The 144,179-nt window shown below is 41.7% G+C and overlaps 7 protein-coding genes and 1 pseudogene across 8 annotated transcripts in view; 6 read left to right on the plus strand and 2 right to left on the minus strand.

Moving 5' to 3' along the window:
* Positions 1–17,194: 17,194 nt before the first annotated feature.
* On the minus strand, positions 17,195–22,613 carry LOC139459187 (prefoldin subunit 6-like). The gene is made up of 4 exons (XM_071240639.1): positions 22,543–22,613; positions 20,964–21,034; positions 19,141–19,265; positions 17,195–17,625 (listed from the first exon to the last, which is right to left on the minus strand). Exons 1-4 carry the CDS (start codon positions 22,604–22,606, stop codon positions 17,505–17,507), a joined length of 381 nt encoding a protein of 126 aa, XP_071096740.1. The 5' UTR covers positions 22,607–22,613; the 3' UTR covers positions 17,195–17,504.
* Positions 22,614–22,703: 90 nt separating this feature from the next.
* On the plus strand, positions 22,704–38,505 carry LOC139459188 (surfeit locus protein 1-like). The gene is made up of 9 exons (XM_071240640.1): positions 22,704–22,831; positions 24,309–24,419; positions 29,428–29,549; positions 31,805–31,990; positions 32,806–32,878; positions 34,582–34,629; positions 35,526–35,643; positions 36,507–36,588; positions 38,074–38,505. Exons 1-9 carry the CDS (start codon positions 22,790–22,792, stop codon positions 38,171–38,173), a joined length of 882 nt encoding a protein of 293 aa, XP_071096741.1. The 5' UTR covers positions 22,704–22,789; the 3' UTR covers positions 38,174–38,505.
* A 2,907-nt stretch (positions 38,506–41,412) lies between these two features.
* Positions 41,413–64,629, plus strand: LOC139459189 (trichohyalin-like). 2 transcript variants are annotated; one of them, XM_071240641.1, is made up of 4 exons: positions 41,413–41,488; positions 58,066–59,268; positions 60,098–60,261; positions 62,725–64,629. In XM_071240641.1, the coding sequence occupies exons 2-4, from the start codon at positions 58,118–58,120 to the stop codon at positions 63,036–63,038; spliced, it is 1,629 nt and encodes a 542-aa protein (XP_071096742.1). In that variant the 5' UTR covers positions 41,413–41,488; positions 58,066–58,117; the 3' UTR covers positions 63,039–64,629. The 2 variants fall into 2 exon arrangements, with proteins under 2 accessions (XP_071096742.1, XP_071096743.1); XM_071240642.1 differs by lacking the exon at positions 41,413–41,488 and adding an exon at positions 50,223–50,309.
* LOC139458616 (capping protein-inhibiting regulator of actin dynamics-like) lies at positions 56,713–57,519 on the minus strand. Its single transcript, XM_071240038.1, has one exon. It carries the CDS (start codon positions 57,517–57,519, stop codon positions 56,713–56,715), a length of 807 nt encoding a protein of 268 aa, XP_071096139.1.
* A 6,127-nt stretch (positions 64,630–70,756) lies between the features above and the next one.
* Positions 70,757–81,366, plus strand: LOC139459840 (uncharacterized). Its single transcript, XM_071241547.1, has 7 exons — positions 70,757–70,963; positions 71,955–73,018; positions 73,685–73,819; positions 74,321–74,478; positions 75,009–75,126; positions 75,228–75,546; positions 75,671–81,366. The coding sequence occupies exons 1-7, from the start codon at positions 70,783–70,785 to the stop codon at positions 81,118–81,120; spliced, it is 7,425 nt and encodes a 2,474-aa protein (XP_071097648.1). The 5' UTR covers positions 70,757–70,782; the 3' UTR covers positions 81,121–81,366.
* A 19,917-nt stretch (positions 81,367–101,283) lies between these two features.
* LOC139459841 (uncharacterized) overlaps positions 101,284–144,179 on the plus strand; it is a 50,577-nt gene continuing 7,681 nt past the window's right edge. The window contains exons 1-7 of the mRNA XM_071241548.1: positions 101,284–101,472; positions 102,236–103,305; positions 104,012–104,146; positions 104,657–104,814; positions 105,331–105,448; positions 105,550–105,868; positions 105,993–108,940. Of these exons, the coding sequence (XP_071097649.1) occupies positions 101,292–101,472; positions 102,236–103,305; positions 104,012–104,146; positions 104,657–104,814; positions 105,331–105,448; positions 105,550–105,868; positions 105,993–108,940 (4,929 nt within the window). The 5' untranslated portion in view covers positions 101,284–101,291. The remainder of the gene's footprint in view (positions 101,473–102,235; positions 103,306–104,011; positions 104,147–104,656; positions 104,815–105,330; positions 105,449–105,549; positions 105,869–105,992; positions 108,941–144,179) is intronic.
* Positions 114,352–115,685, plus strand: LOC139459856 (uncharacterized; annotated as a pseudogene).
* Positions 115,695–116,826, plus strand: LOC139459850 (uncharacterized). Its single transcript, XM_071241558.1, has one exon. The coding sequence runs from the start codon at positions 115,789–115,791 to the stop codon at positions 116,764–116,766; it is 978 nt and encodes a 325-aa protein (XP_071097659.1). The 5' UTR covers positions 115,695–115,788; the 3' UTR covers positions 116,767–116,826.

Here is a 144,179-nt window from a genome sequence, read left to right on the forward strand (position 1 = left end):
CTGGAGTTTAGCTACAGTGAGTTATAGGGATTAGGGACTCAAACTGGAGTTTAGCTACAGTGAGTTATAGGGATTAGGGACTCAAACTGGAGTTTAGCTACAGTGAGTAATAGGGATTAGGGACTTAAACTGGAGTTTAGCTACAGTGAGTTATAGGGATTAGGGACTCAAACTGGAGTTTAGCTACAGTGAGTAATAGGGATTAGGGACTCAAACTGGAGTTTAGCTACAGTGAGTAATAGGGATTAGGGACTCAAACTGGAGTTTAGCTACAGTGAGTAATAGGGATTAGGGACTCAAACTGGAGTTTAGCTACAGTGAGTTATAGGGATGATGGACTCAAACTGGAGTTTAGCTACAGTGAGTAATAGGAATTAAGGACACAAACTGGAGTTTAGCTACAGTGAGTAATAGGGATTAGGGACTCAAGCTGGAGTTTAGCTACAGTGAGTTATAGGGATTAGGGACTCAAACTGGAGTTTAGCTACAGTGAGTTATAGGGATTAGGGACTCAAACTGGAGTTTAGCTACAGTGAGTTATAGGGATTAGGGACACAAACTGGAGTTTAGCTACAGTGAGTTATAGGGACTAGGGACTCAAACTGGAGTTTAGCTACAGTGAGTAATAGGGATGAGGGACTCAAACTGGAGTTTAGCTACAGTGAGTAATAGGGATTAGGGACTCAAACTGGATTTTAGCTACAGTGAGTTATAGGGATTAGGGACTCAAACTGGAGTTTAGCTACAGTGAGTTATAGGGATTAGGGACTCAAACTGGAGTTTAGCTACAGTGAGTAATAGGGATTAGGGACACAAACTGGAGTTTAGCTACAGTGAGTTATAGGGATTAGGGACTCAAACTGGAGTTTAGCTACAGTGAGTAATAGGGATTAGGGACTCAAACTGGAGTTTAGCTACAGTGAGTAATAGGGATTAGGGACTCAAACTTGAGTTTAGCTACAGTGAGTAATAGGGATGATGGACTCAAACTGGAGTTTAGCTACAGTGAGTAATAGGGATGATGGACTCAAACTGGAGTTTAGCTACAGTGAGTTATAGGGATTAGGGACTCAAACTGGAGTTTAGCTACAGTGAGTTATAGGGATTAGGGACTCAAACTGGAGTTTAGCTACAGTGAGTTATAGGGATGATGGACTCAAACTGGAATTTACCTACAGTGAGTTATAGGGATGATGGACTCAAACTGGAGTTTAGCTACAGTGAGTAATAGGGATTAAGGACTCAAACTGGAGTTTAGCTACAGTGAGTTATAGGGATGATGGACTAAAACTGGAGTTTAGCTACAGTGAGTTATAGGGATGATGGACTAAAACTAGAGTTTAGCTACAGTGAGTTATAGGGATGATGGACTCAAACTGGAGCTTAGCTACAGTGAGTTATAGGCATTAGGGACTCAAACTGGAGTTTAGCTACAGTGAGTTATAGGGATTAAGGATTCTGACTGGAGTTAAGCTACAGTGAGTAATAGGGATTAAGGATTCAAACTGGAGTTTAGCTATAAAATATGCAAGAAAAATCTAAGTTTCATCAGATGCCATGGCAAATCCACAGCGTGTAGAGTATGTCTTGTCCCAGAGAGGTGTTGGCAGGTGCTCCTTAACGGGTACAGATCTAGACTGAACAATCGCCGTCAGACCTGTGTACACTGGAAGTGTGTCGATACCGGGTGCCTTGGCAAATGTACAACTGTTGGTGATCCGAAAACAGTACGCCCCACAACCATCCTCCTGAAGATGAGGCCAACACCAGATTCCTTAGCAGTCTCCGATGACGAGTCCAGGAAGAGACAACGCATGTTCAGGTCATCTACAATGAGGAGATGCAAACCCCGAACAGAGAGGAGTGAGTGAGTGAGTATGGTTTTACGCCGCTTTTAGAAATATTCCAGCAATATCACGGCGGGGGACACCAGAAATGGGCTTCACACATTTCACCCATGTCGGGAATCGAACCCGGGTCTTCGGCGTGACGAGCGAACGCTTTAACCACTAGGCTACCCGACCGCCCCCGAAATAGAGAGGAAGCTGCTACCTTTCAGTCCTACAGCACGTTGAAGAGTGGATTGTACCGTCGACGAAGAAAGACAACACCTGCCCTACCAAGGTCCTTGACTCGGGTTGACCTGCCCGACACACGGAAGACAACAACAGATGGTCAGCGCTTCCTCTGCATTGATGATGGACAAGATGACAGAATCCTCTGCTTTGCAACAGATTTGACTTTGCGCCACTTGCAACAGCTGACATCACTGTATATGGATGGTACGTTCTCGTGTTCAGTCCTCTGGGATCAGCTGCATGTAATCCATGGACCCATTGGCACCAAGGTGACCCAGATAGTCTTCTGTCTTCTGCTTGACCGTCGACGTGAAACCTATGCACGCCGCAATATACATGTAGGTGAAATAGTCTTGAACGCGACGTTGAACTCCATTCAACTCACCTCTCCTCCTATACAGACCACAAGCAAGTCTATAGTAATGGTGAATATACTTTATCAAGATTAATTGTTATGGAGTTTTAATCTGATCTGTTTAACGCTAGGATACTGCTGTTTTTCCTGAAAATAAAGAGATTTTCTGATGTCCTTTACACCACAGTTTTAAAGCTTATTTAACCAAAAGACAATTTCGTTTCAGAGACTTAACTTTAGTACACCAATACGCCAAAAGGAGAAGTTTCAATGAGTGGCCTGACTACTGTTTGACATGAGTGCGGAAGTCGACTTCAGTCGCCACGTTTCCTGACACCGGACTGGGATCGCTACGTAGAGTTATCAAGGCTATGTTGTTAGTTGTTGTTGTAGCGACCCTACACAGCGAGTTGACATTGACAGGGAGGACACACACACGCATGCACACACGCACAAATGCATGCACCTACACGCACGCACGCACGCACGCACGCGCGCACACACACAACTATTTTATAGATAAAATGAATAGAATAATGATTCAAACCGCCCGCGTGTTATCAGATGTTATCGTGTTAACAAATTGTATACAACTAGTTGTACCGTGTGAATGCCCCTTAACACACACGGTTCATGTAACACCCTTCAGTCCACGCTGTATCAAGTCGTGCAATCGTAATATGTGCGGCATGACAAACCCAAATGTTCAATACATAATAACGATCCAAGCAAGGATGTGAATACACACCTGTTAAAATCAATGGCGCGCAGTGGTCGTACTTCCAGAGGACCACCACACAGCAGACTACACAAGCGGCGGTCTCTAATGTGTGGTATGATGGCTCATCCCCAACAAAAATGTACAAATTCCACGATGGTGATCATAAAAAAATATAGTATGGTTCTTATTTCCTACTTTGTTATCATTGTCCTCCTTTGTTATCGATATATCGACACATTTGATAAGATTATCAATCTTACCGATTTTAATTTTAGTGAGTGGGTCGGGTTTGAGGCCGCTTGTAACAGATCTATCTCGGCATGTCAGTTTCCTCTTGGAAGAAAGCCCAAAGTACAGGTCTCAGGCGTTTACCGCTTTGGTGATACCCAAGAGCACGGGTATGGTGCTGACAAACCTAGAAACATAATCGGGGCGAACCATGATTCGACCCCTCTAGCATAAGTTTCTGTCGTGCCTAAGGGACGCAACTCTGCACATCGAATTGCGGCGCCTTAGACGACTTGGCAACCCATGCCTCATATTCTTTAAGTTTGAGGAGATACCATTGTAGGGTCCAGGAACTGATAAAAAGGGTATCAGAGTACAGTAAACTACGGTTATAACGAACACGCTTATAACGAACTGACGGATATAACGAACTAACTTTTTAGTCCCGACTATTTGCTGTAGTTGTGCTGTATATATGCTTATAACGAACTACGGTTATAACGAACTAAAATAGTAGTCCCTTTGAGTTCGTTATAACCGTAGTTTACTGTATGTATAAGTCACGAAGGGAACAGAACGACACGATAACTTTTCATGTGTAGTGTCTAAATAAGGTATGGTGGGAAATATTTATATTTGAGGTGAAATGGGGGTTAAAGCCACGTTCAAGATTATTGCACTTAAGAAGCGACCTGCAATCACGCCTACTTGCGTGCTGGTGCTTGTAAGATGGTGGGCTTATGTCACCGAGATACTATGCTGCAGTTTAACACAGATACCCTAGTCAGACACATTATACTCCGAGCCGACCAGTCCTTGTTTTATCCTCCTAATGCGGAGCCCCAGGCACGAACAATTACGTCTTTTAGTATAAGGTGACCGGGGATCGAACCACCGACCTTCCGCTCTCCGAGCAGGCGCTCTACCCACTAGACCATGGAGACTGTAGCAAGTCACTCGGAACTCACTAGAATAGCTATACTTTCCTTGATTAATTGTATTAATGATTTTCCTTTCCGCCTGGTGAAGTCCGGTTAACGCCCAGGCGGTATATAATTTGGCTGACAAATTCAAGATAGCACAAGGCAAATGCTTCCCGAGCATCGTCCCACCAATTTAAATCCTGTCAGTCATTTTTGTTGTAATCAAAAACATCTTTCAAATTTACCACATGGCAAGCAGACTGTATTAGCCATGCTGGGCAAGTGACATTATGTTGAGGAGTGGAGTTGGATGTGTGTCAGTTGTGTTTGTTGGTATTCTTGGTGTGAAAATATTAAATCTGTTCCTCTCTGATTACATATGAGATCCTACCACTCTTCTCACTTTAAAACATATTTGTTATACTACTCAAAAGAAGTTAAGGACCACTGATTCTGTCATGGTATGACATATTAACTATACTAGTGGCTTGGTTTGTTGTAAGTAACATTCCAGCTATATGACGGCGGTCTGTAAATAATCGAATCTGGACCAGACAATCCAGTGATTAATATCATCAGCATCGAACCACGCAATTGGGATCGAGGACATCAGCAACCAAGTCAGCAAGCCTGACCACCCGATCCGGGTAGTCGCCTCTTATGACAAGCATAGTCGCCTTTTACGACAAGCATGGGTTGATGAAGACCTATTCTACCCCGGATCTACACGGGTAAACTATACTAGTATTACCATGACAGATTAACTAAAGTAAGATTAAAGAATTGAGAGGTCCTTTACTTTATTTTAGTAGTAAGGATAAGAAATTATGGATGAACAAATTCTTTGTTACAATTAAGAGCATCGTTTCGGTGTAGGTTCTAACACCATTATCAAGCAAGTGCCATTTGTTCATCCGTAAATTCTTATCCTTTCTTAGTACTACAACTTCTAAATGCCTATCAAAGAAATTTATTTAAGCAGTACAGTAAACTACGGTTATAACGATCTCAAAGAGACTACTAGTTGTACTTCGTTATAACCGTAGTTCGTTATAAGTACATATACAGCATAACTACAGCAAATAGTCGGGACTAAAAAGTTAGTTCGTTATATCCGTCAGTTCGTTATAAGCGTGTTCGTTATAACCGTAGTTTACTGTATAGATCCTTGGATGAACAGAGCAATGTTTGATCTTGTCTTCAATTACACAGTCGCATGTTTTTGTAAAAACGAATTCATGTTTGATGGATGACCATCTGTGTCAAATGGAGACTTGTCTCGTCCATTGGCCAACTTCACAAATGTTATCTTTGTCTACAAACTGACCTTTTTATGACGAATGTAAATCTGGCAGTTAATGAAACATTCATCAGATTGGACAGGTGACTAAGTTTGAAACAGGTGACTAATTACATTGTCCAGACACAGACTGGTAATTGGCACCTCACGGTGGAGACAATTCCTGGTGTGCTTCACGTTATCGACGTACAAAGACCAGGTTGCACAACACGAACTTAGCGTTGTGACCATTACATGTATGACGCGAGAACCTGCTGAGATCGTTTTTGTGGAACTGGGGTTTGAGCCAGGCATATCTAGGATGTGGTCATGCTTGCGTGTGACATATCCTATTAGTTTTGGGGAGTGAGTGAGAGAGTATTGTTTTACGCCTCTTTTAGCAATATTCCAACAATATCACGGCGGGGGACACCAGAAATGGGCTTCACACATTGTGCCCATGTGGGGAATCGAACCCGGGTCTTTGGCGTTACGAGCGAACGCTTTAACCACTAGACTACCCAGCCACCCCATATTAGTTTTGACTATTGTGTTTTGTTGAGTCACGATTTGAGGCGCTTCAGTCCAGTGACTTGCTGATATTTACTTCGATTCTGAGGTACCCTCCTCATTAAAATTGAAATGCACAAAACTGTGATCCCCTCTCTAGTCTGTTTTTGTTTGTCTGATGTTTACGCCGCACTGAGCAATATTTCAGCTATATGACGACGTTCTGTAAGAAATCGAGCCTGGACCAGACAATCCAGTGTTTAACATCACGAGAAACGATCTACACAATTGGGATACGATGAAATGCATCAACCACGTCAGAGAGCCTGACCACTCGATCCCGTTAGTCGCCTCTTACGACAGGCGTAGTCGCCTCTTACAGCAAGCACGGGTTGTTGGAGACCTAGTCTCTACCCGAATCTTCACGGGTCAGGATTATTAGAACGCTACCGTGTGAAATGAAGGTCACACGGGTCACCACCCCTAATGTCCTGTTAATCAGACATACAGTAAACTACGGTTATAACGAACTCAAAGGGACAACTAATTTTAGTTCGCTATAACCGTAATTCGTTATAAGCATATATACAGTATACTTACAGCTAATAGTCGGGACTAAAAATTTAGTTCGTTATATCCGTTAGTTCGTTATAAGCGTGTTCGTTATAACCGTAGTTTACTGTAATCGGATCTCAGAAGATTTTGATTTTAGGGTAGTGACAGGTGATGAGACATGGAACAATCACTGATCCAGTGGAATCACTTCAGGTCTCCCCAAACCAAGATGTTTAAAGTAATCAGATCTTCAAGGAAAAGGTGAGGTGAGGTGAGGTGAGGTAAGGTGAGGTGAGGTGAGGTGAGGTGAGGTGAAATGGGGTTTAACGTCGCGTCCAAGATTATTGCACTTATATAGCGACGTGCATGTACGTGTGTGTGTTTGTGTGGCTGCTTGTACTAGTCCGGACTGATGCCGATTTATAGTGCTAGCTCACTGGGATACCATGCCGCATGTTTAACATGAATACCCTACTCAGACAGAGTATACTGACTCCGAGCCGACCAGTCCTTATTGTATCCCCTTTATGCCCAGAGCCAGGCAGGGTAACAACAAGTTCCATCTTTTAACCTCTTTTGGTGTGACGCGGCCGGGGTTTCCTCCCTTACCAAACTGAAACGCTGTGGTTGAAATGAAATTCTGTTGAAAGCGGCGTTGAACTAAATTCACTCATTCCGATATAGATGTTACGTTTATAATGAACATGAGTATATACAGCCACATCCTATTAATATCGCGAGTAAATTGGACGAATCTTGTAGACGAGCTTCTCAGAGCAGTGGGTGTAGTATGTAGTTCATGGTTGAAGTATTTTTATTTGTCTGATATGTCTTTGTTTGTGACATTATCGTGTAAGGAAAACAAATGGCCTGTTTCAATTTCGGTTGAGGCTTACATGAATAAATTCCTGGTATAAGGAGGTCGAACTGCGCTTATCGTTGTGTTAAGTGTCCACGTGGTGGATTCAGTTTCGTGTGTCAAGTTGTCCTTCCGTCAGATTATCCTGGTTTCCGTGGTCTGGGTAGAATACATTCCTGTTCACAGCCACCGCCGTATAACGAAACATCCGCGACGGCCGTGCCATCCCCAACTCTTTCATTTATAAACAACACGGTGATGACGAGAGAGCACACAGTAAAGTTCTAACTATCAGGCACAATATAGTAATACGTAGGAATTCCATCAGGTATTAACTGAATAACTGTTACGACGCTGGCAAACCAAATTATACTCAGAGCGAATCTGGGATTCAAACCCACGATATAGGCTCCTGTCACGTCTAAGGGACGTTACTCTGCACGGAGAATTGCGGCACCTAACACGACTGGGCCACCAGTGCCCCTATACTTAATAACGTTGGAATATCTACTTTCAGATACAAATTCTGATTCAGATTCTTTATTCTCGATAGTGAATGAGTACGGTTTTACGCCTCTTTTAGCAATATTCCAGCAATATCACTGCGCGGGACACCAGAAATGGGCTTCACACATTGTATAAATGTCGGGAATCGAACCCGGGTTTTCGGCGTGACGAGCGAACGCTTAAACCACTAGGCCACCCGACCACCCTATTCTCAATAGACTACCGATGGTGGTACAAGAGCATACATAAAAGACAGAGATAAATATAATATGTGCATCAAGACGGCTGTGTGCATTTAGATTTAGCATTCAAAGTGGTAAATACAAATAATACATATTTTGATAGACGTTTTAGCTCGGTTAGTTTGGTCGTTGAAAATAGGCTTTTTAATGAAAACACATTTGACCAAGTTAAATATCTTCTAGGAATAAGTGCAAATCTTTTGTTATCAAAAGCTTGATATCGAAATATAAAATGGAATTCATCTGCTATTGCTGGGGAGTTACAGAGTGAGCATAGACGTTGTTCTCTGGGTACATCATTCCAGCGGCCAGTCTCGACTGGTAAATTGTGGTTATTAGTGCGAAATTTTAAGAACGGGTAATTAACAGATTTAGGTAGATAGAGATAGTTTTCAAATAATGGCATTTCTTTAAGATATTTATAATAGAAACCTTTTGAAGTCGACAATATTGAACTTCTCCAGGATTGTAGAAAATGATCGGTCAATATTCTTTCCACAGACGAGACTAGCCACTCTGTGTTGAAATTACATGGCATATCATATACTTCGATCAGGCCACAGGAGCTTAATAGACATTCTAAATTACATAACCAAGTATATGTACATAACCAATGTCAAGTAAACACTTTCTAGAATCTCCAACGCCCGTGATGTTCATTTTCGTGTCTCTGTCGTGTCGAGTCCATTCGTGACCACTCGCCCCTTTCCGTAACCTGCAAGAAGACTCGTCCCCCTATCGATGAATGTTATGTGCGAAAATACGACAAACCAATCAGAATGCACGTATGATTTCAGGTTCTTCGTCAAAGAATCCCTCAGAAATAATTTTTTGATTTTACACATGTCTTGCATTTTAAGATATACCCAAGGCACAGTTAAATTTATTCAATCATACTGTATAATTCCGTATGTCCAGATGTGCTTTACATTGCATCTGAAATATATATAATATATGGGGAAATATATGTGAACCATTTTGCAACGAGTTGACAATTGTTTTAGGTATGCCCGTTTGCGCTAAGACGGAACCCGGTCGCAAAAATGGCCATGAGAGGGGCACGAGTCGCTATTCGGCTTGTCCCGGAATAACACGAGTTGATCACAAATGAGACATAGTCCACACAAGACGGAAGCTACAACTATGTTATATTTCTAACCATGACATATCGCCCCATGTCAACTGAGTCACAGTTTAAACTAGCCTGTTTCATAAGAGGGAAGTAGACCCGTGATGATCCAGGGTGGAAAAGGTCTTCAGCAACCCATGCTTGCCGTAAAAGGCGACTATGGTTGTCATAAGAAGCGACACTTAGAGTATGAAGAAATAATGGCGGCCATGTTTAAAGTCGGATTGAACTTTTCGATTCTAAAGGCCGTGATGTTTCAGAGGAAATGTCGAAAACGTAAAAGTCAACGACGGACGGACAGACGACATGATAGGTGCCACGATAACACTGCACTTGACATTTAGGTGATACAAAACCAAATACTGCATAGGCATTGTAGCATCTCATACAATACTACATCGTGTGTGATCAAGTTTTGGGCAGTGTGACATCTTACCTGTGAAGACCTGGGTAGAATAGGTCTTCAGCAATCCATGCTTGCCGTAAAAGGCGACTATGCTTGTCGTAAGAGGCAACTAACGGGATCGGGTGGTCAGGCTCGCTGACTTGGTTGATGATTTTAAACGTATCCCAATTGTGTGGATCGATACTCATGATGTCAATCTGTCGATTGTCTGGTCCAGACTCGATTATTTACAGACCGCCGTCATATAGCTGGAATATTGCTGAGTGCGGCGTTGAACAACAAACAAACATTACTACATGTCGTGTGATCAAACACAGAGTGGTATAATATACAATAACGCATTGCGTGTGATAAAACGATTGTGTGTGTTGTATCCCATAAAACGTGTCGTTATGCTTCACACAATTATGTATCGTGATATAAGTTATAACATAACCTCACTTGACAGTGAACACATATGCGACAAGGAAGTTAATATTAAACACGCAATGTGCAGTTCGACCGGGATGCAGACAAGCAGTGACGTCCCTCGTTGTCGCCCAGCCTGTTGTCGATAAACATATTATTCTTCCCGGTCGAATTTTACTGAATTTTAAAACGAAAAAGAAATCTACCATGGATTTAATATTCGCATAGTCACACAAACACAAAACTGAAAAATGAAACAGAGCCAGAGAGTTTCGATTTTATGAAATCTGAAGATCACGCTACAAACACACCTTTTTATGTGAAACCTATTCAGCTCTGTTGGCTATGGGTTTAACCAACAGGATCGTGTTGTTTTCATGCATGCACACAAGGCTTGATAAAAAACACACGGAAGAAGATTGCCATAATATGAACAGGATACAGCTCGTTTTAACAGCTGATATGCATATACATGTATATCGCAGTAAACTACTAGTGAATATTTCTTCAATCGTTTTTGGCCCGGCCGAATCGCCAGTGCTGGTAGATCTGATACAAAGGATGTAGGATGGATATGTATTAAGCAGATCACTATTAACCTGAGTGAGTGAGTGAGTGAGTGAGTGACTAAGTGAGTGAGTGAGTGAATAAGTGAGTGTGGTTCTACGCCGCTTTTTGCAATATTTTAGCAACATCATGGTGGAGGTACACCAGAAATTTTCCCGAAACCGGGTCTTCCACATTACGAGTTAACGCTTTAACCACAAGGCTACCCCACCGCCCCGTTAATTACATGGAGACAAGGGTCGCCTGTGCTGGAAATGAGACAAGTCGTGGTGTAATGCTAGATACTGTTGGTAATTTTACCTTTCTGTCTAGATATGATATACAGTAGTTTTATATCGAAGGTTCGTTTTTCAAATGTGTTAAACACTTCGTCACGTGACTGAGTGTCACAAGATTCACTCGTGTCGTGTGACGCTGCCGGGTTTCCTCCTAGCCTTGTTCTCGCTGATTCCCTGTATACTGGATTTAACAGAAAATATGCAGCAGGAACAAGTTCACACCAGTCTCAATTCCAAACAGCCCGCATTTTGAGGGAATTCATGTGACATTCATCATGTTGCATGGGTACCCGTTTAATTCCGCATATCCATTTCGTGTTAAGAATAATGATGAATAGTGAATTCAAGTGGCTTTGATAGTAGCTGTTTTTATAGACGTTATATTTCATGATATTATTGGTGTATCCAAGGTTGCAATATCAGTACATATGTTGATGTATCCAAGGTTGCAATATAAGTACATCTGTTGGTGTATCCAAGGTTGCAATATAAGTACATATGTTGGTGTATACAAGGTTGCACTATCAGTACATCTGTTGGTGTATCCAAGGTTGCAATATCAGTACATCTGTTGGTGTGTCCAAGGTTGCAATATCAGTACATCTGTTGGTGTGTCCAAGGTTGCAATATCAGCACATCTGTTGATGTATTCAAGGTTGCAATATCAGTACATCTGTTGGTGTGTCCAAGGTTGCAATATCAGCACATCTGTTGATGTATTCAAGGTTGCAATATCAGTACATCTGTTGGTGTATCCAAGGTTGCAATATCAGTACATCTGTTGGTGTATCCAAGGTTGCAATATCAGTACATCTGTTGATGTCCTCTACCTTTGACCAATCAGCACATTTCTTGATGTACCAAAATTTGGTGCAACATTATACCCGATTCCGTGACTCATCATTGTCCTCTGCACGAAGTCGGGTGCCACTATGTGGGACAAAAGTGTGTATTCTAGCGTCCTTGGCATGACTAGAGTAGTTATATTGGCTTGTGTTGTACGTTCAATTAAGCGTGCAATCAGTATTGGAAGTTAACGAACAATTCTTGGTCATCAATTGTGTGACAAACACAACACATTATCATAATCATAATCAAAGGTATTTCACAATGCTGTTTTGTACAATACAACCGACACATTACACGTTTTATCATATATGAATTGCACTTCCAACATTGCCCAAAACCCAACTGAACACAATGATATCTCCATCTATACTGTTTGACGTCAAATAAACGATATCAGTTTATAAATTATTGCTCTCGGAAGTCAGAACATTAGGGCACTAAAAAAATAAGACCATATATCTATAACTCGGAAATATTTGATCCTTTCGCAATGTGAATCATAAGTCAAGTACTTGTCTAAACCGCGAGTGTCTCATTTATAAACTGAATGTCCCTTGACTCGTAACGTGCGTCTTTACATGAAATAGACTTCCTGTTGACATAGCGTCTTTTTACCACGGAGGTCTTGTAAACACAGGTGTTGTCCTACTATTGACTCACGAAGGACGCAGCTTGTATCATATCTCAAGTCTAGATATACTGTCGGCTGTTAAGGAAGCTATATCATTTACCCTCAGGGAAAGTTTTGACGACAGAGTTCACGTGACCAAGAACGCCCGGGGGCTTCCTTGATTCTGTAATGAATCGGCTGTGTCGCCAGCAAAAACATTCTATCTGTCTTCGGGACAAAGTGTATTTGCTTGTATCTGATGAGGTTCGTTCCTCGTGGCGTCAGCTATCACAGTAATATATTTGACATGAAATAAACTGATAAACTTTAAATAACATGGTGTATAAACTACTTTTTCAACTCAACTCGGGGGTATTACGGGTTAGAATCGGTCCACAGCTGGTCGTAAGAGGACCCTGTACGGGTGGTCAGGCTCGGTGACTTGGTACATAGCGTGTCATCGTACCCCGACGGAGTGGATCGTAGCTCGTATCATGAAAAGGTTTATTTACAGGCCACCGTCACGTAGTGTAGCTGGGACAATGCTGAGTGTGTCCTCAAACAACAAACGGACAACCCTTCCAAATCACAACGGTCGTGTATGCCTATAAATTCGTAGACAGTGCGGCTATTTATTGAGCGTGCAAACAGTTGCAATCTGTATCTTGAGAAGTTAGAATAGATATATTACTCTGTTAAAAGTAACAACCGACACAGCTCTACGGAAGCCTTTTAGGGCCATTTGTTTTTATATTTTTTCTTGAAATTTAAAGATAATTTATTGAAATTTCAAGATGCATCAGTTGAAATTTCAAGTACCGTATTCGATGTAATAAGCGCCCAGCTCTAATAAGCGCCCACGGCGATATTTGCTATTATATTGGCAAGTGAACAATCCCAATTAGCACCCCTTGATTAATGTACACAAGACTTATTTATTCGTGTATAATACGCACTCGTGTGTTTTTGCACTCTTAATTATGGGCAATTAAATTCTGGAAAAACATATCTGTCGTATATAAACAGTCAGGCTGTCAGCATAAACCACGAAATGTATCTTTCAACTCTGTTTTTTCCACCAAAATGATATTCTAATAAGAGCCCCCTATTTCTAATTTTGAGAACGCCCTGGGCGCTTATTACGTGGAATACGGTATGTATCTTGAAATTTCAAGTTATGTATCGTGAAATGTCAAGTTAGTATCTTGAAGTTTCAACTTATTTAAAGATACTTGAAATTTCAAGTTAGTATAAAAAAAACCAAATGGCTCTAAAAGGCTTCCGTACAACGTTGTCGAGTCGGATCGACTTCCTGCTATTCATGGGTGTCTGTGTATCTGTTATGAGGTGGCGAGTTTGGATAGCTTTCTTCTTATTTGAACGTTCTTTTGCAATGACGAAGACTCTCCTCAGTATGAGGAAAGTATCGTGTTTTTACCGTAGTTACTTTAATTGGAGCTGGATACTATTAATCGCCGGGTAAGGCCAGGTTCCGTTGTCCAAAGAGATCTTGGCGCTAAGGTGATCGTAACACCAATACCTTAACATAGACTTACGACAGTCGTAGCGCTAAGGTTGTTTTGTACGCCGCCACCCTGGTCTATAAGATTTGTTTTGTTTATTGTTTAACGCCTCACTCAGCAACATTCCAGCTATATCATGTCGGTCTGTAAATAATCGAGTCTGGACAAAACAATCCAGTGATCGACATCACGAGAATCGATCTACGAATTTGGGATACGATGACATGCTTTAACTAAATCTGGGAGCCAGACGACCCGATCCCGTTAGTCGCCTTTTTTCACAAGCGGACCTTTACGGCACCTTCACGGCTGTCTAAGGCCAGTAGTTCATTAAGGCCGCGTCTCTAATCCCGCGCCGGGTCCCCTACGTACGGGTTACGACGAACTTTGATTCAAATACAAAAACTTATAAAATAAATTATTCTACAAAATGTAAAATATTCAGATCAACGATATGATTTAGTGGTTAAAAACAACAACAACAACAACAACAACAACAACTGAAGACAGAAACGCATGGGGAGTCGAATAAGTGGCTGGTCTGTGTGCCGGTGAGATGGTATGAGCTCCGAACGATTATTTGAGTCAATACGGTAAACCCAATTCTAACTGAAGTTACGAAAAGGTCGGGTCTAACAAACGTATTGACATTGACTTTACAGTGACCCTGCACTGCCACCTTCGCCGAGCTATTCCCCCTTCCTGGTGTTCTACATTCAGTAGCCCCCCCCCCCCCCCCCCCCCCCCCCCTGCAAATTGCATGTCAATGGCCGTTTTCCACTTTTCTCGCAATTTCTCGAGAAATGAAGCGCGAATGAGTGAGCAGCGGGTGTAGAGGATGAGTTGCCAGACACAGCTGTACCACGACCATCAGCACATAAACAATAGCCAAAACAGTTGGTTTCAATCAGACAGAATTAAACATTTTAATTGCTTAAAGTTGATTAATGTTTTATTAATTTTGTGTGTGTGTGTGTATGTAAAGTCTATTACATGTCAAAAGGTTGATGCATGTCATCGTATCCCAATATAAAAAAAATATTCAACAAAATGTAGCCTTTCGCGACAAGCATGGGTTGCTGAAGATCTATTCTAACCCGGATCTTCAGGGGTCCGAAGCCGATTTCTTGTGTCCCAGGCAGTGATATGGCTGAAATATTGCTAAAAGCTAGCTAAAACCATACTCACTCACTCACTCACTGTAAAAGACACAGAATTGTTCAGTTCTATCTTCAATTTTCTTCCTTGAGTAATCAGGTTCTGTATCTGCTTTCTTAAATTAATTTAATTTGATGAAATACAATTCTATCATACTGAAGTACTCTTTGTCCTTTTGAAATACCCTAACAGTTGTGTCAATTGATATTAGATAAAGATTTCATTCTTGGCCATGTGAATAATAACTATTGTTGAATGTTCTCACATCAATAATGTAAACATTCCAAATACATTAAAATCAGGATTATTTGAAGAATATCTTTTTGGTGCAAAAATTGATTGCACAAATTAAACAAATACTTTCTATACATGCATTGATGCCTGTTGACAACATAAACTTGTTCATTACAAAGATTCACAAAATCATGCATAATTAATGTAATTCTTTTCATTAAATGATTATAATATACAATCAATTTCAATGTTATTTATATTGAATTCCCATTTTTGCAAGCTATTGCCTCATATATTATGATGAAATCAGCTGCATATGTACAAGGGACAAGGGAGGTAACTCTGTTTGATACCTGCAGCTGCAACACATTGATGATTGTACTACAGTAACATGAGAAAATGTTTCTAAATAATGGAATTATCGTACAGCTTTTGGCAATCACATATTTTAATCCACTCAAAAAGGTTTGCATACCAAACTAGATCTGAAAATCAATTATGTTGCTGGTTGGCAGAAATACAAGCCTAATGTGGCAAGTTTGTGATTATTTATATAGATAAAATTGCATCAATTAATTTGCAATTGATAATTAGTTTAACAATAACTTTATTCCTAGAGCAAGAGATGAGAAATTATCAAGCTAATTTTCTCAGAAATAATTCAAGGCACTAAGAAGTGTCTTCCCAACAAAAAATAAATGTGCCTCCTACAGGGCCGTGGTGAATAGACAGAACTACATAATAGTGTATAATATATATCAAGTGTCATTTGGTTGCACAAAAGACAAGAAAAGAGTGTTGGTGTTAGTAATCAAACTATTTTTTGGTCTTTTGTAATTCTTAAAAGTATTGGTACAGAAAATATATATTTTAAGATTATAGACGTCGAAACAATGTTGGCCCAAATATCAGCTTGCCAACTGCGACATGCCAACATAAACCAACATTGGCCCAATATCATCACCCTTCTGCAACATGCCAACTTCTGCGCCATACTTTACAACACTGGCCCAATATCATCACCCTTCTGCAACATGCCAACTTCTGCGCAATACATTCCACCAACATTGGCCCAATATCATCACCCTTCTGCAACATGCCAGCTTCTGCGACATACATTCCACCAACATTGGCCCAATATCATCACCCTTCTGCAACATGCTAACTTCTGCGACATACATTCCACCAACATTGGCCCAATATCATCACCCTTCTGCAACATGCCAGCTTCTGCGCCATACATTCCACCAACATTGTCCCAACATCGGTGTGTTTGCTAGGATCTGAAGAGATAGGTTTCCAGGACTGATATGATTTGATTGTTTGTTGTTTATCGCAGCACTCAGCAATATTCCAGCTATGTATATGATGGTGGTCTGTAAATAATCAAGTCTGGACCAGACAATCCAGTCATTGACATCATGAGCATCTATCCATGCAATTGGGATACGATGACATGCATCAACCAAGTTAGCGAGCCTGACCACGCGATCCCGTTAGTCACCTCTTACAACAAGCACCCTTCACGGCCAGCATGGGTTGCTGAAGACCTATTCTACCCAGGTCTTCACAGGTAGGACTGATATGAAAGACAAGCCAGTGATTGATATCATGATCATCATCGATCATTGCATTAGGATATGATGACATACATCAACTGTCAGAGGGCCTGACCACCTGATCCTGTTATATGCCTCCTACTCCAATTCTTGTAAAGATCAAGTTGAGCAAGTTGAACTTCTGTAAAACAACACAGAAACTTTCATATGAACAAATTTTACTTTGTACAAAAATTACACACACATGAAGTCTGAAAGGAAAATAATGAGTTCTGTGAAGAACATCCTCAAATCATTACAATGATGCTGTTGAAAATTTCAAATATTTGGCTCTGAAATTCTGTACAAGAAATGAAATATTGAAATTAAATTAGCTTGAAGTGAACAAAAGATACATAGTTGATGCAGTTATCAAATTTAGTTGTGTAGGAGGGACAGCAAATGACACGAGTCTGTGCAGGCAGTAATGGAGGAGCTGATACAAAGGGAGGTAAGCATGATGTTATGTATAGGGGAAGTAACTCTGTTATGCTCTTGCTGCAGCCTTGACTTGTGCTTGTTGGAACTGGTGCTGGAGTTTCGATAGTGTCTCTCTTTGAGAATCTTGTTTCTTTTCTAAATCCTTGATTGTTACATCATGACGTTTTCTACAAAATGAAATAATAGAAATATGCTTGTTACCATTGTACCATGAGCATGTGATCTGGGACTCCACAGAATATATATCACCAGGACAATATTACAGTGCTTTCCTCATACATACTTGATGTTGACGAGAAAATTTGGGAGTGTTTGTTTGTTGTTTAATGCCTCACTCAGCAATATTCCAGCTACAAGACAGCAGACAGTAAACAAGCATGAAATACTCATATCCCCGCCAATATGGCGTGTCTGGTTGCATGCAAGGCAAGAAATATTGAAAGGGTTTTCTAGATCTGCAGAGGAGCACTACCACCATTTTCAGTCTAAGTCATCATCGTTGCCATGGAAACTCAAAAAACAATTTTTTCAAAACTCCCAAACTATCACCAATTCACCACTTGACCTATTTAAATGATCTATGTGCCAAGTTTAATTATGATAGCTCTCATAGTTTTGAGTTCTGCTGCGAAAAACAAACGTGACGGACAACACCCATTCCTGTATCACCCTTCCACTTAGTGGCAGGGAATAATAATAGTTCGTGTCTAGACCAGACTAATTGATACTGTGAACAACGATCCACGCTGTCTGGGTACAAAGAGTGCTATCAACCAAGTCAAAGTAATTGCCTCTGGACCAGGCAAACCAGTGACTGAAAGCACGAGCAGTGACGAATGTCGCTGGAGTACAAAAGACACTCAGACAAGTCACACCGAATATCCGCGGGGTTGAAATGTATCCAGAATGGTGGGATACTGGCAACTAAGTCTGCCTTGGGTTCCCGACTGGGGTTTGATATTGGAAAGCCTGGAGATATGACTGTAACACGTGTGGGAGAGTTACAGTGTTCCTACAGTCAGCTGATACGTACATTATACCATAGACACACAGTCAGCTGATATGTACATATTACCATAGATATACAGTCAGCTGACACGTACATTATACCATAGACACACAGTCAGCTGATATGTACATATTACCATAGATACACAGTCAGCTGATATGTACATTATACCATAGATACACGGTCAGCTGATATGTACATTATACCATAGATACACGGTCAGCTGATATGTACATTATACCATAGATACACGGTCAGCTGATACGTACATTATACCATAGACACACAGTCAGCTGATATGTACATATTACCATAGATACACGGTCAGCTGATACGTACATTATACCATAGACACACAGTCAGCTGATATGTACATATTACCATAGATACACGGTCAGCTGATACGTACATTATACCATAGATACACAGTCAGAATTTCACCAGAGATGTTATCAGCTGATATGTACATTTACCCGTAGGCATTTTCAGCTGATACGGACATTTCCCCAGATACATACAGTCAGTCTATATGTACATTTATTTCACTGTAGATATAGTCAGCTGATACTTACATTTCACAATAGATATACAGTCAGTTGATATGTACATATCACTATAGATATAGTTAGCAGATATGTACATATCACTATATATATAGTTAGCTGATACATACATTTCACCAGAGATATAGTCGATTCTTTTCTGCACGTTCTGCTTGGATTCCTCCAGATCTTGCTTGACCAGCACTGGACCAATCATCTTGTACACCTTGGACTCCGTTTCCAGACGGTCCAATTCCTGGGAACAAGGAAATCAGGTTGATTGATTGATTAGTTTGGGTTTAACACTGCTTTCAGCATTGCAGAAGGATCAATATGTGTCAGCTTGAAGTAAGAGGAAAGCCCAAAGTGATGTATGTTTAAGATATTTATCACTTTAACAGGAAAGTGAGTGAGTGAGTCAGTGAGTGGCTGAGTGAGTTAGGTTTAACGCCGCTTTTAACATTATTCCAGTTGTATCACGGCGTGTCAGCTTAATGTGGGAGGAAAGCCCAAAGTGATGCAGGTCTCAGATGTTTACCACTTCGGTGAAACCCACAAGCACGGGTATGGTGCTGACAAACCTAGAAACATAATCGGGGTGAACTTGGATTCGAACCCACAACCATAGGTTTCTGGGACGCAACTCTGCACAGCGAATCGCGGCGCCTTAGACGACTGGTTAACAGGAAAGCCAGGAGCATGAGTAGTACAGACAAACCAAGAAACATAACCAGGGTGAACCATGATCAGAGGTTTCTGTCACACCTCAGGGATACAACACTTTGTGAATTGCAATGCTTCGTCCCATGAGCCACCAAGCCTCCAAGGTTGATACAGAAACTACATCTACATGAGCAGAACGTGTGAAGCAGCATCAGGAGAGTATGTGTATCATAGCTACCATTTAACAGTGAGGTGAAATAGGGTTTAACATCGCATCCAAGATTATTGCACTTATATAGCGATGTGCATGTGCATGTGTGTGTGGTGTGTGTGTGTGTCTGCTTATACCAGTTAGGACTAATGCTGATTTATAGTGCTAGCACACTAGAGATACCATGCGGCAGTTTAACATGAATACCCACTCAGACACAGTATACTGACTCCGAGCCGACCAGTCCTTGTTTAAGCCCCCTAATGTCGAGCGCCAGACAGGGTAACAATAAGTACCATCGTTGAATGTCTTTTGGTAGGACGCGGCCAGGGATCAAACCCCCGGCCTTCTGCTCTCTGGGCGGATGCTCTACCACAAGACTGCGGAGTCATCAGTCATCAGTCAAGTTGATGAACCTGACCACCTGATTCATTTACATGATTTAGTTGCAGATTAATACAAGCTCCTATTTTCTCACCTGGAATCCCGACAGGTTCTCTTGAGGCGAGGTGAAAAGGTATTTAACGTTGCATCCACGCTTATTACACTTACATAGCGATGTGCATGCATGAGTGTGTGTGTGTGTGTGTGTGTGTGTGTGTGTGTGTGTGTGTGTGTGTGAAATGGGTTTAACACCGTTTTAACAGTATTCCAGTAAAATCAAGGTGTGCCAGCTTAATGTGGAAGGAAAGCCTGAAGTGATGCAGGTCTCAGACGTTTACCATTTTGGTGAAATCCACGAGCACGGATATGGTGCTGACAAACCTAGAAACATAATCAGGGTAAACTGGGATTCGAACCCACAATCATAGGTTTCTGGCATACCCAAAGGACGCAACTCTGCACAGCCAATTGCAGCGCCTTAGACCACTGGGCTACCCGTGCCCCCGTGTGTATGTGCGCAAGTGTGTGTGCTTGTACTAGTTAGGACTAATGCTGATTTATGCCCTTTTGCCAAGCGCCAGACAGGGTAACAACAAGTGCCATCTTTTAACATCTTTTGGTATGATGCGGATGTCTACCATGGAGAGGGTGTCTGTTGGGGCAACTACTGGGGACCTATTGCTGTTCTATACTCACCTCCTTCACCAAGGTGTTTTCATTCAGCTGGGCATCAAGCTGTTGCCTCACGGACATGTACTTCTGAAGGTCTGAAAGCAGGAGATTATATCAGTTACGCTCATTAATCTCTTCAAACCACTGAAACTCCATGTCATCATGGTCATATATATCAGTCAGAGGATGCAATCTTGGATTGAAAGGGATTAACTTTTGTGACTCCAAATCTTCCATACACACGACAAACATGTATACCCATTTAAACTCTTGCTTCTAGAGTATTCTCATCAATGGTTATACTACTATGCGACAGCGATACTTGCTGTGTCATCAGGGTGTTGATACGAGTGACTGACCATTGTAATCACAAAGGTGAGGTGAGGTGAAATTGGGTTTAACGTCGCGTCCAAGATTATTGCACTTATATAGCGACGTGCATGCACGTGTATGTGTGGCTGCTTGTACTAGTCCGGACTGATGCCGATTTATAGTGCTAGCTCACTGAGATACCATGCCTCAGTTTAACATGAATACCCCACTCAGACACAGTATACTGACTCCGAGCCGACCAGTCCTTGTTTTAGCCCCTTATTGCCGAGCGCCAGACAGGGTAACAACAAGTACAATCTTTTAACGTCTTTTTGTATGACGCGGCCCGGGATCGAACCCCGGACCTTCCGCTCTCCGGGCGGACGCTCTACCACAAGACCACGGAGGCGGTCTTGTAAACACAAAGAGTGGCTAATGGGTATGTGCACAACTGTAAATAATCAAGTGCGGATCACTGTGTAAACAAGCATTAATTCTTTGTGACAGTGGTCCTGTGGAAAATTATTTGTAATCCTGTGGCTAATTAACTCATTAGTTGGAGCCAATTGTCCCCAGTTGATGTAAGATGCTTCACCTGGTAAACTGCAGTCTTGCCCACAGCCCCTGATGCAAAATAGTGATATTTTTGAAACACCAGAACCATATACATAAAGCCCCCCCCCTGCTCTCTCTCTCTCTCTCCATAGTGGTAGAAACTAACAGTTTTAGTCCACTAGTCCATATAATGATAACTTAATACAAAACAGATAAAACTGGCAAATTTCTACTGGTCCTCATGATAGCTTACAATTGGGAAATTTGGCATGAACTACAGGACAAGTGCCACTTTCCAATGCTGATATATAAAATGGGTCTCAATCATGTGTTTCAATAATATAATTATCCTACTTGAATTTTAGTCATTATAACTATATAGATCCAATAATTGCATGCTGAACTGAAGTTTCGGCTGCAAACATTTGCATACGATTCGTTCGGGCAAGAATGAAGGCTACAGTCGACAGTCGACAGCAAATACATTCGACCGAAACCCCATTGTGTTGCATGTTTACATCTGATGAGCACAGTGAAATCAAATATTTGTTTCGTCCGGACTTGTTTACCAAAATGGTCAACGAAAAATCTAGACCGATATCGAAACATGAATCTTGTCTCACATAAATTGCCTGTTTTCTTAGAATTGAGTTCTAAAATGTTTAAAACAAGAATATGGTGTGTACAAAAACGAATAGACTAATAAAAAATAGTGAAAATCCAATAAAATGACCACCTTTCTGAACACTTTGGTATTTTTCAACCTCACTTTGCAGTCTTTTCTGCACGCCGTCGGCCATCTTGAAGCTTATGAGAGCTCTATGGTGATTGGTACACACAATGAACCAACATCAAATCAACGCAATTTTTACAACGAAGAGCGAATGGGCAGATAACTCTAACAGGTGCTCGGAAGGGTGCTCCAACATGCGTACGATTTGTGGCATGTAATGATCTTGAGATAATTATTTCAAGTTTCAATTATGACATTATTTTCGCGATCCTCTAATTTACTATGCAGTTTGGTAAGTTTATATGCAATCAACGCATGAAAACTTATTTAATACTGAGGAATTGCTAGGCCAACTACTCTTATGTCAAGTTCTGTAATCATCCCTTCCTGACATTGCCATATTATTTTTGTGCATTACACCTTATAACGACCCCAACGGTTAGGCAACGCTTTATTATCATTAGGTTAGGTACCCAACTTTACGATCCCAAAGCAATATGTAATAATATAACAGTGACCAATGTTATATTTCAATAATGTTTTCAGTGCAAAGATTAGTATTAATATGTGTTTTCATATAATTACCCATTTAATGGCATATTTATTAATTGACTACCGAAACTGTGTGTTTCCAAGATAAAAGTTCCACGTTCTACTAATCAGGGTCTACATGTATAATATGCACCCTCTGCAAATTTGAACTCGAAAACATTGGGGCTTATTATTGGGTATATATAAAGAATACTTGCACATTGCTCTAGGTGTGGGTGCTTAAGATGGGGAATATAGTAATTAAAAAAGTGGTTCTGTATGAACTAAGCCAATAATAACAGGAATGTTATGTTTTTGTAACACATATATAATTAACAGGAAAGAAGTAAACCTGTTTCTTAAAATACATCTTAAAGACTTGCCTAAAAGACATTTACCCATTTATGATATAGTGAACAGTTGTCAAACCTGACTGGCTTTTACTGCACTATGACAGTCAATAAGTAAAGAACATTTTCATTGTGTTCATGTTTGTTTGGCAATATCTGTGACTGGAAACTGCCTCCATTGGCCAGTGGATACAGTGACAGGAGATTGGAAGGTCAATGGCTCCATCCCCAACCCCTTAATACCAAAAGATGGGGCTAAATTTTAACAAGGACTGGTTGGCTCGGAGTTAGTATATTATGTCTGAGTTTAGTACCCATGTTAAACTGTGGCACTATAACACTGGCAGTAGTCAGGGCTAGTACAAACACCCCTACACTCAATGTGGCTATATAAGTGTAATAATCTTGGAAGCGTTGTTAATTTCAAGTCAACTCAACTCTTCTGAGATCTTTTCCCAGTCATAATTTCTCACACTTCCCATCCGACATTCGATTCTAATTAAGTCTGAAGACAACATACATGCAGTATGTTTTTCTCATTTCTCTTTGTGCGTTAAGGAAAAATACAAGAAAACTCATTTTTCCTAACACACTCCAAGTGATTGACTGTTGTTGTTGATGGTGTTGAAGAGATCTCTTTTGTTGCTTCACAACTAAAATATATCTATGAAGCTTTTTATGTGTTTTTAGTTGCTAAATAGGGGCGGTTGGGTAGCCTAGTGGTTAAAGCGTTCGCTCGTTACGCCGAAGACCCGCGTTCGATTCCCGACATGGGTACTATGTGTGAAGCCCATTTCTGGAGCCCCCCGCCGTGATATTACTGGAGTACTGCTAAAAGCAGCGTAAAACTACTCACTCACTCATTTTGTTGCTAAATTCTTTTTTCAGAGACGAGGCCAAGTTTTTATCCTCCGGTCTCAGTCCACTCAACAGGCTCCCAGACAAACCAGGGCATACAAGAAGAAAAAGACATTCGGTGAAGGAGGCTACGCTCTGCTGGTAGTTACCATGGTTACTGTACATCTCAGACACGCCTAGCATCCTCAATTATCAGGGTTATTATCTTTTGTTCTGATTGGCCACTTAGCTTTGTTTTGAGTCCTGTTTGAATAACACAGCTCTAACATTAGCTGTCCAAACCATTATAACACTGTCCTTGTGTAACTGAAACCATCTTCCTGAGGCAAGGGAATTAACTGATCATTAAAGTCCAGTTTCTGCTCTTGCCGAACTAGACAGGAGTTATCACATTATGGAGTTATATGTGCCTGGACTTATGAGTCCACTATGCATAGTCCAATCAAAATGACGTAACGAAATCGCCACCTGGTTCGTAAACTGTCATGTAGATTTTGGTCGATTGCAGGATTTTCAAAGCATGTGTACCGACCGCCACTTGGCCTCAGCAGATATTTTCCAAATCTCTTCAGGTTTTTAATCAGGTGCTTAAGTGATTTGATGCAAATTGAGGTCCGTTTTATTACAATATAGATCGTGATTGGCTATCATATCATCTTGACAGGGCACTACCATTTTGTTTGAAGCAAATGCAAGTGATTTGAGAGGTGGAATATGACTGGTCAATAGCAGGGACATAGAAGGGACATTTAATGGTAATATGCACTGGTGGTGCCACGATCAAGCCCAGAAATTCCAGCCTGGTTTGGCAAGGGTGAAAATTGGACTTTTACACTCAGTTAACTCCCTTGCCTTGGGAAGATGGACTGAAACAAGCAGTGATATCATCCGTTCATAACTTACATCGTTTTGGGCCATGAAATACAACTGGGGAATGTTTTTATTCATTCCTCCCCTTGTCTTAATACTCGGGAAACATCTTTTTGAATGTCCATCTGAGGTAGCAAGTGGGTTGAGGGTATATATGTTAGACAAGAATGGAAATATGATGCACAGCATAATCGAGGATGATGGTCAAATGGACCAAAATTCTTTCAGAACCTGCTGTTTGTGGCGTCAAGACTAATCTGCTGTGACAGTCTTCAACTTTCATTAGATTGTATCTCACACAAAGGAACTAACTGCATCATACATGATCACCTGCTTCCAGTAAACATGATCACCTGCTTCTAGTAACATGATCACTTTCTAGTAACAAGATCACCTGCTTCTAGCAACATGATAAACCTGCTTCTTGTAACAAGATCACCTGCTTCTAGTAACATTATCACCTGCTTCTTGTAACAAGATCACCTGCTTCTAGTAACATGATCACCTGCTTCTAGTAAACATGATCACCTGCTTCCAGTAACATGATCACCTGCTTCTAGTAAAATGATCACCTGCTTCCAGTAACATGATCACCTGCTTCTAGTAACATGATCACCTGCTTCTAGTAAACATGATCACCTGCTTCTAGTAACATGATCACCTGCTTCCAGTAACATGATCACCTGCTTCCAGTTACATTATCACCTGCTTCTTGTAACAAGATCACCTGCTTCTAGTAACATTATCACCTGCTTCTTGTAACAAGATCACCTGCTTCTAGTAAACATGATCACCTGCTTCCAGTAACATGATCACCTGCTTCTTGTAACAAGATCACCTGCTTCTAGTAACATTATCACCTGCTTCTTGTAACAAGATCACCTGCTTCTAGTAACATTATCACCTGCTTCTTGTAACAAGATCACCTGCTTCTAGTAAACATGATCACCTGCTTCCAGTAACATGATCACCTGCTTCTTGTAACAAGATCACCTGCTTCTAGTAACACGATCACCTGCTTCTAGTAACATGATCACCTGCTTCCAGTAACATGATCACCTGCTTCTAGTAACATTATCACCTGCTTCTTGTAACAAGATCACCTGCTTCCAGTAACATGATCACCTGCTTCTAGTAAACATGATCACCTGCTTCCAGTAACATGATCACCTGCTTCTTGTAACAAGATCACCTGCTTCTAGTAAACATGATCACCTGCTTCCAGTAACATGATCACCTGCTTCTAGTAACATTATCACCTGCTTCTTGTAACAAGATCACCTGCTTCTAGTAACAAGGTCACCTGCTTCTAGTAACAAGATCACCTGCTTCTAGTAAACATGATCACCTGCTTCCAGTAACATGATCACCTGCTTCTAGTAACATTATCACCTGCTTCTTGTAACAAGATCACCTGCTTCTAGTAACAAGGTCACCTGCTTCTAGTAACATGATCACCTGCTTCAAGTAACATGATCACCTGCTTCTTGTAACATGATCACCTGCTTCTTGTAACAAGATCACCTGCTTCTAGTAACATGATCACCTGCTTCCAGTAACATTATCACCTGCTTCCAGTAACAAGATCACCTGCTTCTAGTAACATGATCACCTGCTTCCAGTAACAAGATCACCTGCTTCTAGTAACATGATCACCTGCTTCTAGTAACACAATCACCTGCTTCTAGTAACATGATCACCTGCTTCTAGTAACATGATCACCTGCTTCTAGTAACACGATCTCCTGCTTCTAGTAACATGATCACCTGCTTCTAGTAACAAGGTCACCTGTTTCTAGTAACAAGATCACCTGCTTCTAGTAACATGATCACCTGCTTCTAGTAACATGATCACCTGCTTCAAGTAACAAGGTCACCTGTTTCTAGTAACAAGATCACCTGCTTCTAGTAACATATTCACCTGCTTCTAGTAACATGATCACCTGCTTCAAGTAACATGATCACCTGCTTCTAGTAACAAGATCACCTGCTTCCAGTAACATGATCACCTGCTTCTTGTAACAAGATCACCTGCTTCTTGTAACATGATCACCTGCTTCTAGTAACACGATCACCTGCTTCTAGTAACATGATCACCTGCTTCTAGTAACATTATCACCTGCTTCTTGTAACAAGATCACCTGCTTCCAGTAACATGATCACCTGCTTCTAGTAAACATGATCACCTGCTTCCAGTAACATGATCACCTGCTTCTTGTAACAAGATCACCTGCTTCTAGTAAACATGATCACCTGCTTCCAGTAACATGATCACCTGCTTCTAGTAACATTATCACCTGCTTCTTGTAACAAGATCACCTGCTTCTAGTAACAAGGTCACCTGCTTCTAGTAACAAGATCACCTGCTTCTAGTAAACATGATCACCTGCTTCCAGTAACATGATCACCTGCTTCTAGTAACATTATCACCTGCTTCTTGTAACAAGATCACCTGCTTCTAGTAACAAGGTCACCTGCTTCTAGTAACATGATCACCTGCTTCAAGTAACATGATCACCTGCTTCTTGTAACATGATCACCTGCTTCTTGTAACAAGATCACCTGCTTCTAGTAACATGATCACCTGCTTCCAGTAACATGATCACCTGCTTCCAGTAACAAGATCACCTGCTTCTAGTAACATGATCACCTGCTTCTTGTAACAAGATCACCTGCTTCTAGTAACATGATCACCTGCTTCTAGTAACACAATCACCTGCTTCTAGTAACATGATCACCTGCTTCTAGTAACATGATCACCTGCTTCTAGTAACACGATCTCCTGCTTCTAGTAACATGATCACCTGCTTCTAGTTACAAGGTCACCTGTTTCTAGTAACAAGATCACCTGCTTCTAGTAACATGATCACCTGCTTCTAGTAACATGATCACCTGCTTCTAGTAACATGATCACCTGTTTCTAGTAACAAGATCACCTGCTTCTAGTAACATGATCACCTGCTTCTAGTAACATATTCACCTGCTTCTAGTAACATGATCACCTGCTTCAAGTAACATGATCACCTGCTTCTTGTAACAAGATCACCTGCTTCCAGTAACATGATCACCTGCTTCTTGTAACAAGATCACCTGCTTCTTGTAACATGATCACCTGCTTCTAGTAACACGATCACCTGCTTCTAGTAACACTATCACCTGCTTCTTGTAACATGATCACCTGCTTCTAGTAACAAGATCACCTGCTTCTTGTAACATGATCACCTGCTTCTAGTAACACGATCACCTGCTTCTAGTAACACAATCACCTGCTTCTAGTAACATAATCACCTTCTAGTAACATGATCACCTTCTAGTAACATGATCATCTGCTTCTAGTAACAAGATCACCTGCTTCTAGTACAGTAAACTACGGTTATAACGAACACGCTTATAACGAACTAACGGATATAACGAACTAAATTTTTAGTCCCGACTATTATCTGTAAGTATACTGTATATATGCTTATAACGAATTACGGTTATAGCGAACTAAAATTAGTTGTCCCTTTGAGTTCGTTATAACCGTAGTTTACTGTAACATGATCACCTGCTTCTTGTAACAAGATCATCTGCTTCTAGTAACATGATCACCTGCTTCTAGTAACATGATCACCTGCTTCTAGTAACAAGATCACCTACTTCTAGTAACATGATCACCTGCTTCTTGTAACAAGATCACCTGCTTCTAGTAAACATGATCACCTGCTTCTAGTAACAAGATCACCTGCTTCTAGTAACATGATCACCTGCTTCTAGTAACACACTCACCTGCCTCTAGTAACATGATCACTTTCTAGTAATATGATCACCTGCTTCTAGTAACATGATCCCCTTCTAGTAATATGATCCCCTTCTAGTAATATGATCACCTGCTTCTAGTAACACAATCACCTGCTTCTAGTGAAAGATCACCTGCTTCTAGTATGTCTGTGTGTGTGTGTCTCTGTGTGTGAGTGTGTGTGTGTGTGTGTGTCTGTCTGTGTGTGTGTGTGTGTGTGTCTGTCTGTCTGTGTGTGTGTGTCTCTGTGTGTGTGTGTGTGAGTGTGTGTGTGTGTGTGTGTGTGTGTGTGTGTGTGTGTGTGTGTGTGTGTGTCTGTGTGTGTGTGTGTGTGTGTGTGTGTGTGTGTGTGTGTGTGTATGTGTGTGTGTGTGTGTGTGTGTGTGTGTCTGTGTTTTCACAATTCAGGTTATTTTCAGCATAAGTTCTACAGCTGAGTTTAATGCATTTCCCTGTTGTCCATGGTAGGTTTACAACTCACAGCTCTGCTCCATGGTTCCAGGTGATTCCAGCCGCAGCGTTTTGTCTGGGCACATGGCAGATTCGACGACGCGAATGGAAGCTGGGTCTGATTGCTGACCTTGAGAAGAAGACGACGCAGCCACCCATTCCTCTTCCACTAGAGTCAGTATCATCCGTAGTTTGTTGGTCTGATCACTTGATATATGATGGTCGGTGTAGTTTATTGTTCTGATCACTTCATACGTGATATACAGTGTATTTTATTGGTTTGATCACTTGATATGTGATGTACAGTGTAGTTTATTGGTCTGATGACTTCATACGTGATGTACAGTGTAGTTTATTGGTCTGATGACTTCATTTGTGATGTACAGTGTAGTTTATTTGTCTGATCACTTCCTACTTGATGTACAGTGTAGTTTTTTGGTCTGATGAGTTCATACGTGATGTACAGTGTAGTTTATTGGTCTGATGAGTTCATACGTGATGTACAGTGTAGTTTATTGGTCTGATGAGTTCATACGTGATGTACAGTGTAGTTTTTTGGTCTGATGAGTTCATACGTGATGTACAGTGTAGTTTATTGGTCTGATGAGTTCATACGTGATGTACAGTGTAGTTTTTTGGTCTGATGAGTTCATACGTGATGTACAGTGTAGTTTATTGTTCTGATCACTTCCTACTTGATATACAGTGTATTTTATTGGTTTGATCACTTGATATGTGATGTACAGTGTAGTTTATTGGTCTGATGACTTCATACGTGATGTACAGTGTAGTTTATTGGTCTGATGACTTCATTTGTGATGTACAGTGTAGTTTATTTGTCTGATCACTTCCGACTTGATGTACAGTGTAGTTTATTGGTCTGATGAGTTCATACGTGATGTACAGTGTAGTTTATTGGTCTGATGAGTTCATACGTGATGTACAGTGTAGTTTATTGGTCTGATGACTTCATACGTGATGTTCAGTGTAGTTTATTGGTCTGATGACTTGATACGTGATGTACAGTGTAGTTTATTGGTCTGATGACTTGATACTTGATGTACAGTGTAGTTAATTGGTCTGATGACTTGATACGTGATGTACAGTGTAGTTTATTGGTCTGATGACTTGATACGTGATGTACAGTGTAGTTTATTGGTCTGATGACTTGATACGTGATGTACAGTGTAGTTTATTGGTCTGATGACTTGATACGTGATGTACAGTGTAGTTTATTGGTCTCATCACTTGATATGTGATGTACAGTGTAGTTTATTGGTCTGATGACTTGATACGTGATGTACGGTGTAGTTTATTGGTCTGATGACTTCATACGTGATGTTCAGTGTAGTTTATTGGTCTGATGACTTGATATGTGATGTACAGTGTAGTTTATTGGTCTGATGACTTGATACGTGATGTACAGTGTAGTTTATTGGTCTGATCAATTCATACGTGATGTATAGTGTAGTTTATTGGTCTGATGACTTGATACGTGATGTACAGTGTAGTTTATTGGTCTGATGACTTGATACGTGATGTACAGTGTAGTTTATTGGTCTGATGAGTTCATACGTGATGTACAGTGTAGTTTATTTGTCCCATCACTTGATATGTGATGTACAGTGTAGTTTATTGGTCTGATGACTTGATACGTGATGTACAGTGTAGTTTATTGGTCTGATGACTTGATACGTGATGTACAGTGTAGTTTATTGGTCTGATGACTTCATACGTGATGTTCAGTGTAGTTTATTGGTTTGATGACTTGATATGTGATGTACAGTGTAGTTTATTGGTCTGATGACTTGATACGTGATGTACAGTGTAGTTTATTGGTCTGATCCATTCATACGTGATGTATAGTGTAGTTTATTTGTCCCATCACTTCATATGTGATGTACAGTGTAGTTTATTGGTCTGATGACTTGATACGTGATGTACAGTGTAGTTTATTGGTCTGATGAGTTCATACGTGATGTACAGTGTAGTTTATTTGTCCCATCACTTGATATGTGATGTACAGTGTAGTTTATTGGTCTGATGACTTGATTCGTGATGTACAGTGTAGTTTATTGGTCTGATCACTTCCTACTTGATGTACAGTGTAGTTTATTGGTCTGATGAGTTCATACGTGATGTACAGTGTAGTTTATTGGTCTGATGGCTTCATACGTGATGTACAGTGTAGTTTTTTGGTCTGATGAGTTCATACATGATATACAGTGTAGTTTATTGGTCTGATGACTTGATACGTGATGTACAGTGTAGTTTATTGGTCTGATGACTTATACGTGATGTACAGTGTAGTTTATTGGTCTGATGACTTCATACGTGATGTACAGTGTAGTTTATTGGTCTGATGACTTCATACGACATTGTGATGTTCATTGTAGATTTTGAGTTGATCATGACCTCCTTGTTTTCAGCTTGGAGGAGTTGAAAGACCTGGAATACCGCAGCGTGACAGTCCGCGGCCGGTTTGATCACAGTCGGGAGATGTACATCGCTCCACGAAGTAACGTGATGACGGAGAGTCAGGGTGGACTCATCAATGTCAACACACCGAGCCCTGGATCCAACGTTGTCACACCGTTTATACTCTCGGATAGGGAGTATGTCACCTGTATTATTTGTTTGTGAAATGAATGGGTGTGTGTTGCAATCTGAGTCATGGTAAAATGTTGTTAAATGAATTCGGATACCAAAAATCTTTCGATCTTCATACTGTGTATGAATACTAGACAATTTGAAAAAAAGTTTATCGATTGGTTTGGAAAAATGGATATGACACCAATACAATTTGAGTGAGTGATTGAGTTGCGTTTAACACCGCTTTTAACGGTATTCCTGTTATATCAAGGCGCGTCTGCTTAATGTGGGAGGAAAGCCCGAAGTGATGCAGGTCTCAGACGTTTACCACTTCAGTGAAACCCATGAGCACAGGTATGGTGCTGACAAACCTAGAAGAATAATTGGGGCAAACCGGGCTTTGAACCCACAATCATAGGTTTCTGGTGAGCTAAAGGGACACAACTCTGCACAGCGAATCGTGGCTCCTCAGTCAACTTGGCCACAGTGCCCCCCAACACAATTTGAAGTTTGATCAATATTTATGTCAGAACAACTTTGATTTAGTTGCCTTTGTCTTAGACAAATAGATCCATTCCTGGGAATGCTTTTTGTTTGATTTGTCAAACTTGAGTTGAAACAATGTCGCCTGAATCACCTCATCCATCATTCCTGCTGGACTTACTCGTCTCAGCATGATAAGCATCTCATCTCTATTTTTTATCTGTGTAGAAACACATGTAGCGTAAAGCAAAAATTCCTTTTAGAAGTTGTTCTCTCACAATGTTCCATTTGTGTTGCACAAGTTAATAATGACCAGTATTGATAAATTGCATGATTCATCTGTCTGTGTTTGCAGCTTGACCATCCTGGTGAATCGAGGGTGGGTTCCGGCCAAGAACCAAAATTCTGCGACACGTCCGAAAGGTCAGGTGAGGACAACAGCGCCAACTGGCGAGAGACTGGGGTGAAAAGATACTGATGTGTATTCATAATGTGCTAGAATCCGTGTGCGGTTCACATCAAATTGTTACACCAATATTAATGAAGTCCACGGATGACTTTACATTCATATATCATTCTCAGCTCCCTGGGGAGTATACAACCAAACTTTGCATGAAAGAGTCACTAGGTGGGAGTTGGGGAAAATGTGATGCAGTCATTCATAATTGCCAAAATCAAAGATGGCCCTGAGAGATGATTATCATAACATTGATGTGCAGATGCAGGAGAAAAAGCTCAAAGTGTTTTTGTGTACCCTCTTATTGATACCATAACAGCACTAATTCATTGATAATTGTTCACTGGCACAGACACTGACAATGATACTCACTGATGGCATCATTCATTCTCGGGGGGCACGGGTGGCCCAGTCGTCTAAGGCGCCGCGATTCGCTATGCAGAGTTGCGTCCCTTGGGCACGCCAGAAACCTATGATTGTGGGTTCAAATCCCGGTTCGCCCCGATTATGTTTCTAGGTTTGTCAGCACCGTACCCGTGCTCAAGGGTTTCACCGATGTGGTAAACGTCTGAGACCTGCATCACTTCGGGCTTTCCTCCCACATTAAGCTGACATGCCGTGATATAACTGGAATACTGTTAAAAGCAGCGTAAAACCCAACTCACCCACTTTATATAGTCCAATCACTCACTCACTGATTCATTCTCAGGACACAAGTTTTTGTTCAAGGGAGATAATTCCTTGAATGTCCATACACTTGCATTCAATTATCTCCCCTTTCCTATGTACACATTCATGTCATCTGATTTGTGCCTTGTGGACATTATGGTGGTTTTCCACAGATCTGTTTTTGACATCAGCTCCAAATTATATTTTTATTGTTACATGACCTAGCGAAAATAATCTAAAAGCACGAGTAAGTCCAAAAGTTATTGAATGGGTTGTATGACTGCAAGACATTTATGAGCTCCGATGTTCATAGAATTTTGCCATCACTCTGTTAAGGTTCATACTCCTATGAACACAAGTTAAACGAAAAGGCAATCTTTCTTTATATGATCATGAAAAATTAAGAAAATATATGCAATGATCTAGCTAATATCATAAGTTGGGTTAAATGTTTTCTTAAATGTCTGTATCTTGCTGCAGTGTTTGTAGTGATGAGGGCTAGCCATATTATCCCTGAATGTTGTTGTATGTTATATTTGTGTTTCCATGGCAACATACAGTGATTTACAGAGGTTTATGATTTTGGAGTCAAGAGTTGGTCAAGAATTTAGATTTTGCAACCCATACTTATAATAAGAGGTGACTAACGGAACTCGCTGAGTTTGTTGATGCATGATTTATGCTCATGATGTCAATCACTGGATTGTCTGGTCCAGACTCGATTATTTCCAAACCGCCATCATATAACCGGAATATTGTCGAGTGCGCAGTAAATAACAAACAAATAAAACAGATGGGGATGTCCAAGTTAGACTGAAGGAAATCAGCCATAGTCACTCTCAACATTGACTGTATTTCTTCACATGATAGAAATTTTGATAAAAAATAGATTTAATTTTATTCATCCTGTAGGACTCGCAGTATAAATGATTTGCATCCATTCTCAAATTGTATGTGTATAGGACGACTTATTCTGTATCCAGTAGAGACCTTGGTATTTTGCAGATAGCGGATGAGGTGGAGATAGTGGGAGTGGTGCGTCACGATGACCAGGTAAGACGGGTACATCCTATTTATAGTCTTGTCCCTCCGTGGTCTAATGGTAGAGCGTCCGCCCGGAGAGCGGAAGGTCCGGGTTTCGATCCACAGCTGCGTCATACCAAAAGACGTTAAAAGATGGTACTTGTTGTTACCCTGTCTGGCGCTCGGCATTAAGAGGCTAAAACAAGGACTGGTCGGCTCGGAGTCAGTATACTGTCTCTGAGTGGGGTATTCATGTTAAACTGCGGTATGGTATCTCTGTGTGCTAGCACAATAAATCGGCATCAGTCCGGACTAGTACAAGCAGCCACACACACACACACATACACGTGCATGCACGTCGCTATATAAGTGCTATAATCTTGGATGCGACGTTAAACCCCATACGATTGCGTATAATACGCGGATATAAAAGTCTTGTGTACATTGATCAATCAGAAGGAGTGCTAATTGGGATTGTTCACTAGCTAATTTGTTAGCAATTATCGCCATGGAAGCTTTTAAGAGCGGGGCGCTTATTACGTCGAAGATGGTATGTGCCCACAGGATCTAATGCAAGAAATCAGCAAAACGTTTCGGTATTTTAATCAAAAAACCTATCAGACACGTTCATATAAATATGAACAAGTTTATGTTATTTATTATGTTGATGTTGTCGATGTCTACCCTGTTGATGTTATTGAGTGAGTGAGTGAGTTTGGTTTTACGCTGCTTTTAGCAATATTCCAGCGATATCACAGCGGGGGACACCAGAAATGGGCTTCACACATTGTACCCATGTCGGGATTCGAACCCAGGTCTTCAGTGTGACGAGCGGATGCTTTAACCTCTTGGCTACCCGACCGCCCTTTATGTTATTGTTGATGTTGTCGATGTCTACCATGTTGATGTTATTTTTGATGTTGTAGCGCAACCCATTCATGCCAAAGGGGAACCACAACACGTCGGGGTACTGGTTGTACCGGAGTGTCACCGAGATGTCCGAGGCAGCTGGTACTGCATCAGTCTTCATTGATGCAGACAGATGTGAGTAGTTACCATAGCTTTTGTCATCTTCCACGACCGCTGTGGTCTAGTGGTAGAGCGTCCGCCCGGAGAGCGGAAGGTCCGGGGTTCCACCCCCGGCCACGTCATACCAAAAGATGTTAAAAGATGGTACTTGTTGTTTCCCTGTCTGGTGCTCGGCATTAAGGGGCTAAAACAAGGACTGGTTGGCTTGGGAGTCAATATACTGCGCCTGAGTGGGGTATTCATGTTAAACTGCGGCATGGTATCTCAGTGAGCTAGTCTGGACAAGTACAAGCAGCCACACAAACACACACGTACATGCACGCCGCTATATAAGTGCAATAATCTTGGACGTGACGTTAAACCCAATTTCACCTCACACATCATATTCCCGAGGCAAGGGAGTTAACTGACCATAAAAGTCCAGTTTCCACCCTGGCCAAACTAGGCTGGAATTATAGAGTTACATTTTGGCTGGACTAACGAGTCTATGCATAGTCCAATCAAAATCCCATTGCTAAATCAACAACTGGTTCGTTAACTGCTGTGCAAATTTCGGTCGAATGCAGGATCTGCAAAGCATGTGTACCTTCAACTCGGCGTCAACAGATACTTTCCAAATCTTTTCATGTTTTAATCAAGGTGCTCACATGATTTGATGCACAAAGTAAGACCCGTTTTATCACAAAATAGATTTTGATTATTGATCAGATCGTCTTGCCTCAAGAAGTTAGAATATTGTCGGGTGTGGCAATAAACAGCTAACAAATAAAACATTTCAACCATGTCACTGGTTATTGAAGCCTTTTAAGCAGAACCTCAAAGTATTTGTTTGAGCGGCCTGCCACTCACTCACTCACTCTGTCTCCTTGTATTGGCAGACAGCACAGTGAATGGAGGACCGGTTGGAGGTCAGACGAGGGTCACCCTCAGGAACGAACACATGTCATACATCATCACATGGTAAGTAAAAAATCTCATTGCCTTACTTGTTGACAGAGTGGTGGTGGGGTACAAGTAACTAGCAGGTTCCAGTGCTGACTGGTCAAACTGAAGACAGTATATCAATTATGCAAATGGATAGAATTCACGATGGCGCTTCTTTGTGTTCCTGCTAGAATGCAAGATGGCACTTCTTGGTGTTCTTGGTAGAATGCATGATGGCACTCCTTGGTGTTCTTGGTAGAATGCACGATGGCACTCCTTGGTGGTCTTGGTAGAATGCATGATGGCACTCCTTGGTGTTCTTGGTAGAATGCATGATGGCACTCCTTGGTGTTCTTGGTAGAATGCACAATGGCACTCCTTGGTGTTCTTGGTAGAATGCATGATGGCACTCCTCGGTGTTCTTGGTAGAATGCATGATGGCACTCCTTGGTGTTCTTGGTAGAATGCACAATGGCACTCCTTGGTGTTCTTGGTAGAATGCATGATGGCACTCCATGGTGTTCTTGGTAGAATGCACGATGGCACTCCTTGGTGTTCTTGGTAGAATGCACGATGGCACTCCTTGGCGTTCTTGGTAGAATGCACAATGGCACTCCTTGGTGTTCTTGGTAGAATGCATGATGGCACTCCTCGGTGTTCTTGGTAGAATGCATGATGGCACTCCTTGGTGTTCTTGGTAGAATGCACAATGGCACTCCTTGGTGTTCTTGGTAGAATGCATGATGGCACTCCATGGTGTTCTTGGTAGAATGCACGATGGCACTCCTTGGTGTTCTTGGTAGAATGCACGATGGCACTCCTTGGTGTTCTTGGTAGAATGCATGATGGCACTCCTCGGTGTTCTTGGTAGAATGCATGATGGCACTCCTTGGTGTTCTTGGTAGAATGCACAATGGCACTCCTTGGTGTTCTTGGTAGAATGCATGATGGCACTCCATGGTGTTCTTGGTAGAATGCACGATGGCACTCCTTGGTGTTCTTGGTAGAATGCACGATGGCACTCCTTGGCGTTCTTGGTAGAATGCACAATGGCGCTCCTTGGTGTTCTTGGTAGAATGCACAATGGCACTCCTTGGTGTTCTTGGTAGAATGCATGATGGCACTCCATGGTGTTCTTGGTAGAATGCACGATGACACTCCTTGGTGTTCTTGGTAGAATGCACGATGGCACTCCTTGGCGTTCTTGGTAGAATGCACAATGGCACTCCTTGGTGTTCTTGGTAGAATGCAAGATGGCACTCCTTGGCGTTCTTGGTAGAATGCACGATGGCACTCCTTGGTGTACTCCATATTCTTTGGCCCAATCTATGTGTGTACTCTTGCAAATTCTTGGGCCCAATCTATGTGTGTGATATTGCAAATTCTTGGGCCTAATCTATGTTTGTACTCTTGCATATCTCTGGCCCAATCCATGTGTGTACTCTTGCATATCTGTGGCCCAATCCATGTGTGTACTCTTGCAAATTCTTGGACCCTACTTACATGTGAATCCTCCTGCAGGTTCTCCTTGGGCCTCATCACCCTGGGCATGTGGTACCGCCGCTACTACCGACCTCCCCCTCCAGAGAGTGCCTTCACCTACATCAAGAAGCAACGGTAAACCAACACGATGTCGCCTAGCATACGTTTGTATATACAACCCAGTAAACCAACACGATGTCCCTATCATGCCTGTGGATGTACAAGTCAGGGTTAACAGAAGAGGATCCAGGATTTTGAAAAAGGGGTGTGTGTGCACATAATACCCAAGTCACAAAGTTGTGCTGAGGGGGCAGTTAATGTTTAAGGTGTCTGGAAGATATGTTCACCTCCTGTCCTCGCTCTGTATCTGCCAGTTGTGAGGCCTGTTTCTACTGTTTGGTTTTAAGATCCGCCGGATCAAACTTTAACAAATGTGGGATGACAAAATTTTTTGAAATCAGTCTTTTCTTTCTGCTGCAACCAACACAATGTCCCTCAGAATACATGTATATATTTTTATGCAAGCCAGAGCCAGGCCAAATGGCTGCTTTTTGATCCTCTGCCCTACAACTGTATGATGAACCAAGCCTATTGTCTTAATTAATGTCAACTAAGTAATTTTTTTCTGTCACGAAACAAATGTCAAAGAGGTTATTATAGAAGGGACATAAACACTTTCTTCATTTTTATTTTTCTAATTTTCACCTCAGTGACAACTCTGAGATGAATCAAAACGATTTGAAATTGTAGTTTTGAATTGACAATGGTCTTGAGCATATGATCTGAAAACTGGGACAGGAAAAAGGTGTTATGAACGCATTTGTGTGACAATACATGGACTGACTCTCAAAGGCCTAGGTAGATACAAATGTGTGATGTGTGCAAATCTCTGAGAAGAGTCTGTAACCATGACTCTGGGGTCATCAGATAGTGCCATGGCCATTACCACTGGCTATGGCTGGCAGCTTTGTGAAAACATTCTAATTGATAAACCGGTTCTAGCAGTTGGTATGTACATAAAATACATTTAATGAATGTGGAATAAAGTATGTAAATCAAGTTATTGTACATTGTTCTTTTTTCTTGTGCTGACTCTGGAGCAAAAACAGTCCCTGGTATCCCATGCTTGTCTCCCTGTGGGTGTTCCAGGGCAGTACAGGTCCTCAGAGCCCAATGCTTGTCTCCCTGTGGGTGTTCCAGGGCAGAATAGGTCCTCAGAGCCCAATGCTTGTCTCCCTGTGGGTATTCCAGGGCAGAATAGGTCCTCAGCACCTAATGCTTGTCTCCCTGTGGGTGTTCCAGGGCAGACTAGGTCCTCAGAGCCCAATGCTTGTCTCCCGGTGGGTGTTCCAGGGCAGAATAGGTTCTCAGAGCCCAATGTTTGTCTCCCTGTGGGTGTTCCAGGGCAGAATAGGTCCTCAGAGCCCAATGCTTGTCTCCCTGTGGGTGTTCCAGGTCAGAATAGGTCCTCAGCACCCAATGCTTGTCTCCCTGTGGGTGTTCCAGGGCAGACTAGGTCCTCAGAGCCCAATGCTTGTCTCCCTGTGGGTGTTCCAGGGCAGAATAGGTTCTCAGAGCCCAATGCTTGTCTCCCTGTGGGTGTTCCAGGTCGGAATAGGTCCTCAGTACTGCTTGCTTGTCTCCCTGTGGGTGTTCCAGGGCAGACTAGGTCTTCAGTACCGCTTGCTTGTCTCCCTGTTGGAATTCCGGGGCAGAATAGGTCCTCAGAGGCCAATGCTTGCCTCCCTGTGGGTGTTTCAGGGCAGAATAGGTTCTCAGAGCCCAATGCTTGTCTCCCTGTTGGAATTCTTGGGAAGAATAGGGCTTCAGTACCGCTTGCTTGTCACAAGAGGTGACTAGTGAGGATTTGATTGTTACAAGGTGGGACTGTGGCTTAAAACAGCAGTTACTCGTTAAATATAACACTATTCAAAGCCCTGTTTAACCCAAATCACACATAAAATACAGAAGTACGATCTAGCTCCAACATGGTGAATACAGTTGCATCGTAAATTATGTAGCATCGCAAAACATCTTTGTTCACAATGTGCGTCCGTTCAACCAGCAGTTAGAGGGTACCAGGTAGTATGGTAAGACGAAAACCAGATGAGGAAGAAAAGATCAACAACAATATACACTGTTACTCAATGCAATGATAAAAGTTAGGAAGAGGGTAGCACTGTCCTTCACTTGTTTGCACTGTCAGTGTTCATTCATAATGTCATATGCTTGTCGTAAGAGACGACTAACGGGATCGGGTGGTCAGGCTCGCTGACTTGGTTGATCCCCACTGCGTGAATCGATGCTCATGAACCGCCGTCATATAGCTGGAATATTGCTGAGTGCGGCGTTAATCAACAAACCAACCAAAAAAAACGACGCTCATGATGTCAATTACTGGATTGTCCGGTCCAGACTCGATTATTTACAGACCGCCGTCATATAGCTGGAATATTGCTGAGTGCGGCCTCAAACAACAAACAGACAAAGAAACATTCTTAATGTGAACACAATGTCAAGCCTGTCGAACTCAACAATCACGCCCTATTGGATTCCCCCAGTGTTGACATTCAACAATGAAGACAGGCCAAATTAGAGCATGGACGAGAACCCATACATCAATATGTGTGTAACGAATTAAGAATAAAGCCGAAATGTGCCCCATACAAGACTGGAAACTGTCCCACTTTCGAATTTTAATTTTGATAAAAATAATATAAAATGAAATATATTTTTTCCTCTTCCTGGTATGTTTCGAATCCATAAACACAGGGACTTGTTTATAATTTTGGGACAATGTTTTACATAATGATTTTGTTTGAATTCTTTTTGCATGTTCAAAGTTATATGAGACGTGATTTCTATTTTATTTAATGAAATGAAGCCTGCTTAAGTCTACATCTGCACTCGAACACTGTTTACTTTGTTGAGGGTATACACTGATTTCTACCGTCATTTCTAAAACGTATTGCAACATTATTCTAATAACTCCACCGGATGAAAGCGAACCCCATGCAAGACTGAAATATCTTTATCTTGGCGTACCTGTATCGGGGGAACGCTTGACCCCCGGCCTATTCAGTCATGATTGGAATCTAAATTTATGGGGATAATAAAACGGGACTTTCTAAGACCCAAAGCGACGACGTGGGTATCGCATATACAAAATACAAACACATAACGTTATTGAAACCCGTCCCTGACTAAAGCGATATCCATTGATCCGATATACTCAGCTCTGTTAAAAGGCCTGTATAACGACCGTTTGCTAAAATCTTAAAGGGGTGGATAGAGGTGTGCTGTGCTTGGAGGCGGGTAGATTCGCCGATAAGTGGGGTCAGCCCTGAAAGGAAAGGTGGTCTGAGAAGGGGTGTTTCTTTTACCCCGTCTCTCTTAGTTACAGCGAGGTGATAGTGTGTCGGGACCAATACCTACTGGCGGACTATAGATACAAGTAAGTAATTACTCATTTTGCGTTATTATAATGAATGTTTTAAGGGTAGTGTGACATAATATGATTGGTAACTTGTGAAAGCTTGATATTTGTCATTAACTGGTCGTGAAAGTGATCATTTAACACCTGGTTCCCTACACTTATTTATTGAGGTTATTTTGAGAAATGATCAAGATATTACACTGAGTCCATCCTTCTAGGTAACGGTGTCGAGAATGTTCTCAATGAGAATTACGAGTGAATAGAAAATAACCACAATGACACAATACGTTGAATGTTAATTTTTAATCCATTCGTCCATCCACACTATGAGTTGTGAGGCAGTTTTGTGTCATGTTGTCTTGTTCACGGCATCGGTGTATACTAACTGTGGAAGGATTTGATTCTGACCAGGCATGTGTGTATATTTCGTGTATACAACAAACTTAATTTGAGGTAAAAGGGGAATTAACGTCGCGTTCAAGATGTTTGACCTCATATAGGGATATGCATGCACGTGTGTGTGTAGCTGCTCTCACTAGTCTAGACTTACGCCGGTTTTTCTACCACTCGCCAACTAAGATACCTCGCCGCAGTTTAACACGTTGCTCCACTCAGTCTGTGCGATTCGCTGTGCAGAGTTGCGTCCCTTGGGCACACCAGATCTATGATTGTGGGTTCGAATCCCGGTTTGCCCATATTATGTTTCTAGGTTTGTCAGCACCAAACCCCTGCTCGTGGGTTTCACCGAAGTGATAAACGTCTAAGGCCTGCGTCATATCGGGCTTTCCTCCCACATTAAGCTGACACGCCGCGATATAACTGTAATACTGTTAAAAGCGGCGTTAACCCAACTCACTCACTCAGTCTGTACTGACTTCGAGCTGACCAGTCCTTGTCCATCCCCTCTAATGTCGAACACCAGGCATGATAACAACAAGCACCATCTTATGAGGCGGTAATGGGATCGAACCATATACCTTCTGCTCTCCAGACAGACCCCTATCAACTGCACCCCTGAGTCTCATCAGCTAAAGAAACAGCAACAGATATAGCGATGTTAATGGCATATATTAGTTCTTAAAAAACACACGGTGCCATCATTTAGATTTGAAATAGATTTATTTAAGAGTGATTCAAGATATAAAACGTGACTTTGGAATTAACGTCATTCTTTGTTGTTAATCTACCTAAAAAAATACGTCATTAAAATATAAAGTACGGTTATAACGAACTCAAAGGGACTACTAATTTTAGTTCGTTATAACCGTAGTTCGTTATAAGTACATATACAGCATGACTACAGCAAGTAGTCGGGACCAAAAAGTAAGTTCGTTATATCCGTAGGTTCGTTATAAGCGTGTTCGTTATAACCGTAGTTTACTGTATCTGAATTCTGAATACAGTTTACTCAGTCACGGTGAGGCTTGTAGCTCTGTTATTCTCAGTCAATAACAACAACAACTACAACAACAACAAAAACAACATCATCAATGATAATACTTATAATAATAATATGTTATTTGAATTGTAATGACACTGTCCAACACATTGTCAGTGGATGCCCAGCTTTGGCACAAACACGGTATCTTAAGCGACGTGATGGAGTGGCTCGGTCATTTTATTACCGTCTTCGCAATATGCTTGTGATTTTGACACAGAGGTCCATCCATGTTACGAACCAGGATATGTAGGGGCATCATTGAAAATGATAAATACAAAATTCTTTGGAATAGGCCCTTAGACGTATCCAGGCCAACAAACCTGATCTTGTCCTTTTTTATGAATCCAGTGAAATCATTATACTATTTAATTTTCTGTCCCTTTTGACACTAATATGATTGACAAGATTGGGGAAAAATACGGCATATATGAAGACCTTGCTTTGGAAACGTCACGCTTGCATCCAAAGTACCAAGTTGTCAGTTGTCCCCATTGTTCTCGGTGCCTTAAGTTTGGTACCTCCCTATCGGTTGACTAGCATTGGGAGAGCACCCGGGTATGCTGCCAGGAATACAGCCCTTCTGACAATCTGGGTAATGCAGATACATTGTGGATGGGTTTGACTAGATGAAGAAGTCCCATTCGCTGTCTGGGCTACTTGTAGAGGAGGCAAGGGCCCCGAGTACATGATGATTCTAACCAGCCTGACTGTGTCAGGATCACCCAAAACCTCTTTGCTGCTTTTATTTTTTTTAATCTATATAATAATAAATAACAACCAACTATCATAACAACAAGAACACAATAAAGACCACTGTTATTTTAAACAACGATAGGCAATCGGCTACAGATCTCTTTCAATGTTCAAGCATAAAAGGCACCACAATGAAATACCTCAAGACAACATTTCGCCGTTGTAGGCACAGAAAGCTGAGTGTTTGTTGACAACAGCGGCGTTGGTATTGATCTGTATATGATTTCCAATAGATTGAGTATCGATTATTCTGGTTATTTGTGTACCAAGCTCTCCGTGTAGCGCCTGAGGTTAAACGCGGATAGAGCTGTGTACATACAGCCGAGTGTGTGGCGAGGAGTGAGTGAGTGAGTTGGGTTTTAACGCCGCTTTTAACATTATTCCAGTTATATCACGGCGTGTCAGCTTAATGTGGGAGGAAAGCCCGAAGTGATGCAGGTCTTAGACGTTTACCACTTCGGTGAAACCCACGAGCACGGGTATGGTGCTGACAAACCTAGAAACATAATTGGGGCGAACCGGGATTCGAACCCACAATCATAGGTTTCTGGCGTGCCCAAGGGACGCAACTCTGCACAGCGAATCGCGGCGCCTTAGACGACTGGGCCACCCGTGCCCCCTGTGTGGCGAGGAGTGTGATATGTGTAGATCTGTTGCCAGTTGTTTCACATTTGCCGCTTGAAAACATTTGTTCTAATTGTCAGTCAGGACATAGAAGGATAGACATTAACCACAGTTTGAAATTAACCACTAAAATATGAGTGAGTGAATGAGTGGGTATGTTTCTACGCCACCTATAGCAATATGCCAGCAATATCACAGCGGGGACACCAGAAATGGGCTTCACACATTGTACCCATGTCGGGAATCGAACCCGGGTCTTCGACGTGACAAGCGAACGCTTTAAGCTCTAGGCTGCCCGACGCCCCCCACTAAAATAAGAAAGGCAGGGCGAAACTACCTTTGTAGCAAAAAAGCAATTGCTTACACATAAAAAGCACAATTCTGTTACACATAAAAATCATTTTTTTTATTCGTAGACTTTAATTTATCATCTGTGCAGTAAATTATTAATACAAACTCTACAGAGTCGAACATGGTATTTATTGTCCAACTTGAAAATCGGAATCTTTACGCACTCGAATGAACATGTAAAACACCCAAAAGTAATATCGAATAGTTTTAATGTTCAACTTTCAATTGTCATCATAGATATTTCTTGAATGAAAGTCGAAAAATGTGTTGGAGGGGGAAACACGTAATATCACAAAACATTATAAATAAAATAACAATATTTGTTATAAATAAAATCTCACAAAAAAAGGTCCCAAAATGCAAATAGCGTTTAAGAGCATCTTATTATTAAAAATTCTCTGGGAGTATGCCCCACGCCCCCCTAGCGGACCATCGCAAATGTAGTTTAGCTTACAGTTAAAATTAGCCAAGTTGCGCTCGTGACAGGATAGGCTGTGCTACAATGACGATACTTATGGTGTTGCCACTACAAGTTAATTCGCCATTTGATACAAATGTTCTGATGTAGAAATATATGTTGGTTTGGAATTAGTGAGGAGTAGGTATTGATTATACCGCGTTTAGCAATACCACGGCGGGGACACTACACATGGGCTTCACACATTATGGGGAATCGAACCCAGACCTTTAGTTTGACGAGCGACTGCTTTAACCACCAGGATATCCCACTGTCTGGGCACTCCCGATACAAACATGCATCACCGCGTCTGCATGGTGAAGTGCGTCCGCGATCCCTGGTCGCGTCATACCAAAAGACGTTTAAAGATGGTACTTGTTGTTACCCTGTCTGGTGCTCGGCATTAAGGGGTTAAAGCAAGGACTGGTCGGCTCGGAGTTGGTATACTGTGTCTGAGTGGTGTATTCATGTTAAACTGCGGCATGGTATCTCAGTGGGCTAGCACTATAAATCGGCATCACTCCGGACTAGTACAAGCAGCCACTAACTCACACACACGTGCATGCACGTCGCTATATAAGTGCAATAATCTTGGACGCGACGTTAAACCCCATTTCACCTCACCTCACTATAAGTATATTACCTCAAATACAAAACAAATCAACAAAGATTCCATGTAATACAAACAAGAATGATTATTTAGAGAGCAATATCAGTGTTGTATCCGGGTCGACTGAAAGTTGAGAGCGTCCTGTGATTATTTCAACGACGTGTTGATGGGTATATCTTAGAATGACTGCGATCTTGACGGGTATATCTCAGAATAATTTGTTAATCTGAAGTTTACACGATATAAGGCTTTTCAATTGGACGAGAGGTCGGTCATCCGACCGCCAAATTGACGTTCATAAGTGTATGAACGACTCAATATGACGGACTACTTCCACATTCCTGGGGAAACCCCTTGGAATTCCCTAGCACGAATACATACAGAAGCGTTCTTTCTGATTATTTAGACCCTATGATCTTGAACTCAGCGTTTTAGTATACATTGGGAAACGTCAGAGGGTATGACTGCACGATCGTTCACGAATGGGCCATCCTACGACCCATCCTAATGAACAAAACGAAGAAATGCACATCCAAACTATGGCAGTATCGACTTGATCCGTCTCTAAGCTGACACTGACCGTCTCCAGTAATCTATGAGTTTACCTTAGAGTCTATTTGACCCATCTTTAATCACCTTTCAATGATCGGCCAATTGATCAATGATGACTAAAACATGTTACCGCCATAAGTTCACTAGCGACTCCCAAAATCTCTCCCGTCACGTTAATCGTGTCGGCCATTTTGACGTCTTGTACTGGATGTAAATGTATTACAACGCGCTGTCATTGTGACTGACTTACTGAGGTAGTTCTTAACAGACCTTTCTCATTTAATGGTGATATCATTTGAATACATGTGTTGCGTAAGATGTTTCTGAAGAGCAAGTTGTGCATCAATACGCCCATGTCATCTCTCTTTTTGAGGAACTATTTTATTCCGTCGCAAGCTCCGACGTTCATACAGTTTGGCCCTCACTCTATGAAGGTTCATACTCATATGAACTCACACAAAGTGAAAGTCAATTCTTAAATGATTGCGATCTTGACGGGTATATCTGTGAATGGTGGTTACATTCATAGTACAATGATAGGGCATGTGGTTAGATTCATAGTTCAATGATTGCCATGTGGATAGATTCATAGTTCAATGATTGCCATGTGGATAGATTCATAGTTCAATGATTGCCATGTGGATAGATTCATAGTTTTGTGGTTGGCACTTGAATAAATTCATTACACAATGATTGACATGTGGATAGATTCATAGTACAATGATTGACATGTGGTTAGATTCATAGTACAATGATTGGCATGTGAATAGATTCATAGTTCAATGATTGGCATGAGGTTAGATTCATAGTTCAATGATTGGCATGTGGTTAGATTCATAGTTCAATGATTGGCATGAGGATGAATAAATAGTTAAGTAATTGCCATGTGGATAGATTCATAGTTTTGTGGTTGGATAAATTCATTATACAATGATTGCCATGTGGATATATTCATACTACAATGATTGCCATGTGGATATATTCATAGTACAATGATTGCTATGTGGATATATTGACAGCACAATGATTGACATGTGGATAGATTCATAGTACAATGATTGGCATGTGGATATATTGACAGTACAATGATTGCCATTTGGATATATTCGTACTACAATGATTGGCATGTGGATATATTGACAGTACAATGATTGTCATTTGGATATATTCGTACTACAATGATTGGCATGTGGATATATTGACAGTACAATGATCGCCATGTGGATATATTCATACTACAATGATTGGCATGTGGGTATATTGACAGTACAATGATTGCCATTTGGATATATTCATACTACAATGATTGGCATGTGGATATATTGACAGTACAATGATTGCCATTTGGATATATTGATACTACAATGATTGGCATGTGGGTATATTGACAGTACAATGATTGCCATTTGGATATATTGATACTACAATGATTGGCATGTGGGTATATTGACAGTACAATGATTGCCATTTGGATATATTCATACTACAATGATTGGCATGTGGGTATATTGACAGTACAAGGATTGCCATGTGGATAGATTCATACTACAATGATTGCGATGTGGATATATTGACAGTACAATGGTTGCCATGTGGATAGATTCATACTACAATGATTGACATATGATTATTTTGATAGTACAATGATTGTTTGTGGAAAGATTCATAGTACAATGATTGTGGATAGATTCATAGTAGAATGATTGTTTGTGGATAGATTTATAGTAATGTGTTAAGGGAGTGCTGCAGTTAATATACACAAATACGGAACCCAAAATTGAATTCATTTGAATCTTTCAATGTAGTGACCCTCTTTTCAATGCATTTGGTACATTCGTCTTTATGATTGGCTACCGAACCGGTGATCATACACAAATACAACCACATTAAGAATAAATGCAGTCAGGTTACGACAAAGGCAATGGATTACGATAAACAGACACAATTGCAATCAGGCTATGATATAATACAACAGGTTACGATAATACAAGCTAACCTACCAGGTTACAATGAATAGAACCTAACCATAGGTTACTAATAACACAAAAAGGTTACGGAAACAAAAGCAGCTTACGATAAATACAACCAAGTTCCGATGAAGGGAAACAGGTCAGGATGCAAGTAGCGAGGTTGCGATCAATGGAGTCCGCCGCCATGTTCGTTCCTGTTCCAAATAAGACGCCTCTTAAAATATCATGGATTATAAGTAACGAATTCTGCCACGGGACCCTCCAGTTAAGGCGGAAGATGTATATGTTAAAAGAATATCGGTATGTCAAGCCAGAAAACTGTAGCCTTGACTTTAACTATTCATGTATCGAGTGAATATTAAAAAAAAATCCTGCACAAATACAAAATGAAGCAAAAATGATATTACAAGTTACGCGACTGGGTTCATGAATAAATTATTTCAAATGACATTATGTAAAGAAAATGTCGTGTATGTTTGTTGCCTGTTCTAAAAAGAAAATTAACATACCCGACAACACAACGCCAGCTGCGACAGCGATCGATACCCGAAGGATTCAAAGTCAATTTCAAACTTACAAGACTAAATTGATTTCTGATAGCTGAGTATACAGGTATTGGCTTTCTCGGGTGGGAGTATCGGAAATATAAAACGCTAACGCCAGTGAATAACCAGTTGCGATTATCCGCCGAAACACATTCTCTTGGGAGTAAAAGGAAAACCAGCGGTAAAAATTATATGAATGGATCACTGAAAATCAGGGATGACACCAGGTGTTTGCGAAACGAAGACACTTTTCTTGATGGCATGTGGTTATAGTGACAACATTCCATCACTGATAAGACTGTATTCTGAGTATTGTGTTATACATATAAAAAAGTTATAAAAACTGATGTATACTAGCCACATTAAGAAACTGTGCACGGAGAAAATATAGATATAAGGGCACACCGTCCATATATGAAATATAGGTTTGAACACAGCAATTATTGGAGACATTCAAACGCTCATGCACGTGCCATGTGATATGACGTCATTGATGGGGGCCTATGGACGTGCAATGTGTTACTGCACGTGCAACCTGTGCAGTTGTACACAGCATGTGCAACTCAAAATTCGCTGTCACTTTGGAAAGCATGATCTGCGGTCATTCAAAAATTCAAAACTTCTCAGGCGCAGACACAAGCATATCACAAGCAAATCATGCCAAGATTGAGAGCTGAACAGCGTCATGAAGCCATTGGAATGATCCGAGCGGGAATGAGGCAACAACAGGTGGCAACACATTTCCAATGCCATCGTCAACACCAATGTCCATGACCGGAAGCCCCATGTCCATGACCGGAACCCCCATGTCCATGGTCAGAACCCCCATGTCCATGCCCGAAACCCTATCTCCATGCCCGGAATACCCATGGCCATGAACGGAACCCCCATGTCCATGCCCGGAATACCTATGTCCATGACCGGAACCCCCATGTCCATGGCCGGAACCCCCATGTCCATGTCTGGAACCCCCATGTCCATGCCCGGGGCCCCCATGTCCATGGCCGGAACCCCCATGTCGATGGCTGGAGCCCCCATGTCCATGTCTGGAACCCCCTTGTCCATGCCCGGGGCCCCCATGTCCATGCACAGAAGATGTATATTAACGTGTCAGCTGTAACCCTTGCAAACAGCCCACCTCTGTAGGAACATCAGCTCTATCGTCTTTACCATATCTCACCATCTGGAATAAGTCATTAATATAGAATCGATAGTTTTCAATCGATAATGTCAATATCAGAGCTGCAATTGATACGCTTACATTCTACACACGTTGCTTGATGCAGTCGTGCTGCACTGCAACAATGCGCAATACTTAGTGACTGACTGGACCATAGCAATGGGGACAATACTCCAGTGGAAGTTTGGCTTTCCTGTATGAGCGGAAACACAGAATGGGCTTCTATAATTAACTTAAAACCTGAAACTGGATATATCCAAGCAACATGGCGGCGTTATACGACACAATTCTTAATACCTTTACAGTAATGGTAGAAACACCGAAGCATTGTTCCAAGGATGACACCCAACAAAAAGGTATGCACTGATTGTATATTGTACAGGAACATTGTCACACACGTGTTGTGTAGGGTATGTACTGTGTGTATATTGTACAGGAACATTGTCACACACGCGTTGTGTAGGATATGTACTGTGTGTATATTGTACAGTGACATTATCACACATGTCTTGTGTGGGGTATGTACTGATTGTATATTGTACAGGGACATTGTCACATGCCTTGTGTACGGTGTGTTCTGATTGTATAGTGTACAGAGACATTGTCACACACGTCCTTGTAGTGTGTGTTCTGATTGTTTATTGTACAGGGACATTGTCACACACGTCCTGTGTAGGGTGTGTTCTGATTGTATATTGTACAGGGACATGGTCACACAGGTCTTGTGTAGGGTATGTTCTGATTGTATATTGTACAAGAACATTGTCACACACGTCCTGTGTAAGGTATGTTCTGATTGTATATTGTACAGGAACATTGTCACACACGTCCTGTGTAGGGTATGTTCTGATTGTATATTGTACAGGAACATTGTCACACACGTCCTGTGTAGGGTGTGTTCTGATTGTATATTGTACAGGGACATTGTCACATGTCTTGTGTAGGCTATGTACTGATTGTATATTGTACAGGAACATTGTCACACACGTCTTGTGTAGGGTGTGTTCTGATTGTATATTGTACAGGGACATTATCACACACGTCTTGTGTAGGGTATGTACTGTGTGTGTGTATATTGACATTGCCACACGTCTTGTGTAGGGTATGTACTGATTGTATATTGTACAGGGACATTGTCACATGTCTTGTGTAGGGTGTGTTCTGATTGTATATTGTACAGGGACATTGCCACACGTCTTGTGTAGGCTATGTACTGATTGTATATTGTACACGGACATTGTGACATGTCTTGTGTAGGGTGTGTACTGATTGTATATTGTACAGGGACATTATCACACACGTCTTGTGTAGGGTATGTACTGCGTGTATATTGTACAGAGACATTGTCACACACGTGTTGTGTAGGGTATGTTCTGTTTGTATATTGTACAGGGACATTGTCACACACGTCTTGTGTAGGGTATGAAGTGTGTGTATATTGTACAGGGACATTGTCACATGTCTTGTGTAGGGTGTGTTCTGAATGTATATTGTACAGGGACATTGTCACACACGTCATGTGTAGGGTGTGTTCTGATTGTATATTGTACAGGAACATTGTCACACACGTCTTGTGTAGGGTATGAAGTGTGTGTATATTGTACAGGGACATTATCACACACGTCCTGTGTAGGGTATGTACTGATTGTATATTGTACAGGGACATTATCACACACGTCCTGTGTAGGGTATGTACTGATTGTATATTGTACAGGGACATTGTCACATGTCTTGTGTAGAGTGTGTTCTGATTGTATATTGTACAAGGACATTGTCACATGTCTTGTGTAGGGTATGAAGTGTGTGTATATTGTACAGGGACATTGTCACATGTCTTGTGTAGGGTGTGTTCTGATTGTATATTGTACAGGGACATTGTCACATGTCTTGTGTAGGGTGTGTTCTGATTGTATATTGTACAGGGACATTGTCACATGTCTTGTGTAGGGTGTGTTCTGATTGTATATTGTACAGGGACATGGTCACACACGTCCTGTGTAGGGTGTGTTCTGATTGTATATTGTACAGGGACATTGTCACATGTCTTGTGTAGGGTGTGTTCTGATTGTATATTGTACAGGGACATGGTCACACACGTCCTGTGTAGGGTGTGTTCTGATTGTATATTGTACAGGGACATTGTCACATGTCTTGTGTAGGGTGTGTTCTGATTGTATATTGTACAGGGACATGGTCACACAGGTCTTGTGTGGGGTATGTACTGATTGTATATTGTAAAGGAACATTATAAAACACGTATTTAAGGGTGAGTGATTCTGGTGACTGACGGAATGATTGTTGACAAATATATAATACGGAATCATTACTGGATATGACATTAACGGACATACATACAAAAAGCTTAATAATTAATCTGTATTTCTGAAATGGGGAAAACGATTACATACTAGTATGTCTTTGGTCATGTGAGCGTAGGGTGAATATATAGCGAGACGATGAGAGAGAACGCTAAACAGACTTACTGATAGATATACAGACATCTATATCACCTGACTCTCAATTCCCATCCGGATTGAAACTACGTGATCAAAGTTCAACGATGATATATAAAGCGCACTTTGAAATGTTTGTCATTTCTGTAAGTAATATTTCTTATCGGTGGAATGGCTTGTTTGCTCTTTACAAGTATTAGCACACATGCAGCTATCTTCGTCAATTAGTCATCACGATATTTCCATTATTCTAGACTTGCAATCCCACCAACACAGAGACTCAGTGGTAAATGTAGGCTGGGAGAAAACCCTTGACACTCTGACATATATTGCACGATGACATGTCACACATTATGACCTCTAGTGTTACATACAAACCAGTGATGTATTGAAATATAATTAGTGGGCTGCGAAAGCCACAATTACTGATATCCTTGAACACGCTGCTTCATCGACTGTGATTAATGACGTGTAATCCTTCTCTCGGGACGACATTACCAAACACGGTGGAATGACGGGACCTACACCAACCTGGGACTCCACATTGGAGTTTCGATGTGTGTGGTGTGGTGTGGTGTGGTGTGTATGAGTGTGTGTGTGTGTAGTGTGGTGTGTATGAGTGTGTGTGGTGTGGTGTGGTGTGGTGTGGTGTGGTGTGGTGTGGTGTGTATGAGTGTGTGTGTTGTGCGTGTGGATGTAGTGTGTGTGGTGTGTATGAGTCTGTGTGTGGGTGGGGTGTGTGTGTTGGTGGTGTGTGTATGCATTGGTTTGGTTCGCGATGAGTGTGTGTGTGTAGTGTGTGTGGTGTGAATGAGTGTGTGTGTGGTGTGGTGTGTGGTGTGGGTGTGTGTGTGTGTGGTGTGTATGACTGTGTGTGTGTGGTGTGTATGAGTGTGTGTGGTGTGGTGTGTGTATGTGTTGTGTGTGTGGATGGAGTGTGTGTGCGTGGTGTGTATGAATGTGTGTGTGTGTGTGGTGTGTGTATGAATGTGTGTGGTGTGCGTGTGGATGTAGTGTGTGTGTGGTGTGTATGAGTCTGTGTGTGGGTGGGGTGTGTGTGTTGGTGGTGTGTGTATGCATTGGTTTGGTTCGCGATTTTGTAATGTTTAGAACCTCAGTTATTTTTTCCAACATAAACAGGTGCTCAATCATCCAATTTTATAAATAAATAAAAATAGGAAGCTGTAGAATATGGACAGTTGTTTGCAAGAAACCGCCACATATGTTTTTCTTGCAATACTAGGCAGACGTATTTTTTTTAATCAAACAGCGCTTGATTATGTTTTTTGAAATAATCACTTCCCTCCTCTCTGAAAATCAAATGGTTTCTCGCTTACAAGACAGCACCAACTATCTGTACCAGGAATAGGGCTGTAACTGTAGTTCAACGGACAACATAGCAGCGTGATACTGACGAGACAGGTCGCAAGAGAACCTGTCAACCGTGGTGCTGTCGCTGCCGTGACGTGGTAATTGATACCGCTCAGGTGAACAAAACGCGGGTCTACTTTCTCCAGGCTTGGTCTCCCGCATTGTATCAATGTCCACGGGAAATACGGGATGTATTCTGCTGTATGTGATGGGCATTCGACATGAGACGTGTGGTCCACTTAACCAGAACTGTTCGTGGTTCATTTTGAATTTCATGGTAGATTCTGTGATGTCCGTCTGGTAGGGACACCAGTTGTCATCGAGTACTGGGATGGATACACGTGTCTGTGGACTACCTAACTATCGCCATACTCCTGGACACGCAAAGCATAAAGTCGAGTGTGTTTAGTGCTGCGTGGAACACTCAACGCCTTTCATTGACAACAGTTGTGAGAAAGAAGACATGGAACTTCATAGAAGCCAACTTTGTTGTGATTTGTAATGATGTGTCACGACCTTTTTTGTCCCTTCATCGCGTGGATGGATAACAGTATGGGTCAGCTTTATCCTTTATCCTTGGAAGTCGAAGGTGGTTTTTGTGGTGTGTGGAACACTCATCCTCTGTCATTGTCCATTGTTAAATCATAATATCTGCTGGCGATGCCCGAAAGTCTTTATATGATCATAGAAGATGGCAGTGCTACAGGACATGGAACTTTATAGATGGTAATTTCTTTGAGATTTCTAATGGCGTGTCGTGACCTTTTGCTACCCCTACGGTATTGGTGATGGTGTTATATCTAAGTGGAGAACGGTGTTTATAATGGCGCTCATGAAGACATCAATGCTTCAAGGTGATTATCCTTTTATAGCCACACCGTGAAGCAGCGGGTCCCAAAAATATTTTTGTCCTTCATATGCCTGACCTAATACTAATTCGCCTGTCGGAATTTCCTATGACCTAATTACTCCCCAAAGCCGTAGAAAAGTTAATTGGGCTTGCTCTTTGTCTCTGAAATAGTAAGTGTTGTGGGACCATATATATTGTTTGGTTCCATGTTTCTCGAAAGATATATATATATATTCTCCAACAGATACCCAAGCACCCTGATGTCTAAATCAGAGTACAGTAAACTACGGTTATAACGAACTCAAAGGGACTACTAGTTTTAGTTCGTTATAACCGTAGTTCGTTATAGGTACATATACAGCATAACTACAACAAGTAGTCGGGACCAAAAAGTAAGTTTGTTATATCCGTCAGTTCGTTATAAGCGTGTTCGTTATAACCGTAGTTTACTGTATTTAACAGTTTAACTTGAGTAGGTAATCACATATTTAGCAACTCCTGGTGACCTTATTGATGGAGTTTGAGATAAAATGTGCTTCGGTTGCACGAAGTCCTCTCTCTAACGCGCCTTCTTCCGTCCATACCTTCGAAGGGTTTGCTCACATTATATCTGCACGACGCCATTCTTGAATGTATGATTCAGACTCGATTGTTTACAGGCTGCTGCCGGGTGGCAGGAGAGTAGCTGGGTGCAGTGTTAGGCAACAAACAGGCACAGACCTTTTATGCATGTTGTCTGAGTAGCAAGTGCTACCGGTAGAACAAGACGGCTGGTGTCACATGTTTTCAGTTATCCATACCTATAATTTTCGTCACTATTTTGCCTTTTACGCCCTACGGAATCTGTTTGGGCAGATAATCGACACTGGGTATTCTTTGGTGTTGACATTTTATATATACATGTTGTTTGGAATCAGTATATGTCGTAAAATATATGATCAACACACACTTTTCTGTGCGTGTATTGAAAAGTTGCAAACGAGTAAACGTGACCTTCTTTTAGAGTCCAGGAATTGCATTCATAGTGATACAAGGCTCGTGACAGAATCGATTAGGCCAATCTCCGCGTGTCAATCAATCATGTCGACACAGTCATACGCTGACAGCCAAAGCTGACCTCTGACCCGTTATCTCACCTTGGGAGCCCGACGCCCCACACAGACAGAGGTCAGATGGTCTGTTTGAAGTTGAGCTATCGCGTGCACGGATCACCAGTAAGCAGCGACCAGCATGTCTTTGTCCTTATCACTTGATCTCGGCATTCTGAATAAGGCTTCTGTATATAGGCGTTGTGCTGATTGTAGTACCCGTCTCAAGAATGTCGGGACCCGTGAAGAGCCGGGTAGAAAAGCTCTTAAGCAACCCATGCTAGCCGTAAAAGGCGACTATGCTTGTCTGACTTGGTTGATGCATGTCATCGATTCAAATTACGTGGATCGATGCTCATGATATCAATCACTGGATTGTCTTGTCCAGATTCGATTATTTACAGACCGCCGTCATATAGCTGGAATATTGCTGAGTGCGGCGTTATACAACAAACCAACAACAAGAATGTCGGTGTGTCAAATGTTTGAACTTAATGTGTTTTAATGGAGTGATCCCTTTCGGTACGGTTATGTGGAGACATGTTGCTTTCTATGAGAGAGTTCAGGGCCCTTTATAAAAGGGTTGTATTGATGTTAATGTACCTTTCAACAATACCGTTGTTTAAACGTTTTCCAATGTGTTTTTTAGGGAGATTGGTGAAACTATTCATTCTATGTGACAACATGTTGGTTCTGCCTGGCGATGTGTTTCAGCACTACATGTTGGTTCTACCTGGCGATGTGTTTTAGCACTACATGTTGGTTCTACCTGGCGATGTGTTTCGGCACTACGCATTGGTTCTGCCTGGCGACGTGTTTAGGCACTACGCGTTGGTTCTGCCTGGCGACGTGTTTCGGCAGTACGCGTTGGTTCTGCCTGGCGACGTGTTTCGGCAGTACGCATTGGTTCTGCCTGGCGACGTGTTTCGGCAGTACGCGTTGGTTCTGCCTGGCGACGTGTTTCGGCAGTACGCGTTGGTTCTGCCTGGCGACGTGTTTAGGCACTACGCGTTGGTTCTGCCTGGCGACGTGTTTCGGCAGTACGCGTTGGTTCTGCCTGGCGACGTGTTTCGGCAGTACGCATTGGTTCTGCCTGGCGACGTGTTTCGGCAGTACGCATTGGTTCTGCCTGGCGACATGTTTCGGCACTACGCATTGGTTCTGTCTGGCGACGTGTTTCGGCAGTACGCATTGGTTCTGCCTGGCGACGTGTTTCGGCACTATGCGTTGGTTCTGCCTGGCGACGTGTTTCGGCAGTACGCATTGGTTCTGTCTGGCGACGTGTCTCGGCACTACATGTTCTTTCTTCCTGGCGACGTGTTTCGGCAGTACGCATTGGTTCTGCGTGGCGATGTGTTTCGGCAGTACGCATTGGTTCTGTCTGTCGACGTGTTTCGGCACTACGCGTTGGTTCTGCCTGTAGACGTGTTTTAGCACTACGCATTGGTTCTGCGTGGCGATGTGTTTCGGCAGTACGCATTGGTTCTGCCTGGCGACGTGTTTCGGCACTACGCGTTGGTTCTGCCTGGCGATGTGTTTCGGCAGTACGCGTTGGTTCTGCCTGGCGACGTGTTTCGGCACTACGCGTTGGTTCTGCCTGGCGACGTGTTTCGGCACTACGCATTGGTTCTGTCTGGCGACGTGTCTCGGCACTACATGTTCTTTCGTCCTGGCGACGTGTTTCGGCACTACGCATTGGTTCTGCCTGTCGACGTGTTTCGGCACTACGCGTTGGTTCTGCCTGTCGACGTGTTTCGGCACTACGCGTTGGTTCTGCCTGGCGACGTGTTTCGGCAGTACGCATTGGTTCTGTCTGGCGACGTGTTTCGGCAGTACGCATTGGTTCTGTCTGGCGACGTGTTTCGGCACTACGCACACCCTAATACACACAATGCGAGACAGAAAAACCTTCAAAGTGTGAATACGACTTCCACGGTCCAAACACATCCGTGATTCAATTAACTCGCCCCTTCGTCCGTCGAACAAATATGTAGGATGTTATCAGCATGTGAATATTCAATCAACGGTAGGAGGGGTTTGTTGATTCTTGGTTGGTTGGTTTGTTAAAGATCCGGGGTAGAATAGGTCTTCAGCAACCCATGCTGGCCGTAAAGGAGGACTATGCTTGTCGTATGAGGCGACTAACGGGATCGGGTGGTCAGGCTCGCTGACTTGGTTGATGCATGTCATCGATCCAAATTACGTGGATCGATGCTCATGATATCAATCACTGGATTGTCTTGTCAAGATTCGATTATTTACAGACCGCCGTCATATAGCTGGAATGTTGCTGAGTGCGGCGTTAAACAACAAACAAACAGGATAATGGATGTTTCTATTTCAATTCTAGGCCCCGTTGTGATGCAACCTTAGCGACACGCCCACTCGGAGCCGGAACTAGCATGCCCCCACGAGGCCGACAGCGGAAGCGGGACATTAAGACACCCCCTTCCCGGCAGGCGGAACACCGCAGAATCAATGACATCATACAGGAAGTGAACTATGGCATCCGGAAGTTCAACAGGACGCACTTTGAGGGGAAGTCCGTCGACTATCACGCATGCTCAGAATGCATGGACAAATTACTGGAGGAATGGGACATGGACAAAGATTCTCTGTCAACATGGAAGGAATTTATAGACACGACCAACACGAAGACCATCGACAAGAAAACCAAAAAGAGCGCACAGTTCAAAACCTTGCTCCATTTGTGTCACCGTGCGAGAGACTTCGAGGTTATGGTTCCGGTCATGCGCAATAAGCTCGTTTCCTGTGTGAATGACCATGTGTCCAAATACTGCCTCAGCTTTGAGGAGGATTCAAGGCCCCATGAGGTCACACCTATCAAAGACTATGACACTGCCATAGCGTCAAACAAGGTGGAGATCGAAGAGAAACTTAACACTGTCAACCACAGTATACTGCGGTATGGGGAACTAAAGAGTCCTTTTTACAAGTTTGTGTTTGATGGCCAGGAGCATGGGACGCTGATGGAGGACATCACTGCCACGTTCAGTGAGGTTTCTGAGATGCTGAAAAAGTGGGTGGAAGATGATGCGTCTTACCCCGAAAAACTCAATCAGGAAATTCAGTTTAATAATTCTTATAAGGAAAAGATGCAGGATGAAATTGCTTCTTTGCATGACAAGAAATCACACAACTCTCAGCAAATTGATAAAATGCAACGATCGAGGGTGAAATTGGAAAAGGAGTATAATATTTATAAACAAGAGAAAATTAAGACCAAACGACGACTGGAGACAGTTGAGTTAAAGATCGAGAGACTTGGCAAAGAGAGGGAGGCGAGTAGTGAAAAACTTGAAGAGCAGAAAGGAAAACGGGGACAAAAAATCCCTAAATCTCCTCGAGAGAAAAGTGACCTTGAACGACAGATTGACAAATGTCAACGTGACCTTGAACTTTTTGATGAACGTGAACGACCAATGAAACGCCAGAGAAGTCGGCTGAAGAAGGAGCATAAAGAGGTGTCCGACAGGACGTATGAGTTAAAGGTGGAAGTTGTGACCCTGAGACACAAGCAGTTCGAGTTAAGGTAAGTAACACATCTGAACAATACCGAATGATAAAAGCAAAATACTAATTATAAGGGCTGTGAGGTTTGCTGTGAGGTAAGGCGACATACATACATACATACATACATACATACATACATACATACATACATACATACATACATACATACATACATACATACATACATACATACATACATGCATACATGCATACACACACACACACACACACACACACACACACACACACACACACATATATATATATATATATATATATATATATGTGTGTGTGTGTGTGTGTGTGTGTGCATGTGTGTGTGCATGTGCACGTGCTCGTTTCCGGTTTTATAGTGCTAGCCCTCTGATATACCAAACCGCAGTTTAACATACCCCACTCAGACACAAAATACTGACTTCGAGCCGCCAAGTCCTTGTTATATCTCCTTAATGCTGAGCGCCAAGCAGGCTAACAATTCCATCTTTTAACGTCTTTTGATATGACGCGGTCGGGCTCGAACCGACCTCCACTTTCCATGCTCACGTTCTATCCACTAGACCACGGAGGCGACACTGGGAGGTTTGCGAGATACAGTTTATATTCTCTGTCATCACTACAATATATGGCATTTTATTATCTGAAAGGAAGAGCAAAATTATTGCGTGGGTCGATGCTCATGATATCAATCACTGGATTGTCTTGTCAAGATTCGATTATTTACAGACCGCTGTCATATAGCTGGAATATTGCTGAGTGCGGCGTTAAACAACAAGCAAACAAATCATCAACATTTAAGCCCAACGCATGTGGACGTGGATGATAAAGATGAAAATGTGTGTTTGTTACAGAAAGGAGATGGATAACATTGACATTGAAATCAGCTCTATTCAGGAGAGAATCGCCAGCATAGATCAAAAGACTGAGGTTATCAGGAAGATCCGAGACATGAAGCTGTTACCAACGTACTTGAGAAAACGTCACCTGGAGAAGAGGAACGAACCCCTGGTTGAAGGTGAGAGCTGTCATACTAGCCTGTATAGCATAGATACGAAGTCGAGGTGAGAGCAGTTACACTGGCAGGTATAGCATAGATACCAAGTTGAGGTGAGAGCTGTCACACTGGCAGGTATAGCATAGATACGAAGTCGAGGTGAGAGCTGTTACACTGGCAGGTGTAGCATAGATACCAAGTCGAGATGAGAGCTGTTGTACTGGCAGGTATAGCATAGATACCAAGTCGAGATGAGAGCTGTTGTACTGGCAGGTATAGCATAGATACCAATTCTAGGTGAGAGCTGTTACACTGGCAGGTATAGCATAGATACGAAGTCGAGGTGAGAGCTGTTACACTAGTCGGTATAGCATAGATACGAAGTCGAGGTGAGAGCTGTTACACTGTAAGGTAAAACATAGATACCAGGTCGAGGTGAGAGCTGTCACACTGGCAGGCATAGCATAGATACGAAGTCGAGGTGAGAGCTGTCACACTGGCAGGTATAGCATAGATACCAAGTCGAGGTGAGAACTGTCACACTGGCAGGTATAGCATGGATACGAAGTCGAGGTGAGAGCTGTCACACTGGCAGGTATAGCATAGATACGAAGTCGAGGTGAGAGCTGTCACACTGGCAGGTATAGCATAGATACCAAGTCGAGGTGAGAGCTGTCACACTGGCAGGTATAGCATAGATACGAAGTCGAGGTGAGAGCTGTCACACTGGTAGGTATAGCATAGATACGAAGTCGAGGTGAGAGCTGTCACACTGGTAGGCATAGCATAGATACGAAGTCGAGGTGAGAGCTGTTACACTGGCAGGTATAGCATAGATACGAAGTCGAGGTGAGAGCTGTCACACTGGCAGGTATAGCATAGATACAAAGTCGAGGTGAGAGCTGTCACACTGGCAGGTATAGCATAGATACAAAGTCGATGTGAGAGCTGTCACACTGGCAGGCATAGCATAAATACGAAGTCGAGGTGAGAGCTGTTATATTGGCATGTATAGCATAGATACGAAGTCGAGGTGAGAGCTGTCACACTGGCAGGCATAGCATAGATACGAAGTCGGGGTGAGAGCTGTCACACTGGCAGGCATAGCATAGATACGAAGTCGAGGTGAAAGCTGTTATATTGGCATGTATAGCATAGATACGAAGTCGGGATGAGAGCTGTCACACTGGCAGGCATAGCATAGATACGAAGTCGGGGTGAGAGCTGTCACACTGGCAGGCATAGCATAGATACGAAGTCGGGATGAGAGCTGTCACACTGGCAGGCATAGCATAGATACGAAGTCGGGGTGAGAGCTGTCACAATTGCAGGCATAGCATAGATACGAAATCGAGGTGAGAGCTGTCACACTGGCAGGCATAGCACAGATACGAAGTCGGGGTGAGAGCTGTCACACTGGCAGGTATAGCATAGATACGAAGTCGGGGTGAGAGCTGTCACACTGGCAGGTTTAGCATAGATACCAAGTCGAGGTGAGAGCTGTCACACTGGCAGGTATAGCATAGATACCAAGTCGAGGTGAGAGCTGTCCTACTGGCCGGTGTAGCATACCAAATGGAGGTGAGAGCTGTCACACTGGCAGGCATAGCATAGATACGAAGTCGGAGTGAGAGCTGTCACACTGGCAGGCATAGCATATATACGAAGTCGAGTTGAGAGCTGTCATACTTGCAGGTATAGCATAGATACGAAGTCGAGGTGAGAGCTGTCACACTGGCAGGTATAGCATAGATACCAAGTCGAGGTGAGAGCTGTCATACTGGCAGGTATAGCATACTAAGTCGAGGTGAGAGCTGTCACACTGGCAGGTATAGCATAGATACCAAGTCGAGGTGAGAGCTGTCATACTGGCAGGTATAGCATGCTAAGTAGAGGTGAGAGCTGTCACACTTGCAGATATAGCATAGATACCAAGTCGAGGTGAGAAAAGTTATACTGGCAGATACTTCAAGTTAAGATAAGTTTCTATAAGCTGATGTCCTCTGAGTTTGTAACCGTATGAAATACAGTGTACCTGTCAAATGATGGGTTGTGTGAAATATAAGTCATAGTAAAGTTTCTGTATCCTTATTATTGAATTGTCATATCAGTTTTATTCGGCAGTCATAAATTTAACATTTTTCGACATGGATAACGGGGCTACAATAGGTCTTCAGCAACCCATGCTTGCCGTAAAAATGCGACTATGCTTGTCGTAAGAGGCGACTTAGGGTGGTCAGTCTCGCTGACTTGGTTGATGCATGTTATCGTGTCCCAATTGAATGGATCGATGCTCATGATGTCAATCACTGGCTTGTCTGGTCAAGACTCGGCTCTTTACAAACCGCCGTCATATAGCAGGTATAATGCTGAGTGTGGCGTTAAACAACAAACAAACAAACAAAATCATCAGGGATAATACGTGTAACACTTTGCTTGAAAAGATGATTGCTGCACTTCAACCCCTCGTTCATATGTTGCCAGACAAACTTCAAGATGCGTGTCAGTACGTGGCGCATTCAATCGGCGATGACTGGAAGCGGTTGTACGATCGTCTGCCCTTCATTCCGTTACGTGACGGAAGCAGACGACAGCGTGACGTGGAGATCATGGACCTGATTGCCGCCAAACGTGACAGGACAACAGAAGAGCAGGCGCGACAGAGTCTGGATAAATGGCGCTGGTTCAACAGACAGGGGGACGTAGGACAGCTGATAAAAACTCTCAGGAAGATGCACAAGGTGGACATTGCAAGAAAACTGGAGAACAAATTCATGATTGAGAATGTGTATGGTTAGGCAATGGAACCATGTTGTAATACAGTCGCCTTTGTGAAAACATAGCTAGATCGTGGACCATTGATCGTGTTTCGTGAGGGTGAACCGAAATTAAATTCACAAGATCCTGAGTAAGTCAAGGAAACTGACAGAATGACATTCCAACATGTATGATCGTGCGCGTGTGAAATCGTTGTACCAATGAAAAGTATAATGCCTTTGAGAGATTATAAGGAAGGGTTTTTACATTACGTATGCATGTGAGCGAGTGTGTGTGAGTTGGGTTTTACGCCGCTTTTACCAGTATTCCAGTTATATTACGGCGTGTCTGCTTAATGTGGGAGGAAAGCCCGAAGTGATGCAGGTCTCCGACGTTTACCACTTCGGTGAAACCCACGAGAACATAATCGGGGCGAATCGGGATTCGAACCCACAATCATAGGTTTCTGGCGTGGCCAAGGGACGCAACTCTGCACAGTGAATCGCGGCGTCTTAGACGACTAGGCCACCCGTGCCCCCCACGTATGCATTTGAGTGGAGACGTATGTGAATACGTATGTGTTTGTTTATACGGGGATGCTTTTCTAGACAATGTTGGATGCAGAGTCGGAAGAGTGTTTGTAGAGTACCCTTGGTTAACTGGAAGATACGAGAAGACGTCAAAGTCAAACACATCGATAGCCTTACCGAGAAGTGACATTTTTACCGACGAGCCTTAGATGGTCAAGAACGAGCCTTGTTTCATATTCCTCGGAAAATGAAGATCACAGTTTGTCGTTGTCACTCGGCAAACTGGAATGGAATTATGAAGTATTCTTTGAGCATGAAGTCGCAGTGAAAGAGGTCACGGCACGAGCTGATCAGTAGTCAATGGTGCGGCAATTCGATGTGCAGATTTACGTCCTTTGTTCGTTCCAGGATCCGCTGATGTATTATGTAGCAGGGCGTGGAGTCATCGCGGAGATGACATCAACAGCTTGCTGGCGGGTTACCTCTTTGGCCATGATGACAAGGCGTCCGACATCCGATCAGAAGGTCCATGATTTGAATCCCATCATGGATACAGATAGTTTACATAACTGATACATGTACTCTCTACACTGCGTAGGTCATGTCAGAAACTGTAGCTAACAGAGAGTTCAGACGCTGCCCGAGTTGGGCTTTTAGATTATACTCTGTAAATATCCCTATAGAACCCTGGTTGTGCTGCCGTGGATTGTGTTAGATGAGTCCAGATTCTGTGGTAAAAGTAAATAGTTGACTGACTAAATGGCAAATTACCATCATAGCTGTATAGAGGACTAAAGAAGCCGACCTTCTGTCGTTTACAGTTTCTTCACAAGATGTAAAAAATGTATCAACGATTAAAGTTTCTATGCATTATAAATGAAGATAATTACCTTAACGTTTAGACTCCACCTGATTCAGGATAAATATCCTTCATGTACAATATATTTATATGCCATTGTATTATATGCCACAAAGTATCTCAAGGCGAACCTGTGATATCTCCATATGCTGGAAAAAGCACAATATTAATGATAAATAAGACGTTTATTGTTTTTATTGGTTATTGTCAAAGATGTCATGTTGAAATAAATGAATGACTGTTTCAGTTTTTTATTGTCTACAGTCTGGCGCATTCAACAACTCTACCTGATTATGTCACATCGATATTTTGTTTTGTCAGTCGAGGAGCAATAAATATTATTCTCTTCGTGAAAAAATCACAAGGCCGTCCATAGTAGGCACACACGACAATAAACATATGCCCCAGTACATCCAAGTGTGATCCACTAATCAGTTTATAGATTGATTTATTTCTATATCATCTAGTGACCTATATATAACCTTATACATGAAGATCCGGGTTTCCATGCTTACCGTAAAAGGCAACTATGCTTGTGGTAAGAGGCGACTAACGGGATCGGGTGGTCAGGTTCGCTGACTTAGTTGATGCATGTCATCGTATCCCAATTGCGTGGATCGATGCTAATGACATCAATCATTGGATTATCTGGTCCAGACTCGATTATTTACAGACCACCGTTATAAAGCTGGAATATTGCTGTGTGCGGCGTTAAACAACAACCGAACGAAATCTGGTCCACCATGTCCATCCTATCACCCAACTATCTTTTACTTACCTTTAAAATTCAAATTGTCAGCGCCAGAGAATAACAGTCTCGACTGCCGAAACAGATTCCTTGGGCGTAAAATGCAAAAATTGTGCAAAAATCAGAAACAAAACAATCAGTTATGACACCACGTTCTCACGAAAAGGTTAAACATGCCCCGCTCTCTCCGTGTAACAAGATTACTCACACAACTTGACTGACAAATTGTTGCCTGACGCTGCACTGAACTACTCCTGCCACACGGCGGCGGCTTGTAAACATTAAATTCGGAAAAGACAATAATCAGTAAAAAGTCAGCAGTTCATGGTTATGTTGTGAAAAGACAAATTCATCAAAAGCACAGGAATTGATGTATGCATATTTAACAAAGCCATATCACCATAGGAACTACAAGGTGGTCGGACATTTATTCATCTGCAGATACATCTGATCTTTCAAAAACGTACAAGAATGCTGCACCATTCACACATATCCCCCTACTATCTATCAATGCTAGAACTAAACCTAGCCGGGGCGGTCGGGTAGCCTCGTGGTTAAAGCATTCGCTCGCCACGCCGACGACTCAGGTTCGATTCCTGACATGGGTACAATATGCGAAGCCTATGGTGTCTGGTTTCCCCCTCCGTGATGTTGCTGGAATATTGCTAAAAGCGGCGTAAAACCATATTCATTCACTCACTCACTCACTAAACTAAGTCCATGATCCCCTCTGCTGAGACCGCCCCCGTGGTGTAGTGGACAGAGCGTCTGCCCAGAAAGCGGAGAGGGGAAGGTCGGTGGTTCGATCCCGGACCGAATCATACCAAAGGACGTTAAGAGATGGTACTTGTTGTGTACCTGCCTGTTGCTGGGCATGGCAAACAGACACACACATGGACGAACACCCTGACACACGTCGCTTTGTAAGTGCAAAATATTGAGCGTAACGTTAAAACCCAGCTCACCTCACACCACCATATTCTGAGCTGCTCGCCATTTAAACATGTCCATCAAATGGATTCCAAACCTCCACTCCTAATCCAAGTCGTACCTTCTTAGATACCAAAGGGCGCTGACTGAGGTCCAGGGTTCATATCGTTTCAGGGGCATGCCAATTTCTCCACATTGGTGAACCTTTCTCTACTTGGTTCAATTTGGGTGAAACGCTGTATTTTGAGAGCGTCAAATGTCACTATTGGTCTGTTTAGTGTTCTAACAAGGCTCAAGCAGATGACAAACACGCCATTGTTAGATCTCTGTGGAAGGGCCCGTTTACTCAGCATGCGCATGTGGCAGGGTTGTACAAAAGTTGCAGTCATTACTCCGCATTATGACTGCTGCTACAATACGCATATATCATGCATAATGTCAATTCCTCTGTGGAATTCCTTTGTGGAGTAATTAATATATCAGTCCTTGCCAAGTCAAGCTTAACGCAAAAGAAACTTAACTCAAATAGTGTATCTGATCTGCTTGATCAATAACATGATTAACTGTCACTTAACGAAATTCTCTGAATAAAAATGCACTGTTAAATCACAAATCAAGTCTCTCAGGACACTCGCGAATTCTCGTGGACTGCCTAACCGATGGCACCATGTCAGACCTTCCCGTGACGTTACTTCTCCGGGTTGACACACAACCTGTGTCTGGTTGTTGTACTGTGTTTAGATCCAAAGGTCTGGCTGAACCTTGTCCAAAGTCACCCCTGAACTATGTATTTGATCAATGCGACGTCTCACAGATTGATACGTATGGGGTCCCTTGCGATCACTGACTACGACATGTGTCCACTTGCTGTCGCGAATACGCTCGCACTGCTACAGGTTGACCGACTTCTGACTGTCTTGTCTCGAGTTGTCCCGACTGTTGTTTAAGCTGCTATGTCACAACAATTAGCCTGATATTAGGCTTCAGTAAGTCAAGTCGAGTTCTAAGGATTTGCCCCATCATAAAAGATGCTGGTGTCTGATTTGTTATTACATGTGCCCTATTCTGTAAGCCAACGGGAATCTGGAAAGTTTCTTTACCCTGTCATTCATCTTTTTCTGGCAATTACATCTTGCCGGACATTTGCCGGACATCCAGACATTGTGTGTTCATAAACATATGCGCGAAAGGGTTCTCGACAAGTTGCTTTGGCCACATCTTGATGGACAATGACTCAAACTGTCTAATGTGACACAAATCCATTGCATACAACTCTCCAGTTGTATTGTGATCAATTTTCACATCACTTCCAAGTGGCAGCAATGACAATCCATTCGCATTGTTATGCTTAATAGTACATATGCATTCAATTGTATGCATAACACTGTATTCTTTGATCTGCGATAGACGGTATGCCTTTCTGTGGCTCATTATTGCATCATTGGTCGACGTTCTGTCAAAATAGTGAGGTGAGGTGAGGTGAAATTGGGTTTAACGTCGCGTCCAAGATTATTGCACTTATATAGCGACGTGCATGCACGTGTGTGTGTGTGGCTGCTTGTACTAGTCCGGACTGATGCCGATTTATAGTGATAGCTCACTGAGATACCATGCCGCAGTTTAACATGAATACCCCACTCAGACACAGTATACTGACTCCGAGCCGACCAGTCCTTGTTTTGGCCCCTTAATGTCGAGCGCCAGACAGGGTAACAACAAGTACCATCTTTTAACGTCTTTTGGTATGACGCGGCCGGGGATTGAACCCCGGATCTTCCGCTCTCCTGGCGGACGCTCTACCACAAGACCACGGAGTCAAAATAGTGAATTTCCGTCAATATACATACTGGTGAAATTTCTTTACATACCCATACTAGTCCCAGTGCCCCGTGTCCAACTGTGGCTAATTTCGTTCAGACTTACCTAGCACCAGTGAAGCAAAGGCAATTGGTTTCTGGCATCACATGTTATAGGACGGCCCCTGTTCCGTAGGGCGAAGCGTCTATAGGGCAGGGTTTGGTCATAGTGGCTTAACACCATATCATAAGTTACAAGTTCCTTTGACTTCCGAAGCACAGCTTTACAAGCAGTCGACCACTGCCAATCCCTATCTTTATCTAGCAGTTCATACAATGGTCTGAGTACTAAGGCAAGGTAGGTGAAAACGATGGTAGTAATTTACTAATCCTAGGTAACAGCGCAAGGTATGTTTTTTTGTGATGGCTTCTGGCATTTCTGGCATTTTGTTGAGTCCCTCATTGTCTATCACATGGCCACAGTACTGAACATTCAATTTGGCTTCCAAGTGACTGTCTGCAAGACGTGACAGTTTCTCATCCTCCGTTCTGCCACTGATGATGATGATTTCTAATATGACTTCTGTACCTGGAGTGCCCTTCAACACTTGCTCAATAGTTCTATGCCAGATAGCAGGGACTGTCTTGATGCCAATAGGCAACCTGTTCTTCATGTCAAGTCCTTTTGAAATGTCTATGGTGAGATGGACTTTGGTTCACCCTAGATTTCCATTTGTAAGCCTATCTCTGGTCTAGCTTAGTGAACTAAAGTCCTCCTGATAATTTTGCAAAGACATCTATCTACCTTTGGCATTGGATGCATCACCTCTTGCAGCACTGGGTTCACAGAGATCTTAAAGTCTCCCCATATTCTGATCTGGCCATTTTTTTAACGATGGGAACAAAGGGGGCGTCCCATTATTGAAATCAACCTTGGATATGATACCGGGCTGTACAAATCTATCTGGCTCAGCTTCAACTTCCTCTTGGGGCGGATATGGCACATTTCTTGCCTTTAGGAATTTGGAAGCACAATCATCTGGTAACTGACTTGACTTTATTCAACTTTCCTAGTCCTCCCCTTAATAGAAACTCATATTTCCACAGATTGTCCAGTACTTGTGGGTGACTTGATTTTGTAAAGTGTTCAGTCCAGCTAAGATACCGACCATTCTATCGATGATCGAAAAACATAATTATGCTTCAGTTGTTGCCTGACAAAAAAAATAATTAATTATAAATGCTGCAAGGTGTTTTCCCACCAAAAATATAAGACTCTTTTAAATAAACAAAAATCTCATTTTGCAGCTGTAAGTGAAAAAAATATCCAGTCTACATACAACATCCCATCAACATCTGCTTTCCTTGTAAGTTCAGTTACATCTCATGTGACTTTGGTTAACTTTCATTGGTCTTTCACTGGTCTTACTCGAAATGGGAATAATTTCTCCCTCGTGTAAGTTTTCATTCTCACCAATATGTCATTCATTTGTATCTTGCCGAACTATAGATCTGATGCTAGTTTTTTTCACCCACGTCACACGGCTTTGTTTGAAAAGAGAATAGCGAGCTCACACAGTGCACATATCTGTTTTTTCATTGCTCGGCTGTTCTAAGGTGGCAATGCCCAAATAGGCGCTGGGAATGTGCAGGTTAAATGCGAGATGTCCTGACAGTTTCAGTAACATAGATAAGTCAGTATTAATTCCCATTGTTAAGAACAGCATCGTTAAATCATATATTTAAGATATGAAGGCAATGTGTAAATCATTATCGTTTGGTATGAAACGCAGAGTCTTGAATCTGTTAATATAGTGATTCCAATCACCAACAAAAATATATATGTCGTTACCAACCGCTGAAATTCTGTGAAAGATTTACTTTTCTTTTTTGAAAGTCAGATTGAAACAATTTCAATATGGTAAGGCCAACGTTGATTCAATGATACGATATTTTTCAACGTAGCAGCCGCAGACCAACCAAATCTCAACACTGGAACAATGTCACTGCCTGGATACTTTAGTGGAGTGAGACATATTATAAAGTATAGTCTTCAATAACCTGTGCAACTAGGGGTACAAACTATTGTAAAGATTGTAAAGTACCCATCAGCTGTGACGTGTACTTCATTCTGTCATTGAGCATAGTTCAACCAGGCAATAGCGAGTGAGTTGGGTTTAAAGCCGCTTTTAACAGTATTCCAGTTCTATCGCGGCGTGTCAGCTTAATGTGGGAGGACGTTTACCACTTCGGTGAAACCCACGAGCACGGGTATGGTGCTGACAAACCTAGACACATCATTGGGGCGAATAGGGATTCGAACTCACAATCATAGGTTTCTGGCGCGCTCAAGGGACGCAACTCTGAGTAACACCTCCTTGACTCATGCTACTAGACAAGATTGTCAATTCATACTTGTCTTTTTCTGACCAAGACATGATTTGATATGTTAATCATAATAAAATATGTATATTAAGCTAATCCACCTGATCACGAAGACTGACCCTTTTTACATAGGCATCTTGAAATATTGATAGACACTGTACAGGACGTAGGGTAATAACAAGTACAATCTTTTAACGTCGTTTGGTATGACGCGGCCGGAGTTCGAACCATCGATCTTCCGCTCTCCGGCTTTATCTTTCCACCACCTTACAAACCACACACAAAGAACTACAAATCCATAACAGAACGTCCCAAGCGGTACTAGGAGAGGCGTTTATTCCGCCAATGAGTCGTCATAACAAGATCAACACTTTCACAAACACAAATACAAGGTACATAATGAACGCTTGGGTGTGGTTCCGCAATCTGTGAATAGGTCATATAACATTTGCCAAATTCAGATTCAAGTGAACGAGCCTTGCTACCTATGTTGTATCACGCTTGTGTGACTCATGGGCCGATTAATAATTTTACAAAATGGCGTCTAATCCGAAACCACCCGAGCCTTACCTCACAGGGAGAACGTCAGCCCTTAAAGTGGAGGAGATTGTTAACATTCTGAGGAGACCAGATGAGAGCAAGACCATCCAGACTGCCCCCGCCACACCCCAGGGAGGGGAGGTGTACCTCTATAAGATAACCTCGGGAATGAGAGAAGGTGAGGCAGTTTTGTTCAGGCCTAATGTTAACATGGCAGGGATTGATACATAGAGACAACCTCTGTACTAGGTCTTTGAAAGGCATTTAGAAGTGATTCACATAAAGAGGAGAATATATGGATGTCAACTTCTTTCTTATGAGGAACACAACGTTTCGGAGTGTATGTTTACTCCTGATTACTCACCTCATATACTCCGAAACGTTGTGTTCCTCATACTAAAGAAGTTGACATCCATATATTCTCTTCCATAACCTCTGTAGTCTATGGAAAGCTGTTATTAGTTTGTGTACTCTTTGAAATCAAAGGGTTTGTTAAACACAGTTGACCAATGTCCTAAAACACACACACACACACACACACACACACACACACACACACACACACACACACACACACACACACACACACACACACACACACACACACACACACACACACACACACACACACACACACACACACACACACACACACACACACACACACACACACACACACACACACACACACACACACACACACACACTTATGTACGTTTTCAGTCATAGTCTGCATGACGTCGGGATCACCCTGCGCCTGTATCAACGCCCTTGAACAGTCCTGTGATAAAAGATTTTATGTGCGCTAATGTTGTTGACGAGTGACTGTCGTGCATCTCGGGAAAGTAAAAAGTGGGGGGAACAGGAATGTGGAAGCAAATGCCCAAGGATATGATATTTATCATAACATTCTCTAATACTACATATTTATGCATGACCTAACAGTTCTATACGTGTTTTGTGTTCGTTGGCCTTTGACAAACTAAGTTGACTTTGTATTTAGGTTGGCTGATTCTAGAGTAACGTTACACTATTGACTTTTTCACCGTTTTATTTATTAATACCTATGTCACACGTGACACACTAACATTCAAAACTTCCCGACGGACGGTTCATCATCAGGATTACAACAATGCTTGCCATGTTATGATGTTACACTCTATTTCCAGATATGTGGAAGGATGACAAATATCACTTCCGAAGTGATGGAACCCGGAAGCAGCCTGGCTCGAGTCCAGTCATAGTGAAGCAGTACCACAAGGCTTACACCGAGGACAAGACAACAACAAGGGCCTTTGTCAAAGAAGCATCGTATCTGTACAACCAGCCTCTGAAACACGTTCTAGTGCAGTATATAGGGGACCACACACAAGCACAGCCTGCTCCTCAACGCAAGAAGCGTGGTCAACAGACAGTTAATTCTTCAGGTGACAGTAAATGTAGGAAAGTAGAATCAACTGGTGGATCTGTGCAGTCGGGGGTCACGGAGAACACTAACTCCAACCTGGACCCTGAAGATCATTCATCACCGACAGAATTGGAAGACAACGGTAAATCAAACACTATTCTAGGTGTAACATTGAATGAAGCAAAGGTGTCAGAGACAAAGAATGATCATGACACAAATCAGAAACGCTGCAGGACGGGAGATCATAGAAGTGATGATGACATTGAATATTTGGGTACAACGTCAGGCTCCCCTGTCAAGAAACCTCGTTTGCAGTCTCTAGTTGACAATGACAACACAGTTGTAACCAATGTCACTAACACACACTATGCTCATCTGTACACATTTCTAGAAGAAGTAGAAAGGAATCGTGATGTGATAAGGGTCGTGCAACAAGTCCTAGCATTATCTAGGTTCTGGAGCAAGGACTGTACCAACAAAGGCAACGCATGCTTGTCACTCATTGAAGAGGTCGACAAGAACTGGAATCTAGATGCAATTAAAGCAAGGAACTGGGTTAAATGTTCTGTAAATACTGACGTTCTGAGCTTGAACCAAGACCGGTCAGTTTACATTAACCTCATCGCAGCAGTACTTGTTGGAGCATGCCATACCAGAACTGAAGTTCACGACTTTGTGAAAACACTGGAGGATCCTCCTTCACACCTGCAGTATGTTCAAGAGGACGTCCCCCTGTCACGTGACTGTACATACACAGTTGGCTGCTACACCATCAGAGGAGATGTTCTGTCTCGCCTGGAAACCAAAGAGTGGCTGACAGATGAAGTAAGTAGTCCATCACACAAACTACATACCTAGTTAATCATCCAAGAAAATCATTTCATAGAGCATGGGAGGCCTTCGATTTCATCAAATGATGTCAGTATTAGATATTAACTGGGGGCGTGAGGGTGGTTAGTGGTTCAGTCACCTAATACTCATTGATAGTGCCTTGAGGTAGGCGAGCTAGAGCTTGAGTTTGGTTAAACGCCTCTTTGAACAGTAGTGTCATGCTGAGTTGGATTAAATTATGAAGAAAGTCCAAAGTAATGCCTATCTTAGACGTTAACCACTTTGTTGATTCCCATGGCGAATCTGCAAAGCGAAATGCGGCGCCTTGGACCACTGAGCCCCCATCTTAAGATTAATACAGCAACTTTTGTTAACTATCGATTCATATAACAGTGCTAATTATCAACTCATTGCCATGCATCTCGATTCTGCAATGATAACACTACTCACCTGCAATGGGCATTGTGCACAAAATCTAGTACATCATCAGTTCAATTGTCAGTCATTGCTAACAGCTGAGATATTCTCTTCATGATGGATATATGATGTGCAGCGGATCCTGCTTTGATTTGAAATTACAAGCGTTCCCTTTGAAGCGAAAGCATTGGGGGATTAAACAGTATAATAAACATTCTAATAAATGAACTCTTACCTGTCCAGATATTGGACACATACCTGCATCTCCTGGAGAGAGAGTGGTGTTCCCGTGTCAGCTTCCACTGCCTGGTGCTGCCTGCAGAGACAATGATACTGTGGGAGGCAGGACAGTACACAGACAGGATAAGGGGGAAAGATGTGAGTGACGTGAGATTTATATATTTCTTATGATTCTGTCATTACGAGTGTCCAATTGCATGTCCACCCCACCACAAACAAGGGCAAGACTCGAAAGATACTTGTAGTAATTGTATATTTCTTGTGATGACATATGATTCGTCTATGCCATGATTGCGTATTCAGTATGCTGGTAGTTGTCACTTGCAATTGTGCACATGAAGCAACCATATGCTGCAATGTGTTTCAATTGAGTCAAAGCCCATTGATCATAATGCTATTCGTGTTCAATATGCAGTTACAAAAACAGATATTACACATGAACATATTCATCTTGCTACATATTATTGTACGAAGTGAAAATCTGGTTGTCAGAGAGAGTTCTTTAGAAGTTCTAAGTACCAAGTTAATGATACCAATTCACTTATATCTCTGTTACTACGCCATATCCATCTTATATGAAGCACGTGTTTCTGAATATATTGATCATACACCGGAAAGGCAATTGTTGTGAACTTTCAGGAAAATTTGACAAACTACACGTGGATCTTAATGCCAGTGAACATGCCGCGTAATCAACATTGGGTGCTACTGGTGGCTAATGTCAAGGATGGTACAGTGGGCGTGGTCAATTCTAAACCCGCCTTAGATGTGGAGGACACAGTTGTACAGCACTGGAGGTAGGTGGACAGAAGTAGATAAAAAACCCAGGGCGCGTGGCTGCACATTATAAATATACATGATTATATTTCAATATCAAGAATGTATTTCTATTTGGTCATAACGCAAATCCTTTAAAACCAAACTATCCAATTTGAAATGTTGATTTGTCAAAATCAAACATGAATGTAAATAAGACCCATCTAAAAATTCTCGATACACTCACATTTGTAGCTTTAACTTTTGGGTAGAAGATATAGAACAACTTGTTCACAGGGTTACTGAGTTCCCCAAATGGGTACACTGTGTGAATGATTTAAACGCCATAAATATTGTTATGTCACTTACTCATTTAAACGATAACATCTGTATTTGCTAACATTAAACCTAATGATGGACAAAGCAGGAGAGAACATCAGAAATGCCATAAAACTTTAAGCAGATATTAAAGGCACTTCTGTATTTACCTTCTGCTCTACCTTTACTTTAACACCAGTCCACATGAGTTGTAGACGTTTTCGCCATCGAGTAATGTACATGTATTCCTTAGGCTCTTTGTAAACGACTTGAAATCTACGTCTAAGGAAGGGAGCAAGTCATGGATGAAGAAACAGTACCCAGTGATAGAACAGTCTGATGGACACAGCTGTGGGATATTCGTTCTGATGGTAGGTTGGTTTGAAGCTATGTTTTTGATATGAAAGGCAACATGTGTCTCAATAACCACGTATGAAAGATACCTTTTCATTTCTAACCTTCATATTCTCAGGCTGCTGATGCAATTTTGTCGGAGAAGTCTCCAGGCATCATGAGGAACTGTCACGTTGAGAAATACAGGCTGTATGTGCTTCAGAGGATACTACAGTATGCCAAGGACAAGGGAGATATACAGGGTGGAGGAAATCACATGATGGCAGTTGATGGACAGGGTAATGTCCCAAACGAAATTCAAACTGTAAAGCTGGAGACAAGAGATGTACTGGAAAATAGCTGTACAATGACAACAGAACAAGGAGGTCCAACTATTCATGAAGAGGATGGACATGAAACACATGAAGGAACCGACTGTGCTGTCGCCAGTGATGAAAGTATGCATTCTGGAGATCATTACTATGTTACGTAATTGTAAGGCGTTACGCAAGGTATTATATTTTAGATCTACATGTGCAATGTTGTACACTGCTTTCTTACAAACGTTATTTATTATCACAGATACAGAGGACTATCCATGTTTGGATCAGCACCTGTTGCATAAGGAGAAGATGGCGTGCTTGTTAGTGGTTGCTTTGGCGGAGAATAACCTGGAGGAGAGGATGCTATGGGCAGGGTCTGACACAGGGACTCGCGTGGAAAGAGAAACCTACAAAAAATATATTGTTTGGGCACTCAAGGTTTTTGACATCAATGAAGAAGAATACACTGAAAATATGATGAAACATATTTTATCCCAATTGGCGGGATGCTGTCTTCATCATGAAGCAGGCTCATATAGAATAAGAAATCATGAAGTAGCAATAAAGCTAAGAGAAATACTGCTCAGTGATGTGAGACAGTTGGTTGAAAGGATGGATCTCGAGTTCATATTTCGTTATGTGACATTTAGCGGTGTTCCAACCGAAGAGGAACAATTAGATGTGCCTTTTAAAATCGAATTGAAACATGATGATCTGCATATTGTAGCGAAGCAGTTTGCTACAGCTGTACATGGCAGAAAGTTTGCCTTTGTGTGCATGCATTCTCTATTCCAGGAAGAGACATTTGTTAATATGGTTTGGGAGAATCTCTTGCATAATCTGAACAAGGACAGATCTGAACTGTTGAAAGTATTGTCAAAAAATGACATTATATATGGATATTCCTTTCTGTTTTGGGCGAGCATCACAGACAACTCGAATTTGCTGAAGAAAGCATTGAACAGTGTTCAGTTTAAGGTAAAGAACAGACAGGAAGCTTTGTTTGGAAGTTGCTTTGGGAGTAGTTTGGCCAACTTCGATAACTTGTGTTCCAAAAATAACTGGAAGTTGGATACGTTGTGTATGACGCTACCTGAACTCCCAAGACCTCTTATCATCAAACTGCAGTTGGCAGTTGTAGATGATCTGAGAGTAAAGTTTGGTAAATGTTCACTTTTGGACATTGCCTGCATGGGTGGGTTGTCTACAGTGGCTTCCAGATTGTCACATTTGATGAAGACGAGCAAGAACAAGAACAGTTCAAGAAAGAATACATATGTACATTATGCAGCCATGTGTCAAAAGGGCAAAGATATCATGGATATAGTTATAAAGAAGGGTCAACGTAGCATCAATATCATAGGTCCTGAAGGATCAACACCTTTCCATTACTCATGTGCAGTTGGAAATGTTAGCATTGTAAGCTACCTGTTACAGGAAGTAGTGGACATTGGTAAGCCAAACAAGAAGGGTGAAACTGGACTTCATTTGGCATGTACATATGGGAATACAGAAGTTGTTAAAATATTATTACAGAACAAGGGAATAAGTCATGTGACAGACAATAATGGCGGCACACCTCTACATGATGCAGCCTGGCAAGGACACAGGGAGATTGTGGAGGTGTTATTACAGAACAAGGCAAATGTGGATAAGAAAGATAATGAAGGCCGCACACCTCTACATGATGCAGCCTGGCAAGGACACAGGGAGATTGTGGAGGTGTTATTACAGAACAAGGCAAATGTGGATGAGAAAAATAATGAAGGCCGCACACCTCTACATCGTGCATCCTACCAGGGACATCGGGAGGTTGTGGAGGTGTTATTACAGAACAAGGCAAATGTGGATGACAAACGTGATGATGGCCGCACACCTCTACATGATGCAGCCTGGCAAGGACACAGGGAGATTGTGGAGGTGTTATTACAGAACAAGGCAAATGTGGATGAGAAAAATAATGAAGGCCGCACACCTCTACATCGTGCATCCTACCAGGGACATAGGGAGGTTGTGGAGGTGTTATTACAGAACAAGGCAAATGTGGATGAGAAAGATAATGAAGGCCGCACACCTCTACATGATGCAGCCTGGCAAGGACACAGGGAGGTTGTGGAGGTGTTATTACAGAACAAGGCAAATGTGGATGAGAAAGATAATGAAGGCCGCACACGTCTACATGATGCAGCCTGGCAAGGACACAGGGAGATTGTGGAGGTGTTATTACAGAACAAGGCAAATGTGGATGAGAAAAATAATGAAGGCCGCACACCTCTACATCGTGCATCCTACCAGGGACATCGGGAGGTTGTGGAGGTGTTATTACAGAACAAGGCAAATGTGGATGACAAACGTGATGATGGCCGCACACCTCTACATGATGCAGCCTGGCAAGGACACAGGGAGATTGTGGAGGTGTTATTACAGAACAAGGCAAATGTGGATGAGAAAGATAATGAAGGCAGCACACCTCTACATGATGCAGCCTGGCAAGGACACAGGGAGGTTGTGGAGGTGTTATTACAGAACAAGGCAAATGTGGATGAGAAAGATAATGAAGGCCGCACACCTCTACATGATGCAGCCTGGCAAGGACACAGGGAGATTGTGGAGGTGTTATTACAGAACAAGGCAAATGTGGATGAGAAAGATAATGAAGGCCGCACACCTCTACATGATGCAGCCTGGCAAGGACACAGGGAGATTGTGGAGGTGTTATTACAGAACAAGGCAAATGTGGATGAGAAAAATAATGAAGGCCGCACACCTCTACATCGTGCATCCTACCAGGGACATCGGGAGGTTGTGGAGGTGTTATTACAGAACAAGGCAAATGTGGATGACAAACGTGATGATGGCCGCACACCTCTACATGATGCAGCCTGGCAAGGACACAGGGAGATTGTGGAGGTGTTATTACAGAACAAGGCAAATGTGGATGAGAAAAATAATGAAGGCCGCACACCTCTACATCGTGCATCCTACCAGGGACATAGGGAGGTTGTGGAGGTGTTATTACAGAACAAGGCAAATGTGGATGAGAAAGATAATGAAGGCCGCACACCTCTACATGATGCAGCCTGGCAAGGACACAGGGAGGTTGTGGAGGTGTTATTACAGAACAAGGCAAATGTGGATGAGAAAGATAATGAAGGCCGCACACCTCTACATCTTGCAGCCTACAAGGGACATCGGGAGGTTGTGGAGGTGTTATTACAGAACAAGGCAAATGTGGATGAGAAAGATAAGGAAGGCAGCACACCTCTACATCATGCAGCCTTGCAGGGACATCGGGAGGTGGTGGAGCAGTTATTACAGAACAAGGCAAATGTGGATGAGAAACGTGATGATGGCAGCACACCTCTACATCTTGCAGCCAACACGGGACATTGGGAGGTGGTGGAGCAGTTATTACAGAACAAGGCAAATGTGGATGAGAAAGATAAGGAAGGCCGCACACCTCTACATCATGCAGCCTACCGGGGACATAGGGAGGTTGTGGAGCAGTTATTACAGAACAAGGCAAATGTGGATGAGAAAGATAAGGAAGGCAGCACACCTCTACATCATGCAGCCTTGCAGGGACATCGGGAGGTGGTGGAGCAGTTATTACAGAACAAGGCAAATGTGGATGAGAAACGTGATGATGGCAGCACACCTCTACATCTTGTAGCCTACCAGGGACACGGGGAGGTTGTGGAGGTGTTATTACAGAACAAGGCAAATGTAGATGAGAAAGATAAGGAAGGCCGCACACCTCTACATCATGCAGCCTTGCAAGGACATCGGGAGGTTGTGGAGGTGTTATTACAGAACAAGGCAAATGTGGATGACAAACGTGATGATGGCCGCACACCTCTACATCATGCAACCTGGCAGGGACATCGGGAGGTGGTGGAGGTGTTATTACAGAACAAGGCAAATGTGGATGAGAAACGTCGAGATGGCAGCACACCTCTACATGATGCAGCCTTGCAGGGACATCGGGAGGTGGTGGAGCAGTTATTACAGAACAAGGCAAATGTGGATGAGAAAGATAAGGAAGGCAGCACACCTCTACATCATGCAGCCTTGCAGGGACATCGAGAGGTGGTGGAGGTGTTATTGAAGAAGAAGGCAAATGTGGATGAGAAACGTGATGATGGCAGCACACCTCTACATCTTGCAGCCTACAAGGGACATCGGGAGGTTGTGGAGCAGTTATTACAGAACAAGGCAAATGTGGATGAGAAAGATAAGGAAGGCAGCACACCTCTACATCATGCAGCCTTGCAGGGACATCGGGAGGTTGTGGAGCAGTTATTACAGAACAAGGCAAATGTGGATGAGAAACGTGATGATGGCCGCACACCTCTGCATAATGCTGCCTACAAGGGACATTGGGAGGTTGTGGAGCAGTTATTACAGAACAAGGCAAATGTGGATGAGAAAGATAAGGAAGGCAGCACACCTCTACATCATGCAGCCTTGCAGGGACATCGGGAGGTGGTGGAGGTGTTATTGAAGAACAAGGCAAATGTGGATGAGAAACGTGATGATGGCTGCACATCCCTACATCATGCAGTCTGGCAGGGACATTGGGAGGTGGTGGAGGTGTTATTACAGAACAAGGCAAATGTGAATGAGAAACGTCGAGATGGCAGCACACCTCTACATGATGCAGCCTTGCAGGGACATAGGGAGGTGGTGGAGGTGTTATTACAGAACAAGGCAAATGTGAATGAGAAACGTCGAGATGGCAGCACACCTCTACATGCTGCAACCTTGCAGGGACATAGGGAGGTGGTGGAGGTGTTATTGAAGAAGAAGGCAAATGTGGATGAGAAACGTGATGATGGCAGCACACCTCTACATGCTGCAACCTTGCAGGGACATAAGGAGGTTGTGCAGGTGTTATTGAAGAAGAAGGCAAATGTGGATGTGAAACGGAATGATGGGTGCACGCCTCTACACATCGCAGCCTTTCTGGGATATGGAGGGGTTGCAGATGTGTTATTAAAGAACAATGCAAATGTGGATGAGAGATGCGATACAGGTGCCACACCTCTACATGAAGCAGCCGACGAGGGACATAGCGAGATTGTTCAGGTGTTATTGAATTACAAGGCAAATGTGAATGATAAACGTAAGGATGGATGCACCCCTTTACATCTTGGAGCCAAGGCTGGACGTAAGAGGGTTGTTTGGGTTTTGATAAAGAACAATGCAAAGGTGGATGAGAAAGAAAATAATGGCAGCACGCCTCTACATCATGCAGCTCGCCATGGACATGTGGAGATTGTGGATTTGTTAGTGAAGAACAATGCAAATGTGGATCAGAAACGTAACGATGGCCACACAACTCTACATTGTGCAGCTCACCATGGACATATGGAGATTGTGGAAGTGTTATTGAAGAACAAGGCACATGTGGATGAGAGATGCAATGCAGGCGGAACACCTCTACATGAAGCAGCCGACGAGGGACATAGCGAGATTGTTCAGGTGTTATTAAATTACAAGGCAAATGTGAATGATAAACGTAAGGATGGCTGCACCCCTTTACATCTTGGAGCCGAGGCTGGACGTAACAGGGTTGTTGGGGTTTTGATGAAGAACAATGCAAAGGTGGATGAGAAAGATAATAAAAACGAAACTGCTTTACAGAAAGGAGAGGCACACAATTACGTTGCCATTGTACGGATTTTAACTGATGCAAGTCACATATGACTCAACAAACATCCATAGCACAATTTGAGATAGATAAGATCAATGTGGAAAAAATAACTTTAAAGCACACAATACATATTGTAAAAAGAGTTTTATGGAATAGTTTCGCTAATCAGAAATATTTAAAAATATGTTTCACGTCAAATATAGTGTGGATATAGTGGTTTTTTTATATCAAATATATCAACACGAGTTGATAAATTGGAAAAAACTCCGAGGCTTGCTTCGAAGCAGTGTCTTAAATGTAAAAAGTACTGTTAACTGCTTCAATAGCAGAGCCATGAGTGATGTCATTTGATTGTGATGTCACGGTAACAATGACGTCACAATGCAAAGCATCGTGATGCAATTTTATTGCAGCGAAATCTGCAATGTAGATATCGCTTGATCTTACCCAAGCGATATCTACTGTGGGAACCAGTTTGAGATGATAAATGATCCCATGTCACTGAGGACTTTGCCAGAACCATAGAATTATGTTGTCCAAGGCGATATTTGTAATATTGAATATGACATCATGTTCAGTGGGAATATTATGATTGTGTTGTTTCCAAGCAATTTATGCAATATATTTCAATTATGCCTTGTGAGACATAAAAAATGCTCAGATCAAATGTAACTCTTTGAGCTGTGTCCCTAGAATAAATACATAGGTAAATAGCCGTGGGTATCCGGGGTAGAATGGGTCCCAAGCACCTCATTGCTGGTAGTAAGAGGCGACTGTCATCCGGTAGGAAACAAAGTTCGGTCAGGGTCTAGTGACAGCACCGCTTCCCTCGCCTTTAATTGTCCAGCCTCCGTCACCATTTGGCGGTCGTCGTTGTCCAGTGTCTTTACATTCTTCACTAGAAAATAGGTGACCCACATATGATATTCTCTAGCTGCATAATCGCATACATGCATGCTATCTGATATATGTTTGCTACCTTAATCATGTATTGAACATGTTTTAGTAACTCTGATTTTCACGCATTAGCGGGATTATTTAGTACTTGCATATATTTCTTATGTATTTATGGTCAGTTTTGCGACCTCCTTTTTACATATCTAGTTGTAAATATTTACTGGTACCTTTGGACAGCTTATGTGCAAAGCTATATTTTGGTACTTACATCTTCCATGTAGGTGTAGAAGTTAGTTTGCTATTCGTGTTTTCGCAATGTGAAGAAATAGTTTCTTCAGCTCTAGTGTGCTATTGCACTCCCCGGCTGACCAGGACATGTTGGCCTCTACGACGTCCGCGCACACGTATAAAACCCTTGTTGAAGTCATGTGTCTTTACTTACAGGCTTCGTTAAACCGTTTACGGGTCGTCTTTCTACTGAGTGGTCATTCGAAACTGAGGTTTTGTTCGTAAGTGATTGCAAGGCAGTGTTAATATAGTACTGACTTACTCGCTTGATATTGAGCTAACTTATTAGCTGGGGTTTTTCATACTCCGTTTCTATAGTAATCAGTGGGAAACCAGGCCAATCTTCCCATGGTTGTCTAGTTTAGGTCAAATACCTATTTACTATTGGGAGTCCAGTTACTCTTTTGGTAAAGTACTCTTTGTAATGATTGTGAGTCTTGATACTCCGGTGGTCAATAAACCTGTGAACCTATAACTATATTTTCATTATTACTTCAGTCGTGTTTAATGACACCCTGGACTTAGAAACACAGCTCAGTGACAGCAACAAAATTTGGCAAATGGCTTGCCTACACAGGTGGTAGAATGGGCCCGTTCTTTCAATCGGCTGGTCATGCCATGCCTCAGCATGGAAGCTTGTGTTTTGGAAATATTCCATACAAAACTATTTCAATCGTGAAGATAATAAGCAGCACTCTCTATTACAAGTTTGACTTGAGTCAGAAGGCGGTAGCTCATGGGCCAATTTGGCATTACAGAACCCCGGGTTCGGTTTGTCTCCAGGTAACTGTCTAGGTTCGAACCAGTCTGACTTTTATTCTGTTTGGCAGAATTAGCTACACATGTTTTTTGCCTTCAGTTTTAACACCCATGCAGCCCTGATGTTTGTAGTCGGTTTCCACTACGATATCGTCTTTGTTGACACTCGATGGCGGGTCCGGAGAAGAAGTGTCGAATCTCCTTTCTTTCAAATGTCTACACCACAATACACTCGTTCTCACTGTAAAAAAAAGAAGGCATGTAGAAACAGATACTATTTCATCCTCTGATGATGACATTACTGGACAAAATCCAGATTCATGGCTACGATTTCTGGTTGTTGAAGGTTGGCCACTTGAGATCAACCCTTTTGTTGTTTCAAAAGCTATGGAAGGAATATGTGGTGATGTTAAAAATGTAACTTGTCTCTGTAGTTGTTCCTTGCTCTGTAATGTGCTAATAGACAACGACCTATTAATCTACTGACAGCACAATAGGTTGCAAATACAGAGATTGTTGTCTCCGAACACAGATCACTGAATTGATGCACAGGCAATGCGAAATGTCTGTCTGGCATATCATAGGAGGAAATTGTTACTGAGCTTAAACTTCAACGAGTTACCACAATAAGGCATTTCACTAGGAAATTTAATGACAACCTCAGTAAAACCAATACTTACCTTTTTACATTTGCTGCTCACTATTTCAACCTGGGAGTGGATATTTTTATCCCCTCTGTTGTCAGTAATTTGGACCGGTTGTCATGCCCTGTACCAACTCACTAGTTTGCTTTCGTTGTAGTTACAAGCATGACAGCACTGATTACACATATTATATGAAATGTGCAAATCATACCAAATTATGTCCAAAGTTTGAGAGAGAAAGAAAGATGAATAAAATCAAGCATACAAACAACATCTCTTTTTCTAAAGCAAAGAAAGTCGTAGCAGATCTATCACTAACTAATCCTGCCGCAAAATAATACTCTGCCACGGTGTCCTCTTTCTACACGCAAAGTAGATAATCACTGTCAGACAACAATTTCCTGGGTCTTGGACAAACAAACTCTCTTATTTTCCATTTCTAAAGAGCCATCTACGTCTGAGACACACGAAAAACCTCCACCTGAGTTACAACAAGAACCGCAGACTGAACTACTCCAAGACGTAAAAGATAGTTATCTACGTTTAACCAAAAGAGAAAGAACTTTGACAGAAAAGAATTATGGGCACTGAAACATCTTGATGTACCGGTGCCTTTGACAATCCCCGTATAAGTTCTCCAAATATAATTAAGTGTATATGTAGAGGACTGCAGAATATGTCTTTAAAGTAAACCTATCAGCCTGAAAAACACCCTGAAACAAAGTTATTTTTTTTAAGTATTCGGAAGCATAATGTGTTTTTTTTCAAGAATTTTTCTGTGACAATTTTTTTTCCGATAAATTCCCAGCGCCCGACATAGTCAAATCCCATTCCTAAATGAGATCTCGTCTAGATACAGGAGACTTCTGTTTTACTTGACGAAGGCTCATATAAACAGGTTTCTTTCTGTTTTGTGTGACTGATATGTGATATATCGAATTAATGCATCTGAAATACTGATCGATATTCCTAATCAGACAAATAAAACTGTACATGTCCACCAATGTACACATATGTCATCATAATAACGATGAAAATATTTTGAATAGTAATACTGAACAAATGCGATATATAACTAAATTTCTGAAAGTAAAGTCTTCCATGATAATACAGAAATTCTCACAAAATTATTATTTCATATGGGAATTTAATGCAACTCCCCTTATGATTTGCTGTTTTGAATATTCGATCAGCTCGTTGTTCAACTGGTGTCTTCTGTAGAACGAAACGCACATACTGTGACGTATCAAATGTGTGTTGAGAATACATGCTGGGGTATAGTACTCCCTGTAATGCGTTGAACTCAATCAAATACTTTGTTTGTCTTCAAATATGATTAAACATATCTATAAAAGAGTGTCATTAATGTCCAGAGAAACACGAGATAATATCCCGTATGATGCATGCATCTCATTCCTTATGACATTGATGTGCATCTCTGTCTCTTTAAATGATCTAACTGAATTAAGTACTCTCAGCTGAGGGAATCAATCCCCTATACCAGACACCAGAAAACTTCCCTCTCGTTCCAAGGCTTCAATCAAGGACTTCGGATTTTCGGATTTTCAAAACTGATGTAAACTCTCAGCTAAGGGAATCAATCCCCTATACCAGACACCAGAAAACTTCCCTCTCTTTCCAAGGCTTCAATCAAGGACTTCGGATTTTCGGATTTTCAAAACTGATGTAAACACGTAGTGTGTAAAGCTGCTGTGTATGTAAATACCTATATCAGGGGCATACTGCTTGTCATGTGTGTTAAGTGTGTTAATGACATACTGTGACCAACCGTTATGAAGACACCACACCACAACAGCGAGTGGAAATTGATGCCTGGTCACAACATGCACCATCAGGTTGGTATGCCGGTATGACGTTGATACAGAATACTGGCTCATGTTTTAGGAACATTTTTATGTTCACATATATACTACTATTGTTTCATAGTACTATAATTAATCTGTTATTGCTTGACATATTAACTATAGTTACATGATAGAATCAGGTGGTACTTGACAGATTAACCATATTAATATGAAAGAATCGGGTGGTCCTTAAATTCTTTTGAATAGTATATCTCAGTCCATGGATGAATAATGCGTACCGTTTCTATAAATGTGATCACACATCACAGCTGCTGCACCACACGACCTGTCACAACACTACCTGAGACCTACTGCAGCCCCGACCAGGATGTGACAATTTCCAACCAATAAATAGATTTCGTCTTAAACAAATAGAAAACATTCTACGACAGGCAAACCTTGTAATATTGTTCAAAATAGGAGACGACAGAAACAGAGTACTGTGCACTTGGAATTACATTTTAGAAACAAATATGTTCTATCGTTATGACTAACGGGACATTGAAGGGACACCCTTTACGCTGTGCAGGCGGCATGTCACTGTCATCTCAACATTAAAAGTGGGGATGGCTGAGATAAGTGTTGCATTGAGCAGGTGTGAATGAAAGTGTCATGCGAGAGGCAATTCGTTCGTTACGTTTATTTCAGTTTCCGGATTTTCGGAATACGGATGATGTTTAGGGCAAACCTCGTCATCCCCAACTCATGCTTCCGCGAATATATCAAGAGGCAAAATTACCTCTTGTGTCAAAGGACAACAAAACAGTTTATTTACAAATTTATTCTTAAGTAACACAAATGCAAGCACAAAGGTATTTGAACTGAAAACAGCTGTATATATAAAGAGTGTCCAGTGTGCCACTTGCTCGAGCAAACAGAAGATCTGGCATGATTTCACTGTATGTTTTCAAGGAAATTGAGTGAATAATCTATTATACCCCCACACGTGTGTTCACACAGCATAAATCCATACATTGCCCTTCACAGACATAGTGGACGTTCCCTGAAGGGTTTTAGAATGTCCTCCAACTCAATGGTACAGTTGTCATTGTATCTCCATAATGCTCTTACAAGGACCACACCTGTGGTAGGTCTTCCTTTCATCTCCTTCCACTTGGTAAGCATGTGTACAACCTGCATGAATAGTGAACGTGGGTGTGCAAATGTGACTTGCTCGTCCAAGTTCGATGCCAGCAGATTCGAACCCGATCCCGATGTGACTTGCAACAAGCTGGAATCTCGTTCAGACACAAGTGTAGCCAACCTCTCTTCATTTACAGCATATGCTTGGTTCCAGTACTTTGTTCGAACAAGAATCATCTTGTTGGTGTGTGTGTTTTGTGTACTAGATTAACTTTTAAAGTTCAAATTACCTAGTACTTTGTTAAATTACCTAGTACTTTGTTAAATTACCTAGTACTTTGTTAAATTATCTAGTACTTTGTTAAATTATCTAGTACTTTGTTAAATTATCTAGTACTTTGTTAAATTATCTAGTACTTTGTTAAATTATCTAGTACTTTGTTAAATTATCTAGTACTTTGTTAAATTACCTAGTACTTTGTTAAATTATCTAGTACTTTGTTAAATTATCTAGTACTTTGTTAAATTATCTAGTACTTTGTTAAATTATCTAGTACTTTGTTAAATTATCTAGTACTTTGTTAAATTATCTAGTACTTTGTTAAATTATCTAGTACTTTGTTAAATTACCTAGTACTTTGTTAAATTATCTAGTACTTTGTTAAATTACCTAGTACTTTGTTAAATTATCTAGTACTTTGTTAAATTATCTAGTACTTTGTTAAATTATCTAGTACTTTGTTAAATTATCTAGTACTTTGTTAAATTATCTAGTACTTTGTTAAATTATCTAGTACTTTGTTAAATTATCTAGTACTTTGTTAAATTATCTAGTACTTTGTTAAATTATCTAGTACTTTGTTAAATTATCTAGTACTTTGTTAAATTATCTAGTACTTTGTTAAATTACCTAGTACTTTGTTAAATTATCTAGTACTTTGTTAAATTACCTAGTACTTTGTTAAATTATCTTTACTTCTCTTAAGTTAACTTAATGATCAAAGAACAGAACACCGGTGTATTAAGAAAATAATTTGGGGCAGACAGAGAAATTGGGAATTATGTTAAACTTGGACCTAATGAAACTTAACAAGACCACAATTAGTATTATACTGTGACGTACGTACCACCCTGGATCAGCTGTTGGTCCTAGTGACAGGTAATGTGGCTGTCTGTCTTGAACATTTTCTGGAATAAAAAAAGAACACAATGGGACATATTGACATATATATGAGTCTAAATATTGAAAACTGTTCGTCAGTTTAGAAACACGATTGATAGGCGTAACTTCAGACGAGTGGTGTAATCTTACATATATACATAAATATACAATGCAGTCGTAAATGGACGTGTACAAGAATAAACATTGACACGCTGTGCACAGTTAGGAAAACACGTGAAGCGAATCTCGACCCACTTGATATCAGAATCTTGACCAGAATGAAACAATATTAACAATGGTGCCTGTGTCTAGTTTTTACTCCAGAGCGAAGGTGAAACACACATGTATCCCTCAGTAACGGAGAAAATATGACACCGTCGACGGAACACAACTGCCTTTATATATAGAAATAATGGGGATTCCCCTATTTGTACAATACTTGTCGGGGCACTGTGAGTCCAGGCCACATGTAACTAACAATTGTTTATTGGATATCGGACTGCAGATATTCCGATGTTATTAGCCATCTCAAACTGTGGTACATGGATGACAGAACAGTGGCGTTGATATAAACACCTGTTTCATTCTCTTGGGCAGCATTCTAGTCATGTGCATTAGACGAAATCATTTCTTCAGTACAACAATTAATTGAGGAGTTGATGGCTTACACATACCTAATAGTCACCCTGAAGTAGGAGAACGTGATCATATTTCACACTTTGGTGTAGTTGCGATTTGTCTTACAGCCGTGCATTGATGTAACTAATACATACAGCTTATGCTTATTTTTGCAACAATGTATATAGATTTTGCCTCATGAACTTTCGCCGCTAACAGAGACAAACCAAAGCCTGTACCGCCATGTGTAAGATAAATCGACTGATCAACCATAAAGTTTAGGGTAGTAATTCATTCCAAAGTGTATAAAGACACCAACTACAACTATTACTAACGGGTGTGGCACTCTAGGATGTTATCCGTGTGCAATCTATTTATAGTTTATGTGTGTAAGAGATATACACCCCATTATCACGACGAGTATATGTTATTATGGCAATTCATGATTGTGCTTGGAAAAGAATTCAAATACTGCCACTCGGCATTATCTATCTAAGCCCAAGTGTTATTCACAGTTGATATTCTGTCTCCCTTGGTCCGTTCCGATTGTACCGAGTTTCAGACAACAAATTGCCTAATGGCATGACCAGGAAACATAAACAAAAGTCCAATGTTTTACAGCCGTTTGAGAAAGAGAGCAGATTATTCTATGTTCACTATTCAGCGGGCAATAAATGACTTTTGTGTCTGAATTTGAAGTAATATAGACGACAGGTATAATGAATTGTAATGCAGTGATTTAAAAACTATTTTAAATTGATTGTCTTGGATGATCATCTTCTTTTGGATTGAACTCACTTTTCAAGGTGGTATTTCCTTGTGGTTAAATTGGTACTTCGTTCACACGAATAACTGAATCTTTGATCTTTTGATGTGGCCCAGGTCCGCATCACCACCACCACCACCACTGTATCAGTCCCCGGATGTTCAGATTGTGAGAAAACATTTATCATATACTTCAGTGTGAAAGAGAATTTTCTTAAGTTGAGAAAAGTGATATTTTCATTGCAGTGTACATAACACTTGATATTTCACTGCAGTGATCATAACACTTTGACGGAACTATTGTCCTACAAGAGTAACATCCCCTCAAATTGTCTACATTTATAGTAAGTGTCTCGCCCGTACACAAACTGTTGACATCCTTTTAACGTTAGTTCCACATTGACAAGGCAAACTAATGACAGATGGTAATTTATGGAGTTAATATCGCTTCTTGCCTTTTCTTACTCTCTTGAAAATGTTTCTTTTTAAACTGTGAATTTCTCATTTAACTCGTCGATCGAGGCTGTTCGTTCCGCAACGCGCCATTTGTGTTACATGACTAGCATGTATTATTTCGGTTCCAACAGCGGTCTCGTAGTTTTCAAGAACTTCTTTTTGTTAAAGTTGATTTTGTATTTATTCAAATCTAAGTGTATGATATAGAATTTTCGTGAACCTAAATATTATTTTCATACTTTTATTTATATTTTTTGAGATTTTGCAAACACGAAACTCCTTTTTAAGTTGCAAACACGAGAGCTGGTGAACCGTCTCTTTGTTAGGTAGGGAGAAGCTTCAAAGTTTTATATGAAATATTTAATTTTGCAGAAGACAACTACACAAAAAATATGTACTAAATAGAATATTCGATGTGTCTCATGAACTATCATGTTTCTCTCATCTCGTGAAAATATCTCCTTTCCCCCGTCACTCGATGAGAGAAACTGATAACGTTTATAGGGGTATAAACAGATTGTTATTTTTCTTTTCCTTGTGTTATTTATGTATCATCTCGAGCTTCAGTGGAACAGTTAACTGGTGGGTAAATAGTAAAACCATCTCGTCAGTCTTCTGCGGGCGGACGGGAGGAGATGTCAGGGATTTCGGATTTTCGGACTGCCGTTGGAAGGCATGTTCAGTGAAGAGAAAACCTAAGGTGGCATTTTGAAATAGGTTCGGTATACTGACTTGAAGCATAATCAGTTTTTTATTCAATGTATTTTACGAAATACTTCATTATGACTTGTATGATTGCTGTCACTGTGTAGTGGAGGTACATGTATTTAAATTAGTCAGAGATACTTGTACAGATAAAAGCGACAAAACCCTTTGCATAATCATAAGTCCATTGTACGATACCGACAATATCATTAGCGTTTCAACGCACTTTCATTATTTCTGAGAGATAATCACAAATCACATCGAATCCGTTGCATTCTAAACGTATTAAGGTAGACTTACAAAAGCGGAAAACACAAAGAAACAATGGTCTGATAAATACGGGTATGTTTATTTGCCAAACATGAAGATGTGTAAGAGAGGTGCAATTACAATATTTCGGAACAAGGTAAAGGTATGACGATAGTCATGTTCGAAATAATAATGATAACGCAGTTTCATTTCTTGTAAATATTTCTCCGACCGAGGTGCAATTACACTGACTAGGAGGGCCGTAACTGCAGGATGTTGAGAATGTCCTCCCATTCGATCGTGCATCTCTCTTTACATGTCCATAGTGCTTTGACCAGGTCCAGATAGGTGGCCGAACTGCCATTCCACTGCTTCCATTTAGTGAGCATAATCAAGATCTGCATATACACTGAACATGGGTGTGCAACTCTGCCCTGTTGGATAGCCACAATGCTGAGCCCAAGTTCAATCCCGACATACTCAAATCCCACCCCGATATGTCTCGCAACAAGTCCGAGATCTCGTCTCGTCACTGGAGTCTTGAGTTTTCCGTTATCACAGTGTGCTGAACCTATATGACACATACAAGAGACACAAAATGTTATTTTACGGCTGTAATTAGATGTAAGAATATAATATTAGTTCCCGAGAGCTGTTATTGCGACAAAACAGTTTAAGAGAAAACTGAAATGATAACATGTGCATGGGAAGCTAAAACATATTACAGTAAAACAGTTAAAGAGAAATACAGGAAACCACAGGGGACAATCATGTATCAGCTTTACATATAGAGCATTTCTATATGGAGCCTGACCAATTCCAAAGAAGCCTGCAGAAATCTATATATGATTCAACGTTTCGCAAATCATTCAGCCAGAACATAGATGTTGTTACCCGGGGATTCTCAGCTGAGGGAGTTTGAAGGAGTTGGTGTGACTTCTGATTTCACAAACACTTTTGTATTTTTATTGATATAACAAATGTGTTATCAATTACCGAACTATATTATTAAACAGCTTAAAAAAAAACTACCAGAAAATCTCAGAAGAAAACGTATTCGTAGAATCTTCAAAACAGATATTTTGAAGAATGAGTAAAACAAACCTTTCTTTACGATCTGCTGAATACAAAGACAGGTCAGTTCGTTGTTTGTCAAACTCTAGAATAGAAAGTACACACTAACAGTGTTAAGCTCACATGCTGGATCATTTCTGGAAACGCATTGCATTTAGCTTCATAGTCAAAGAGTGTGTGAGTGAGTTTGGGTGAAAGCCACTTTTAACAGTATTCCAGTTATATCACGGCGTGTCAGCTTAATGTTTGGAGGAAAGCCCGAAGTGATGCATGTGTAAGACGTTTACCACTTCGGTGAAACCCACGAGCGCGGGTATGGTGCTGACAAACCTAGAAACATAATCTGGGTGTACCCGGGATTCGGCGTGCCAAAGGGACGTAACTCTGCACAGCGAATCGCGGCGCCTCAGACGACTGGGCCACACGTGCCATCTCATAGTCAAAGAAAACATTAATCTTTCACCATGCTTCACTTGATATTTTCATTCGTACGGAATGATAAACAATCTGCAAAGTCATGTTGACATTAAAATGATAACTGCATAAACACCTCACTGGGCTGCTGACTATCACTGACATAGTCAATGGAAATATCAAAGAGTTTGGTCAATCCCGGTAAAATAACATCCAGTATGATGAATTTAGAATGCTATACTCTGAGGGTCGAGTGCTGTTCAAGTATTACAAATTGCACATTTGTCATATATACTAGAAAGTCGTTGAGACGTACCTGATATTGAATTCCTGGGGAGCACGACAGAATGTTCCCCATGCTATCTGTATCTCACTCTTTATGACACTGATGTTTCGCCTGAAATAATCTGACTAAATCGAGAACTGGCAGCTACACGTGAGCAAATTGGGGAATCCCCACCACAATATGAAACTACTACTTCTCTATCGTTCATGTTCGCTTCCAGCAAGGATCTTCGGATTTTCGGATTTTCAAAATCGATAGAAAGATATGGCGATTGTCTCGATGCAGTGTAATAATATGAATGGATCACTGAAAAACAATGATGACACCAGGTTTTTGTGAAAATGTTGAGCATGTCCTGCTCTACTTGGGAGGCCCGCCACTCCCACAAATTTACTAAAGTAAGTGTGCAATGTTCCTGCCACGACGCTGGCCTCAACATAATCGTTTCTAGACCAGTGATCATAATCAAGAGTAAGCGTGACCATCCCATCGATTCAAATGAGTGCCATTAAGTTAGGAGGAGTGAAACGTCCCTGTAATGTCATGGTATGTCAGAGAATCGCGCATGATGTTGACAAGCAGCGTGTTATGTTTGATACAATCCTCTGAATGTCTACCACAAAATGTGTGAAATGACTTGAACAGGCCTTTGATGGTTCAACCTTACTTGAAATACTTAGTCCTATGAAAGTTATAAAATGTAAGAGGTTATATTGTTGAATATTGTACACATAAAATCGAATTGTTGGACCCACTAGTTTTATCATCAATACACATCTGTTTCTGTAGCGTAGAGATGAGACAACAGTCACAACTGTATCAACACATACTTCGTCTTGGCGCCAATCTCTGCCGTCATCCTTCTCAGTCTACATGCAAACGTGTTTTAAGTTTTACGATAGGTGAAGAGGACATTTCAAAATTTGTGGCATCAGTGGCGATGACGTGCGATGCAGTTTCCGATTTGGACCATATGAGCCCGTGTTTGTTCGCACTGGATAACACTGGCTTTTCGCTTCGATGTGTTAAAGACGGTGCAACCAGTGGGACAGGACATGCTCATCTTTACGCTGACACTTGGTATCATAACTATGTGATAGTTATTAAAAAAATACATGATACTGTTATCGCTTTTCTTTTTATTTGTTAGATTTGCGAAGAAGAAAATAGGCATGACAATTTGTTCAATAATGACCGTTTGACTGAAATAATTAAATATAATATAAATTGTATGTACGAGGCAATGTTTTGTAACATAAGTACCTGCTTCTGTGATATAAGATTTGTGCATTATAACGACTGTAGAAAACATTGCAACAGTTGCCATTTGTTATCAATCTAAACAAGCACCTGCAAACATATGCATAATAATTGTTCATATATCTAAAACAATATTTATTGTATATTAAGCCATAAGACCAATAGTAAATTTTGCATATTGTTACTTACCAGGCTATATTTCGGCGTTGTTTAGATATTTTATGGGGTACTGGTTCATATACATAGGTAGCATGTTTTAAGGAACATGTTTATGTCTATATATATCTCAGCCCATGCTGCATTGACGATGCACATCTCTCTATAGATGTGATCACACACCACAGAGGCTGCACAAGACGACCTGTCATAACCTGTCATCATTCCTGAGAACTACTACAGCCCATGACCTTACAGATAGAATAGAGCTAATGTATAAAGTCAGAAAATAATGGCGTCCTTAATGAATCAAAAACGATTCTACAACCGGCAAACCTTGTAATAGTGTTCAAAATCAGAGTCAACAGATAGACAGCACCCTTGAAATTACATTCTAAAAATATTTTTGAATTTTCAATCCTTAATACAGTCGGGACATTTGTTATGTGAGAGGCAATTATGTTTCCGGATTTTCGGACTACGGATGACGTTTAGAGCACAGCTTGTTATCCCTCGGTCACTGTTCCGCCAATATCTCAAGAGGCAGAATGACCTGTTCTTACAAAGGACATCATAGCAGTTTATTAACATACAAATACAATCACAATGTATTATATACGGCAAATTAATGATAACTGTACATATGATGAGTGTTTAGTGCGCAACTTGCACGAGGAAAAACATCATCCGGTTCAGTCATGGTGAATCTAGTATCGCGACTCGATATTTCAAAGGGATTGTTTCGCACAATCTAAATGTGATTCGCACATGCAGGTGCATGGCTACGCAGAAATAGATGTTAGTACCTGAAGGATGTTGAGAATATCCTCCCAATGAATAAATCAGTGATAACTGTACTTTAGAAGGTTGTTCAGAGCAGCACTTTATTAACCTGACATAGTGGACGGTCCCTGAAGGATGTTGAGAATGTCCTCCCACTCAATGGTACACCTGTCATTGCAACTCCACAGTGCTCTGACGAGGACTAGGCTGGTTGCAGTTCTTCCATTCTTCTCCTTCCATTTCGTAAGCATGTGTACAACCTGCATGTACAGTGAATAAGGGTGTGCAAACGTGACTTGTTCGATAACCACAAGAGTAAGTCCAAGTTCGATGCCGACACACTCGAACCCGATCCCGATGTGACTTCATTCACAGCATATGCTTGGTTCCAGGGTGTTGTACCTACAAGAATCATCTCACAATAAGCATGTTCTTCACATGTGTATGTGTGTGTGTGCATGAATGCATGTATATGTGTGTGTGTGTGTGTGTGTTTGTGTTTGTGTTTGTGCTGTATATTTACTGTCAATTCCCTATCAATATTCTACGTTATTTTAACTTATCTTAAGATTAAATTCACTCAAAAACCAAAGAGAAATACATATTGTTAATGTACCACAACGTATAAAGAAAACGTCTGGTTGGATGCACAGACAATGGGAATAATGTCCAGCTTGCATCTGATAAATAATAACGTGACACACTATCCAAATCTTACATTTAGTAAAACGATAAATGCGACTGAACGTACCTCTCAGTTCGAGCTGGTGGTTATAATAGCAGGTTATGTGGTCGTCTGTCTTGGACATTTTCTGGAATCAAAATGAACACAATGAGTGAGTGAGTGAGTGAGTGAGTATGGTTTTACGCCGCTTTTAGCAATATCCCAGCAATATCACGGCAGGGAACACCAGAAATGGGCTTCACACATTGTACCCATGTCGGGAATCGAACCCGGGTCTTCGGCGTGACGAGCGAACGCTTTAACCACTAGGCTACCCGACGGCCCCAAATGAACATAATGAGGCATATTCCTGGTGACGCTTGGATCCCGCATATTGTAAACTTTAAACCTATTTTAAACCACGATTGAGAACTGTAGATTCACAAGAAGTAGGGTAATGTTACATACACTAGTATACATGACCAAACATAAAGTCGCATTTGCACGTGTACACACGAGGACGCGCATAAACATTGATGAACAGTGACAAGCTAACATTCATTAATTGTTGGGAAAATACGTGAAGGGAATCTTGACTTACCTGATATCTTGACCAGTATGAAAAAATATTACCCATGCTGCCTGTTTCTACGACGTCTAGTGAGAAAATGAAACACACATGTGTATCCTTCAGTCGCCGCGACTATATGACTCCTTAACAAAATTACATTAAACACATATGAATAGGAAAAGGAGATTCCCCCTGCTTGCTGTGCGGGAATTGTTGTAGGCCCCGTGACGTACAGGTGACAATCTTGTTCCAGCTCTCGGACTGCAGATTTTAGGATTTCATAAACCATTTCAATCTTGGGGTGTGTGTGGGTGAAATAGCAGTGTCGGTATAAATACCTGTTTCATTCACCGGGCCAGCTTTCTAGTCCAGGTGCATTAAACGACTGGTTGGTTTGAGTTGAATCATCAGCATGCACATCGTGTGCATTGATACTGGAGCGGTGGGTAGCCCAGCGGTTACAGAGTGTACGTGTAGGTAAAGGGGCGTCCGGATATGTAATGATATTGGCACTTAATTTCTATCATTAATAATATATCTGTTTTATTAAATGATCTATTTGTTTACTTTGAGCGTGTTGATTTCATGAACTCATGAAAACATTTGCCTGTTGTTCTCAGCACACGTTTCTTATCATCCGAACAATCCGACAGAACGTGTGCCAGGTATTGACATATTCATTCACTACACACTTGACTTAGCCAGGAGAGATATCGTCCGCCTGTCTATAAATAGCGGCCCATAAATAGGGATAGTCCCTGTCGCACAGCTAATATGATCGAACCAATAGTGTACACATAGTATCAAACTCGAGTTTCCAATACACAGAATGTAAGGCTCAAATGATGTAAGAGTCATCAGAGCTTGTGGTGATGTGACCTGGCAGTCAGTCTAGCGCTGTGTAATTGATATATGCGAGCCCAGTGTATGGTGTCTTCCTATGTTATCGCCCTTTATGTAAAGGAAGTTTAGTAGGGATTACATTGTGTGAAGGCTTTGGCAAATTTGTCAAAAGTTTGTATTTGAAATCAGGAATAAATTGATGATGCAAGTGTATCAAATAAGATGATGAGGAAACACACCCGTACGCATTAAGATGCCATTCTAATACAGACCAAATGAGGTGTTTTTTTCCAATGCAAACATACTCTACAAGCGATTCTTAATTTGGAGCAGCCAAAGCTGTATTAAAGGGCATATACCAGCCTTAGTTATAGAGGAGAGGACATTTTCTATCTGCTTGTCTGTTCCAGTTGTTTATATCTACAATCCAACAATTAATTGAGGAGTTGATGGCTTCCGCATACCTAATAGTCATCATAAGTTGGGAGAGCGTTTTCGTATCTCACATGACTCCGGTGCAGGTGAGGATTTGGCTGACAGCCGTGCCTTGATGAAACTAATACGTAACACCTGATCACGAACTGCACATGCCCCTTTGACAACCACGGTACAGTGTTTGAACCGATCTAGGTCCGAACATCCGACAAACGTTAACATTGCAAGGCTATAAATATATGTCGCTACATGGATGCACATACCGGCGTATATACATTGTAGCAGTGACTGGCAAAAGGTTCGTTGGAGTTATGATGTCACACTCAAGTGGTTTTCGTACACTATGACACCGATTGAGGTTAAGATCGAAGGTAGGGCGCCGTTCCACAATATATAATTGTCAATGCACGAGAATAAATAAATATATGAATGTACGACTGAAAATCAATGATGACACCAGGTGTTCGAGGAAAGGGTAAGCATGTCCTGTCCTACCGGTAGCACCCGTCATTCATACAAAGCGATCGTAGCACCAGGGCGACCGTAACTCCCACACTTTAGCATAGACCTACGACAGTCTAAGCGCTAAGATCGCTTAGGGAAACGGGGCCTGCGAAGCCATACAAAATGTAAAGGCGTCATATGTGGACAATATTAAGCTGAACCTTTCCGGCAGCTATGTTGTTTGGTTGATGTATGTGACAGCAGTGTGCATGCAGTATCCTTCCAGGGGGAGGCGTAACTGACAAGATTAACAGCTTCTGCACATGGCATTTAATTTATTTCGCAATATCATTTAGTGGGCGAAAACGTCCTTAGAGTATTTAGAGCTGCATGTCATTGTGTGTGGGAAGGCGAAAATGACACTTAACAACTGACTCAAAGAAGTAAACATCCACAAGAAAATAATTGATTGCAATACTGTTTACGGTTCAGCTAAGGTACTACTGCTGCATATTATGTCCAGGAAACTCATTGAATCCAGTATGGTTACTCGCTATTTCAACGTTTCTGAGTTTCCCAAGTGTAAACTACGTAGATACTTGGCTACATAACGCGATTGTTTACAGACCGCCGTTATAAAGCTGGAATATTGCTGAGTGTGACTTTAAACAACAAACGAACGAACGAACGAGATCTACATCCATCTGGTCAACCCTGTCCACCCTGTCACCCACCTCTATTTACCCACTTAACTTTTAATTCAAATCATCTAAACCAGAAAATAACAGTCTCTATTATGTGCCGAAACAGGTTCCTCAGCGATTAAATGCAAAATTGTGTAAATGATCAGAGACAACATCAATCAGGTATGACACCAGATCCTCACGAAAGGGTTAACATGCCCTGCTGTATCTATATAACCTTCTACTAACCTAACGCTGCATTCAAAAAATACTTCTGCCACACGGCTCTATCACTAGACCGCCTCTGTGGTCAAGTGATAGAGCATCCACACGGAGAGTGGAAGGTCCGTGCACGTGGCTATATGAGTGTACTAATCTTAGACGTGACCTTAAACCCAATTTCCCTTCCCTTCAGGTCTATCGTGGTGAAATAACGTCTACCATCCCCACTTGATGCGTCAGTAGCACTGGATTCACAGTGATCTTAAAGTATCCACATAGTCTGTCCTGGCCATGTTTGAACGATGGGAACGATGAGTGCGTCCAAATCACTGAGATCAAAGCTTGGATATGTTACCAGACTGCTCAAAGTCCAGATCCAGATCAGCTTCAACATCCTCCTGGAGCGGATATGGCACATGTTTTGTCTTGAAGAATCTGGGTGCAGAATCATCTGGTACATCTAAATTTGCCTTGAGGTGAGGTGAAATTGGGTTTAACGTTGCGTCCAAGATTATTGCACTTATATAGCGACGTGCATGTACGTGTGTGTGTGTGGCTGCTTGTACTTGTCCGGACTGATGCCGATTTATAGTGCTAGCTCACTGAGATACCATGCCGCAGTTTAACATGAATACCCCACTTAGACACAGTATACTGACTCCGAGCCGACCAGTCCTTGCTTTAACCCCTTAATGCCGAGCGCCAGACAGGGTAACAACAAGTACCATCTTTTAAGGTCTTTTGGTATGACGCGGCCGGGGATTGAACCCCGGACCTTCCGCTCTCCGGGCGGACGCTCTACCTCTAGACCACGGAGGCGGTCAAAATTTACCTTGACTTGATTCAGCTTTACTAGTTTTTCCCTTCCGACTCTTACTTAATCATTATCGTTTACGTCTAAAACGTCTGGAGTCTAAATATATTGACTCCAACTAACAACAAAAACAAATATTATATAAACAACCTGTGAAATATTTTATGAAATATTGATTTTTAGATTACTTTTCATTTTTGAAAGTCAGATTGAAACAATTTCATTATCTAAGCCGAAATTGTGATTGATGATATCAATATCGAACGGAGCTGAAACAATGTTGATACAATGTTTTTCAAGTAAGCAAACTCATATCAACCAAATTTCAACATTAGAACAATGACAATGCTGGGATACTTCAATGGCGGAAGACATTATTATAAAGTACAATTATCTGTGTAAGTTGGGGTACAGGTGATTATGAAATTGTAAAAAAACACATCCTCGGTGACGTGGAGTTAATTCTGTCAGGGGGCGGTCGGGTAGCCCAGTGGTAAAAGCATTCGCTCGTCACGCCGAAGACCCGGGTTCTGTTCCTGACAAGGGCACAACGTGTGAATCCCATTTCATGTGTCCCCCGCCGTTATATTGCTGGAATATTGCTAAAAGCGGAGTAAAACCATACTCACTCACTCAATCTCTCTGTGAGCATAGGTTGAACCAGGCAATAAAGATCAACATAGGTCATTGTTACAATATCAGAAACCTTTGAAAACAATAGGTTTCTAACTGAGTATCATTTCCCTACTCATGTCGCCAGACAACAATATTGTAATTTGTAATACTTGGTTATATTCTGATCAAGACCTGATTTGAAAACAAGTTGACCACAACAAAGTATGTATATTAAGTGGATTCACCTGATCACGAAGACTGACGCTTTTTTGGATTGTTACTCGGACATGTACAATCTTCAATCTTGAAATATGGTCACACAGTGTACTGCAGAAATAATGCAGGGTAATAACAAGTATCATCATTTAACATCGTTTGGCAAAACGCGGCCAGGGTTCGAACCACCTATTTTCCGCTCTCTGGGCAGACTCGCTTTATTTTCCCCCGCAAGCCACACACTGAACAACAAACCAATAACAGAACGTCCCCTGCGGTACAAGGAGAGGCGTTTATGAAGCCCCGAGGCGTTATAACAAGACCAACACTGATACGTAGACAAATACAGGGTACATAATGAATATTCATGCTTGGGTGTAGTTCAGCACATAACCTTTTGTCATCTACAGGTTCAAGTGGATCAACCGATTTTATAAACCTCAGAGTGTTCATTTGTATTGATCGTTAGGTTATTTCAAACTTGAGAAAGACCCACATGAGGTTTTACTTGCGTTTTACTTGCGTCTTTTTTAAAAAGAATATAGGGTATGGAAGTCCTGGCGACTTACTGTGGAAGACCCGGGGACTTGATTTTCATCGTTATAAAAAGTTACATATTTCAGATCAAGTCCCTGGGTCTTCCACAGTAAGTCGCCAGGACTTCCATACCCTATATTCTTTTAAAAAAAAACGCAATACTAGATTTTCTTCACTTTAATTGAAGTTGACATTTACAATAATATTCTTTGCAGGCCCCCTTCCTGCGGCAGCGCAGAAACGGTGTAGGTCGGCATTTTTAGTTTTCGTTTGAGTGAGAAATAAATCGTCACCTTCCTCTCTCTCCCCCACATCTTGCCACTAAATGAAACTCGACTGTAAGCTGTCCACATTATGACGGAGACGCTCACGGGCAATGCGTGCGTGCACGACCAGCACGTGCATGACACCTGTAGTCGTCACTCAACACAGCTCACGGATGCGTTTATAGTCTCGTTATATCGCATATAAAATCCTCGTTATTGCGTATCTCAATTAGAATTAACTTTGTTGGTTTATAAGTCAGATAAAACACTTATCCTCGGTTTTGGTTGAAAATGTAAACCCGCCCGGTCGGAAAGATCCTGCGGGCCTTCGGCCCTTAGGATCTTCCCTCCCAGGCGGGTTTACATTTTCAACCAAAACCTCAGAACGTGTTTTATCCTTCACATGTATCACGGCTGTGTGACTCATGGGTATATTAATAACTTTACAAAATGGCGTCCCATTTGAAACCACCCGAGCCTTACCTTACAGGGAGAACGTCAGCCCTTAAAGTGGAGGAGATTGTTAACATTCTGAGGAGTCCAGATGAGAGCAAGACCATCCAGACTGCCCCCGCCACACCCCAGGGAGGGGAGGTGTACCTCTATAAGATAACCTCGGGAATGAGAGAAGGTGAGGCAGTTGTGTTCAGGCTTAATATTACCATGAGTCAGGGATTAATACATATGAACAATGTTAATATTTCATGGAAAGCTGATATTATTTATTACACAATTTGAATTCATTGGGGTTGTTAAGTACACATGATCAATGTCCTCAAAGCCACATTCATATACATGTACGTTATTAGTAATAGTCTGCTTGACGTCGGGGTCACCCTGCCCTGGCATCAGCTTCCTTGTACAGCCCTGTGATAACCGGTTTTATGTTCGCTAATATTGTTGACAAGTGATTGTCATGCACAAAGTGACTACATGAATTAAGTTTATTTGTCTGTATCATTGTTAAAACGACTTCTTTTGCAATATTTTCTATCTATGTTTTTCTTTTGAACTCTTTCCATCCCCTTTACAACAATTGTGTACTTAAATAATGAACATTGCTTGATGTCAACTTGTAGAAAATCCATTGTTGGATTAATCAATATGGGCTAAACAAGAATCAAGTATCGTGTTGCATCTCAGGGAAGGAAAAAAGGACATGGTATTTATCATCACAACCTCTAACACAACATATTTATGCATGACCTTACAGCTGATTTGGCATTAAGGTGGGTTGATTTTAGAGTTATGTTACACTATTGACTGTTCACAGTTTTATTAATTAACATCTACATCACAGATGACACACTAACAAACAAAGCTTTTTGAGGGATAGTTCATCTTCAGGATTACAACATTGTTTTCAGTGTTATGATGTTAATTTATATTTGCAGATATCTGGAAGGATGACAAATATCACTTCCGAAGTGATGGAACCCGGAAGCAGCCTGGCTCAAGTCCAGTCGTAGTGAAGCAGTACCACAAGGCTTACACCGAGGACAAGGCGACAACGAGGGCCTTTGTCAGAGAAGCTTCGTATCTGTACAACCAGCCTCTGAAACACGTCCTTGTGCAATATATCGGGGACCACACACAAGCACAGCCTGCTCCTCGACGAAAAAAGCGTGGTCAACAGACACTTCATTCCCCAGGTGACAGTAAATGTAGGAAAGTAGAATCAACTGGTGGAGCTGTGCAGTCAGGTGTCACGGAGAACACTAACTCCAACCTGGACCCTGAAGATCATTCATCACCGACAGAATTGGAAGACAACGGTAAATCAAACACTATTCTAGGTGTAACATTGAATGAAGCAAAGGTGTCAGAGACTGAAACAAAGAATGATCATGACACAAATCAAAAACGCATCAGGACAGGAGATCATAGAGGTGATGATGACATTGATTATTTGGGTACAACGTCAGGCTCCCCTGTCAAGAAACCCCGTTGGCAGCCTCAACTTGAAAATGACAACACAATTGTTACCTGTGTCACTAACACACACTACGCTTATCTGTACACTTTTCTAGAAGAAGTAGAAAGGAATCGTGATGTGATAAGGGTCGTGCAACATGTCCTAGCATTATCTAGGTTCTGGAACAAGGACTGTACCAACAAAGGCAATCCGTGCTTGTCACTCATTGAAGAGGTCGACAAGAACTGGAATCTAGATGCAATTAAAGCAAGGAACTGGGTTAAATGTTCTGTAAATACTGACGTTCTGAGCTTGAACCAAGACCGGTCAGTTTACATAAACCTCATCGCAGCAGTGCTTGTTGGAGCATGCCATACCAGAACAGAAGTACAGGACTTTGTGAAAACACTGGAGGATCCTCCTTTACACCTGCAGCATGTACACGAGGACATCCGCTTGTCACGTGAGAGTACATACACAGTTGGCTGCTACACCATCAGAGGAGATGTTCTGTCTCGCCTGGAAACCAAAGAGTGGCTGACAGATGAAGTAAGTTGTCCATCTGCTCTATTTACACAATCACACAAACTACATGCGTAGTTAATCATCCAAGAAAATCATTTCATAGAGCATGGGAGGCCTTCGATTTCATCAAATGATGTCAGTATTAGATATTAACTGGGGGCGTGAGGGTGGTGAGTGGTTCAGTCACCTACTACTCATTGATAGTGCCTTGAGGTAGGCGAGCTAGAGCTTGAGTTTGGTTAAACGCCTCTTTGAACAGTTGTGTCATGGTGAGTCGGATTAAACTATGAAGAAAGTGGTGCATATCTTAGACGTTAACCACTTTGTTGATTCCCATGGCGAATCTGCAAAACGAAATGCGGCGCCTTGGACCACTGAGCCCCCATCTTAAGATTAATACAGCAACATTTGACGGTTTCTTCTTTTTACACCAGTATTAGTTAACTATCAATTCATATAATAGTGCTAATTATCAACTCATTGCCATGCATCTCGATTCTGCAATGATAACACTACTCACCTGCTATGGGCATTGTGCACAAAATCTAGTACATCATCAGTTCAATTGTCAGTCATTGCTAACAGCTGAGATATTCTCTTCATGATGGATATGTGATGTGCAGCGGATCCTACTTTGATATGAAATTACAAGCGTTCCCTTTGAAGCGAAAGCATTGGGCGATTAAACAGTATAATAAACATTCTAATCAATGAACTCTTACCTGTCCAGATCATGGACACATACCTGCACCTCCTGGAGGGAGAGTGGTGTTCTCGTGTCAGCTTCCACTGCCTGGTGCTGCCTACAGAGACAATCCTACTTTGGGAGGCAGGACAGTACACAGACAGGATAAGGGGGGAAGATGTGAGTGACGTGAGATTTTTATATTTCTTATAATTCTTTCATTCCGAGTGTACCATTGCATGTCCACCCTACCATGAACATGGGCAAGACTCGAAAGATACTTTGCAGTAATTGTATATTTCTTGTGATAACATATGATTCGTCTATGCCATGATTGCGTATTCAGTATGCTAGTAGTTGTCACCTGCAATTGTGCGCACGAAGCGACCATATGCTGCAATGGGTTTCAATTGAGTCAAAGCCCGTAACCCCTTTGATCATAATGCTATTCGTTTTCAATATGCAGTTACAAAAGCAGATATTGCACATGAACATATTCATCTTGCTACATATTATTTTACGAAGTGAAAATCTGGTTGTCAGAGAGGGGTCTTTAGAAGTTCTAAGTTCCAAGTTCATGATACCAATTCACTTATATCTCTGTTACTGCATCATATCCATCTAATGTGAAGCACGTGTTTCTTGATATATTGATCGTACACCGGAAAGGCATTTGTTGTGAACTTTCAGGAAAATTTGACAAACTACACGTGGATCTTAATGCCAGTGAACATGCCACGTAATCAACATTGGGTGCTACTGGTGGCTAATGTCAAGGATGGAACAGTGGGCGTGGTTAATTCTAAACCCTCCTTAGATGTGGAGGACAAAGTTGTAGAACACTGGAGGTAGGTGGACAGAACAGTGGGCGTGGTCAATTCTAAACCCGCCTTAGATGTGGAAGACCCATTTGTACAACACTAGAGGTAGATACAAAAACAACAACGTGTGGCTGCACATTATAAATGTTAAAACCAAGCTATTCAATTTGAAATGTTGAAATGTTGATTTGTCAAAAACAAACATGAATGTAAATAAGACCCATCGAAAAATTATCGATACACTCACATTTGTAGCTTTTCCTTTTGGGTAGAAGATATAGAACAACTTGTTCAAATCGGTACACTGTGTGAATGATTTAAACGCCATAAATACAGTTACGGCACTCATTCATTTAAACCATAACATCTGTATTTGCTAACATTAAACCTAATAATGGACAAAGCAGGAGAGAACAGCAGAAATGCCAGGACCGGATATTAAAGGCACTGCTGTATTTACCTTCTGCTCTACCTTTACATGAACACCAGTCCACATGAGTTGAAGACGTTATCGCCATCGAGTAATATACCTGTATTCCTCAGGCTCTTTGTAAACCACTTGAAATCTACGTCTAAGGAAGGGAGCAAGTCATGGATGAAGAAACAGTACCCAGTGATAGAACAGTCTGATGGACACAGCTGTGGGATATTCGTTCTGATGGTAGGTTGGTTTGAAGCTATGTTTTTGATATGAAAGGCAACATGTGTCTCAATAACCACGTATGAAAGATACCTTTTCATTTCTAACTTTCATATTCTCAGGCTGCTGATGCAATTTTGTCGGAGAAGTCTCCAGGCATCATGAGGAACTGTCACGTTGAGAAATACAGGCTGTATGTGCTTCAGAGGATACTACAGTATGCCAAGGACAAGGGAGATATACAGGGTGGAGGAAATCACATGATGGCAGTTGATGGACAGGGTAATGTCCCAAACGAAATTCAAACTGTAACGCTGGAGACAAGAGATGTACTGGAAAATAGCTGTACAATGACAACAGAACAAGGAGGTCCAACTATTCAGGAAGAGGATGGACATGAAACACATGAAGGAAACGACTGTGCTGTCGCCAGTGATGAAAGTATGCATTCTGGAGATCATTACTATGTTACGTAATTGTAAGGCGTTACGTAAGGTATTATATTTTAGATCTACATGTGCAATGTTGTACACTGCTTTCTTACAAACGTTATTTGTTTTCACAGATACACAGGACTATCCATGTTTGGGTCAGCACCTGTTGCATAAGCAGGAGATGGCGTGCTTGTTAGTGGTTGCTTTGGCGGAGAATAACCTGGAGGAGAGGATGCTATGGGCAGGGTCTGACACAGGGACTCGCGTGGAAAGAGAAACCTACAAAAAATATATTGTTTGGGCACTAAAGGTTTTTGACATCAATGAAGAAGAATACACTGAAAATATGATGAAACCTATTTTATCCCAATTGGCGGGATGCTGTCTCCATCATGAAGCAGGCTCATATAGAATAAGAAATCATGAAGTAGCAATAAAGCTAAGAGAAATACTGCTCAGTGATGTGAGACAGTTGGTTAAAAGGATGGATCTCGAGTTCATATTTCGTTATGTGACATCTAGCAGTGATCCAACCGAAGAGGAACAACTAGATGTGCCTTTTAAAATCAAATTGAAACATGATGATCTGCATATTGTAGCGAAGCGGTTTTCTACAGCTGTACGTGACAGAAAGTTTGCCTTTGTGTGCATGCATTCCCTATTCCAGGTAGAGGCATTTGTTAATATGGTTTGGGAGAATCTCTTGCAAAATCTGAACAAGGACAGATCTGAACTGTTGAAAGTATTGTCAAAAAATGACATTATATATGGATATTCCTTTCTGTTTTGGGCGAGCATCACAGACAACTCGAATTTGCTGAAGAAAGCATTGAACAGTGTTCAGTTTAAGGTAAAGAACAGACAGGAAGCTTTGTTTGGAAGTTGCTTTGGGAGTAGTTTGGCCAACTTCGATAACTTGTGTTCCAAAAATAACTGGAAGTTGGATACGTTGTGTATGACGCTACCCGAACTCCCAAGACCTCTTATCATCAAACTGCAGTTGGCAGTTGTAGATGATCTGAGAGTAAAGTTTGGTAAATGTTCACTTTTGGACATTGCCTGTATGGGTGGGTTGTCTTCGGTGGCTTCCAGATTGTCACATTTGATGAAGACGAGCAAGAACAAGAACAGTTCAAGAAAGAATACATATGTACATTATGCAGCCATGTGTCAAAAGGGCAAAGATATCATGGATATAGTTATAAAGAAGGGTCAACGTAGCATCAATATCATAGGTCCTGAAGGATCAACACCTTTCCATTACTCATGTGCAGTTGGAAATGTTAGCATTGTAAGCTACCTGTTACAGGAAGTAGTGGACATTGGTAAGACAAACAAGAAGGGTGAAACTGGACTTCATTTAGCATGTATATATGGGAATACAGAAGTTGTTAAAATGTTATTACAGAACAAGGGAATAAGTCATGTGACTGACAATTATGGCGGCACACCTCTACATGATGCAGCCTGGCAGGGACATCGGAAGGTTGAGGAGGTGTTATTACAGAACAATGCAAATGTGGATGAGAAAGATAAGGAAGGCCGCACACCTCTACATGATGCATCCTGGCAGGGACATAGGAAGGTTGTGGAGGTGTTATTACAGAACAAGGGAAATGTGGATGGCAAACGTGATGATGGCCGCACACCTCTACATGATGCAGCCTTGCAGGGACATAGGAAGGTTGTGGAGGTGTTATTACAGAACAAGGCAAATGTGCATGAGAAAGATAAGGAAGGCCGCACACCTCTACATCGTGCAGCCTGGCAGGGACACAGGGAGGTTGTGGAGGTGTTATTACAGAACAAGGCAAATGTGGATGAGAAACGTGATGATGGCAGCACACCTCTACATCTTGCAGCCTGGCAGGGACATAGGGAGGTTGTGGAGGTGTTATTACAGAACAATGCAAATGTGGATGAGAAAGATAAGGAAGGCTGCACACCTCTACATGATGCAGCCTGGCAGGGACATAGGGAGGTTGAGGAGGTGTTATTACAGAACAAGGCAAATGTGGATGACAAACGTGATGATGGCAGCACACCTCTACATGATGCAGCCCACGAGGGACATAGGGAGGCTGTGGAGGTGTTATTACAGAACAATGCAAATGTGGATGGCAAACGTGATGATGGCAGCACACCTCTACATCTTGCAGCCTGGCAGGGACAGAGGAAGGTTGTGGAGGTGTTATTACAGAACAAGGCAAATGTGCATGAGAAATGTGATGATGGCCGCACACCTCTACATGATGCAGCCTACAGGGGACATAGGGTGGTTGTGGAGGTGTTATTACAGAACAATGCAAATGTGGATGAGAAAGATAAGGAAGGCTGCACACCTCTACATGAAGCAGCCGACGAGGGACATAGGGAGGTTGTGGAGGTGTTATTACAGAACAATGCAAATGTGGATGAGAAACGTGATGATGGCAGCACACCTCTACATGATGCAGCCTGGCAGGGACATAGGGATGCTGTGGAGGTGTTATTACAGAACAATGCAAATGTGGATGAGAAAGATAAGGAAGGCCGCACACCTCTACATGATGCAGCCCACGAGGGACATAGGGATGCTGTGGTGGTGTTATTACAGAACAAGGCAAATGTGGATGAGAAAGATAAGGAAGGCCGCACACCTCTACATGATGCAGCCTGGCAGGGACATAGGGAGGTTGAGGAGGTGTTATTACAGAACAATGCAAATGTGGATGAGAAACGTAATGATGGCAGCACACCTCTACATGATGCAGCCTTTCAGGGACATAGGAAGGTTGTGGAGGTGTTATTACAGAACAATGCAAATGTGGATGAGAAAGACAAGGAAGGCCGCACACCTCTACATCATGCAGCCTTGCAGGGACATAGGAAGGTTGTGGAGGTGTTATTACAGAACAAGGGAAATGTGGATGGCAAACGTGATGATGGCCGCACACCTCTACATCTTGCAGCCTACCAGGGACACAGGGAGGTTGTGGAGGTGTTATTACAGAACAATGCAAATGTGAATGAGAAACGTAATAATGGCCACACACCTCTACATGATGCAGCCTACCAGGGACATAGGGAGGTTGTGGAGGTGTTATTACAGAACAAGGCAAATGTTTATGAGAAAGACGATAAAGAAGAAACTGCTTTACAAAAAGCAGAGGCACAACATCACGATGATATTGCAAGGAATATAACTGAGGCAACAAATATACATGACCTGACAACCAACCATAGGACAATTACAGATAGGTAAGAGCAATGTGGAAATGATGCTTGAGTTGACAGCCCAAACACATATATTGTATACGCTGTTTTGCAGAACAGTTTTGAAACCTCAAATAACCATATGAGACCTCGAAGAGGACAGTACCATCAGACATATATCATAATTTCAGCTAAAAAAGAATATGGACAGAGCATTTCTACAAGGCCCACAAAACAAGATACTAAAAGTCCCAAATCAATCAATCAAATATGTCCTGAGAGATCAACAGTGTATTGATATTCCATGTCTGTCCATGACTTGGAGGTCATCTTGGATTTGGGGGCCAGTCATTTAGAGTGACAAGTTTTATGCATATAAGTCCCAGCACACTGTTTCAGAGATATAAGCTTCAACAGTATGAACTCATATTTAGGAAATGTGTCGGCCATCTTGAAATTGCCGGCCATCTTGATGTTTTGTAGATTTGTCAATAGTCGAAAACGATTCAATAGCTGTGAATATCTTTTTAGAAACATAATATGGCTATTTTGCAACACAACACATGCTGTTTGTCATCAAAACATTGAACCTCATCTGAAATATGGAAAATACTATTGACAGTTGGTTGCCATATTGGATTATGTAAATTAGACAAACTGGGATTGCTTGGGACTTTAAGTATGTTGTTTTGGGGACCTTGTAGAAATGCGTTGTGGTGAAATCAACTCTATTGCTATTTGTTCCAAGTGAAACCTTATTTTCCATGGCCTACATATGTCAATTGGGACTTTGCATAAACACTGAAATAATGTTAACCAATATTTGAACTTAAATAGGCTTCACTGTGTATAATATTGAATGATTCGTTGGTTTACGTTTATGAGTACATGGGGCTTCCATTTAGTTTGGAGTCTTTTTCATTAGATACGAATTTGAAAGCGCTGGAGGCTTTTACATCTTGATTTTGTATTATATGTCACAATAGCATCACTATTTTAATTAAATCCTATTTTCTCTGAAATACTGTGTCAAGTGCATGTGATATTGTTTCAGGGTGACAACCGAGGGCCAGTTTCTTATGAAATCATCGTCATTTCCCCACGGAAGCTATAACAATGGCGGTTGGCTTACATCCACACCACTAACATCAGCGTGCCGCGTGAACCACACATCAGTAGAATTGCCAGGGGTTTATGTTCCGAGTCAACGGGGACAAGCAGTTTCCACAGTCAGACAAAGTGTTATGGAAGAGATCGCTTTGCAGTCATCCCAACCATATCATATAGACGGAAATCTTAACAACCTCCATACAGATCCTGCACGCATGGAGATACGTTCACCCAATCAAAGATCAGAAGACATATATGGAAACTCAAGTCATGTTCCCACCTATGTCCATGCTCCAGTAGTTGGTGACACAGTGCCTAGTTCAGATAACACTAGTAATTCTGAGAATGTCATCATTCACTACACTGAGTCTGGGGAAAAGATAGAGCTGCAGCAGCTCTAAAAGTGGTCTAGAAAGGAGTTATCATTGTTAGTGTGGTGTCCAGTTATACAGTATACATATACAGTTTTACAACCTGCTTTAGGAGTCAGTCGTCCGAATTTGGTTTGCAGAAAAAACGAGTTATTTGTAACTTGTGTCGATGTAGCATTGATGTTTCGGTAAGCATATCAATTCCATAAAAAACAAACATTTTACTCTACAAATGCGAGGACCATAGCTAACTTCATGTCGAAAAAAGTACTTTACGTTGCGTAGAGGACTACATAATAGATTCTTTCAAATGTTCCTAACTAGACATATGCACATTTCAGTGTACCGAACTTTCCTGGGGCATTGTGTTAAGTTGAATCGAGTGAGTGTGTGAGTTGGATTTGACGCTGCTTTTAACACTATTCCAGTTATATCACGGCGTGACAGCTAAATGTGGGAGGAAAGCCCGAAGTGATGGAGGTCTCAGACGTTTACCACTTCGGTGAAACCCAAGAGCACGGGTATGGTGCTGACAAACTTAGAACCACAATCAAAGGTCTCTGGCGTGCCCAAGGGACGCAACTCTGCACAGCGAATCGCGGGGCCTTAGACGACTGGGCCACGCGTACCCCCGTGTTATGTTGAAAGTAGTGGGAGTGATTCATGTACATGTAGTTTTGACGTTTCGCTATGTATCTCGATTCCATAAAAAACCCATTGTACGTTACAAATTCTAGGAACATGGCTAACTTTAATGTTTAGAAGATTACATAACAGTTTCTTACAAATGTTTATAACTGGACATATACAGATTTCAGTGTGTTCCGAACTTTCTTAAAGCAAAGTGTTTTGTTGAAATTAGTGGGAGTGAGTACAGATTGACGTACACAATGAATGTTTGCAGCTACATGTCACTGTGTGCAGGAACACGTGGGTGTCTTTCTATCATAGTCGGTATTGTCACTTTGATTTGTTTCTGCACCATTTCCAGTGTCAGAGTTGTGAAGCCATGTAACCTGTTGTACATGCAATATAGACTTTAAAGTATGTTCACGGTGACCTCATATTCAGGTATATAATGATTGTTTTATTTCAAAGCAATTTATCCTATTAATTTCCATGATGTCTTGGCACACATGAAAATGCTAAGATCAAATAGAATTCTTTGAGCTGTGTCCCTTAAACAAATACAGACTATATAGTCATGGGAAAACCAACCGGTATTACATTCTTCCATGATATCTGACATATTCTTATGTGACATTATGTGATAGATCACTGAACGAATCCCCGTAAGACATCGTTTTTATTACAAACATTGTATCTGAAAACGTATCTAAGGAACGAAAGATGTTAGGAGCACTATTGTACTAACATACATTGTGTAGTTTATATACTTTTATCATCAGATAACTCTTGTTAGTGCTGCATTAGTTAAATGGCCTGTTATGTATTGCCCATAGTTGACCCATTGTATAACCCCTTTGTGACTGTAGACCTACACTGATGTTTTTCAATAGAAGTTGTTTTTTATTCATTTGTATTTTGTGCTGATTTACTGATTTGGCCATATAGTTTGAACCGTTTCCTAAGTTAACCTTCGCGTTTCAATTCGGAAATCCCCTCGTAACACTGTGCCATACAGTATAAACATACAGTAACGATTAATTTTAATTTCTAAAATGTCACCAGTTTCATTCATGTGACAAACATATGACAATCCGTATGATATTATTCAGACGTACATATACAGTCGAACCCCAATGTCATGAACTCGGATGTGCCGATTCCAGGGTCCTGGCGAACAGTCCAAAATCTTACCATATTTATAGTATTGTTACCTGAATACTCGACATGGGTGTTTTGAGTTCAATTTATAGTCCCCAAAGTTAAAAGGTAAAACTTATCAAGATCCAGGTCGAATTCAAATAGTTCGGATAACTCGAACTATTTCTTTGGTCCCCAGAAGTTCGAGGCAATTGGGTCCGATTGTTCCTTTATATGTATGTATCTGAATATCTATTCAGGTAGAAAAAGGTGCTTATCCAAACGCAGTGAAGTCACACAGACTGAGCCATACCAGTGCAGCGTGTATCATAATCAGAACCAATCACAAACTATATTCACTATCCTGATCTAAATATACACTTTCCCTGTAAAAAAGACAAATAAGTGTTTTTGTTTATTATAAGCAAATAAAGAAAATACGCAAAACCAAAACAAAACAAACTAAAAATTGAATGAAGTTATCCAGGTAACATGGCATAAATAAGCATCATGTTTTGCAAGCACAATACATGAGTGATGATGAAGCCTGCTAGAATTGTCATCATACACCATTGCATTTGTAAATACCTTGCTCTGAAATAAAGTGGGCTAGACCGCCTCCATTGTCGTATGGGTTGAGTATCAGACAGATTTATCTCGTGTGTGTGGCCATGAGACCAATAGGACAATGCCATTTTGTTGTAAAATCAATTCGTCGTGAAGCACCACTTGTATACTGATTAGATTGTAGCTAAATATGGTGTACACAGTTTTATTTATATTCAATGTATTATTCTTCTTTCAAATATCTTATAAACACAAAGTGCAAGTCTGAGAAGAATATAGCTAATTTTGCTGTCCATTAACTGTACAAATTTCTTTGTGATGGATACGTATAATAATAGTTAGGCAGGTATTTGATTCTTATATCCTCATATACTGGACATATCAATAAAACATGGTATTCATTTTCTTGGTTATATTTGCAGAAAGGACACATCGATGTTAAAACATCATTATCTTTGGAGTGTCTGTATAACTGCATCTTGAGGGTATGTATACCACACCTGAACTTCGTTAAGCATCTGCGTAAAGGGAGAGAGTATCTGCCCAGTAACGTTAAAATATGGTGCTCTTGTTACCCCGCCTGGCGCTCCGCATTAAGGGGATAAGACTGGTCAATTTGTGGTCAGTATACAGTGTCAGAGTGGGGTATTCATGTTAAAACTTCGGCATGGTGTATCAGTGGCTTGTTCTGTAAAAACGACATGAGCAGACACACATACATATACACACACGCGTGCATGCACGCCACTTCATATAAGTGCAATATTATTGAACACAACATTAAACCTCAAACCTCATGTTGCCTTGCTCACCTCTACAGAGAATGAATCAAATAAGGGAAAAAAAATAAAAATGTATGCTTATTTATGCTCGGCAAACGTATACTGAATATTGTTTGTGAAGTCAGGTCTGAAGATTTTCGGGTTACGAGTGGCCCAGTCGTCTCAGGCGCCGCCTTTTGCTGTGCAGAGTTGCGTCCCTTTGGCACGCCAGAAACCTGTGATTTGGGGTTCGATTCCCGGTTCGGCCAGATTATGTTTCTAGGTTTGTTAGCACCATATCCGTGCTTTTGGGTTTCACCGAAGTGGTAAACGTCTGAGACCTGCATCACTTCGGGCTTTCCTCTCACATTAAGCTGTCACGCCGTGATATAACTGGAATACTGTTAAAAGCGGCGTTGAAACCAACTCACTCACTCACACACTCTGGAGATTTAACTAGAAAGGAAATAAGATTCAGCCCCTCACACCTGACATTGTGAAACATGGTGATTGTTCCTTGCCGATCTCAAATTATCAAGATTTCATTTCAATTAAATGTTATCGCAAGCCGTACTGCCACCGCCGTTACAAACATAATCCTGTCTTGTATTCAGTCAACAAAGTCAGTTGTAGACAATGTCAGGGATAGAAAAGGTTGAATAATGCATACCACGTTTACGGTAGCTGGTCAAAGGGAGGCAACTCTGTTTTCAGATATTTACATTTAGTACTAACTACTAAATGACTTTATCGCGCGTATCCAAACCATGGGCTAATTACGTCTGTAACCCAATCACCCCTCGTAACTCAATCACCCCGGGCCACCACTCGGCACCGTGCCCGGGGAATAATCCCGCGCAAGCATCATCCCGCCCTTTGTTAGTCCGTCATTCGCGAGCAGCCCTTCCCCAAGTACACACGTGTGTCACTGTATCTAATCGCTTTCCCATTTTACGTTTCCTTTGTACCCAGTCGCGAACGTTTCGCCGATTACGCTTTGAATACCATCTATTCCAACACTCGCCGTATCGCATTTACACAATCGCGACCGTTTCGCCGATTACGCTTTGAATACCATCTATTTCAGCACTCGCCGTATCGCATTTATTCCGCTCTACTCCCGAACTTCACCCTCGGGACAATTTACGCTTGTGGAATACCAACTCACCACCCCGACTTTTCGTGATGCCTCCCAAGAGAAGAGCAACCGTCAACCACAAGCTTGTGAGGGGAGCCAAGCAGGCCAGGACAACCAGAAGACAAACCCCGGGAGTACACATTGTACAGGAGACTGATGGTGAGTCTGCCAATTACGGAAATATCGAAGGTGGCAACAGAATTAACGTACAATCGGCGCAGCTTGTAAATGCCGCGCAGGTTGCCAACTCGGCTACCCAGGTAAACGAGCAACTGGGAAAAATACTCCAGTTGCTGGAACATTCAGCGCCCGGCCCGGTTAGCGCAAACCAACAGGTAAGGCTTGGTTTTAGTTCTCCCGCCATTTCGCCCAACATAGGGAGAATCCCCGATGCGCACAACGAGGCCGACGGTGACGCGGCCCCAGCCAATCACATCGCTGGATACGGGGATTCCCTTTCCTTCCGTGCGGACGGAATAGACGCGCACGTCAAACAACAGGTGAGGGAAAAAATCTGGCGTGGCGAGTATGTCGACCTCGGCACAATACTACCAAACACCGAGGGAAGTCACGAGGACGGTACGATTACCATGGCGTATGACTCCTCAGGTAAGGTAATTTTTAAACCAATAAAACAGCAAGCAAAGCGCCTGTCCCTGGCAAGCTGGACTTCAGCTTTCCACATTTTCATGTGTACTTACGTTAGTAGGCACTCCGAGGTTCGCACAACCCAGGGGTTGCTGTCCTACATGGAAACCATAAGAACGGCGGCACTTCGATTCGGGGGGGATGCCTGGTCAACCTACGACCAACAATTCCGACACAGAATGTCAAGGGACCCCTCACGACGCTGGGACAACATCGACGGGGAGTTGTGGCTGAAGTACATGGTAACACAGCCGGTACTACAACCAGAATCAGATTCGAAGGTGAGTTCTATTTCGATAAATGCTTACCATTTGGCTGCTCCATATCTTGCGCCATATTTGAAACGTTTAGTACCTTCTTGCAATGGTGCATGCAATCGCATCTTCCAACGTGTCCGGTCATGCATTACCTGGATGACTTCCTAACGGGGGGCACAGCAGGCACCAGCCACTGCTCAGACAACCTCAACGGATGCGTGAATACACTTGAACAGCTTGGGGTTCCTATTGCGCACGACAAGACGGTGGGCCCCACAACCAAACTGACATTCCTAGGGCTGGAAATCGACACCATTGCAATGCAGATCAGAATCCCAGAGCCCAAGATCAAGGAGGCAACAAGGGAAATCCAAGACATCCTGTCAACAGGTAACACCAAGGTCACAAAAAGGGCCCTTCAGTCCCTCATAGGCAAGCTTAACTTTATGTGCAGGGCTATACCAATGGCAAGGGCATTCAGCCGCAGGCTAATCGATCTGCTTAGCAAAGGTAAGCAACCATTTCACCACATTAGGATTACCAGCTGGGTCAAGGAAGACCTACAAATGTGGTTAACATTTCTTACGAGTTATAACGGCATTTCAGTGTTTCAGGACCAACTATGGGTGGACAGCGATTTCCTCCAGCTGTTTTCAGACGCAGCGGGTGGCGCCGGCTTTGGGGCCTACATGCAGGGCAAATGGTTTAACGGCGCATGGCCACCCCGGTGGGTGACGGATGGAACTACACGGGACTTGACGCTCCTGGAGCTGTTCCCCATCACACTGGCCATCCAAATCTGGGGCAAGCAACTCGCAAACAAAAAGGTCCTCTTTTACTGCGACAACCAAGCCGTCGTAACAATAATCAACAAGCAGTCAACCAAGGCCCCCAGAGTGATGAGCCTACTCCGTCGCCTAATCCTGCAGTGTCTCCGATATAATATTATGTTTAAGGCAAAGTATGTATGTTCCACTGCTAACACTATTGCCGATGCTCTCTCGAGGTTTCAGCTCAAACGCTTCCGAGAGGCAGCACCAGCCGCGGACCAGAACCCCACACCTATCCCGTGCAACATATGGCTGATCTGAGGCAGGAAGCCGGCAGACTCCTACAACAATCTCTGTCTACTAATACATGGGCCACTTACCAAACAGGCGTCAATGCCTAGCACCAGTTCCGGTCCGCACACCAGCTACAAGAGGTGTGGCCAGTCCCGCTGGATCAGGTCGTAAACTTTATTGCTTATCTGTCAGTCACTCACCACTCCCCTAACACAGTCAAGACTTACATTGCAACGCTGTCTTCACACCACAAATTCCACGGGCTCACCGACTGTACAAACCATTTCCTGATAGGCAAGATTGTAACCGGCTTACACAAATCAGCGGGCCAACCAGACACCAGAAAACCGATCACTGCAGATCTGCTGCAGGTAGTAACCAACAATCTGCCTCACGTATGCTCATCAGCATATGAAGCCAGGCTGTTCAAGGCAGTCTACTGCACAGCCTTCTTCGGTTTCTTTAGGGTTAGCGAACTCGTCCAAACTGGACCCTCAAAAACAGGTTGCGCCATCCAGAATTTAAGCTTCTCGGGCAACCCCCAGCAGCTTTCAATCCATTTACCACACTCAAAGTCTGATCAGTACAGGATGGGGACAACAGTTACAATGTCACCTATACCAGGTAATCCGCTATGTCCGGTAGTCGCCATCAAGCACTACCTGGAGGCGCGCCCCTCCGGCCCACAACATGCATTCGTCCACTTTGACCATTCCCCCGTTACAAGGTACCAATTCCAGGCACTCCTAAAAAAGGCCTTAGCACACAGCAACATAAACACGGCCTGCTATTCTTCGCACTCCTTCCGCATTGGGGCAGCCACATCAGCAGCCATGAACGGGGTGCCTGAACACCTCATACAACAATACGGCAGGTGGAAATCAGATTGCTACAATGCTTACATACGCCTACCAACAAATTCAATGTTGCACAATTAAATCAAATAGTCTTTCATGGTACTTACTACACTTCTTATTGTTTACAGTTTGGATGGTGGGATCCAGCTACATGGCCAGGGCACGGCAGTACTTGCTCCTGAAGGGCACCAGCCCGAACCAACCGAGGATGCTATGGCTGGCACGAGGGGGGATGAGGTGGAAGGAGCTGGACACCATTCTGGATGCACAGGTCAAGGCGACACGGCGCAGCCCCAGAGCCCTCATCATTCACCTGGGCTCCAACGACCTGTGCTCGGTCAAAGGCAGCCAACTCTACCTTGACATGGTGGCATCAATCCTTCGGATACAACTCCAGCTTCCTGACACCAAGATCATTGTATCCTCAATGCTGCCCAGGCGCTACTGGCACGATGCCAGGGATCCACGAAAGATCGAGGGGATGCGGAAGAATATCAACCGCCGACTGACCGACCGAGTCAAAGAGCTCGGCGGTACAACAGTGCCACATCCCCAGATCCTGGCATCTGACAAGACATGGTACGCCTGGGAGGGCGTCCACCTCAGTGACAAAGGACTGTGTGTGTTTACGGACAATTTATTGCATGCCCTGGCGCTCGTTTTGCGCCAGTAAGGATATTATCTCCACAGGTTAGTGTTTCCTTTCAGTGCATAAGCAAGCCGGGCAACAATGCTATCTCCGCGTATCGCGTGGCCGTGGGTGTGGGGTAGCACTCTGGTGCTTTGTGGCGGGGTTCTTGTGGGCTACACTGCTAGTAACAAATTAACTTGCTTCCAAATGAATACTCGTGCTTAAGGCTACCTGCTTTTCAGCGGGAACCTTTCCGGGGTTACCTGCTTCTCAGTGGGAACCTTGTCTTTCCCGACTTTTCAGCCGGGGAATCGTAGAATAACATACGTTGGGGCAAACAGTTGCCACGTATATGGGCCCGGCGGCGGAAGTCGTCTTGTCAAGCGGTAGCTGACAGTTGGGTCCGCGGCGGGAGCCGCACAATGGTTTTGCTAATGGGGCCGGGCAGTGTGATCTGCTTTGGCCGGCTACCTGGGGCCGGGCAGCGGCAGTCTGACTTAGGCCAGCAGCGTGGAGCTGCTTTTGGCAACGTGGGAGTTGCCAAGCAATGGTAGCGTTTAAATATGCTACCGTGGGGGCCGGACAGCGGTAGCAGTCTCAGGCCAGCAGCGCTAGCTGCAATCGCCGTCGGCCACGCGCGTGGCCATGGCAACGGTAGCATTTTTGGTATATACAATTAGCAGCTAAGTAGCCCACTAATACCTGCACACCCTCGGCCATTTAACCCAATCTCATCTTCTGTTTTATTACAGGCACGGGCACCAACGGCTCGGTGGCCCGTGCCTCTCCTTGGCATATCGCGGGATAATTACATTTAGTACTAACTACTAAATGACTTTATCGCGCGTATCCAAACCATGGGCTAATTACGTCTGTAACCCAATCACCCCTCGTAACTCAATCACCCCGGGCCACCACTCGGCACCGTGCCCGGGGAATAATCCCGCGCAAGCATCATCCCGCCCTTTGTTAGTCCGTCATTCGCGAGCAGCCCTTCCCCAAGTACACACGTGTGTCACTGTATCTAATCGCTTTCCCACCCACCCACCCAGCTTGCCACTCCTTTTTCTTTCCTTTTCAGCCTGACGTGTCCTCTTCACCTGGAATGCTAATCACTTCTTTTCTTCAGCGTTTATTCTATTACAGGTACCAGCAGAGCGGATTGTATATATGTAAATAAACCTGTACATATGTAAAATAGGTTTTCAGAGCGCTTGTATATATGTACATACTTCTAAACGATTCTGATATATGTAATTAAACATGACTTCTTAATAGCTGTATATCTGTACATATGCAATACCTGTCTCAACAATAAACTATGTCGAGGTGTGCGGGGTTTCTTGTGGGCTACACTGCTAGTAACAAATTAACTTGCTTCCAAATTAATACTCGTGCTTAAGGCTACCTGCTTTTCAGCGGGAACCTTTCCGGGGTTACCTGCTTCTCAGTGGGAACCTTGTCTTTCCCGACTTTTCAGCCGGGGAATCGTAGAATAACATACGTTGGGGCAAACAGTTGCCACGTATATGGGCCCGGCGGCGGAAGTCGTCTTGTCAAGCGGTAGCTGACAGTTGGGTCCGCGGCGGGAGCCGCACAATGGTTTTGCTAATGGGGCCGGGCAGTGTGATCTGCTTTGGCCGGCTACCTGGGGCCGGGCAGCGGCAGTCTGACTTAGGCCAGCAGCGTGGAGCTGCTTTTGGCAACGTGGGAGTTGCCAAGCAATGGTAGCGTTTAAATATGCTACCGTGGGGGCCGGACAGCGGTAGCAGTCTCAGGCCAGCAGCGCTAGCTGCAATCGCCGTCGGCCACGCGCGTGGCCATGGCAACGGTAGCATTTTTGGTATATACAATTAGCAGCTAAGTAGCCCACTAATACCTGCACACCCTCGGCCATTTAACCCAATCTCATCTTCTGTTTTATTACAGGCACGGGCACCAACGGCTCGGTGGCCCGTGCCTCTCCTTGGCATATCGCGGGATAATTACATTTAGTACTAACTACTAAATGACTTTATCGCGCGTATCCAAACCATGGGCTAATTACGTCTGTAACCCAATCACCCCTCGTAACTCAATCACCCCGGGCCACCACTCGGCACCGTGCCCGGGGAATAATCCCGCGCAAGCATCATCCCGCCCTTTGTTAGTCCGTCATTCGCGAGCAGCCCTTCCCCAAGTACACACGTGTGTCACTGTATCTAATCGCTTTCCCACCCACCCACCCAGCTTGCCACTCCTTTTTCTTTCCTTTTCAGCCTGACGTGTCCTCTTCACCTGGAATGCTAATCACTTCTTTTCTTCAGCGTTTATTCTATTACAGGTACCAGCAGAGCGGATTGTATATATGTAAATAAACCTGTACATATGTAAAATAGGTTTTCAGAGCGCTTGTATATATGTACATACTTCTAAACGATTCTGATATATGTAATTAAACATGACTTCTTAATAGCTGTATATCTGTACATATGCAATACCTGTCTCAACAATAAACTATGTCGAGGTGTGCGGGGTTTCTTGTGGGCTACACTGCTAGTAACAAATTAACTTGCTTCCAAATTAATACTCGTGCTTAAGGCTACCTGCTTTTCAGCGGGAACCTTTCCGGGGTTACCTGCTTCTCAGTGGGAACCTTGTCTTTCCCGACTTTTCAGCCGGGGAATCGTAGAATAACATACGTTGGGGCAAACAGTTGCCACGTATATGGGCCCGGCGGCGGAAGTCGTCTTGTCAAGCGGTAGCTGACAGTTGGGTCCGCGGCGGGAGCCGCACAATGGTTTTGCTAATGGGGCCGGGCAGTGTGATCTGCTTTGGCCGGCTACCTGGGGCCGGGCAGCGGCAGTCTGACTTAGGCCAGCAGCGTGGAGCTGCTTTTGGCAACGTGGGAGTTGCCAAGCAATGGTAGCGTTTAAATATGCTACCGTGGGGGCCGGACAGCGGTAGCAGTCTCAGGCCAGCAGCGCTAGCTGCAATCGCCGTCGGCCACGCGCGTGGCCATGGCAACGGTAGCATTTTTGGTATATACAATTAGCAGCTAAGTAGCCCACTAATACCTGCACACCCTCGGCCATTTAACCCAATCTCATCTTCTGTTTTATTACAGGCACGGGCACCAACGGCTCGGTGGCCCGTGCCTCTCCTTGGCATATCACGGGATAATATGTTCGCATTTGAAAAGTACGGAAGTTATCCTGACGAGACCTGAATACTGTTGGTAAAATGCTTACAGGCGTATTGTCAATAGAGGCATCACCTGTAGCTGTTCGTAATGGGCTTAAATGACTTTGTTTTCTGAATGTGGCAAATGTACGTCATAATGACGAAAGGTTTAATGAAATGAAGTGCACTGATGTTTTAACAGCTTTAAATGTTGTGTTTTGTGTTGAACTCATTTTCCAGAATTGAAATAGTATTTTCCTGTTTTAAATCATACCATGATGGAAATTTGTTCTTCATCTCATGTACATGAAACTTTGTAACAACCATTGTACCTGTTACCTATTGTTCAGGTTGTGAGAAAGGGAGAGAAAACGCATACGCTTACTTATGCTATTTCTAGTGATATAAACAGAGGTACGGTTTGAATATTTGAAACGATGTACGATATGAAGGTTGTATAGCACTGTGATCGAATTACAAATTATGAATATGTTCTGATTACTGACTTGAATAATCAGTTTTTTATTCAATTCAATTTAGAAAGTTTGTGAATTTCTGAGTAATTTATCATTATCACTGTGAGGTGGAGGTATTCCTGTTCGTCAGAGATGTTTGTATGGATAAGAGCGACAAAACCCTTTGCATAATCACAAGAAATCGCTGTTGTAAGCCGACTCCATTTTACGATTCTGACTTTATTAAAAGCATCACTATGAACTTTCATTATTTCCGGGAGATATTTCAGATGTAAGCCCCAATCCGTAGCATTCTAAACTTAATAAATATACAACGCCAGAGAATAACCAGTCTCGATTATCTACCGAAACACATTCCATTGGGCGTAAAAGGCAAAATACCGGGGAAAACTATAGGAATGGATAACTGATAATCACTGATGACACCACGTCTTCCGAAAGTGTACGCATGTCCTGCCCAACCGGTAGCAGCCGCGAGTAGTAAAATCTGACTCCATGTGTAGGGGCCGCCATTGGTACAATCTGACTCCATGTGTAGGAGCCGCCATTGGTACAATCTGACTCCACGTGTTCTTGGGGTAAACTTGCAAATGCAGAAAACACAAAGAAACTGTGATTTGATAAATATATTTATTTCCCAAACATGATGACTGATGATATGCCCCCTGTTTACAGATTGCTGTATAGTAGACCTGAGATTACAATATTTCGAAACAAGGTAAAAAGGTATGGTCGAAATGATAAAAACAGTTTGTTTTCATATTTATGTAATATCTCTTCTACCAAGGTGAAATTACACTGACAAAGAGGACCGTCACTGCAGGATGTTGAGAATGTCCTCCCATTCGATCGTGCATCTCTCTTTACATGTCCATAGTGCTTTGATCAGGTCCAGATAGGTGGCCGAACTGCCATTCCACTGCTTCAATTTAGTGAGCATAATCAAGATCTGCATATACATTGAACATGGGTGTGCAACTCTGCCCTGTTGGATAGCCACAACGCTGAGCCCAAGTTCAATCCCGACGTGCTCAAATACCATCCCGATATGTCTCGCAACAAGTCCGAGATCTCGTGGAGTTACAGGAGTCTTCAGTCTCTCGTTCACACAGCGTTTTGAACCTACACAGAAATCTGTATTACTTGATGTAACACCAATTCTACCACAAAGGCTCACATTAACAGGTTTCTTTCTGTTTTGTGTGATTGACATGTGGTATCGAATTAACCTTTATTCATCTCCAATGCTCATCGATATTCCAAATAAGCAATACAAATTGACAGAAAAAGAAGTTGCACAAATCGTCCCATATCCATATATGTCATCATAATAACGATCAAAATATGTTGAAAGTTATGCTGAACACATATGGCATATATTACCAAATTTCTGAAATGAAATCATCAAATCATGATAAAGAATGTCGCACAAAATGATCAATTTAATGGGCAGTTATAATTTAACGCACCTCTGCTTATGATCTGTTGGATGTAATACTCGATCAGCTCTTTGCTTGACTGGTGCATTCTCTAGAACGAAAAACACACACTATCAGTTGTGTGTTGAGATGATATGCTGTAGTATTTCCTGAAAGGCGTTGAACTCAAATACAGTATTATTCTTCAGGTGGGATGGAACTTCCACACTATAACACTTAATATGGAATGATAACTTCCACACAATAACACTGAATATGGAATGATAATCAGAGACAATGTCTGCCGGAACAGGAGTGAGTATATAAAGACTTTGAACAGTATTTTCGTTACCTTATATCCACTATTAAGCATACAGAATGCCACAAGTGTAGTTTTAAATGATGTGTACATATATTAGTACCATTAGTGTACCTTAATGAACATATCTAAAAGGGCGTTATTAAGACGTACCTGATACTGAAGTCCAGGGATGCACGAGGTAATATTCCCAATGCTCCCTATACGTATGACACTGACGTGCCCTACTCTGTCTGATCAACTGATCCGACTGAATCAAGAGCTCTAAGCTATATGTGAGCACTGCGGGAAGCCCATACACAAGAGGGCACACTACTACACTTTCTCTCGCGATTGCTTCAACCAACGATTAAGAATTTCGGATTTTCGGATTTTCGGATATCCAAACTGATATAAAGGCGGAGTGGTGTAAGAGATTATGATAGACCTATGTGGGGGTCATACCTCTTGCACTTATTACATATTACAGCAGTGTCGATAACTGACACGTGGTCACAAAAGCAACATGCGTATGCCGCTTACACAGGGTTACGATGGTTTCTGAAGTAGGAGTGTTGTCGCCAATACAATCTATTACTGTAGTGTATAGATGAGAGAGCAGTCACAACTTCACTCAGATGCCTCTCTCCACTACGTCCAGCTGTTCAGTCAATAACCAAGCCATCCTGTTCAAGGTGCCATGACTTATATGTTAGTCTTGCATGGTAGACCATAGACATGGGAATATTCTCACAAAAATGGTCTATTAAAAAGGATAATAGGTCTCAATCTAAATAAGTATCTAGAAATCATGACAATACGTGTGATAATGCAAGACAAAACTAAATAAATGCTGAATACAATAGCTGTCGTACATTGTTGATACTGGGGGACCTGGTCAACGTATAGGATATATGTGGGCGTTGTTTTGGCCTTGATATGGAATACCGACTAACATATATATATATTCTAGGCTTTGCTTGTAAACTGCAATCAGCAGCAAAAGAACAAGACCATAGAATGGAACAGAACTTGATGTTGGACGTGTCGGCAATACGAAAATGTCCATGATTGGACTATAATAATGATTGGATATCTTCTTCAGCTGTAGTCAAGTCGTCTACACGGACTTTCTTTGTTCCTACGCCTTGTAAAACATCTTTCAAACGGAGGTAATGCGATGATCAACAACATTTCTATTAACAATTCGTTCGTTACATCAATTTCGTTACATCAATTTCTGGTGAAATATTGCTAAAAGCGGCGTAAAACATTACACCCTCACTCACTCACTCTTCCCCGTGAACACATGAGGCAGAGTAACTATTTGTTTCAAAGGACGGACGGACAATTAGCAGTTGCTTAACTTTAATGTCTGTCTGGGATGATAATTGTAACATTGTTGTCGCTAGCTACAGCTGCTATACAGCGTTTCTATTGCTGTTGATATGTAGAATATCTGTGAAACAACTGAATCTGTATGTTAAGCTAGGGATGAAGCCCAGAAGACAAAACATCTTCAGTTAATCATGCATGCTTACAGTATCTTCTATAATTAGTGTAAAACGTAGCATTCATGAAACGTAATCTTCGATTCGCTGATGTTATTATTCAGTCGGTCAGGAAAGATAAATTTCGTTTCACAGACCAAAACTAAGCACCCATCCATCGTCAGCTACATAGAATTATAATTCTGCTACATTTGTTACATGTAGGTTATAGTAAACTTCGCATATCCTATCACACACGAAGTGAAGAAACGACAGACATATTTATGAAATCCGGAAATCCTGTTACTATATATGACATTTGTTCCTTTCTCAATACCAGCTTATCATCAGTTGGTGTGTGGCATTATAAAGGAATGACATTTGGAAACACACGTATACTTGACCTCATGGAGTACAATTCTGGAATTACGTCATCTTTAAATAAAACCCTTTCTGTAATTGGAATAGATCTCGACTTAACGCATGTCATAAGCATGTGTTCAATGTGTTCAACTTCAATGAAAGCAAAAGAAAACGCTGAACACAAATGAAATCATTGTACCGCTCTGTGCCGGTCACTGGTGGTTAATAAGGAAGGATGGGTTATCTTTCGTGCCAATTCTCGGGAAAGAACAAAAGACTCAAACACATTACTTGGTGTGTGGAACTCAAAGGTTGTATACTTTTAAACATTTGTGATAGCCGTGATAAAAAAATAACAATAATCACATCTTTACAAGTCTTTCACATGTACAAACACCAACAATATTGAGAAAGTCCTGCATTCACATATACATGTGCACACATTCGAACACATTCATGCACAGGAAACATATGATGCAACCCCTGACGTCCATCTCTGATCCCAGCACATCCTTACCTTATGCCTGTATTATCAGCATACTACACGTAGGTCACCAAACATTGTATTTCAGACACTACTGTCTTTATATATGAAAGTTCCTTGTGTGTCCAACAACACTTAACATGCATGACACGAAGTATGACCCTTATATGTGTCACACAGTGATGGCCGTCTCTTTTTCATGCACTGCAGTTAATATAGAAGGCCTCCCCGATATCGAAATCCTGACAAGCATCACCTAATATTCCCCATGATCATTATCTCATCTTCGAATCCGCAGCGTGTGACACAGTTAACGCAACGTAGCAAGCCCAGTTTATACATGCATGGCTGATGGGGGGGGGGGGGGGGGGACTCCCTTGTACAATTTACCGGCACATTGTAAATCTCAGACGTATGTAACCAACAAATTACAGTCATTTCTCCATATCACGGAATTCGGATTTTCGGATTTTCAGATTTTCGGCTATGAATCGCCATGTCATTCAGTTACATAGTTGTCACAACAGGGGGGATATGTTTTCATTCTTACTCAGTGGTTATAGGCTGCTTATCAAATCTTCTCAATGTCAACACCTCGTGGAGTAAGCTGTCTACTTCAGATGCCGTAAAAGCTTGTTTGATAGCCGTGTGATGAATGGAGATCAGGTTGTAGAAAAAGGAGGAACCTTTTAACCATAAGTGACTATAGTATTGAGACGAGAGACGCCATATTATTACCGATAAAACTCATATATATGATTTGTTTCTTTTGTATATAGGTGTGATGAGGTTTGATTTTACATGAAAAGTCTTAAATCGTGTGGGATAACACACGATATGTTGATGTTGAGCAGTATAATCAATCAATATAAGTTATGGTGTATCAATTAATTGTCCCCTATCATGGGAACCTGGTAAAGTGGACGGCACACTGACACGTATGCAGGCTTCCTGCTCTTTCCTCACTTGCTCCAGTAATAATGATGATATTAGTGTTAGATTGTCAGATGTGCTCCTGTCGTTTCCGGAGTGAATGAACGTTTCAATTTCATTCGAAAATATGATCCAATTTTGTTAAGCAACTGAAATACTCTCACTGCAGATACTAATCTATCGAACTAGGGACTATTCTGGTTTGTCTGAAATAAGGGGTGGCTGTGGGCACTACGCAATAAAATGAAACGAAACGAAACACACTTCGGGCAGCTATATGGCAGATAGTTTATGCAAGGTGTGAACAAGACAATCCGACAATCCGACATAGCATATGACGTTTCGTTTATTTGTCAAAATCAGTTCATAACACTGTGGTTGAGACAAGCAGTTAGTTCTAGGTAGGATACGGACCTCATGTTATACTACTCATCAGGCATTTAGTACAGGCTGGGCCCTGAGGTTTATATGAAAACTCAGTGGTATTAAATGTAATGGAGATGAAGGAAACTCCCGTACAAACATAATGAAGGTTTAAGTATACGACGCCGTTGGGTTCGGATGACACCCTCACAGCTGAGTGACCAACTCTGACCACCTGATTCGCTCCAGTCAGCTCTTGCAGCAACCATAGGATACTGGTGCCTTATTCATCACCGGAATATACACAGGGTAGATGTAATGTAGTATAATCACATGATCATCATCAGTAGCATAAGCTGGGACGCTTGGAACTACTATCAGACTGTCAGTAACACCACGTAGACTAACATAGACACAAACATCCATATGTGCAATGTATAAATGAACCAAAAAACTGTAGTTTTAAAAAGCAACATTTATTCGTGAAACATAAGGAAATATCAAACATGTACGTTATTCTTAACATATACTAGAGCAGTGAGTCGACAGTGTTGTTGTTAGGTCAGGTGTGCACTACGAATGACACACTAAGTCGATGGTGATTGGAGAATGTTTAGTATGGCATCCATTTCGAGCGTACATCTACCTCTGCATCTCCACAACGCTCTGACGAGCACAAGGCCAGTGGCAGATCTGCCATTCCTATCCTTCCACTTGGTGAGCATGTGTAAGGTCTGCATATAAAGTGAATGTGGGTGTGAAACTTTGCCTTGTTCGATCACCACAAGATTGAGTCCAAGTTCGATTCCAATAGATTCAAACCCGATACCAATATGATTTGCCACCAGGCTGACACCTTTCTGAGAAACAGGAATTCTCAGTCTTTCCTCATTTACAGGGCCTACAAAATAAATTAATGATTTATAAAATTATAGATGAGTCTTGAGTTTTGTGTAATTTTGTTTTTGACTTTTCAAAATTATATTTTAACAAACACTTTCCAAATCAGAACAAATACGGAAAGTATGTTGCGAGACATAGTACATCTTAATATATGCAGAGGAGAATACATATTCTCTCCACGTCATGGTATAGCATATGTGTACTTAAGATATTATGCGACGTTCATATTGTATATTTAACATAATCAAATTGATCAAGATAAAAAGGACATATTCAATGACATTAAATAAACGAACCTGTCAATGTGACCAATGGATTATATGAACGGATCATCTGGTTGTGTGGCTGGTGAAGTCTCTGGAAGGGAGATGTTTGTACCATCACATGTCATGTATAAAATTAAATGTTGCAAGCTTATGTCATATATACTTTTCGTGCTGTCATACACACACACACACACACACACACACACACACACACACACACACACACACACACACACACACACGCACACACGCACGCGCACACGCACACACGCACGCGCACGCACACACAAACACACACACACACACACACACACAGAAAGAAAGACAGACTGTATAAGACCATGCAACCACAAACGTGCACATCGACATGCAAACAATGAGCTCGTTAGTTTCTAATAATTAAAGTTCACCTACCCGATACCCAAATCCGGACCAGGATGACAAATAATTCCCCATTGTCGGCTCTGTACATACGTTTTATCCTCTGCTTTACTGATCTGCTGTCCGTTCAATCGCTTGCTCTTTATATGTAGGCTTTGTGAAGGGGATTTCCCTAAACTTGTCGACAAAAATTACTGTTGCAGAAAACCAAAACCGCCGAGTGTTTATCGACGGGCGTTTATTGAAGCAAAACGCGAGAACGCGAGGTCTTTCCCAGGGTGTAGCAACTAAGAAGACTGAGAGGTAATGCATGCTATACATCATAAATCCGAAAATCCGACTTGTACTTTCACTTCACAATGTGAACTAGTTGGCGGAAACGTCATTAGGCTGTGTGTGTGTGTGTTTTTTTTGTTTTTTTGTTTTTGTTTGTGTGTGTGTGTGTGTGTGTGTGTGTGTGTGTGTGTGTGTGTGTGTGTGTGTGTGTGTGTGTGTGTGTGTGTGTGTGTGTGTGTGTGTGTGTGTGTGTTTGTGTGTGTGTGTGTTTGTGTGTGTAAGTCAGTTCGCATTGAGAGGTCAGTGGGATATAACAACATAGCGAAGAACTTCACTTGAACTGATTGTGAAGGCGGAACCTTCTGCTGTTTGATTGACCTCGATGTGAACAGACAGCAGTTGAATCATCTCACATCTACTCCCTACACATCAAGTTGTGATTAAAGTGACATGCGTGATAATAAAGGAATATCTGCTATACTCTCATCCTGTTGAATTGAATGTACTGGTTACAAAGAGGAATATAGAAAATGGCTATAGTGTACAACAATGTCACATTATCCCAAATAGACTCAATATATTATGTTTTAGATATGATACTAACGTTACAGTTGATGAAGTGTTATTATTAAATAACTGACAATTGAATAACTATTCTGAAATGCATTGATATTTTTTAATGGACATGTGAATAAATCCAGTTGAAACAGAGAATCTCTGATTGACTGTGTCGGATTATCGGACTAGCTAAGTCACAAGACAAGTAAATGTTCTTGTCGTCTCTTGATTGACTTGCCGATCGACTACGCCTGTCCTATACTTTTTTTTATCGAAAAGTACAGCATGAGTAGTATTTCATTTTAGTTGTTTTCATAATTATATTGTAGGTATTTTACATGAAGTAAAATTTTAAACTCCCCCTTTTGACAATGTTATTGACCCAGGGGGTAAAAAGCACTTAACATCCACGTTAGTGTTCCTGGATATAATGTTAGTATTATGTGACGTACATTAGTGTAGAAACAGTACAAACTATACAAACATCTCGTTCTAGTGATGTTTCAAAGTGAATGAAACGTGGACCAATATGCCTTCAGCTTCAACTTATGGCATCTACATTTCCCTGTTGCTTATGTACTTAAACGCATGTGCATATCATTCAAATGTCCTGGAAAGACACATTTTTCTTACAACTAAGCTTAAATTCAATCAAGATTCCGCATCACAGGCCTGATCAAGTCATCCCAGAAATAGGAAAATAAGGTATTTTTTTTTACTAAATATGACATGCTACCTGTCAAAATGATTTGTTATTCTATCCCATAGTATGACCTTTACAGGGAGATTTCACACCTCCTTACTCACTTACTTAAATGGATCGGGTGGTCATGCTTGGTGACTTGGTTGACAGCGTGGCGTAGTAACCCGGCGACGTGAATCATTGCTCATGATAGTGATCCCTGGATTCTTTGGTCGAGACTCGAGTATTGCTGGTATCGGCATTTGGCATACATACAGATAAAATAGTGTATGTGTGTGTGTGTGTGTGTGTGTGTGTGTGTGTGTTCGTGTGTGTGTCTGTGTGTGTGTGTGTGTGTGTGTGTGTGTGTGTGTGTGTGTGTGTGTGTGTGTGTGTGTGTGTGTGTGTGTGTGTGTGTGTGTGTGTGTGTGTGTGTGTGTGTGTGTGTGTGTGTGTGTTTGAATGAACAAAAGACAAACAACAACTTCAAACTTGTCATGAAGATGTTTCTGCAGAATCTTTCCTTCGCAAAACTGAAATTTGAAAAGGATCACATGTTTTCATATCCAGGAAATACTTAATGGGGCAAATTTTACGAGTTGAATTGGCGTGAAAGCATGAATAGCTGCATAAGAGGAAAAATAGTGGTGGTGTGGATTGGCATACAGGAGAAATGAGACAAGCATGCTGTTAACCAAAGTAAATCGTCTCGTCATGTAAATGTGCACCAATACACGTGAATGTGTTTGCTTTTCAATAGTACATAATATGATATGAACTTATACACATTAGCAGGTCATTTTGCGTTGAGAGCTCAATGGGATATAACAACATAGCGAAGAACTTCACTTGAACTGATTGCCAAGGCGGAACCTTCTACTGTTTCATTGACCTCGATCTGTACTTACAGCAGTTGAATCATCTCACATCTATTTCCTATACATCAAGTTTTGATAAAAGCGACATGCGTAATAATAAAGGAATATCTTCTAATATTTTCCTCCTGTTCAATTTAATGTACTGGTTACAAAGGAATATCTGGGTAATAATAACGGAATATCTGCAAATATATCGTCCTGTTCAATTAAATGTACTGGTTACAAAGAGAAATATCGAAAAATGGTTACAGTATACAACAATGTCACATTATCCCAAATAGACTCAATATAATATGTTTTAGATATGGTACTGAGGTAACGGTGCTGAAGTGCGCATTGGTTATTGCAGAGCATGTGTCGGATCTTAAATAACTGACAATTGAATAACTATTCTGAAATGCATTGATATTTTTGAATAGACATGTGAATAAATCCAGTTGGAACGGAGAATCTCTGATTGACTGTGTCGGATTTTCGGACTAGCTACGTCACAATCGCCGCCGACAAGCAAACGTTCTTGTCGTCTCTTGTACCGGGTCTCGACTACTTCTGTCCTATACCCTGAAGCCGAGATTGTTTTGTCGAAAAGTACAATGTAAATAGCATTTCATTTCAATGGTTTCCATGCTTAGAGTGCAGGTATTTTACATAAAGTAACATTTTAAACTCCCGCTTTTGACAATTATATTGAACCCAAGAGTAAAATGCATATGTGACGTACATTAGTGTAGAAATTGGACAAACTATACAAACATCGCGTTCTAGTAATGTTTCAAAGTGAATGTCACGTGGAACAATATGCCTTCAGCTTCAACTCATGTCATCCATATTTCCCTGTTGCTTATGTACTTAAACGCATGTGCATATCATTAAATTTCCTGGAAAGACAAATTTTTCTTACAACTAAGCTAAACTTAAATCAAGGTTTGGCATCGCAGGCCTGATCAAGTCATTCCAGAAATAGGAAATTAGGTAGATTTTTTTTACTAAATATGACATGCTGCCTGTGAAAGTGATTTTCAATTCTATCCCATACTATGACCTTTACGGGGAGATTTCACACATCCTTACTCACTAACTTAAATGGATCGGGTGGTCATGCTTGGTGACTTGGTTGACAGCGTGGAGCAGTAACCCGACGACGTGAATCATTGCTCATGATAGTGATCCCTGGATTCTCTGGTCGAGACTCGATACTTTACAGGCCACCGTGATATGTCAGGAGTATTGCTGGTGGCGGCATTTGGCAACAACAAACAGCTTACATCTTTTATCAAATTTATGAGAGTGGCGGGTGCTTCTGGTAGAGCATTATATGCTAATCATTCTGTGGAATACCTGGTGTCATCACTGATTTTCAGTGATCCATTCATATACTTCTCATTGCTATTTTGATCTTTTCCATGCATAAAGAAAGTGACAGTATTAAAGGCTTCTCTATAATTGAGATCATTACTTGTAAGTGTGTCATTCGAACTCTTTATCAAGCTATTTGTAGAATCTAAAAGGGTATAATATTGAATACATAAAATCGGATTTTCGAAACAACTAGATTTTTCACCACTACAAATCTGTTGCAATGGTGCATAGATGTGAGTGCAGTCACAACTGTATTTACACAAGTTTCGTCATTACGCCAATCTTTTCCGCTATCCCTTTGCAGTCAGCATGCAAAAGCTTTCACACATTATCCTTCGATAGTTGTCTAAATGTTTTATGGTAAAAGTGTAAAGGACTGGATAGGATAACCATTTCCTTGTCTGTGACGGGTGCCACCAGTGGGACAGGATACCTTTTCGCGAACTTCTGGTATCATCTCTATTTGATTTCATACCTGAGAACCACTAAAGCCCATGACCAGTATTTGCAAACTTCAAACCAGGAAATATTCTTACAAATGGAATACAGCTACTTCAGAAAGTAAAACACTAATGATCGTCCGTAATCAATCAGCAAGATTCTACGACCGGCAATTCCTTGTGAAATTGTTCAAAATACGAGACAACAGATAAACAGTACACTTGGAGCAACATAACACAAATAATTTGAATTTCAATGGTGACCGTACATTGTAGAGTCAAATCATATTGTGAGACACAATTATGTCTCCGGATTTTCGGATTACGGATGACGTTTAGGGCGCATGTAATCATCCCTCGCTAGTTCTTCCTCACATATCACAAGAGACAGAAAGACAAGTTTTTGCAAAAGGCATCACAGCTATTTATTAAAAGCATTTATTCTCAACACATACAAATAGAATCACACTGTATTATATTACAAACGGAAAATATATTAATGTTCAAATGAAGAGTGTTCAGTGTGCAACTTGAGGAAACAGAAAATCATTCAGATCAGTCAGGATCCCAATTTATGTACAAAAGCCTCAGTGAACCTAGCATTCGGTGCAGCGCTAGTATATGAGAGAACATAAATGTAGGCATGATTTCTATGTATGTGGTCGGGGAAACTCAGTGAAGCATTACTTATATACCCACTCGTGTATTCACAGCGTAAAGTAAGACAGCGTCATGTGCATACAGCTCTCCGACGTGATTACACAGACAAGGTGGACGGTCCCTGAAGGATGTTGAGAATTTCCTCCCACTCAATGGTACACCTGTCATTGCAACTCCTCAGTGCTCTGACAAGGATCAGGCTGGTTGCAGTTCTCCCGTTCTTCTCCTTCCACTTTGTAAGCATGTGTACAACTTGCATATATAGTGAACATGGATGTGAAAAAGTCACTTGTTCGATAACCACGAGAGTAAGTCCAAGTTCGATGCCAACAGACTCGAACCCGATCCCGATGTGACTTGCAACAAGGCTGAGATCTCTTCCAGATACTGGAGTATCCAACATCTCTTCATTTACAGCATATGCTTGGTTCCAGTGTGTTGGCCCTACAAAAGTCATCTCACAATAAGGTCTCAATAAACTACCTATTTACTTGTGTTCATTTTGTTTGATAGATGTTACAACATTCAGTTCACATTCATTATCCAAATAAGCTTCACTAAACAAAAAAAAAGGGTACATACATAAAGTAACGTAAAGAGAAGTCATTTGGTACACATAGAACTCAACTTCCTGAAACATAATAAGACAAGCAGATTGTTTAAATTCAATAAAACTAAAACATCAAACTAAAAGGCGACTATGCTTGTTGTAAGAGGCGACTAACGGGATCGGGTGGTAAGACTCGCTAACATGTTTGGTGCATGTCATCGTATCCCAATTGCGTAGATCGATACTCATGATGTTAATCGCTGGATTGTCTGGTCCAGACTCGATTATTTACAGATCACCGTCATATAGCAGGAATATTGCTGAGTGCGACGTTAAAACAACAAACAAACAAAACAAACAAGCAGACAAAACAACAAACAATGTAATTTAACGTACATGTAACTCTCTCTGTCAGATTGGGTTCATTTTGGCAGTTTATCGAGTTCCCTGAGGTGGACAGTTTCTGAAATCGAATAAACACAGTTTTAAACACGATTGATAGCTACACCATCATAGCAATAAAACAATAAGGATAATCTTCCATGATCTAAACAAGACAATGCATTGACAAATTCACTTGAACATGTACACACGCAATATAAACATTGACACGCTAATGTTCGAATAGGGAAAGCACGTGAAATATGCCTATGGCTGTATACATAACATCTTGACCCACCTGATATCGGAATCTTGGCCAGCATGAAACAACATTACCCATGCTGTCTGTAATTATGCCTCTACTTCACACATGTGTATCCCACAGCCAGCTGACACAATCTGATAGTGTCGACTGTTCTGACAGTCTTCATATAGCAGCAGCATAAGGGGATTCCCCTACTTGTTGACAAGATGTAGTGTGGTACATTGTCAGTCACAGGCATATGCTACAGTCAACTTACTACCGATTTTCGGATCGCAGATCGCGGAGTTCGGACTTTAGGATTTCATATCAGGCTGATGGGTATGGGTAAAATAGGCCGGTGATGATGCAGGTGAAGGGACAAGAAGTAGTCCTGAAACGCCGTTACAAATAATAGAGAAATTGTGATCCATAAGAGTCTCATGTCTGTCTTCTTGTAGAGTATTCAATAAGTCATATCGATATTTGTCCATTCTTGGCCATCTGTCTTGTTCAGGTGCAGTAAATAATAAACCTGTTTATGTTGCCTTATGTTCAATGAAATCAGATTGTATTTTGACATTGGGATGGTGTGATACCTAAGCCGTTGAAGCGTTGGCTCAACACAACGAAGTTCCAGTTAAAATTCCCATCATGGGGACAATGTGTGATGTCCTGTGTCTCTCGCCGTGATTGCTGGAATCTTAGCAGGGTAAAACTGTACGTCTCACTCAAAATATTATTTATTGATTACTGCGTCTTGTGCTGCAAACGATTATTGTACAAAATGTACTTAGGCTGGAGTGGTAAAGGTGATTTCAATTATTAAAAGTTTTATTTACTTATAATAACTTGTCTTGAACCTCGTTTAATACTTTTAATTTATCTAGAAATATTAACAGCAAGATTCAACCAAAATTCCTTTTATAGTTACCATTTCACTACTTGATGTATTCAGTTCACTTGTTCATTCGTCTCCTTCATCAGCTCAGGTGTAGATGAGCCTGTCGTTCTCATGTTCCTTATCACCAATACACGGTATTCAGAATTTGATAAATACTAGAACCATTAAATACACCCCATCACATTTCCTTCGAGGTTACGATTACAAATGCTTCTGTCTTCAGTCTATGTTACAGACAATAAATAATAAACACTAAAATAGTCAATTATTAGTATACACATTCATATGATATCATCCGACATAGGGCCTTGAAGGTGTTTGCACATAATATTTGTGGCTCAAAGCAATATTACCAAGGAAAACGATATGTATAAATCGGTGTGTATAGGAATCTGACACTGGTATTTGATACATTAAAAGTGAACCTTGTTTAAACCGATCGATCATGATAAAAATTCTTGATCCGAAAATCCGAACAAGGCCATAAATATATGTCGCTAGAGGAACTGTTCATACCGGAATGTATACATTGTGTCAGGGCTTTTCGGGAAGGCTGGTTGGATATATGATGTCATACTCAAGTTGATCACAGTACATAGGAAATGAGGGGAAATGTGAGCAGTGATGTGGATTGGGATATTGAGGAAATGATATAATACGTGGTTGTCTACATTCACATGTCTCATCATGTAAGTGTGCACCAAAACACTTGAACCTGTGTAGTTGTCAATAGTGCATAAGATAATCATGCAGTGATTAATACGTAGGGTAAAATTGACTTCCGCCAGAATAGATACAAATGATACTTTACTAAGATATGAGTACATAACAAAGAACTTCCTTTGAACAAATTGTCTAGTGGAACGTTCTGCTGTTAGATTGATGTCGATGTGCATGGGAGGCAATTCAGTCACCTCGCATCTACTCCTGATGCCTCCCACGAAGACTGGGGGAGCATGTGAAGAGAGAAGCGACAGAATCTTTTTCATAATTATATAAGAAAATCTGCTAAAACCTCATAATTATCAACTGAATGTGCAGGTTAGAAAGAAGAATATGAAAAATGGTTGTAGTATACATGTATAACATTGTCCCAGTATCTCTAATAAACTCGGCATTATATGGTTAAGATATCGTACCCACCTTACATAGATGAAGTGATCATCAGAACAAGTGTCAGATATTAAGTAACTGGTGAACTACAGGTAAGTAACTACAGGTTCGGTTTGAACGTACAATGTCTGATTGAAGGTGTCGGGTTTCCGGTCCAATGATGTGAAATGTTCAAAAATATATTTACCATATCCTGTACCAGGAGACTGGTTTGGTTGAATGGCTTCGATCGACTACGTCTTTCATATATGCGCTCTCTCTTAAGTTGAGGCTGCTTTATCGAAAATGTTATGTAAATACTATTTCAATTTATTACTTGCCCGTGAAGAGATCCCAATGTGACTTGCAACAAGGCTGAGATCTCTTTCAGATACAGGGATATTCAGCCTCTCTTCATTCACAGCATATGCTTGGTTCCAGGGTGTTGTACCTACAAGAATCATCTCACAATAAGCATGTGTTCACATGTGAGGTGAGGTGAAATTGGGTTTAACGTTGCGTCCAAGATTATTGCACTTATATAGCGACGTGCATGCACGTGTGTGTGTGTGTGGCTGCTTGTACTAGTCTGGACTGATGCCGATTTATAGTGCTAGCTCACTGAGATACCATGCCGCAGTTTAACATGAATACCCCACTCAGACACAGTATACTGACTCCGAGCCGACCAGTCCTTGTTTTAGCCCCTTAATGCCGAGCGCCAGACAGGGTAACAACAAGTACAATCTTTTAACGTCTTTTTGTATGACGCGGCCCGGGATCGAACCCCGGACCTTCCGCTCTCCGGGCGGACGCTCTACCACAAGACCACGGAGGTGGTCTGTTCACATGTGTATGTGTGTGTGCATGAATGCATGTGTGTGTGTGTGTGTGTGTGTGTGTGTTGTATATTTACTGTCAATTTTTAAATTCCCTATCAATATTCTACGTTATTTTAACTTATCTTAAGATTAAATTCACTCAAAAACCAAAGAGAAAAACATATTGTTAATGTACCACAACGTGTAAAGAAAACGTTTGGGTGGACGCACAGACAATGAGAATAATGTCAAGCTTGCATCTGGTAAGGCATAACGTAACACACTATCCATATCTTACATTTAGTAAATCGATGAATGCGACTGAACGTACCTCTCAGTTCAAGCTGATGGTTATAATAGCAGGTTATGTGGTCGTCTGTCTTGGACATTTTCTGGAATCAAAATGAACACAATGAGGCATATTCCTGGTGACGCTTGGATCCCACATATTGTAAACTTTAAACCAGTTTTAAACCACGATTGAGAGTTGTAGCGTCACAAGAAGTACGGTAATGTTACATTTAATAGTATGCATAAATAAACATAAAGTCGCAATTGCACGTGTACATATTCATTAATTGTTAAGAAAATACGTGAAGGGAATATTACCTGATATCTGAATCTTGACCAGTATGAAACAATATTACCCATGCTGCCTGTATCTACGACGTCTAGTGAGAAAATGAAACATACATGTGTATCCCTCAGTCGCCGCGACAATATGACAACTTTACACAACTACATTAAACACATATGAATAGGGAAAGGGGATTCCCCCTGCTTGCTCTACGGGAATTGTTGTAGGCCCTGTGAGGCACAGCTGACAATCTTGTTCCAGCTCTCGGACTGCGGATTTTCGGATTTCATAAACCATTTCAATCTTGGGGTATGTGTGTGGGTGAAATAGCAATGACGGTGTAAATAAGTGTTTCATTCACTGGGCCAGCTTTCTAGTCCAGGTGCATTAAACGACTGGTTGGTTTGAGTTGAATCATCATTATGCACATCGTGTGCATTGATACTGGGGCGGTGGGTAGCCCAGCGGTTACAGAGTGTACGTGTAGGTAAAGGGGCCTCCGGGTATGTTACGATATTGGCACTTAATTTCTATAATTAATAATATATTTGTTTTATTAAATGATCTATTTGTTTACTTTAAGCGTGTTACTTTCATCAAATCATGAAAACATTTGGGTGTTGTTCTCAGCACATGTTTCTTTTCATCCGAAAAATCCGACAGAACGTGGGTCAGGTATTGACATATTCATTCACTACACACTTGACTTCGCCAGGAGATATATTGTCCGCCTGTCTATAAATAGGGATTGTCCCTGTCGCACAACTAATTCGATCGAACCAATAGTGTACACATAGTATCAAACTCGAGTTTCCAATACACAGAATGTAGGCCTCAAATGATGTAAGAGTCATCAGAGATTGTGGTGATGTGACCTGGCAGTCTAGCCAGCCTAGCGCTGTGTAACAGATATATACGAGCCCAGTGTATGGTGTCTCACTGTGTTATCGCCCTTCATGTAAAGGAAGTTTAGTGGGGATTACATTACAGGCCATGGCACATTTTTCAAAAGTTTGTATTTGAAATCAGGAATAAATTTATGATGCAAATGTATCAAATAAGATAATGAGGAAAAACACACCCGTACGCATTAAGATACTATTCTAATACAGAATAAATAAGGTGCTTTTTTTCAATGCAAACATACTCAAACAGTCGGTAGTTAATTTGGAGCAGTCAAAGCTCTATTAAGGATTTGGCTTACAGCCGTTCCTTGATGAAACTAATACGTAACACCTGATCACGAACTACACATGCCCCTTTGACAACCACGGTACAGTGTTTGAACCGATCTAGGTCCGAAAATCCGACAAACGTCAACCTTGCAAGGCTATAAATATATGTCGCTACATGGATGCACATACCGGCGTATATACATTGTAGCAGTGACTGGCAAAAGGTTCGTTGGAGTTACGATGTCACACTCAAGTGGTTTTCGTACACTATGACACCGATTGAGGTTAAGATTAAAGGTAGGGTTCCGTTCCACAATATATAATTGTCAATGCACGAGAATAAATAAATATATGAATGTACGACTGAAAATCAATGATGACACCAGGTGTTCGAGGAAAGGGTAAGCATGTCCTGTCCTACCAGTAACACCCGTCATTCATACAAAGCGATCGTAGCACCAGGACGACCGTAACTCCCACACTTTAGCATAGACCTACGACAGTCTAAGCGCTAAGATCGCTTAGGGAAACAGGGCCTGCGAAGCCATACAAAATTTTAAGGCGTCATATGTGGACAATATTAAGCTGAACCTTTCCGGCAGCTATGTTGTTTGGTTAATGTATGTGACAGCAGTGTGCATGCAGTATCCTTCCCGGGGAGGTGTAACTGACAAGATTAACAGCTTCTGCACATGGCATTTAATTTATTTCATAATATCATTTAGTGGGCGAAAATATCCTTAGAGTGTTAAGGGCTGCATGTCATTGTGTGTGGGAAGTTGAAAATGAAATTTAACAACTGACTCAAAGAAGTAAACATCCACAAGAAAATAATTGATTGCAATACTGTTTACGGTTCAGCTAAGATACTACCGCTGCACATTATATCCAGGAAACTCATTGATTCCAGTATGGCTACTCGCTATTTCAACGTTTTAGAGTTTCCCAAGTGTAAACTACGTAGATACTTGGCTACATAACGCGATTGTTTACAGACCGCCGTTATAAAGCTGGAATATTGCTGAGTGTGGCGTTAAACAACAAACAAACGAACGAACGAGATGTACATCAATCTGGTCAACCCTGTCAACCCTGTCACCCACCGCTATTTACCCACTTACCTTTTAATTCAAATCGTCTAAGCCAGAGAATAACAGTCTCTCTTATGTGCCGAAACAGGTTCCTCAGCGCGTAAATGCAAAATTGTGCAAATGATCAGAGACAAAATCAATCAGGTATGACACCAGGTCCTCATGAAAGGGTAAACATGCCCTGCTGTATCTGTATAACCTTCTACTCACCTAACGCTGCACTAAAACAATACTTCTGCCACACGGCTCTATCACTAGACCGCCTCTGTGGTCTAGTGATAGAGCATCCATCCGGAGAGCGGAAGGTCCGTGCACGTCGCTATGTAAGTGTACTAAACTTAGACGTGACCTTAAACCCAATTTTCCTTCCCTTCAGGTCTATCTTCGTGAAATAATGTCTACCTTTCGCATTGAATGCGTCAGCAGCACTGGGTTTTCAGTGATCTTAAAGTATCCACATAGTCTGACCTGGTCATGTTTTAACGATGGGAAAGATGGGTGCGTCCAAATCACCGAGATCAAAGCTTGGATATGACACCAGACTGTTCAAAGTCTCTCCAGATCAGCTTCAACATCCTCCTGGAGCGGATATGGCACATGTCTTGTCTTGAAGAATCTGGGTACAGAATCATCTGGTAATTTGCCTTGAGGTGAGGTGAAATTGGGTTTAACGTTGCGTCCAAGATTATTGCACTTATATAGCGACGTGCATGTACGTGTGTGTGTGGCTGCTTGTACTAGTCTGGACTGATGCCGAGTTATAGTGCTAGCTCACTGAGATACCATGCCACAGTTTAACATGAATACCCCACTCAGACACAGTATACTGACTCCGAGCCGACCAGTCCTTGTTTTAGCCCCTTAATGCCGAGCGCCAGACAGGGTAACAACAAGTACAATCTTTTAACGTCTTTTTGTATGACACGGCCGGGGATCGAACCCCGGACCTTCCGCTCTCCGGGCGGACGCTCTACCTCTAGACCACGGAGGCGGTCAAAATTTGCCTTGACTTCATTCAACTTTACTAGTTTTTCCCTTCCGACTCTTACTTAATCATTATCGTTTACGTCTAAAACGTCTGGAGTCTAAATATATTGACTCCAACTAACAACAAAAACACATATTTCATAAAGAACCTGTGAAATATTTTATGAAATATTGATTTTTAGTTTACTTTTCATTTTTGAAAGTCAGATTGAAACAATTTTAATATCTAAGACAAAATTGTTATGGATGATATCAATATCGAACGGAGTTGAAACAATGTTGATACACTGTTTTTCAAGTAAGCAAACTCAGATCAACCAAATTTCAACATTAGAACAATGACAATGCTGGGATACTTCAATGGAGGTAGACATTATTATAAAGTATAATTATCTGTGTAAGTTGGGGTACAGGTGATTATGAAAATTGTTAAAAAAAACATCTTCGGTGACGTGGATTTCAATCTGTCAGGGGGCGGTCGGGTAGCCCAGTGGTAAAAGCGTTCGCTCGTCACGCCGAAGACCCGGGTTCTATTCCTGACAAGGGTACAACGTGTGAATCCCATTTCAGGTGTCCCCCGCCGTGATATTGCTAGAATATTGCTAAAAGCGGCGTAAAACCATACTCACTCACTCATTCTCTCAGTGAGCATAGGTTGAACCAGGCAATAAAGATCAACAGAGGTCATTGTTACAATATCAGAAACCTTTATAAACAATAGGTTTCTAACTGAGTAACATGTCCCTACTCATTTCGCTAGACAACAATTTTGTTATTTGTAATATTATGTTATATTTTGATCAAGACCTGATTTGAAACCACAATAAAGTATGTATATTAAGTGGATTCACCTGATCACGAAGACTGACGCTTTTGTGGATTGTTACTCGGACATGTACAATGCTCATCTTGAAATATGGTCACAAGTGTACTGCAGAAATAATGCAGGTTAACATCATTTAACGTCGTTTGGTAAGACGCGGCCAGGGCTCGAACCACCTATTTTCCGCTCTCTGGGCAGACTCGCTTTATTTTTCCCCGCAAGCCACACACAGAACAACAAACCAATAACAGAACGTCCCCTGCGGTACAAGGAGAGGCGTTTATGAAGCCCTGAGGCGTTATAACAAGACCAACACTGATGCGTAGACAAATACAGGGTACATAATGAATATTCATGCTTGGGTGTAGTTCAGCACATAACCTTTTGTCATCTACAGGTTCAAGTGAACAACTGATTATGTATCACGGCTGTGTGACTCATGGGTATATTAATAACTTTACAAAATGGCGTCCCATTTGAAACCACCCGAGCCTTACCTTACAGGGAGAACGTCAGCCCTTAAAGTGGAGGAGATTGTTAACATTCTGAGGAGTCCAGATGAGAGCAAGACCATCCAGACTGCCCCCGCCACACCCCAGGGAGGGGAGGTGTACCTCTATAAGATAACCTCGGGAATGAGAGAAGGTGAGGCAGTTGTGTTCAGGCTTAATATTACCATGAGTCAGGGATTAATACATATGAACAATGTTAATATTTCATGGAAAGCTGATATTATTTATTACACAATTTGAATTCATTGGGGTTGTTAAGTACACATGATCAATGTCCTCAAAGCCACATTCATATACATGTACGTTATTAGTAATAGTCTGCTTGACGTCGGGGTCACCCTGCCCTGGCATCAGCTTCCTTGTACAGCCCTGTGATAACCGGTTTTATGTTCGCTAATATTGTTGACAAGTGATTGTCATGCAGTAAGTGACTGAATTAAGTTTATTTGTCTGTATCATTGTTAAAACGACTTCTTTTGCAATATTTTCTATCTATGTTTTTCTTATGAACTCTTACCATCCCCTTTACAACAATTGTGTACTTAAATAATGAACATTGCTTGATGTCAACTTGTAGAAAATCCATTGTTGGATTAATCAATATGGGCTAAACAAGAATCATGTATCGTGTTGCATCTCAGGGAAGGAAAAAAGGACATGGTATTTATCATCACAACCTCTAACACAACATATTTATGCATGACCTTACAGCTGATTTGGCATTAAGGTGGGTTGATTTTAGAGTTATGTTACACTATTGACTGTTCACAGTTTTATTAATTAACATCTACATCACAGATGACACACTAACAAACAAAGCTTTTTGAGGGATAGTTCATCTTCAGGATTACAACATTGTTTTCAGTGTTATGATGTTAATTTATATTTGCAGATATCTGGAAGGATGACAAATATCACTTCCGAAGTGATGGAACCCGGAAGCAGCCTGGCTCAAGTCCAGTCGTAGTGAAGCAGTACCACAAGGCTTACACCGAGGACAAGGCGACAACAAGGGCCTTTGTCAGAGAAGCTTCATATCTGTACAACCAGCCTCTGAAACACGTCCTTGTGCAATATATCGGGGACCACACACAAGCACAGCCTGCTCCTCAACGAAAAAAGCGTAGTCAACAGACACTTCATTCCCCAGGTGACAGTAAATGTAGGAAAGTAGAATCAACTGGTGGAGCTGTGCAGTCAGGTGTCACGGAGAACACTAACTCCAACCTGGACCCTGAAGACCATTCATCACCGACAGAATTGGAAGACAACGGTAAGTCAAACACTATTCTAGGTGTAACATTGAATGAAGCAAAGGTGTCAGAGACTGAAACAAAGAATGATCATGACACAAATCAAAAACGCATCAGGACAGGAGATCATAGAGGTGATGATGACATTGATTTTT

Source organism: Haliotis cracherodii, unplaced genomic scaffold (genome assembly GCF_022045235.1).
Source record: "Haliotis cracherodii isolate W230 unplaced genomic scaffold, xgHalCrac1.p SCAF_13, whole genome shotgun sequence".
Lineage (NCBI taxonomy): Eukaryota > Metazoa > Mollusca > Gastropoda > Lepetellida > Haliotidae > Haliotis > Haliotis cracherodii.

Excerpts from the sequence above, each read along its gene's own strand:
- LOC139458616 (XM_071240038.1), bottom strand. The coding sequence starts at position 57,519 with ATGCGTACTGCCGAAACACGTCGCCAGGCAGAACCAACGCGTAGTGCC.
- LOC139459850 (XM_071241558.1), top strand. The coding sequence starts at position 115,789 with ATGCAATCGCATCTTCCAACGTGTCCGGTCATGCATTACCTGGATGAC.
- LOC139459187 (XM_071240639.1), bottom strand. The coding sequence starts at position 22,606 with ATGGCCGACGGCGTGCAGAAAAGACTGCAAAGTGAGGTTGAAAAATAC. Across the intron at positions 21,035-22,542 it reads ATACCAAAGTGTTCAGAAAG|ACCTTCAGAAGTACATGTCC; the intron begins GTGGTCATTTTA and ends TCCTGCTTTCAG. Across the intron at positions 17,626-19,140 it reads GACTATATCTCTGGTGAAAT|AAAACGTCATGATGTAACAA; the intron begins GTATGTATCAGC and ends TTCATTTTGTAG.
- LOC139459188 (XM_071240640.1), top strand. The coding sequence starts at position 22,790 with ATGACATTATTTTCGCGATCCTCTAATTTACTATGCAGTTTG. Across the intron at positions 24,420-29,427 it reads AAGGAGGCTACGCTCTGCTG|GTGATTCCAGCCGCAGCGTT; the intron begins GTAGTTACCATG and ends CCATGGTTCCAG. Across the intron at positions 29,550-31,804 it reads CCCATTCCTCTTCCACTAGA|CTTGGAGGAGTTGAAAGACC; the intron begins GTCAGTATCATC and ends CCTTGTTTTCAG.
- LOC139459189 (XM_071240641.1), top strand. The coding sequence starts at position 58,118 with ATGCCCCCACGAGGCCGACAGCGGAAGCGGGACATTAAGACACCCCCT. Across the intron at positions 59,269-60,097 it reads CACAAGCAGTTCGAGTTAAG|AAAGGAGATGGATAACATTG; the intron begins GTAAGTAACACA and ends TGTTTGTTACAG. Across the intron at positions 60,262-62,724 it reads GAACGAACCCCTGGTTGAAG|ACAAACTTCAAGATGCGTGT; the intron begins GTGAGAGCTGTC and ends ATATGTTGCCAG.
- LOC139459840 (XM_071241547.1), top strand. The coding sequence starts at position 70,783 with ATGGCGTCTAATCCGAAACCACCCGAGCCTTACCTCACAGGGAGAACG. Across the intron at positions 73,019-73,684 it reads AAGAGTGGCTGACAGATGAA|ATATTGGACACATACCTGCA; the intron begins GTAAGTAGTCCA and ends TTACCTGTCCAG. Across the intron at positions 75,547-75,670 it reads TGCTGTCGCCAGTGATGAAA|ATACAGAGGACTATCCATGT; the intron begins GTATGCATTCTG and ends TTATTATCACAG.